Genomic DNA, 121,896 nt, shown 5'->3' with positions numbered 1-121,896 from the left:
GTGGTCATGGCCACTGTCACTGCCGCTGCTAAGTACTCTGCCTGTCCACAGCAGAGACCCACACCGAGTTCCCAATAAGTTAGCCTTCCCTGGGGGACAAGCCCACCACCTTGTGGCGATTGATGAAATCAGACCACATCTGTGGGGAAGGGGCCACAATTTGTCCTCACTTGAATAGGTACTTATCATGAGCCACCTTTCTGCTGGCATGGCCACCCATAGACTTACTGTCCTGCATTCACTTTCACAATATTTCACATAACAGTGCTTCCAACCAAGGCAATCACTATAAGACACAAGACGTGTGCTACGTGCTGACACTGAAGGATTGCCCTGAAGCCCCTGGCCTGAGAGGATCGGTGCTGGTCAGTCTAGTGAAGGCTCACTTCCTATGCTAGGTGGGTGAAAAGACACTGAAAGGGGGAGGTGAGCTGGTGGCCACTATGTGGTGCTGTTTCTCCTTAGCCAGAATCCACGGGCCCACAATCGAGAAGTGGGAAGGACTCCTCTCACCATCTCACCTCATCATCTACTCCCAGGGTGGAGCAGCTTGGAGCTCTGTTGGTTTCCAAGGTAGGAATGCTTCAACCAGGATCCAAACGCTGGTTCCATCATATTGCAAGTTGACATTGCCATCTGGCCATTTAGGGTTCTTTTTTTTTTTTTTTTTGCGGTACATGGACCTCTCATTGTTGTGGCCTCTCCCATTGTGGAGCACAGGCTCCAGACGCACAGGCTCAGCGGCCATGGCTCATGGGCCCAGCCGCTCCGCGACATGTGGGATCTTCCTGGACCAGGGCATGAACCCATGTCCCTTGCATCGGCAGGCAGACTCTTAACCACTGCGCCACCAGGGAAGCCCCATTTAGGGTTCTTTATGCCACTGAACCACAGGTCTCCTGAGCAGGCTTGGATGGTTGACATGGATTACCAAGTTGAAACAGGGTCACTGTTATACCATGGGATTGGGAAAGACTATGTCTTAAATCCAAGGGATCCTCTGGGGCATCTACTACTACCGTCACGTCCAGGCAGGACCACTAAGGATTCAGGCTCAGTGGGAATAAAGGTTTGGTTGACTTACCAGGTAAAGAATTCTGACCAGCTGAGGCTGGAGAGCCAAAGGAGGACAGGGACAGTAGTGAAGAAGGAAGTTATAAAGACCAATGAAATTATGATCTCAAGATCAGTTATAGAAAGGAGAATTGTAGTAGCTGTGTGTGCGCATCTGTGTGTGTGTGTGTGTGTGTGGTGAACATATAAATTTTTCCCATATTCCTTCTCTCCAGATTTTATGTATGTCAAATAAAGGCTGATAGAGGTTAGCTTTATGTTTTTCTTTAGGTTTTAGGATATTGAAGTGAGGTGGTGTCTGAACTAGAGATGGCTACAGTGACAGATGGGTCTTTTGGTGTCCTGTTTTAGGGAGTGCTTTTTAGTTTTGTAGGAGGGATAGGGTAGCAGTATTATTTTGCCAGGAGTGAGTTGTTGTTGCTTTCAGCGCCCACGGACTCCCAATGCTCCAGCACTTCCATTGATTTTATAAGCACCTTCTTCCCTAAATTAAATCCCTTTCTGCTTGAAATACCTAGAGCAAGCTCTGTTCCCTCCACTGAACCCTGACTGATTACAGAACAACACATGAACCCTACCATACAAGAGTCATCGCTCCGTGGAAATTTCAGATGTATGGTAGGAGGTTGAGAAGTCTTTTTGTAAGTCAAAGAAATGATGTGGCATTTGTTTCTTCCAAGTGTCACTTCTAAGGGAGAGGCATCACACCGAGGGAAAAGAGCACTACAGGTCAGGGAGCTGGCCAGGTGACGCCATACATCACTCGGATTGGCATTGTGGATGCGGCCCCGAAATTTGATATCCATGCTTTTCTGTTTATAAAGTGCGTTCATAAAGGGCAGAGAGTGCCTTGAAGGGCAGCACAGACAGGCCTGTTTCTCATTTTACTCACCCGCACAACTGAGATCATGATCAAGCCCACTTGATAGTGTGTATGGATCCAGGGAGCTAATGCCTGTCCAGTGGTGCACATACTCACCGGCCCTGCAGCCGCAGGTCTGCGTAAGTGTCGTGTGCGTGGCTGTTACCAGGCTCAGCACACCGCCTGCACCATCATTCTTGGATCCATGTTTTAAAGACTTCAGGTCAAAGAGACTGCAAACAGCACTTCCAGTTTTGAACCTTTTGATTATGGATGATTTGGATTTAGTTTTGCTGCAGAGCTCATCACTGATAAAGAGATCTTCGGGGGAGGGGCACAGCAGAAGCAGTAACTTGCCAACCGTCAAGTGGAAACGGGAAGTCAAGGGGCAGTTTAGGCTTTTCTTTGTCCCTAAGCATTGACATCGCAGGTGCGGGGTCTAGATTTCGGCTCTCGTGACCCCGAGGCCCGAGCACCAGCCCTTCAGACGCGGACGACCGCGGGCGGGGGCGAGGGCGGCGAGGGACCGGCTCCGGCCCGCAGAGCTTTCCTGCCCGAGGCCGGGGGTGGCGCCCGTCCCCTCCGGGCGGGGGTCGCGGGGCCGTGGGGGCGGCGCTGGGAGGGCGGACGGGCGGGAGGCGCTGGGCCCGCCCCGCCGGCATCCCCGCTGACTTCCTCCCGCCGTGGGCGCCGGCCCAGCCGGAGGAAGCGCGGCACGATGAGCGCGGGCGACGCCGTGTGCACGGGCTGGCTCGTCAAGTCGCCCCCCGAGAGGAAGCTGCAGCGCTACGTGAGTAGGGGCGTCGCCGCGCGTCCTCGGGGCCCCGGGTGGCCGCGGAGTGGCCTCGGAGTGGCCCGGGAGCCCTGCACTCGGGCTGCGGGCGAGGCCGGCGGACGGAAAGCGAGATCGCACGTCGAGCCGGAGCGCGCCGAGCCGACGGGAGGGAGGCGGGTGGGGCGAGCCCGGGCGGCCGTCTCGGTGCGGGAGCGGCCGGGGGAACCCCCTGAAAGAGCGGCCCTGTCTCCGTGCCGCGGCGGGGGAGAGGGACGGGGACCCCGGGACGCGCTGCCTGCACGGGGCGGCCGCGGAGGCTCCGCTTTCCCCTGGGGGGCCGCGAGCACCGTCTTCCCGCGGAGCTGTCGTCGGACACGACCGTCCGCAGCCTTCCTCAGGGTGTCGCTTCTCAGCTTCTCCTTTCTGCGGACACTGCTCTTTTCGAGAACCTCCGGTAACCATGGACTTTTGCTAGGATGAGACAAGGGGCAGTCGGGAGAGCACAGCTCGAGCATTCATTATGTTGACCCGCGTCCTCGGGACAAGGTCTTTACAACGCACAGCTGCTCAGACCCCTTTCTCCATTGACCCGGGACTACGCACCCGGGACTACGCTAGTGTCCGTCTGTTAAGACTCTTTGAGAATTTTTTTTTTTTTTTATGGCTGTGTTGGGTCTTCGTTTCTGTGCGCGTGCTTTCTCTAGTTGCGGCGAGCGGGGGCCACTCTTCATCGCGGTGCGTGGGCCTCTCACTATCGCGGCCTCTCTTGTTGCGGAGCACAGGCTCAGTAGTTGTGGCTCACGGGCCCAGGTGCTCCGCGACAATGTGGGATCTTCCCAGACCAGAGCTCGAACCCGTGTCCCCTGCATTGGCAGGCGGACTCTCAACCACTGCGCCACCAGGGAAGCCCTCTTTGTGAAGTTTTTTGCCGTTTGTTCCGCTGAGCAGCGTTTTAGAGGCATGTTCCACTTAGCGTGTAGATGCCATAGATGTAGACACACCTAGATTCTTCTGATTACTACCACTGTTTACCTTCATCATTCTTTTTGAGTCCCCGAGTCTATAAACACGAGGTCCACTATTTCTCAGCCTCTAAGGCACCCAGCTGCTTCGCTAACGGTGCATCTGCCTTGAAGACTCACTGATACTCAGGGTGAGGGTCTGTCACAGAGCAGCACTTGCAAAGCCAGCTCGAGGTAGCTTTCCTTGTTGTCCTTTGGAATGTGAGACATCTTAAATGTTTACTGCATATTGTCAGCTGATGCAGGAAGGTGCTGAACCTGGAGTGCAAAGTTCGTGGCAGATTTTTTTCCAGTCCTGTTTTCTATCTTGTCCTGACCAGACTGGCTTAGGAAACTTTATTAGTACTTCATCCACCTCGGGAAGGCATGGGTGTCCATACCTCTTATTACATGTGCTTCGTTCTCCTGAGGTGCACTGGAGGTGTGGCAGGCGTGGACTTTGAACAGCTTATAGGCGTGTGGGGCATGTGATGGGGTGGTGAAGGAGGAGACTTAGGACACAAGACTACCTAGATGTCATCTTACCAACACTCCAAGACATAAGCCTGGGCCTCTCAGGCTATGGTTGGGAACTTTTTATAATGAGGGGCATAGTCATTTCGACAGTCGATGCTCTTTGGTTGAAAGGAGTCCCTGAAACACACCCCATAGTCAGTTTCCGCGCATCTCTAAGTTCTGCAGGAATCCCGTATAGCCACTAGATGGCGATCATTTGTCAGTGCTCACAAGCCGCTTTTCACTCAGATCCTGTCGGGAGTGTTCATTCCGTCTTCCTTTTAATTGAACACCAACTCTGAACCAGGCCCTATGCTATTGGCTAGAGAGAGCAAAAGAGACTTGATCCCTGTCCTCAAGAAGTCCAGAGTCTCACATGTGTTACACAATGACATAACGAAGCTACTCAATGGCACAACTAGGGCAATAACTTAGCTCTTTGCGCTGCCAGCCAAGTAGCTGTCTGTTAATGTTTGTAAACCACAGATGGAAGCTAAGTCTGTATTCAGGTAAGTCCTTCAGTCCGAGGTAAGCTGGTGTTTCATTCTCGAATCTATGAAAGAAAGAAAGTTAGTTTTATCACTGCTCTTTAAATTTTAAATTTAACTATAGTTAATTTACAATATTGTGTTACTTTCAGCCGTACACCTTCAGATTTTTTTCACTATAGGTTATTACAAGATATTGAATATAGTTCCCTGTGCCATACAGTAGGTCTTTGTTGTTTATCTATTTTATATATAGTGGTGTGTATTTACTAATCCTGAGCTAACTTATCCCCCACCCTTCCCCTTTGGTAATCATAAGTTTGTTTTCTATGTCTGCGAGTCTATTTCTGTTTTGTAAGTTCATTTTTTTTTCTTTTAGATTCCACATATAAGTGAAATCATATGGTATTTGTCCTTCTCTGACTTACTGCACTTAGTATGATAATCTCTAGGTCCATCCATGTTGCTGCCAATATTTCATTCTTTTTTATGGCCGAGTAATATTCTACTGTAGATATATGTACCACATCTTCTTTATCCATTCCTCTGTCAGTGGACATTTAGGTTGTTTCCATGTCTTGGCTACTGTGAATTGTGCTGCTATGAACATTGGGGTGCATGTATCTTTTTGAATTAGACTTTTCATCTTTTCCAGATATATGCCTAGGAGTGGGATTGCTGGATCATATGGTAGCTCTATTTCTGCTTTCTTAAGGAGCCTCCATACTATTCTCCATAGTGGCTGCACCAGTCTACATTCCCACCAACAGTGTAGGAGGGTTCCCTTTTCTCTGCACCCTCTCCAGCATTTATTGTTTGTAGACTTTTTGCCATTCTGACAGGTGAATTACTGCTCTTTTAAAAGACGGTTGATTCTTTTCTGTTTTTTCTTTCACAAATATACAAACTTATTCTTATAAACAGCCAAATGATCTAGGAATAAAAACAGTAAAAAGTGAAAGACCCTCTTTAATTTTCCCCACATCCTACCCTTCCTGTGCACCCCTCCTCATTCCCTTCCACGCCCCTCCCCAGGGATGACAACTGTTAGAAGTTTGGTTAATGTTATTCTTTAAAAATTTCGAAGAAGATACAATTTTCTTTTTGCACAAATGAGATCATACTATACAAACTGTCCTGCGATTTTCTTTTTTCACAACAATCCTGGACATCTTTCCAAGTTAGTACATATAGATTTGCTTCATTCTTTTAAACCATTGTGTAACATTCCTGGTCATAGACATAACATATTTTAACAATTTCTCTGTTGATGAACAGTTATCTTGCTTTCATTTTCTCAACTTTAAAGAATGCTGTAACAATGATGATAATAAAATTATAATAATTCACATTTATTGAGTGGTTGTATGTGCCAGGCACCACACTAAGGACTTTACTTGAATTATCTCACTTAGTCTTCAAAACAACACTAAGATCCAGGTACTACTTTTATCTCTACATACAACTTCTTTGTTGGATATATAATTTGCAAATATTTCCTACCAGGCTATAGTTTGTCTTTTCTTTCTCTTTACAGTATCTTTTATAGAACAAAGATTTTAAAGTTTTGATTAAGTCCAATTTGTCAATTTTTCTTTTATGGATCATGTTTATTGTCAAATCTAAGAACTCTTGCCTAACCCTAGATCCTGAAGATTTTCTCCTATGTTTTTTCTCCTAAAAAATTTATAGTTTTACAGTTTAGACCAATGATTCATTTCAGTTAAAAATTTTGTACAAGGTGTAGCATTCGTGTTGTGATTCATTTTCTTGCAAACCAATTACATTTATTGAACAAACTGTCTTTATTCCATTGAATTACTTTTGCAACTTGGATGGACCTAGAGTCTGTCATACAGAGTGAAGTAAGTCAGAAAGAGAAAAAAATACCGTATGCTAACACATATATATGGAATCTAAGAGAAAAAAAAAAGGTCATGAAGAACCTAAGGGTAAGATGTGAATAAAGACACAGACCAACTAGAGAATGGACTTGAGGATATGGGGAGGGGGAAGGGGAAGCTGTGACAAAGTGAGAGAGTGTCATGGACATATATATACTACCAAACGTAAAATAGATAGCTAGTGGGAAGCAGCCGCATAGCACAGGGAAATCAGCTCGGTGCTTTGTGACCACCTAGAGGGGTGGGATAGGGAGGGTGGGAGGGAGGGAGACACAAGAGGGAAGAGATATGGGAACGTGTGTATGTGTATAGCTGATTCACTTTGTTATAGAGCAGAAACTAACACACCATTGTAAAGCAATTATACTCCAATAAAGATGTTAAAAAATAAATAAAAATCAATTGGTCATATTTATTTATTTATTTATTTATTTATTTATTTATTTTTAAGGGCTTCAAATGCTTGGCTTTTTTTTTTGGGTCTTCATTTCTGTGCAAGGGCTTTCTCTAATTGTGGCAAGTGGGGGCCACTCTTCATCGCGGTGCGCGGGCCTCTCACTATCGCAGCCTCTCTTGTTGCGGAGCACAGGCTCCAGACGCGCAGGCTCAGTAGTTGTGGCTCACGGGCCTAGCTGCTCTGTGGCAATGTGGGATCTTCCCAGACCAGGGCTCGAACCCGTGTCCCCTGCATTAGCAGGCAGATTCTCAACCATTGCACCACCAGGGAAGCCCCAATTGGTCATATTTATGTAAGTCTATTTCTATGTTCTCTAGTCTGTCCCCTTTATGTCTTTGTTCATCCTTATGCTAACACCGTGCTGTTTTGATGACAAGAACTTTATAATAATTCTTGAAATCAGGCAGTTTTAGCCCTCCAACTTTGTTTTTCTTTTATATTAAAGTATATACAGTGAAAAGTAAGTTTCCCCCTCCAACTGCAAGCATTGCGGATTTTCCTTCCAGATATATTCCATGCGTATACAAGCATATTTTTTGAACAAATGGTAGTATACTATATTCACTATTTTATAACCCGCTTTCTTAGTATATTTTGGGGATTGTTCCATATCAGCACACAGAGATCTTTCTCATTATCTTTAACAACTTCATAATATTTCACTGTATGGAGCTACTATGATAGACCTTCTCTTGTTTCCAGTCCCATGCTACTATAAACAATGCTGCCATGAATATCTTTGTACATTGGTCTGTGTAGTCATGTGCAATTAATTTTGCTTGTAAAAAAATGCTTAGAAGTGGAATTTCTTAGTCAAAGTGTATGTGAATGTAAAATGCCAATAGATATCAAAGTGCTTGTCTCTCTGCAACGCCCCAACTATAGTGTATTATCAAACGTTTTGATCTTTGTAAAGTTAATAGTTGATAAATGGTATTTTATTTTAATTGAATTTGTGAGTGAGGTTGAGCATCTTTTCATATATAAAAGACATTTGTATTTATGTTTGTACAGCATGATTTTAATTGCAACCTAAGTCTTAAATCCTTTCATGGGTCTGTTTTGGGGCAATTTTGTTCAGTTGCTTCTTCTGCTTTTATCTCAGCTTTTAAACTGTTATTGAATAAGTGCCACGAGGGAAGCCCCTTGTTTTGTTTTATTTATTTTCTTCCCTGAGTGTTCAGGTTTATTGAGGGCATGGGGGTCTACAGGGGAGACCCAAGTGCCTGCACGTGGCCAGGGATGAGGTCTCCAAAACCTGGGTTGACTTGAAAGTGTGACCCTCAGCTCCATCCCACCAAAGGCTTGGGACTCCAGTGTGGCTGCACTGCAGGGGTGGTTGCCTTTGGGTGTGGCCCCATCAGGGCAGCGACTTTGCACATTTCTCGCTCTTCAGGCAAGGCCCACGGCCGTTCTTCCCCAGGGAGGTCACCTGCTCAGCGCTTAGGGCACTTGGGTGCCAAGTCTGGGGCAGGCAGCTGGATGGCAGCAGACAGGAGCCCCGGACTGTGTGTGTGTGGTTTTTTTTTTACATTGAGATTTGGGATCCATTTGGAGTTTATCCTGGTGCAGATGTAAGGAATGGATCCGACTTTATTTTTTTCCAAACGGCTGTACAGTTTTGCCAGCACTACTTATTAAAAAGTTCATCTGTATCCCCACTGATTTGAGATACTGCCCTTCCTTATTATATATGAAATTCCCACATTTATTTTTGTTTCAGTTTCTGGTTCAACTTCCATTGGTCCCTCTGTCAATTCATGTGCCGTTATTAAGCTGTTTTCATTATAGAGGTTTTACAGTTGATTTGAATAGTGATATGGCTAGTCCCCCTTTATTGTTCTTTTTTTGGAGTTTTTAGAGTTATAGAGTTTTAAGAGTTTTTAGAGTTTAGTTTGGTTAGTTTTGATTTAATTTTCCCACATGAACTTGAGAATCGGCTTGCTTAATTTCAAAACAAACCCTGTTATTATCGGGGAGGAGGGTTAAGTTAGTTTTTTAAATTAACTTAGAACTGACATTATGGTGTGGAGCCTTTCTATCCAAGTCAGCTTTTATGTCTTACAGGAGTATTTCCAAGTTTTTTTCACATTGGTCTTTACACAATTCTTATTAGGCTTATGCCTGTTTGGGTTTTTTTCTTTGTTTGTTTGTATTCGTAGGGCTATTGGTTTCTGTCTTCACCTAATTCCTTAGAAAACAGAACTTGAGCCAAGGCTTATTTGCCAAGGCTTTGTTGGGGTTGTAATCTCAATGCAGTGAGAGTGATGGGAAAAAGGAAGAAAGGAAAGAACGTGCAAGTTCATGTGTTACTGAGTTGGCCATGGCTTCATGAGAAAACACAGCCACTGGTTGGGTCATTTGGATGGATTTGGACAGGCTCTGTAGAACCGATTCACCTTGAAACCGTCTTTTGCAACAAAGAAGGGAGATAAATATATCTCCCAGTTCCCTTATGGCTCCTGTCTCTCAGTGCCTTTTGGGGCAGCCACTGGGATAGCCAGTGTTTTTTGTCCTGGTGTCTCATCTGAATCCAGAAGTGGTGGAAGGAACTGGAGTATTTGAGGGTTCACTGGCTCGGGCCTGGGAAGGGTGGGAGGGTCTCTCAGCAGAGGCCATGGCTCCCCACTGAGTGAGCAGCTGGGCCTGGAAGGCAGGTGGCGCCAAGATGCACAAAGTTGGGTCCAATATAATTCCAACATATTAACATTCTATCCTCTTACCTTTGAATTCTCTTACTCTTTGTAGTAGTTTTTCAGTTGATTCTTCTTTGGGGATTTCTTGTGTATACAATCGTGTCATCCAAAAAAGAAAGTTTTTTTTTTTTAAATTTATTTGCCTGCACCAGGTCTTAGTTGTGGCAGGCGGGATCTTTTAGTTGCGGCATGTGGGCTCTTTAGTTGTGGCATGCAGGATCTAGTTCTCCGACTGGGGATGGAACCTGGGCCCCGTGCATTGGGAGCTTGGAGCTTAGCCACTGGACCACCAGGGAAGTCCCCAAAATAGAAAGAGTTTTACCACTTCCTTTTTCAATTCTTATGTATCTTGGTTTTTTTCCTCTTGTCCAAATGTGTTGGTTAACACCCCAACGTGAAACAGTAGTATTGACAATGGGCAAGCTTATTTTGATCTTGACTTTTATAGGCATGCCTTCAATGTTTTCCTATTAAGAAAAATATTAGAAGTTTATACCAATTGAACAACAAATCCCCATTTCCTTCTCCCCCTGTCCCCCAGTGACCACCATCCAACTCTCTGCTTCTATGAGTTTGACTGTTCTAGGGACCTCATATAAGTGGAATCTTTGTCTGTTTGTGTCTGGCTTATCTCACTTAACATAATGTCCTCCAGGTTTATCCATAAGTCACAAATGGCAGGATTGCCTTTTTTTAAGGCTTAATAATATTCCATTGTATGGACATACCACATTTTCTTTATGCATTCATCCATCACTCCAACACTTAGATTGTTTCCATGTCTTGGCTTTTTAAACAATGTTCTAATGGATGAACATGGGAGGACAGATATCTCTTTGAGATCCTGATTTCAATTCTTTTGAGCATATACCCGCAAGTGGAATTGCTGGCCTGTATTGGTATAAAGTTTCAGTTATACAAGATAAATTATTTCTAGAGATCTGCTGTACAGCATAATGCCTATAGCCAACAATACTATATTATGCACTTAAAAGTTGTTAGAGGGGTAGATGTCATGTATGTGTTCTTACGCACACACACACAAAGGAACAGAGGAAAACTTTGGGAGGTGATGGATATGTCTACTACCTTGACTGTGGTGATGATTTCACAGGTGTCTACATATGTCAAACTCATCAAATTGTACACATTAGTTATGTCCAGTTCTTTGTGTGCCAATTATACTTCAATAAAGCTTCTCTTTAAAAAAAGAAAGAGGGGTGCCCTGATGGCACAGTGGTTAAGAATCCGCCTGCCAATGCAGGGGACACGGGCTCGAGCCGTGGTCCGGGAAGATCCCACATGCCACAGAGCAATGAAGCCCATGCACCACAACTACTGAGCCTGTGCTCTAAAGCCCGTGAGCCACAGCTACTGAAGCCCGCGCGCCTAGAGCCCATGCTCCACAACAAGAGAAGCCACCGCAATGAGAAGCCCACGCACCTCAACAAAGAGTAGCCCCCACTCACCACAACTAAAGAGAAAGCCCATGTGCAGCAACGAAGACCCAACACAGCCAAAGAATAAATTTTTTTTTTAATCTTAAAAAAAATTTTTTTAATACTTTAAGAAAAAAGAAAGAAAGAAAAGTATTGACTTTGGGGCTAGGAGAATATATTTTCTTTACGTTAGTGAAATATTCTACAATTCCTGTATCACTGAGTTTTCTTTTTTTTTTTTTTTTTTTTTTTTTGCGGTACGCGGGCCTCTCACTGTTGTGGCCTCTCCCGTTGCGGAGCACAGGCTCCGGACGCGCAGGCTCAGCGGCCATGGCTCACGGGCCCAGCCGCTCCGCAGCTTGTGGGATCTTCCCGGACCAGGGCACAAACCCGTGTCCCCTGCATTGGCAGCCAGACTCTCAACCACTGCACCACCAGGGAAGCCCTCTTTTTTTTTTTTTAATCAGAAGTCATTGTTGAATTTTATTAAGTTTTTCAGCATTTCTAGTGATGCTCATAATGACTTTTTCATTAAATCTAGCAAAGCAATGATTCTGTTAATAGATTATGTAATATTAGACCACCTTTACATTTCTGGAATAAGCCCCAGTTGGACAAGGTATATTTTTCATTGTGTTGTTGGATTATTCATACTAATATTTTATATTGGCTATTTGCATCAACATTCATAAGTGAGATTGGTCTTTGGCTTTAAATTTGGCTTTATTTATTTATGTACAATCTTTAGCAGATTTTGGCATAAATGTTATACTTGGGTCATATAAAAATTTGGAAGTTTGCCATATTCTAGAATATTTTAAGTAGAGTTGGAATTAACAGCCCTTTAAAATTTTGGCAAAATTCCCCTCTAAACTATATCTGTTGCTTTTTTGTGTGTGTTTAGATCTTTGTCAACTCTATTTCTTTTATGGAAATTGGTCTGTTTAGTCTGTCTCTCCCTGAGTCAGTTTTATAAATTATACTCTTCCTGTAAAAGTGTCTGTTTCATCCAGGCCATCAAATTCATCACATATGATTTTCTGAAATGCTTTTATGATTTTTTACATTTGTTTTTACTCTTCTCAGAGGTATTGCTTCCTTGTCATTGTGAATTTGTGCTCTGTTCCTTTTCCCCTGTTGCTTAGGTTAGTTGGTGTTTTCTGCTTTATTGATTTTTGTTTTGGCAGTGAACCAGTTTTTTGATTATTAATAAGTCCTACTTTTTAATTTTTCTAACTTTAATTTCTCCTTTTCTATTTATTATTTCTTCATTCAGTTTTGGCGTATTTTAGAGATGAGGAAACTTGGACTGACCACACACTCTTTGTAGATGTTGTACTAGTCAGGGTTTTAATCTGCAAGCAACAGAAGCTGATCCTGACTGATTTAAGCAGAAAAAGAGCTGATCAGAATGATATTGGGTCTCTGACAGAAGTCGTGAGAGGGCTGGAGAACCAGCTTTGAGGTTAAACAGCCAGGAAAAAACACCCCAAACCACAACTCAGAACTAGTTCTGGTGAGAAACCTGCTATCACTACTGCGGGTGCCTGACAGGCTGAACAATGCCACTTAGCTCGAGTTCACTGCCACCAGCCCATCCTACAGAAAACAGTAGGGAAAAGAAAGGGGAAAGACAGTGCCTTAGCTGATCAGCGTTGTTGGCCTGGTGAGGTGATCGGAACCTTCCTTCCTGAGGAGTCTGACTCCTTGGTGGTCCTCCCAGTGGGGCTCAGATTCAGCCAAACGCCATCAAATGTCCCCATTCCAACTCTCCAGGTCCAGTCTTTTTGAAGCGTGCCCTTTGTTTCACTTATGAGACCCGGTGGAATAATTCAGCAACTTGCAGTGTTAAACCCAGGTTCGTCGTGGGTGATCTCAGCCTGCGCACATAAGCTAGGAGTCTTAGCACTATCATAGAAAGCCTAGTTTTCCAACCGTGCTTCGAGCCAAGAATTTAAGTCTTGGAGCTTGTCATCCTTTTGCTTTACAATCTGGGCACATGGGTTCAGGGAACTAGATTTTTATTTAATTAGGTGGCTAGCAGACTGTTGTCGGGTCTGCAGAAGCGATCTTGAGGCCAAACTGGCAGGAGAGACCATCGGAGTCTGTATTCCAGCTGTAAGGGAGACTGGAAAACAAAGGGTATTAATGGGAGTGCAGCAAAAAGGAAGAATATGAGAATGATTTTAGAGAAATTACCAATGGGGCTTCTCGACTGCTTAATTAAAACGTCTGAGACAGCCAGGGGCCGTTGAGCAGGGTGGTCTGTAAGCCCAATCGCAGTGCAGTTCTGTGAACTTCAGTGACTGGAAAGGGTGTCAGTGGTCGTCTCGTTACATACTGGCCACGTTTTTGAGCAATCACTTGTTATCCGGACAGTTCCAGCAACAGGAAACCGGTTACATAAACACGATTCCCAAAGAATCGTGTGACAGCTCCGACTGGGAGAATCCAGCCCGGTGTTGTTACCTCTTGAGATTACACGGAACACACCTCGCTCTGTTCACCTGGGAGCCCCGCTGGCGTCCGGTGTGAGGGTGGCAGTCGATGCCGCCATTTCTTCCAGGTTCTCAGGCCATCGATCCACCTCCTCCGAGCTGCTACCAGGACTGAGTGCGTTCCTGGGATCAGAGCGCCAGGCCGAGCGGAGCCAGCTGCCCCCTCCCCGCCTGGAGGCTGGAGGTCCCCCTGGCCCAGGGCTGGCGGCCACCGCACCGCTGACTCACACCCGCCTGGCTTCCTGTTGAGAGAACTGCGTTTTCCTCTTGCTGAGCTCTCTTTCCTCCAGTCTCTGCTTGTGCTGTCGATGTTTTGCTTTGTTGAGGCCCGGGGCCTGGACCTTGCATTTCTTACTGGTAAATTTCACCTTTTTGTTTGCAGTTTGTCCTTCAGCCAATCTGTCATGATCTTTGGGTAGCCGAAAGCAAAGGAGAGGGAAGCGTTTTATTGATTTGCAGTGTAAGGTCACCAGGAATCAAGTGACACCCACCTCCAGATTTGGGCCCGACAGAGAAGGAAATAAGTTCCCACCTTTCCTCAGGTCCTTCTCAGGATGTAAGTTCCCACCTGTTCAGAGCCTAGAGCCAGGGTGGAGAAAGAAAGCCATTGTCGTATCTTGTTCTTTTTTTATTGGAAGCTGGCAGCTGCTACCACCCCCCTGTCTATGGACCCATCTGCCTCTAGATTGTAACAGTCAACACTCACATGTTTTCATTTTCTGAGAGAAAACAAGCATTTCATAGAAGAAGAAACAAATGGCCCCAAGTCATATAACCAAAAATTGCTGATTAAAAATGTGATACCTTTGCCCATCAGATTGGCACAAAATTTTCAAAACTTTGCACAGTGATGTATGTTCATGGATGTTAACGTCACTATGTATAATGGCCAAAAATCAGAAAGGAAGAAAGTAAATCTCCGTCCAAAGGTACTTTGTTGTGATTCTTTGAGTTCCATTTCCCTCATCTCATTTACAAGTCTGAGTGAAATGAAGGGTAAAGTTTATCATTCTCCAAAATAAAAGCACACTCGCAGCAACGAGATAGAGCAGAGGCCTCGGGGCAATGTAGTCTCCCTAAATCTGCTCCTTCCAGGGGCTTCCAAATCTCAGAGTATGGAAATGCCATTCTCCAGGTGCTCAGGTCATTTACGTTTATCGAAGTGTTTTCATAGAAGCTCTTTATGTATTTTGTTTATTCAGTTGTAGCTCCCTACAAATTCATCATCTCAACTTTGTTCAAGGGGTCTCTTGCCACGCACATATTTTTTATCTTTTGTAAGCAAATCTGGAAATTGGTTCCTTTATAGTTCTTGTGAGTTATTTGGCTTCTCGCAATTATATTCATGGAATAATTCACCATAAAAGGTTAAAAGGAAATGTAGGAAAATACTATTTTATTATCTTGTGTCAGGCTGGATGAGCCCAGAGGCCCTGTGTAGCCAAGCCCCAAGGCATGCTGGGCAGCCCTGGCCGGGGAGCCTCCACACCTGTTGTATCCTGTCAGGGATCAAAGTCGCGTTCCTTCTGCCATGGAGCACCCTATTTTCTTGTCTGTCTCCCTCCAGGTAGAGCCTCACGATGCATCCCGCCGTGCTGGGTAACTCAGCTTACTTTGCCTTCTTTACACATTAGAACTGTGCCTGCTTTATATCAACACGCCCGCTAGGTCCCCTGTAGGCTGCTTTGTTGTCCCCTCCCAGGCCTCCTTTTCCGTGGTTGTTTCGGTTTATCACCAGCAGTTCCTATTTCACAAGAAGCAAGTCTGTTACATTGTGGCTTTTAGTGCTGACAAGAAATCCGTGGTTTGGGGTCTTGGGCCCTGAGGATGGTGTAACTAGAAATTAAACTGAAGTTTAAACTGTAATTTAGCTCCACCGAAATTTTCACACCAAAGGAGAACTCTCACATGGCCTTGCTAGAAAGAAGTACACACTTCACAGTCTTACACCCTAAAATGTTATTTTGGTCAATATTATAAGGTAAATATGAAAGAAGTGAAATTACCTCCGAGGCAGATGCTTGACTCAGAATGTTTTAATATTTGAGATCTTTTGAACTTTAAAGAACAGATCACTCTCACACTCCTTAAACTATTTAGGCACAGAACAAGATGCAAGCTTCTTCAGGAAGCCTGATAGCAAATTCATAAAACTATAGATCAATCTCACTTCATAGAGACGTGACAAACGAATTCCAGATGCGTTGAGTTTAAATGGAAGACAATGAAATATAATTCCTACAAGAGAATGTTGTAGTATCTCAATCTGATCTTGGGGTGGGGAAAACCTTTCTAAACATGATAAAAAAACTATAAAGGGAAAGACAGATTTTTGCTATATGAGAGTAAAGCACTTCCATTCATTCATTTATTCATTCCTTCAGTCCTTCAGCAAATATTTACTGAGCACCTCCTGCATGCTGAGAACAATTTTAGGCACTGGCGCTTCAAAAACAACATAAACTTATAAGGCAAATGAGTTTATATCCTTAACTTCTAGGAATAATCCTTGTAAATCATTAGGGAAAAGATCGGCATTGCAATGGAAAAATGGGCATAGAGAAAGGTCTACAAAGGGACGTGACACATAAGGAATAATATACAACCTCCTGAGACACCAGACAAATACACATTTAAACAACAAGGTGCCCTTTTTGCTTTCGCCTATGTGACTGCTGGATCTTTCAAAGAGGTTTCTGAGAAAGAAAGGAACTTATTTCTGAATACATGTTTATGTGATTCCCCTCTGTGGAACTCATTGAAAAGAGTCGAAAACAGAGCAGGAAAATCTAACCAAGTCATGGAAAGACCTGAGATCGGTTAGACGTCTCATCTACCCCTGGAAGGGTACAGCTTTGACGAAATAGGAGGAAGATTTGTGAAGGATGCCAGTGAAAAGTCCTTAACTGAGGAACGAGAGGACAATGGTGTGGATTACTCCTCCATCCAGACTCTCAGTCTTTAGGAGCTGAGAGGGACCGTGAGGGGAACAGGATGAAAGCCAGACGCAGCGGGCAGCGGCTTGAGGTGCTTGCTCTAGACCAGTGCTCATCACTTCACCCAGCAAACATTTCTGCATCCTGATTGGCACGTGCGTTCCCGGCATGCAGAAATGCACTGGGGTCAGCAGGGAGGAGGCCCATGGAACTGGCCTTGAACTGTAAACAATAAAGGGGTCTTCCTTCTAACAGATGTCTGTCCCTTGAGCCCAGCAAGTCGTGAAACCAAGCTGAAAGCCAGGCTGTTCTTTTCCTCTCTAGGTACCTGGGGACGAGTCTGCCGCCGGCAGGTGCCCTCTGGGAGCTCAGCTTCTCCCAGGCCGAGACTCGAGCTTAAGTCAACACTGGCATCCTGTGGGCTCCCGGGCGGAACCGCTTCTCTTGAGTCACAGTTTTGTGCTGGCCAGAGGCTGGGAGGCGGTTTTGGCAACTTCCTGCAGCCAAAAGAGTGTTTCGTGCTGATGAACTGCCCCATAACCATCACTCTGGGGCCGTTAGCTGCCTGCCAGCTGGGACCCGTCTCCTGCCCGCTGTCTCCTCTTTCCGTCCCTCCTGCCCTCCGGCAGCTGAGTCCCTCCGGTAGCACGAGTGTTAACAACACCGACGGCTCCACTTCTGAGGAATGAATGTGTGGCTGTCGTGTCTTGTTTTTGGAAAGCCTTCCCAGAGGCCGGTGTTAGGTCAGTGCCCACCTCTATTTTTTCAGTCCTGTTATCATTTCCTTATTTAAATGTGAATATTTAATAAAGGCAGAATTTATTTGGATTACAGGTGGAATGAGCTAGACATTCATTAGTTTGTTCAACAAGATTGCCTGAGCTTGCACCAGGCACCGGGGGGAACGTTTTAGAGAGATTTTTCTCAGCAGTAAACCTCAGCTACCTTACATCTAATAACACAAGACACCGGGTTTTCCGAATGCCTTCCAAATTCACGTATTTCAGGAGAAAGAAGGGGTGGGCCTCCTGCTGGACTGTGAGCTCATTTGTATAAAATAGGGCCAGATTTTCTCCTTTCCAAGACCTTTTGTCTTAGACTTGGTAACGAAGTCTACACTCTCGCCACATCCCAGTTCGTTCACATCACGCCTTTCCTCCTGTGTAGAGAATGCTGTAAGGAACTGTGTGCAGGTTAAATGATTTCATTTAATCCATCCAAAGCACTTTGACCAGTTCCCGGGACATGCGTGTTACCTATTATTATTACTATTGTGCATTCCAAGGGATCGGTGTCACCTCATCGTTCATGGACTCCTTCAGAGACAGTCCCAGGAGCCCTTACCCCTGTGTGCTCAGCTTGAGCAGTGGCGAAGGAACATCCCAAGGGGACACCCTTGGGTGTGAGGGTCATATTATTTCATTTGTAAGTGTCCAGTTCAGAAATGATGAGAAACCACCCAGGACATTGAGTGGCACTTAGGTCTCCGTACACGAGGAAGGTCAAGTCCACGTCACGTAGAGTGGCACACTTATCTCTGCCGAACAGTCCTCCTCAGGGTTCCTCCTTCCACATCACAGAGATCCAGGACTTGTCTGCTTCTCTTGACAAGGCCTGGAAGCGGAACCCGTGGGCCAGGCCGTCTCCAGGACAATCACAGGAAGCTATTCCACGCCTGCGACAAGTCCCGGCTCTATGTGGTGGCAGGCAGAAGGTTACAGGCCATCAGGCTGAAGGGTCACCAGCAATCCCGGCTCCTGGAAATTCCCGACCCACCGCCCTCAGGTCCCCTGGCTTTTGTGGGCCCCCTTGGCGAGGAAGTAGAAGGCGGAGAGAAGGGGCCCCCTTGAGTAAAGCACAGCAGAAAATAGAACATTAACCAGGACTTTGTTTCTTTGTTTCTTCAATGATGTTCGCCTTTTGCAACACATAACCACACCCCAAGCTTCCTGAGTGTTTTCAAGGTGTTTTCAAGGTGACACCACTGGGAAGAAAATGGGAGCTGGGCTTAAAGGAGCGGGTCTTGGGAAGTTACTATAAACCTCCAGGTTGTTACCAAATGCTTTCTTTCATCTCGTGTTCTGGGACCATATCCAAGATTCCCGGAGGCCTTACAAATGGCAGTTGGTGATGGAGTTGTTAGGTTTTCTAAACACTCACTAACATTTACTAAGTATCCGTTAATAGCAGCACAAGGAGAAGAAAAGCACAGTGGGGGAAATGTGTTCCAGTCAGAAGAACGGGGATGAAGAAAGGTGTAAAAGGAAATGAAAATTCACTCAGTCAGACAAGAGCCAGTCTTAGTCCTCTTGCCTCTTTTCCCTCCATGTCTTCTGGACTCCAGCGAAGAATGTTTGTGTGTGAAGGGACAGAAAGATTCCACTTTGGAGCTAGATCGGGGAAAGAGCTTAGACAGTTCCGCATGACAGGACAGTCTGCGGAAAGCTAACACTCCACCTCTCTGAGGACCAGCTTCTTTTTCTGGAACATTAGCTGCCTTGACCACTTCACAAGATTATAAATACAAGTTGTTCCATTCGGGGGACTCTGAGCACTTGGTAACACATGACACAATAATAGTACCTGCCTGGTCATAAAGCAGCCTCCGATTCAGCTTCGACCCCTCCCTCCCTCAGGCCCACCATTTGGCCACCACCCCCTCTTTAGCTTCATCCTCTGTCACTCTAACCTTCCTGGCACCCACAAATTCGTCCATGTGGTATATTCTGTCATAGCACATGGCCCTCGAGACCATCATGAGCATCCTGCGAGCAGGGCCTGGTGATGCTCATCTCTGCATCCCCTGCATGCGACTCATTCCATAAACATCTTTGTGCCAGAGTACTGAGTCCATTTCCACTGGATGTAATGATTGATGCATTTAGATTGAAATTGAGCATCTTACTTGTACTTTTGATGTGCTCCCCACTTCCTGTAGGTTTCCTTTTCTGTACTTCCTTGAGTTCTTTTGGATTGAGCATCTTTTTGTAAACTTATTTAGAAACTTAACTAGATCCCCAGGAGTTTGTAAACAAACAGGAGCTGCTGTAGGTTTCACCTGTTGTACGTGCGTGTGTCTGTGTGTCTCAGTGCAGTTTCATTGCACGTGTAGATTCCTGTGGCCACCACTGCAATCAATATACAGATCTGTTCCAACATGAGGATTCCTCCTGTTAAGCTTTTCTAGCCAGCCCTCCCCCCAGTCCTGCCCTCACAGAGCACACAGGCTAGATGGGCACAGGCTAGAGTCCCAGGGCGAGCTGGAGACCACCTGATGTTCATTGGCCAGATCTTGGTTTCTAAAGTTCCTTTCTTCTGCATGTAATTTCTCATGCTCCTCAAACAAGTTCCACTTCCAACTTTGTACCACAGAATTTGCACACAATGCGAACGCTTTTCACACTAGAGCTCAGAAGCCCAACACATGTAAGCAATCAGAACAGACTCAGATTTTGGAGTCTGAGCCCCAGATCCTGGAGCCCTGGACACTCCGGGCCAGGGCAGCATGGAGCACATCCACAGGTCCAAAGGGGAAGAGGCCTGCACAGTTCCTTGGGCAGCTTGAGTTGAAAACTGCCCTGGCTCAGATGACAGTAATATTGAAGGATCAAAACCCACAGTTCCAAGTGCAGCTCGATGGAGGTTTCATTCCCTCAGCCCGAGTTGGAAAGCTGGGTGATGCCGGCAGCTTGCTGATGGGTCCTGTGCACATGCGGAGGAAATGATTTCATAGCTTTGGGATTTCACCACTGCAGAGGGGTCAGGGGGCCAATTCCGCTGAAACAAAGGGACAGTAATCACTCTGGCCAGAAGAGCAGTTTAAATCAGAGGTGTCTCTTTACAGCCTCAGAGACTTGCAGGATGTTTCTCAGTTCACTTCAGTGTCTTTCGACGATGGATACAATCCAGACAGGGCACTTCACTTTTATTGGAGTGAATTCTGGAGCCCAAGAAGTGAAACTTGCTTAACCCAGCCAGGTTTATTTTATTGTGCAAATAGAACTGAGTGTAGGAATAAAGTGCTCAAACTTCGAACCTTTGTCCATGGTAATCTTCAGCCTCAATAGCCTGTGTTATTAACTGAGAAAGGCTCATCTTAGAAGTGTGTAGCTAGGGCTTCCCTGGTGGCACAATGGTTAAGAATCCACCTGCCAATGCAGGGGACATGGGTTCGAGCCCCGGTCTGGGAATATCCCACATGCCGCGGAGCAACTTAGCCTGTGCGCCACAACTACTGAGCCTGTGCTCTAGAGCCCGCGAGCCACAACTACTGAGCCCGCATGCCTCAACTACTGAAGCCCGCGCGCCTAGAGCCCGTGCTCCACAACAAGAGAAGCCACTGCAATGAGAAGCCCACGCACCGCAACAAAGAGTAGGCCCCGCTCGACGCAACTAGAGAAAGCCGGTGCACAGCAACAAAGACGCAACGCAGCCAAAAATAAATAAAATTAATTAATTAAGAAAAAGCAAATAAATGTGTAGCTGACACCCCAGTGTACTCAATGTGTGGATGGAGCATTTACTGTGGTTGACTTAAAAGGCTCGGACCAAGCCTTGCCTGACTGCCTCAGGTCCAGCTTCGAGAACTTGTCTGTCTGGTTCCCCATCACATCCCCAGTTCCTAGCACGTAAATATGTGATGAGTAAATCCTGGTGATGAGGTTTGTTATGAACCCACAAAGCTAGTCATGTTTCTCAAGAGTAGTGTTTTAAACCTAGGTCCAGGGCACTGTGAAATCATGTGGAATTAGTTCACTCAACAAGTATGAGCATGGTCTCGAAGCTGGACCTTAGGCATGGATCTGAAGTTTCTGGGAAAGATCTAGGTTGGAAACATAATTTTGTAAATCATCAGCAAACAGATGGTTGTTAAGAGAAATGATACTGGGTGAGGCCATGAGGGAAAGTGTGTGTAGTTCAATAAGGGAAAACCATCCAGAACAGCATGTGTGTGCTCACACGGGCGCGCACACACGTTTCTTTTTTTTAATTAATTAATTGTATTTTGGCTGCCCTGGGTCTTAGTTGCGGCATGCAGGCTGTTTAGTTGTGGCATGTGGGCTCTTAGTTGCGGCATGCATGTGGGATCTAGTTCCCTGACCAGGGATCGAACTTGGGCCCCCTCTGTTGGGAGCACGAAGTCTTAACCACTGGACCACCAGCAAAGTCCCTGCACACATGTTTGTGATGAGAGAAGGTCCATGAATTTCATCATGTTTCCTAAGGGGTTCACAACCCATAAAAGGATAGGAATTCAGTGTTGAAATGGTCCATCTTGAACTCCCTTTTCATCCTTGGCCAGTTAGGTACCTTTAGAAAGGGCGCTGCTTCTATGCATCACAATCTGTAGAGATGCTTGTTTAAAATGCACATTCCTGGGCCCCAAGCCAGCCCTGGTGAGTAAGGCTTTCTGGACATGAGGTCCAGGAATGTGCATTTTTAGCAGGTCCCTGGGGAGTCTGTTCATTTCTCCCCAGGGAGCTGCTAAAACTGCACTTTCGGTTCACTGAGCACTTCTTCGATGCTTAAGATGTTGTTCTACACATGCAGTGACTGTTTCATTTCAGATATTGTACATTTACCTGCACAAGCTCCATTTGGTTCTTGTCTATATCTTCTATCTCTGTCCTCGTTACGTACACATTTTCCTTTAAATGTCATACATTATAAGAGCTGTTTTAAAAATATTGTGTGCTTATTCCATCATCTCTGTCATTTTTTTTTTTTTTTTTTTTTTTTTTTTTGCGGTACGCGGGCCTCTCACTGTTGTGGCCTCTCCTGTTGCGGAGCACAGACTCCGGACGCGCAGGCTCAGCGGCTATGGCTCACGGGCCCAGCTGCTCCACGGCATATGGGATCTTCCCGGACCGGGGCATGAACCCGTGTCCCCTGCATCGGCAGGCGGACTCTCAACCACTGCGCCACCAGGGAAGCCCCTCTCTGTCTATTGTATGATTTTTCTCCTGATTATGAACCACATTTTCGTGCTTCTTTGCATTTCTAGTAATTTGGGGGGAATGCTTTACATCATAAATATTATATTGTTGGGTGTCTGGGTTTCATTGTCTTCCTTTAAAAAGTGTTGAGCTGTCTTTGTCAGGTAATTCAGTAACTTGAAAGCTTCTGAGGTGTGGCCTTTCTAGAGTCTCTACTGAATGTTTCAGGTTTCTCCACTTGAGTTGGTCTGAATACCTCCCAGCCCTGTGTGAGCTCGGGTAGTCATTCACTTTGTGGGTGTCCAGGAGTTGTTTTTGGATTCACCTCATGGGGTTTCATCCAATACATGTGGGTGTTAGTATTCAGCCAAAGTCCTGTGAGGGAATTCCCAGGTAGATATCTGCAGCTCTTTCTTTACCTTCTTTTCAGCACCCCCTCTTTGGTGCCTTTCCCTACAAATTGCAGCTACCTCAGCCATCCAGAATGCTGATCTGTCTTCTCAACTCTGCCAGTCATATTACATTAGGGCCCACCCTAATGACCTGATTTTAACTTGATACCTCTGTAAAGACCCTGTCTCCAAATAAGGTTACCTTCTGAGGTATTGAGGATTAGGACTTCCAGACAGGAATTTTTTTGGGGGGTGAGGGGAACAGTTCAGTCCGTAACAGGGAAACTTAGATCCAAGTCTCAGTCCCTCTTCCCTTGCAAGTGCTTGTACCTTTATTTAACCTGGGGGGTGGTTCCTCTTTATCAAGAAACCAACCAGGAGGTGTTTGTAAACACAGAATCAGCAACGGGCCTGTGATCTCAACACACCTTCCTAGAGGAGTTCAGTTTTACCTTCTTCATATTTGAGAAATGAGCACAAACACTTTTCCACAAGGTTACAGGATGTTGCAGGTTTTTGTTGCTGGAGATGATACTGGTGGGCTGGCTGAAAAGGCTGATGGGGAACATCTTTCTATGGTCAGAGCTAGAAGAGCCCTCAGGGCCCATCGGTGTGCAGCGGGAGAAGCAATTTGCCCAGGGCAAACTGACAGTGTTTTGCTGTGGAATCCCGCAATCCTGCCCTTGGCACATAGTGAATGCAGCATGAACATGCCCTAGGCAGAGAAATCTCTTCTTTGCATTTTTAAATGTTTTTATCACTCAAAAGAGCATCCCCTAGACACTATAATACAATGGAATGTCACTCAGCCATAAAAAAATGTAAAACAATGCCATCTGCAGCAACAGGGATGGACCTAGAGATGACCATGCTAAGTGAAGTCAGTCAGACAGAGAAAGACAAATCTCATATGATATCACTTATATGTGGAATCTAAAAAAGCAATACAAACGAACTTATTTACAAAACAGATACAGACTCACAGACATAGAAGAGAAACTTATAGTTACCAAAGGGGGTGGGGAAGGGATAAATTAGGAGTTTGAGATTAGCAGATACACACTATTATATATAAAATAACCAACAAGGACCTACCGTATAGCACAGGGAACTATATTCAGTATCTATCTCATAATAACCTATAATGGAAAAGAATCTGAAAAAGAATATATGTATAACTGAATCGCCGTGCTGTACACCTGAAACTAACACAACATTGGAAATCAACTATACTTCAGTAAAAAATAATCCCACAGAAATTTTCTGATACATCTTTTAAGACTCATTTACTCCATAGATCACCTCTGTCCTTTCTTTTTCTTGTCATTTATCTGTTGAACAACCTGGGCCTTTGATCACAGAATTTCCCACTGTCTGGCTTTGCGGGTGGAACTTTCACGTCTGTTCGTTCCTCTTCATAAGTTAGCAACTGTTGAGGCTGAACACCTCTACCTATGATTTCACTGTGGACAGCAGAATGGTGAGATTCTAATTCTATCATTGGTTTTCCTTTGTTAAGCAGAATACATTTATGAAAAGAAAATGAAGTGGTTCCATCACAGCCTCTGAGGATGACAAATTCTTTTTTCTCTTTTAATATCATGATGAACTCCCAGATTTAAACATATCTGATGGATTTCAAGCCACCGTAATTATTATATTTATTAAAGCTCAAGTTGTTCCATCTTCGACCAGTGGGAGTATCTTCAGATTGGCTCCTGAGTCCTTTTGATAACTTCCTTGTGGAACAGTGTCACGGTGAAGAGCTTCACTTTGGTGCTGGCTGCTCGCTTTCAAGGGTCTTTGTCACATGACTCTCGCTTCCAGAAGCCCAGAAGCCTGGTTTCACCTACTTAGCAAAGAGCTCCAAGAACACGTTATTTCTGCTTTTCTATAATCACAACTCTTAGGCAGAGATTTTAAAACCTGAGGGGAGGGCGTGCTGGTGAGTTTTGCATGCAGACTGCGCTAGATGCTGCTGCTTCCTTGGCCCTTCTTCACTCTCAGCTTGGCTACCACGTCGTCCCGGAGGATGTCTCTTGTGTATGCCCGTAGCATTTTGGCTCTCCCTTTTTGTAGCACTGATCTCGCTGACTGCAGTTGTCTGTTTACCCATATGCCCACTTCCCCTGCTGCCCACGAGACTGAGGGGCAGGGCCCATGGCTTGTTGACCAGTGGCTAGCATATTAGGGTGCCAACAGATAACTGCCGAATGAATGTCTGTGTCATTCTTCTCCTACCAGAGCGCTCCTTACCTGGGGTTGAAATCTACCCATTTCATATTTCCACCCCTCTCGGCATCCCAGCTACATGGTGAGCTCTTTCAGGGACCAGTTCTAACCCCCTTCCCCATCTCCACCATCTGGCAGGATGCATTGTGGACCCCTCCCCCCCCGCCCACCAACACTATTATTAAAGGATAAGAAATGTGTTTCTATAAAACTAAGAGCAGTTAACTTGAAACTTGTTTCAGCATCCAATTTGACTTCCTCTTTTAGAATCATTTTTGGGAAGTACAACAAAGTTCCTCTTCACATTTCCCTACCAAAGTGGCCTTTGGAAAGTTTGGGGTACCCCGGGCACCCCAGGGCGTTCTCTCATCCTGACGGTGATGCGGGAGCTCCTTCCACCCCATCCAGTACCATGTTTTTTGTGACAGGAATTGATTGAATGATTAATGCTTCTCTTCCTCGTCCACCACTCCCAGGAGCCTACAAACATGCTGTTATTTCTCTCGTCTTAAAAACAAGGACTTAATTACACTGCTTTGTCCCTCTTCCAAGTGGCCAGATCTCTCCTTAGAGCTTTACCCCATCATTAAAGGCAGGGTTTCCTCCTCTCTGTCGCAACCCCTTGTGGGGTGACCGCCACCCTTCTGATGCTGCCTCTTGCCATGGCCTCAAAGCAGCTTTCAATTCTGAGCCATGATTGCAGGTCTGGTGTGAGAGCCCCCTCTCCCCCTTCATGGCCTCATCAGATGCTCTGCTGCCTCAGATCTCCCAGCCCCTGGGCAGGGAGGGAGCTGAGAACACTGCACACGGTGCCCTTTCCCTTTTCTCCCGGCCTCTGGATGAACGTCGGTGGGCATATAAACATGTCAGGCACACCTGAAGCTGTAGTGGCACGCAGAGCATCATTCTCTTTTCTTTTTTGGTCATGGTAAGCTTTGCCAGATGAGCTGACCTCAAGGCTTGGCTCTTTCCCAGATTCCTACAGCACTAAAGGCAGTTTCTTCCTATTGTTATGGTGCTTCTCAGCAGGGAATTGAGGACCGCTTTAGGCCAGACAATGCCTGCCCCATGCCCGGGCCCCCAGCCCTTATGATGGGCTGACCTAGGGGGTGGACGCAGAAGTGTCTTCCATCTTTAAAAAAATCCCTGGACCCCAGAGCTCTCCCCCTTTACAATCAGACATCTCTAAAGAATTGCCCACAGTCCCCTCTCTCTATTTTTTTTTTACTTCATATTTAGGGATCCTTCCACCCTCACTTGAGTTCAAATCTCTTCCTACAGCTTTGTAGCTGTGTGACCTTGGGCTCATGAATTTCTGTGAACCTCAATGTTTTCATACATAAAATGGACATAAAAATAGTTACCTGTCCCATGGGATAGTTTTTGGAGATGAAATAGGTTATGGTAAAGCCCTTAGAAAACAGTCTCTCCCATGGGAAACAGAACCAGCACGTTACTTAATTCTCTGAGAATTCTACTTGTATTTTAATCTTCATTGGGGATTTTATAGAAAGACAATCACATCAACTTCAGCTAATGATAATCCTCTTTCCCCTCCAATGTACACTATTTTTCTTTTCTGGTTGAGCAGTTCTCTACAAGTTAAATGACCACGTTAGATGGCACTGATTTGAGTGTATGATACTGGCTTTTGGCTTGAGGTAGACAGTGATAAGAAAGCTGCCTTCTTGTTCTTCATTATTGGTTTTTTTTTAAAAAAGCATGGGCACACATAAATTTGTACTGCATGCCTTTGCTGCATCACTTGTGATGACTGCATAGTTCTCATTGACCTGGGGGTGTGAGTCCCATCACTACCCTCCCCATTGATGACCGATCATTAAAATCACTGATGAAAGGCGACTTGAAGAGGCTGCATGGGTCCTTTCAGACAACGCCGCCGGCTGGGCCTCGCGCCTCACTGTTATGGTGGGCAGTGTCCTCGTTGTCTGCTGTCCTCGTCCGGCCGGCGGAGTCTGAGAAGCCGTGTCCACTTGCCTCCCCACAGGCCTGGCGCAGGCGCTGGTTCGTGCTGCGGCGGGGCCGCCTGAGCGGCGACCGCGACGTCCTGGAGTACTACCGCAGCCAGCGCGCCCGCAAGCCCATCCGCGCCATCGACCTCAGCGAGTGTGCCGTCTGGAAGCACGCGGGCCCGGGCTTCGTTCGTAAGGAATTCCAGAACCATTTCGTGTTCGTTGTCAAGACTGCATCTCGCACGTTCTATCTGGTGGCCAAGACGGAGGAAGAAATGCAGGTGTGGGTGCACAGCATCAGTCAGGTCTGCAACCTCGGCCACCTGGATGACAGCGCAGGTAAGAGGGGACAGGGGGCTCCTGAGGCTAAGGGCGGGCGGGGGCCGCTGCGCTTGTGCCAGGGAGCTCCGGAAAGGACCCGGCGGCCGAGCCACGAGCCACGGGCGCTGCCCCCGGAGCGTGACGGGCCACTTCGGTGGCTTCAAAGCCTCACCTTGGCTTTGCTCTGGTGAGCTGCAGTGGAAGCAAAACGTGGGTGGGGACGTGCTGTCCGGCTCTGATTTTCCCCATGCTGCTGCTGCCAGTTTTTCTAGAAATATCAAATATCACTGTCTTTAAAAAATTCTAGGAACTCCAGCTTTTCTGTTGCCTACTGCGTTGTTCAGTACTAGAAGGTAGAAAGACAGAACTAAGCTACTTGTCGTAGGCAGGTAATGTTTCCTCTTATCTCCAAGTGGCTCAAGGTCTCTGCAACGGAAATGAGCTCTAAGTTTGCTGTGAGCCATTTCTGGGCAGTGGAAGCAAATGACCCATGAGGCTCTTTTTCTCTCACTCTTGCTCTCTCTCTTTTACACACACACACACACACACACACACACACACACACACTACCCTTTCTATATAATGTACTGGGTATAAAGCACTTGGGGTTACAGTGAACTCCCCTTCACGGATTTTGTTTTTGAGGCCCTGGCACCATGCCCTGATCTTCAAACTATGAGACTTCGAATCTGCTTTCTTTTAGTCTCTTAGTCTAGCCGGCAGAACCTTACCCCTAAATCCCATGGTCTACAGTTGCTTCAGCATTTCCCTCGTTACTGATGCTTATCATCTTCCACTGAAATACCCACATTCTAACGCTAGGTGGCGCGGAAGAGTCAGAGTTGCATCTCTCTTTAGACGGACGTGAGGGTGTGTGTGCTTCCTGCCAGCAAAGTCCTTTTCTTTTCATGACCCAGGGAAGCTTACTAAGTGAAGCTACTCGGTCACACCGCTGCTCACTCTTCACCCCAGTCCATACATTCAGCCCACACTAGATACATATTTTTGTGTCATGTTATGTGTCTCCTCTGTTTGTTTCCTCATCTGGGAGTTATGCTAAAATATAGGTACATAACATGTGTCCCAATATCCTAAGGGGAACAGAAACAAGTAAGGCACCAGGCAGAAAACAGAAAGCTCTGGCCTGAAGTTGGAGGAAGCCAGAACCCCCCATGACCTCTTTTGTTCCCTGTAGCCCCCCTCAGTTTTGACGACGATGTAGGGGCTAACTCCTCTTCATCTGAGAACCAGGCCTGTTTTAGCTCGTCTCATCCGCAGACCGATTCTGTGGCATATGTACTATGAGCATAAGCACTTTACGGATGAGGAAGCTTGGAGCAAGCAGGTAACTTGCCCAAGGTCAGGACAGCTAGATACTAGAGCCTGGACTTGAACCCAGGCAGTTCTGGACCACTCTGACTCAGGAATCCTGAATTCCTGCCAACTTGGTTCAAAAGGGAAATAGAAGCAGGAATTTCATTGGGAGTTTATGAATGTGGACTTTACCAGCCATCACAACTCTTTATTTCTTTCATTCCTTTTCTTAGACATCACTAACAGTCAATCATTAACGCTGTGAGGGTAGAGTTAGAGCGGTTCCAGGCACATAGTAGGTGCAAGAGTAGGTATCTATATAGACATAAATAGACATATATCTACATATGCATGTCTGCATATGTGCACAAATGCTTATGTAAGTCTGTGTACATATATTTGTTATGCATAAATATGTGTGTGTTTACATATATATAAAATGTAAGTATATTTGTTGAGTGAATAAACAGTGATGCAGAGCTGTGGCCGAGGGCCATGAAGAGGCTGTGTGTAGACTACCTAACTGCAGATTTTTAGGCCAAGAGTCCTTGGATTTTTTGCTCTTAATTGATTCAGCACTTCACTCTTGGAACATTGGCCTTCTTCCCCAGACATTGTTTATGGCTTGGGGAAATGGTCTCCGTCAGTACAAACACCAGCTGTGATTTGCATCTTCTCTTTGGCCTCTTAGATGCCATTTGAGGAACTGTGTTCTAGCCATTCTTAAACGTTCAGCTGGGAAATGATTTCTCCTGCAGATTGTGTGGAGAGTGGCTCTCGTGCGCCTTCCTGCGTGCAGCCCTCTGCCTCCAGCTCCCTTCGCACCACCCCTGCTGTCAGCTCCCTGCCAAGAGATGACCCAAGCACTAGTACTGTAGCCACTGAGGAAACCGGAAGTGAGTCAGAGCTTCTCTTCCTTCCTGATTATCTGATTCTATCCAACTGCGAGACGGGAAGACTGCACCACGCCAGGTACGCCTCCGGCCGTTTAGCTGCAGCATCTTCTAGTGGGTGTATGTACACTGCCCTCTCTTCCTGCTGCCGTCAGGGCAGGGACAGATCCCTATCAACCACTACCAAGGCCGAAGCTTGTGGCACACCAAGCAGAATGACTCATGCATTTCAGCACTGTGGCTTTCCTTTCTAACCTTGCATTTTCATACGTATCTTACACTTTGAGGATGAAAAAAATCAACGAGCCATTTTCTTCCCCAGCATCAAGGGCTTGGTGTCACCGAGTGTTGTAGAGGCGACATTAGAGGCATGGGTGGCTGGGTGCCAAGGGTGTAGCAGTACCAACTACCGCTGCCTGGGACTTGCTGCCTCTCAGTCAAATGTATGTGCTTTTCTTCCCTCAGTCTCCCCACCAGATGTGACAGCTGGTCAAACTCAGAGCGTTCACTGGAACAGGTGTCCTTTGACGACGTTTTTGTGGACGGCCCGCAGCCACTGTCCTCCGGGAACCTGGCCTGCCTCTCACGCCCTGGGAACAGTTCTCAAGAGGCCCCTTCCACGAGGCCCCCGGCTGCCCTGATCTGGACGAGAGATGTCAGTGGCCCGTCCAGGGACCACTTTTCTTTACCAGTGCTGGAAACTTCCTTAAACTCCACCATCCAGGTAGATCAAAACCAAGCTTCCTTGCCCTATGGGGTAAAAGAACTAGATGTTATGTCCAACACGCCACCTCCCCGCCCCCCTAAGCCAAGCCATCTCTCTGAACGGCGCCACGAGGACCAGCTCCTGTGCGGTGGGCCCAGTAGCATCAAGAAGCCAGAAGGCACTGTGGTACCGAGAAGAATCTCTCTCTCTGGCTTAGAGAACATGAGAACCTGGAAAGGTAAGTGTCCGATGCTAAACTTCACTACCGAGAGAAGCCTGGCTTCTCTTGCCTCCTTGTGTCCACATGAGGACATTGTCCAGCGTCCTTTGCTCAGGCCAGTCCAGTGTCCCGGCACGGTCAGGCTCTGGGTGGAAGCGCATACCCCAAGCAGCAGCCCTCACTCCCAGGCTCCCCACCCGCCCCGCCGGGAGAGGTATACGTGGGTCCCTGTAGACGCTGAAAGAGGTCAGATCCCTGGTCCCCTAGTCATGCCCTTGCCCACACGATGGGCTCCCCACCTGAGACCACGCTCCTGGTGTTTGTTTGGAGCCACTCCAGGATCCACTTGGTACAGAAGGCGGTGTCTTTTGCCTCAGCTGGGCCCAGTTCCATCCGTTTCCTTTCACATGCAGACTGAGCGCTGAGGTGGGAGACCATACCTCTTGTCTCCATTTTTCAACAATCCAATCAGCCTCATCCATCATCCCACCTGACATGTTCTTTCCAAATTCTACCTGGCTGAAGTGATGTGGCTTTTTGCCAAGCTATCACCATCAAGGTAATTCTAACCTAGCCCTATCAGCTTGGTCCCTGTTTGGCCTTTTTCTGGAACTCTGTTGATTCTCACAGGGTTGCCTTGCATGCGCACTCTCTCTCTTCCTTTCTCTCTCTCCTTCCCTCCCTCCCCCATCTCTCTCCCTCACTCCCTCTCCCTCTTCCTTTCTCTCCCTCCCTCCCTCCCTCCTTCTCTCCCTCTCTCTCCCCTCTCCTCTTCTCTATCTCCATCCAAACGTTGGATTCTTTTACACGAAGGTAAACAAAGGCTAAAACTCATGGAAATAGAGGTTTTGACCATGAAACAGAGACCAAAACAACAGTGCTGGATGGAAGCCAAATGGCTGTGATAAGGCAGAGGGGACGCGTCCCATGGATTGTTCTGCCTTCCCCATGGAGCTCCCCCAGGAACCGATGTCTGTAGGCGGCGGCGGCAGAGTGGGGTCAGGTTCGTCATCATCCTCGTGGGGCTCCAGTGACCTGGCAGCCTTGATTGTCCCCGAGGCTCTCCAGCCCCCCTCTGCCATCGGTGAAGTGCCCGTGGTGCGGAGCCTGCGTCTCAGCTCTGCTGTCTCCCATCGGGCCCCCTGCTGCGGCCAGCACCACTGCCACTCTTTTTTTTGGTGGGGGGAGGGGCTACTAAATTATTTTATTGTAAGGAATAGTAGAAATGAAAGAACTTAAGTGGGTGCTTTGGTACAACTTATAGAAAAGGTTAAGGTAACCACGACATTCATGCCCCGCCTTGGCGACCAGGGAAGTCACCCCCACCCCGAGGCTGGCTCATTGTCACCGTGTTCCAAGGTGTGCTTGTCAAAGAGAGACAAGCTGGTGTCATCGTCACCCAGTTTGTTGATGGATCTCACCTCTTATTCAGCTGATGAGTCTCAGTGAAATGACACAAGCGGGGGTTGTGTTGTCAGTCGTCACTTTTTTTCAAGTGCAACACATTCTGTTGCATTCAGCTGCTTGCTCTCCAAGTCGTCATGGTTTAATTTCTTGATTTCATGACGATTTTGGGATTCAGCCACCTTGTTGGTTCTGCCCAAACAATGTTGAATAGGAAGAATTTCTGGAAACAATTAAACAATACAGAAATACATACTATCTCTTCTTTTTAAAGCATAAATGAAATCTGAATATATTTACTGTAATACAACTCGTTATCCTGAGATCACACCACCACCATTCTTGCCTGCCTCTAATCTGTTCTCCACACGAAGTCAAGTGGTCTCTTAAAAAATGTAAATCAGATAGTCAGTTCCTTGCTAAAAACCAATCTGACGACTTCTCTTCGCACTTGGGATAAAATCTAAATTTCTTAGCATAGCGTGCAAGGCCCACTGGGATCTATCGTGCCTACATCCCTTATCCTTCTTTTATTTTTCTTCCGGTTTTATTGAGATGTAATTGACGTACAGCACTGTATGAGTTTAAGGAATACAGAATGATCTGACTTACACACATCGTGAAATGATGACCACAGTAAGTTTTGTGAGCATCTATCATCTCATGTAGATACAACAAATAGAAAAAATATTTCCTTCTGATGAGAACTCTTAGGATTTACTCTTGTTAACAGCTTTCGTATATGACATGCAGCACTGTTATTTATATTTATCTTGTCCTGCACTCCATCCCTAGTACTTATTTATCTTAGAACTGGAGGTTTGTACTTTTTGACCACCTTCAGACCTTCATCCAATTCCCCCTCCCCCAATACCATACTCTCAACTAGGAGTGAAAGCGCAGAGTCCTAACCACTGAACCACCAGGGAATTCCCCTTCCTATTTTACTTCTGTCTGTAATTTTTATGGTTTTTAGTGAAATCTTGCATATCTCATTAATGTATTCCCATGCATTTGTTATTTTTTACGTGAGTGCCAACGGTATTTTACTTTAAATAATTTCTTTGCTGTTGCAATCAAATAAATTAGCTTTATATTTTGATTTTGTATCTACCTTTTCTAAACTATATATTTATTTGCATTTTCTTTGTATACAATCATATCACATGCAAATACTAATAACTTTGTTTTTCTTTTATAACATATCTTTCATTTTCTTTTTCTTACGTCACTGCTTGGGGTAGGAGGCCAGGACATCTTTGAATAGTAGTATTAATAACAGGGACCCTTGTCTTATTCCCAATCTCACATGGAAAGCTTCCAGTGTTTCACCATTCTAATGTGGTTTGCAGCAGACTTTTATAGACACCATTCATTAGATTAAGGACATTCTCTGATATTCCTACTTTGCCAAATGTTATTTTTTAAAATCATGAAAAGGTATTGAATTTATTGAAACATTTTATGATCATGTGATTTTTTTCTCCTTTATCCTGTTAACGTGAAGAACTTCACTGGCCAATTATTTTTTGCAGTATAGTTGGTTTACAATATTATATTAGTTTCAGGTGTATAGCATAGTGATTCAGTATTTTTACAGATTATACTCTGTTAAAAGTTATTACAGGGACTTCCCTGGCAGCCCAGTGGTTAGGACTCGGCGCTCTGACTGCCGGAGCCCGGGTTCAGTCCCTGGTTGGGGAACTGAGATCCTGCAATCTGCGCAGCATGGCCAAAAAAAAAAAGTTATTCCAAAGTAATAGCTATAATTCCCTGTGCTGTACAATATATCCTTGTTGCTTATCTATTTTACACATAGTACTTTATACCTCTTAATCCCCTACCTTATCTTGCCCCTCCCCCTTTCCCTCTCCCCAGTGGTAAACACTAGTTTGTTCTCTATATCTGTGAGTCTGCTTCCGTATTGCTATAATACATTTATTTGTTTTATTTTTTAGATTCCACATACAAATGATATCATACAGTATTTGTCTTTCTCCATCTGACTTACTTATTTCACTAAGCATAAGAGCCATCCACATTACTGCAAATGGTAGAATTTCATTCATTTTTATGGCTGAGTAATATTCCATTGTATATATGTACCACATCTTCTTTATCCATTCCTCTGTTGATGGACACTTAGGTTGCTTCCATGTCTTGGCTATTTTAAATACTGCTGCTGTGAACATTGGGGTGTATGTGTCTTTTCGAATTAGAGTTTTCATTTTTTCCTGATATTTGCCCAGCAGTGGGATTGCTGGATCATATGGTAGCTCTAGTTTTAGTTTTCTGAGGAACCTTCATGCTATTTTCCATAGTGACTACACCAATTTACATTTCCACCAACAGTGTACAAGGGTTCCCTTTTATCCACATCCTCACCAGCCTTTGTTATTTGTTGCCTTTTTGATGATGGCCATTCTGACAGGTATGAGGTGATACCTCATTGTGGTTTTGATTTGCATTTCTCTAATAATTAGAAATTTGGAGCATCTTTTCATGTGCCTGTTGGCTATCTGTATGTTTTCTTTGGAAAAATGTCTATTCACTTCTTCTGCCCATTTTTAAATCAGGTTGTTTGTTTTTTTGACATTGAGTTTTATGAGCTGTTTATATATTTTGAATATTAAACCCTTGTTGGTCATATCATGTGCAAATATTTTCTCTCATTCTGCAGGTTGCTTTTTGTTTTGTTGGTGGTTTCCTTTGCTGTGCAAAAGCTTTTTAAGTTTAATTAGGTCCTGTTTGTTTATTTTGCTTTTATTTCTTTTCCTTAGAAGTTGGATCCAAAAAATATTGCTATGATTTATGGCAAAGAGTGTTCTATGTTCTCTTCTAGGAGTTTTATGGTTTCAGGTCTTGCAGTTAGGTCTTTAATCCATTTTGAGTTTATTTTTGTATATGGTGTGAGGAAATGTTCTAATCTCACTGTTTTACATGTAGCTGTCCAGCTTTCCCAGCACCACTTATTGAAGAGACTGTCTTTTCTCCACTGTATATTCTTGCCTCCTTTGTTGTAGATTAATTGACCATAGGTGTGTGGGTTTATTTCTGGGCTCTCTATTCTGTTGCATTGATCTATGTGTCTGTTTTTGTGGCACTATCATTCTGTTTTGATTAATGTAGCTTTGTAGCATCGTGTTAAGTCTGGGAGGGTTATGCCTCCTGCTTTGTTCTTTTTCCTCTGGATTGCTTTGGCATTTCAGGGTCTTTCATAGTTTCATTCAGGGTCAAAATCCATATGAATTTTGGGATTATTTGTTCCAGTTCTGTGAAAAATATGGGTATTTTGATAGGGATTGCATTAAATCTGTAGATTGCTTTGGGTCCTATGGACACTTTAACAATATTAATTTTTCCAATCCAAGAGCGCAAGATATCTTTTCATTAGTTTGTATCATCTTCAGTTTCCCTCATCAGTGTTGTATAGTTTTCAGAGTATAGGTCTTTCACCTCCTTGGTTAAGTTTATTCTTGGTTATTTTATTCTTTTTGATGCGATTTTAAACAGGACCATTTTCTTGCTTTCTCTTTCTGATAGTTCATTATTAGTGTATAGAAATATGACAGATTTCTGTATATTAATCTTGTATGCTGCAACTTTGCTGAATTCATTTATTAGTTCTAATAGTTTTTTGTGGAGACTTTAGGGTTTTCTATGTAAAGTATGTCATCAGCAAATACTGACTGTTTTACTTCTTCCTTTCCAATTTGGTTGCTTTTTATTTCTATTTCTTGTCTGGCTGCTGTCGCTAGGACTTCCAATACTCTGTTAAACAGAAGTGGTCAGAGTGGGCATCCTTGTCTTGTTCCTGAATTCAGAGGAAAGGTTTTCAACTTTTCACCGTTAAGTATAATGTTAGCTGTGGGCTTGTCATAAATTCCCTTTATTGTTTTGAGATATGTTCCCTCTATACCCACCTTGAAGAGAGTTTTTATCATGAATGGATGTTGAATTTTGTCAAATGATTTTTCTGCATCTATTGAGATGATCATGTGATTTTTATCCTTCCTTTTGTGAATGTGGTGTATCACATTGATTGATTTGCGAAAATTGAACCATCCTTGTGTTTCTGGAATAAATCCAACTTGATTCTTTGATGGTATATGATCCTTGTTATATATTGTTGGATTTAGTTTGCTAATATTTTATTAAGGATTTTTGCATCTATGTTCATCAAAGATATTGACCTGTAATTTTCTTTTTTTGTAGTGTCTTTGTTTGGTTTTGGTATCAAGGTGATGGTGGCCTTGTAGAATGAATTTGGGAGTGTTCTGTCCTCTTCAATTATTTGGAATAGTTTGAGAAGGATAAGTATTAGTTCTTTATATGTTTGTTAGAATTCCCCTGTGAAGCCATTTGGCCTTGGAGTTTTATTTTCTGGGAGTTTTGGGGTTTTTTTAATACAAATTCATTTTCACTACTAGTGACTGGTCTGTTCAAATTGTGTGTTTCTTCTTGTTTCAGTCTTGGCAGGTTGTATATTTCTAGAAATTTGTCCATTTCTTCTAGGTTTTCCAATTCTTTGGCATTAACTATTTGTACTATTCTTTTATGATTTTTTAAATCTCTGTGGGATCAGTTGTTATTTCTCTTGTTTCATTTATTTTGTTAATTTGGGCCCTGTCTCTTTACTTCTTGGTGAGCCTGGCTAAAGGTTTATGAATTTTGTTTATCTTTTCAAAAAAGCAGCTCTTGGTTTCATTGATCTTTTCTATTGTTTTTTGATCTCTATTTATCTCCTCTCTGATCTTTATTATTTCCTTCCTTCTGCTGACTTTGGCCTTTGTTTGTTCTTCTTTTTCTAATTCTTTTAGATGGTAGGTTAGGTTGTTTATTTGAGATTTTTCTTGTTTCTTGAGGAAGGCCTGTATTGCTGTAAACTTCCCTCTTAGAACTGCTTTTGCTGCATTCCATAGATTTTGGAGTGTTGTGTTTCCATTTTAACTTGTCTCAAGTTATTTTCTGATTTCCTCTTTGACTTCTTCATTGACCCATTGATCTTTATTAGCATATTGGTTAGTCTCCACACATTTGTGCTTTTCCTATTTTTCTTTCTATAATTGATTTCTAGTTTCATACTGTTGTTGGAAAAACACTTGATATAATTTCTGTCCTCTTAAATTTGTTGAGACTTGTTCTGTGGCCTAGCATGTGATTTATCCTGGAGAACATTCCATGTGCACTTGAACAAAATGTGTATTCTGCTGTTTTTGGATTGAATGTCCTGTAGATATCTATTAAGTCCAACCAGTCTATTGTGTCATTTAAGACCACTGTTGCCTTACTGAGTTTCTGTCTGGATGATCTGTCCATTGATGTCAGTGGGATGTAAAAGTCCCCTACTATTCTTGTGTTACTGTCAATTTCTTCCTTTATGTCTGTTAGTATTTGCTTTATATATTTAGGGGCTCCTGTATTGGGTGCATATTTGTTAATGAGTGTAATATCCTCTTTTTTTATCGATCCCTTTATCATTATATAGTGTCCTTCTTTGTCTTTTGTTATAGCTTTTGTTTTAAAGTCTGTTTTGTCTGATAGAAGTATTGCTACTCCCACTTTTTTTGTTATTTCTGTTGGCATGAAATATTCTTTTCCATCCCTTCACATTCAGTCTTTGTGTGTCTTTAGCCCTGAAGTGAGTCTCTTGTAGGTAGCATATTGAAGAATCTTGTTTTTAATCTGATCAGCCAGCCTATGTCTTTTTTTTTTTTTTTTTTTTTTTTTTTTGGTACGCAGGCCTCTCACTGCTTTGGCCTCTCCCATTGTGGAGCACAGGCTCTGGACATGCAGGCTCAGTGGCCATGGCTCATGGGCCCAGCCGCTCCACAGCATGTGGGATCTTCCCGGACCGGGGCAAGAACCCGTGTCCCCCACCTCAGCAGGCGGACTCTCAACCACTGTGCCACCAGGGAAGCCCCAGCCTATGTCTTTTGATTGGAGCATTTAGCCCATTGACATTTAAAGTAATTATTGATAGATATGTATTTATTTCCATTTTATTGCTTGTTTTCGGTTGTTTTTGTAGGTCTTCTCTGTTCATTTCTTCTTCTTTTTGTGTCTTCCCTTGTGGTTTCATGATTTTCTTTAGTTTATGTTTGTGTTCCTTTCTTTTTAGTCTTTGTGTATCTATTGTAGGTTTTTCGTTTGTGGTTATCATTGGGTTCATATATGTTGACCTATAACTGTATCTACTTGTTTTAAACTGATAGTCATTTAAATTCAAACAAATTCTAGAAGATTTATATTTTTTACTCCCTTCCCCCACATTTTGCGTTTTTGACGTCATATTTTACATCTTCATGTCTATCCCTTAACTCTTTATTGTAGTTATAGTTGATTTTATAATTTTTTGTACTGTAATCTTTGTACTGGCTTATTTAAGTGGTTGATCCTTAGTCATTACTATATATTTGCCTTTCCTAGTGGGATTTTCCTTTTCCTATAGATTTTTCCTTCTTTTCTGCTTAGAGAAGACCTTTTAACATTTCTTTTAGGGTAGGTTTAGTATTGATGAACTCTTTTAGTTTTTGCTTGTCTGAGAAGCTCTTTATCTCTCCTTTGATCCTAAATGATGATCTTGCTGGGTAGATTATCCTAGGTTGCAGGTTTTTCCCTTTTAGGACTTTGAATCTATCACTCCACTCTCTTCTGGCCTGCAAAGTTTCTGCAGAGAAATCAGCTGATATAGCCTTATGGGGATTTCCTTGTAAATGACTATTTTTCTCTTGCTGCTTTTAGAATTATCTCTTTATCTTTAACTTTTGCCATTTGATTATGATATGTCTTGGTGTGAGTCTGTTTGGGTTCATTTTGTTTGGGACCCTCTGTGCTTACTGTACAGGAAGGAAACAGGATATCTGTTTCCTTCTTTAGGTTTGGGAAGTTTTCAGCCATATGTTCTGCAAATACATTTTCAATGCTTTTCTCTCTCTTTTCTCCTGGAACCCCAATGAAATGAATTGTTGGTATGCTTTTGATAGTACCTAGAGGAATGGAGTTTTTTATATGCTTTGATCCAAATCAAATTAGACCCCTTTGGCAAAGAAGCTTCTGGTCTTCACGACTTGCCTTGCCCTGGTAGAACTACTTCTGAGTGAGCTGGTGAGGGGTAGGGGAGCACCCCAAGCTAAAATGCCACAGATTCTCAGTGTTCTTACCGGATTCCAGTAGTTGTTTTTCATTTCTTCAGTAAATCCTTCCCAGTATAATATACAACAATTTTGTTGTATGCTTTTGGTAAATTTTCAGAGTCCCCAGATAGTTGTGCTTGACTTTTTAAAAATAGTTTTGTACACTTGTATAATTGTTTTTTGGAGAATGGCTTTTCTGAGCTCCTCATTCAGCCATTCCAGTAATACCACCTTCCTCTGTTTGCTAATATTTTTGTGGAGTGAAGTAGAAAAGAATAGCTTTATTGCTTTGCCAGGCAAAGGGAGCTGCAGCAGGCGAATGCCCTTAAAACTGTGTGTCCCAACTTGGAGAGGGTAGTGAGAAGTTTTACAGTAATGGTTCAAAGAGGGTGTGACATTTGTTAATATTTTATTTAGGATTTTTGCATTGTTAATCATAAGTGATATTAGTCTGTACTTTTCTGATATATTTTATGTTTATCAGGTTTAGCTACCAAAGTTATACTTGCATCATAAAAAGAATTAGAAATATTCCTTGATTTCCTAAACTCTTGAACAAATTTGTGAAGCATTGGGACTGTCTGGTCTTTGAAGTTTTGGTAAAATTGTCTGTTGAAACCATCTGATCTTCGTAACTTTGTCTATTTTATTCTTTGGAAATTTTTTGTGTCAATTTTGCTGTAGTGTATTTTTGGGAAAATTATCCATTCCATCTAGATTTTAAAATTTATTTGTGTAAAGGCATGCAGAATTGTCTCTTTTAAAAAAAATTCCTCTGTTTCAATGATAATTTTTTCCTTGTCAATTCTTATTTTGGATATTTGTGCCCCCCTCTTTTATTGATTAGATTGGCTAGTCGGTTGCCTTTAGGTTAATTTTTTTCCCCAGGAAACCAAGATTTTGATTTTTTAAAATTAATTCCACTATTTCTCTGTACTCTATTATTTTTTGCTTTTATCTTTATTTTATCATTTCTTTTCATTTTCTCTATTGTTCTTTTTTAGCTTTGAGCTGGTTATTTAATTCATCTGTTTCATTCTGTCATTATTATTGATATAATGTTTTAATAGATTTTACATTCTGGGTAGAATTGACCATTTATTTATTCCAGGTACTTGATGGACCCTTTCAATATTAGATTCAAGTGTTACTTTATTTGTGGACCTTTTCTTGGATTATGATTTCAATATTTTGTAAAATTAATTTTTATTGGAGAATAGTTCTTTACAATGTTGTGTTAGTTTCTACTGCACAGCAAAATGAATCAGCTGTATATATATACATATGCCCCCTCCCTTTTGGACTCCCTTCCCGTTCACGTCACCACAGTGCATTGAGTAGGTTACCCTGTGCTATACAGTAGGTTCTCATTAGTTATCTATTTTACACATAACATCAATAGTGTATATATGTCAATCCCAATCTCCCAGTTCATCCCACACCCCCCTTCCCCCTTGGTGTCTATACGTTTCTTCTCTACATGTGTGTCTGTATTTCTGCTTTGCAAATGGGATCATCTATACCATTTTTCTAGGTTCCACATATATGGGTTAATATGTGATATTTGTCTTTCTCTTTCTGACTTACTTCACTCTCTGTATGACACTGTCTAGGTCCATCCATGTCTCTACAAATGACCCAATTTCATTCCTTTTTATGGCTAATATTCCATTGTATATATGTACCACATCTTCTTTATCCATTCCTCTGTTGATGGACATTTAGGTTGCTTCCATGTCCTGGCTATTGTAAATAGTGCTGCAATGAACATTGGGGTGCATGCCCCTTTTTGAGTTATGTTTTCCTCTGGGTATATGCCCAGGAGTGGGATTGCTGTGCTGGGTCACATGGCAGCTCTAATTTTAGTTTTTTAAGGAACCTTCATACTATTTTCCATAGTGGCTGTATCAATTTACACTCCCACCAACTGTGCATAAGGGTTCCCTTTTCTCCACACCCTCTCCAGCGTTTGTTATTTGTAGACTTTTTAATGATGGCCATTCTGACCAGTGTGAGTAATACCTCATTGTAGTTTTGATTTGCATTTCTCTAATAATTAGTGATGTTGAGCATCTTTTCATGTTTTTTGGCCATCTGTATGTGTTCTTTGGAGAAATGTCTATTTAGGTCTTCCACCCATTTTTTTATTGGTTTTTTTTTTTGATATTGAGCTGCTTGTATATTTTGGAGATTAATCCTTTGTCAGTTGCTTTGTTTGCAAATATTTTCTCCCATTCTGAGGGTTGTCTTTTCGTCTTGTTTATGGTTGCCTTTGCTGTGCAAAAGCTTTTAAGTTTCATTAGGTCCCATTTGTTTGTTTTTATTTCCATTTCTCTAGGAGTCGGGTCAAAAAGGATCTTGCTGTGATTTATGTCAGAGAGTGTTCTGCCTATGTTTTCCTCTAAGAGTTTGATAGTGTCTGGTCTTAATTCCATCAATCTCCATCACATCTTTCTGAGCTGGGAGTTATTCTCTTGATTTAAGATGATGTTGACTCTTCAGTTTATTTCTCAGAGGCAGCCTGGCTTTTCACATGTCTAAGTTCTAGGAAGACATTTTGCTCTGGTCCCCACGTGCTGAGGGCCCATTTTGGTGGTGTTCCCCACCACCAGCCACCATCTCCTCCTGTGGGCTCTCACAGTCCGGGGCCCCTGACTTTCCTCCTTCTCCACTTGCTCTCTCTCAACATGAGCCAGTGCTCATCTTCCTACTCTTTGAATATTGAGAGTCTCTAGGATTTTATATTTAAACTTTTCTCAACATTTACAACCTAGATCATCTCCTCTACTCTTAGGTTTTGACTGTCATCTCTAAGCAGGTCTCATTTGAATCTAGGCCCATATATCTTGCTACCTTCTGGACATCTCCTATTTCAGTTCAACAGTTATTCTAAGTTTATGTCACATCCGTCTCACAAATGTCTGATCCTGGATTCATCCAGCTCTCCTCTCTCTCCGGATCTGTTCCTGAGGTGCTGACTCTTGCTTCAGAAGTTCATGGTCACTGATTCGCGCTGCTGCTCTGCAAAGGCTTTTATTCACCCTGTGCTCCTGCTCATCACAAGGGCTATTTCATGCCTGCTCCCCTCTCCTCAAACCTCCAGCTCTGTCTCTACCATCTCTAAGTGCAGAAAATTCATGTAACAAATGCAACGAGCATTTGTTAATTACTTGCTCTGACTCTCCCCAGTTCACAGAGAGAACTGAAGCCATCATACAGCAACCTCTTCAAAATCTGGTCCGCTTTCCATCTGTGGGGGGAAGGTGTTCTGACTGCCCAGCTAGACTCAATAGCAAGTCTCTCTCCCTCTCTGGAGCTGCACACAGGGCCCTGAGGCGCATAGGTACTTGGAGCCTAGTTTCAACTGATGTTGTCCGCATTTTTCACCACCCTGCTTGTTTCTTGCAGGTGATGTAGAAGGCCAATCTTTAAGACACCGAGATAAGCGGCTAAGTTTAAATTTGGTAAGTTTGGTACTTGAGTTTCTTTCAGCCTCAATTTTTACCAAAAAAATACCCTGACCTATTTATGTTCCCATGATGTCTTTTGAGACAGCACTGTGAATCTCTGAGGAGCCCTCCAGTCTCCCATCAAGGCTTAAACTTGTCTGGGAGCTACTGGACTTTGTGTGCTGTGAGGACCCTGCCAGTTCTAATGGTCCAGATGCCTCCCCAAACTTGGGGTACCTGCTGAAGTCATCACATGATACTTAAAGCATTTGCATAAATTCATTAACCTCTGTCTTCCAGCATGAGATCTAGGCGAGTCATCACCTACCTCACACGATAAGTCCAGAGGCAGAGCTTGAGTTAGAGGCTTGTCTGACTTTCCTAAGAAAATTCAAAGTTATTCTTGGATAATCTGCAACTGAAATGCCATGTGCAGCCGAGGCTGCCCACTGGAAGCAGTTTCCATGGCTATTCTGTGCTTTCCCTTGCAGCCGTGCAGGTTCTTCCCGATGTCCCTTCCGGGTTCTGCCAGCACTGAGGACAGTTACATGCCCATGAGCCCCCAGGCCACCGCCTCTGCTCTCGGACCCCACTGCAGCCCTGACGACTACATCCAAATGAGCTCAGGAAGCATCTCCAGCCCATTGCCCGAGCTCCCGGTGGACCTGGAGCCTCCCCCCGTGAATAGAGATCTCAAGCCTCAGAGGAAATGTAAGTCACTTCCCCAGGCCTGCTGTGCGGGACTGGGGAGCAAGGTCTGGTGGCCGTGTGGAAAAGCTTCCGTCCTGACCGTCTCTGGGAAGGGGACACTAGAGAAACCAGCCCAGAGGCCTGGGAAGCACAAGGGCAGGGAGAAATGGCTGGGATTGAGTGGGGAGGGCTGAGGAGCCCTTCTGCCCCAGATCCTAAGGATAAAAGGAACCGGGGGACTTGCAATCACTGTGGCCTGGCAAATGCAGCCTCTGAAGCCAAGTTCATTCCAGAGGACTCATCTTTGGCTGCTTCCCTAACAAAGTCCCAGAAATAAGTGAGGATGGGTGAGAATGGAACCCACCTGGCCTCTCTTTGTTTAGACAGCACTTAAATGAAATCACAGTGTCCGCCTTGTGTAAGGCAGCCAAGAATGGCCTTTGACACTGATTCCTGAATGTAGACCTGGTCGTATGCCACGTCGCTCAGTGCCCTGCTAGTGCCTGGCAGAAGAGGTGTGTGGGGCGAGGGCATGTGGAGATGAGCAGCCGGAACAGGCAGGGAGGAGGGCGAAGAGGGGACGAGCAAAAGCAGGTCAGAGTAACTTGCTAACTTCCTTTTTCGCTCGTCGTCACCTGCCCAGTAGGGCTGGGCGATTCCAAGGAAATACCTGGTACTGTGACCGTGACCCCTGACAGTCCATTGGCTCCATCGCCGCCTCTGCTGCTTCAGGTGGCCACGCCCAGAGCTGGAACTAAGTCGTCTGCTTATGCCCAGTCCACTCCAGTCTCCCTCTCTTCAATTCGAGTCAAATCACATTTCTGGGGGAGGCACAGATGAGGAAGCAAGCAGGGAGAAAGATATGTCCAAACCACCTGGAAGAAAAAGAGTTATTCAATAGGTACTAAATAGGAGAACAGACCCTGTCTCGTGAGCTTTAGAGGAAATAGCCATTCAGGCTGGCCAGAAACCATTTCACAGGGACCTGTAACTTTGAGGTAGATACTGTTGTTTTGCTCAGTGACTTTTCTGTAGCAATGCTGTGCAACAGAACTTTCTGTAATGAAGAAAATGTGGCTGTTGAACAAGTGAAACGTGGCCAGTGCAACTGAGGAACTGAATTTTTAAATTTCATTTAATTTTAATGTATTTAAATTTCAATAACCACATGTGGCTAGTGGCTACCACGTTGGATGTTAGAGCTCTAAAAGACCTAGTGATGGAGGTGCAGAGATTTTGGTTGGACGTGTGGTTGTGGATTAATTGGGACACCTGGGCCGGGAGGGGCTGGTTCTTACACATGTGGCTCCAGGGATGGACCCTGTGGCCCAAGTGAGAGAGGCAGGGGGTGAAGCCAGGAGGCGGCTGGTCAGTGAAGCCAAGACCAGGGTGCATCACAGCCAGGAGAGACCTTCTCCCCGGGGACTACACGACGCATATGTCCTTTCCAGCTCAGCACCTGGCAGGTCTGAGGCTCCTGGGAAACTGATTGAGCAGCACGGAAGTCACTGGCAATATGGAGCGGAGTTAAACACTCTCCACCTGTGTGGCCTAGTGAGGAAAGAGCTAGAAGACCAAGCAATAGAGGAATACACTCACGACCAACTCAGCAAGGCGGGCAGCTAAGGCGGAATGGGATGCCGAGGCTACTGCAGTGAACAAGCCAGAAAACCCTGTGCTCCCAGAACGTGGTCGGTCTAGAGCCGAATGAGATCATCACAGCTGAATGTATCATCACGAAGTGGGCGAGTGCTGTGAAGGGTAAGCACAGGAACTCATGACAGCCCATGAGCTGGGCCTTATCTTGCCTGGAGGTCAAAGAAGGCCTTCCTAAGCAGGACATGTTGAGCTGAGATCCGAAGATGACTCTAACTAGACAGACAGATGGGGAAGAAAGGTACAGTTTCAGTTTGGGACACCTAGAACCATGCCTGACAGTGAGTTCTCAATAAGTGTGTAGTGACTGGATGTAAGCCCAGCTGATGATGTGGCCACTGGCTCGGTGGTTGTCCCCTCTACTCCCAGTGAGGCAGGGAAGAGTAGGACAGCACAAAGCACGCTCATCATCAGCACTGCTTGTAAGTAAATGTGGATCTGATGGAATGTCATAGTTTTATATTCTTCAGTTTCTGGCCTTGAACCCCTGAGAACTTACCATGTTGGCTGTCATGTGTTATCTTGTAGCACGGTCACCTCCCCTGGACCTGAAAAGCCTCTCCACCATCCGGGAACACACGGCTCTCACCAGGACCCGCACTGTGCCTTGGTGAGTCTTTGATTGCTCATAGGGGCCTCATCTGGTGCACTCCCAGCATTACTCAGGCCTCGGTGGTTAAAGGTAGTCGAAGCCCACTGGATCTAGCTTAAGCCGAACAAGGGATGGGATTTATTATCTCGAGCTGGAAGTGTTTTGTAGGTCACAGAGGAAGGACCATAAGTGAGTCTCCCAGGACAATGGAATCGGGAATGAGAGTGCTGCTGGGAACCTGTCTCTCACGTCTGCTTCTCTGTTGCACAATCCTCACGGCCTGAGATAGCTGTCCCTTAGATCCTTATCCCACAACCCTAGTACCAACAGAGAAAGTTCTTTTTCAATCCCAATTCACATGGGCTCAGTAGACAAACCCCAAAATGTATCTGCACTCTCTCATCTCACCTTGTAGCAATTTCAGAGTCCTTGTAGGAATTTCAGAGTCCTGAGCCTGGCCTGGGAGTTTCTTAGTTCACCCTATGTGCCGCAGGACACAGTGGCTCTGTAAAGCAGAATTCTGCAGTGAACTACATTTCCAGACAGAACTGCAGAGCCTTGGCCTCTGCTTCTGACTTGGGAGTATGATGAAAGTGGATTTGTAGTCTTGGTCTCATCCTATCAAAGGAATGACCACACTTCCTTACTTTTCCTGGTTACTCTGAATGGAAAGAAGAGAGCCTCAAAGGAGCGTTTTTGTTTTGTTTTGTTTTTCTCTAAATGATATGATGCCTTGGTCTCTTTCTAGAAAGCTCATGAGCTGTGTCACGTGGAGGGCCTGGAAAAAAATAGCCTTTGAGAATTGGGAACCCTTTGCCCCATAGCAGGACGGCAGCTGTGGGGTAGTCTCTCTCCTGGTTCAGGAATTGCTTTGGCCAGGAGGAAGTTGCATGGGGAAGCGGGGGCGAGGGCCGAAACCCCAGAGGGGCCATGTCAGTTCTTGGCTGGCTTTCAGAGCAGCTGTAAGACATTGCTTTGACCTCATCTATATTTCTGTTCTTAGCAATCGAACCAGCTTTCTCTCTCCAGAAAGAAATGGTATTAATTCTGCAAGATTTTTTGCCAATTCTGTTTCCAGAGAAGAGGAACAAAGCTACATGCAAATGGTAATCCTATATTTTTCACACTCTTCTTATTCTTCACCCCAATCTATATTCTTATCAGTTCACTGTAAAGGAAACATAGTGTTCAGAAAGTCCCGTGCAATCTTAAAACAATTACTTGACTGTAATACCAGCTTACAATGTTTTCCAGACTGGGAACAAGTTGTTATGAAGTCGGTTTTCTTTCCTGCGATACTCAGCTCCTCGTACCATTTTGAGGCCACAGTTTTAAGTGTACCCAGGGCTGCAACGTGTAATGGGAAAATGGAAACGCTAGCAGTTCTTTTCACCATGGCTGGGATATCGTGTTTGACCGCAGTAGGTTTGTAGCTCCCTGTATGTCCAGAGTCTAAGCTGTGAAAACTCACACATTGGATGTTCCCTTCCACCACACCACCGGGTAGCCCTGCCCTGACTGCCTCCGAACCTTTACCAAAGATGAATCACTTAGAGTCCCGTTGGGAGGGTGGCCCAGTGTCCCGGGTCATGGATGGGTCTAGTCTCTGGAGACTCCTGGTAGAGTCTTTCTGTGGCCCAGAGTGCACAGAGACCCGATATCTCGATCCTTTGATGAACGATTTATGGTTCAATCTCTCCTCCTGCCCTGTGTTGTCCCTTCCATTCTCTCTACTTTGGATTCTGTTGAGAATGGGTTACTGAAGAGAAAGAGGGTCTTTTAGCACCTCTGGCAATTATCAGGCCCTTTAGCCAGAACTTTAAAATGTAGGGAACTCTAGAGAGAATCTCTGTTTAAACTATGAAATTTTGAAAAAGAGATCTTAGAAGGACAGTGTTCAAGGCACTGAGACTATATACTTTTGAGAAGAGAACTCTGCCTTCCTATACGTGACAATAACAGGCATTTAAAATTCTCAAAACAGTCATCTCCAGTGAAGCAGCAATTAAATGCTTCATTTTGCCTTTCTATTTGACAGATTGTTCTGTGAGTACCCATATGCAGGTGGAAAGTGACTCATATCCAGTCTGCTGTGGTATTCCCAATATTTTTCACACTTAGTAATGGCCCTTGGGAAACCTCTAGAAGAAAACACTCTTATAAAAGATACTGCCCAGCTGTGCTTTGTCTCCAGAGAACAGAGAAGGGAAGTGAATCTATAGCCTCATAGAAGCAAGTGCAGAGTCATTCCAGACACTAACCGTTATTTCTTTGAGGTTGTGAGAAAGACCAGTGTTTCATTAACAGCATAATTCAGGATTGGTTTCTTGCCTGTATATAGTCATTGATTAATGACTCTCTCTGTACATTACTAGGCAATATGACCCAGTAGATTAAGAGCCCAGAAAACTAGCTGAAGGAAGGTAGCTCTGAGGGAACCACCACATAAATGAATTTAAAGCCTATCCCATCTCATTCAATTGTGTGTTTTAAATTCAGTAATATGATATTTTCAAATGACTTTGATTTACATTATTTCACTTGTTCCACAAAACAACCCATTTGGTAGACAGAACTAATATAATTCAGTTTCAATTTTGCACATAATCATATGCATAATTTTTTTCTCTTTGAGGACAAGTTCTTATCTGAATGTAAAAATTTAGGCTAGGAGCTGAAATACAAGTTTTGTTTGATTAAAGTCACTTATTCTTCTTTAGCTACTTTATTTTTTAATGAAATATGGTTGACGTTCAACATTTTGTTTGTCTCAGGTGTACTACATAATGATTGACATTTGCATACATGAATGAAATGATCACCATGATAAGTCTAGTAAGCATTTGTCCCTCCATGACTTACTACAATATTATTGATCCTGTTCCTTACACTGTAGAGTACATTCCCATGGGTTATATAATGGGGGTGTGTACCTCCAAATCCCCTTCACTTTTTCCGCCCACTCCTCACCCCCTCCCTTATGGCAACCACCCATTTGTTCTCTGTATCTATGAGTCTGTTTCCATTTTTTGTTTTTGTTTTTGTTTTTGTTTTTGTTTTGGCTGCATTGGGTCTTCATTGCTGCACGCGGGCTTTCTCTAGTTGCGGTGATTGGGGGCTACTCTTCATTGTGGTGCGCGGGCTTCTCATTGTGGTGGCTTCTCTTGTTGTGGAGCACGGGCTCTAGGTGCATGGGCTTCAGTAGTTGTGGCTTGCGGGCTCAGTAGTTGTGGCTCGTGGGCTCAGTAGTTTTGGCTTGTGGGCTCTAGAGCGCAGGCTCAGCAGTTGTAGTGCATGGGCTTACTTGCTCTGCAGCATGTGGGATCTTCCCGGACCAGGGCTCAAACCCGTGTCCCCTGCATTGGCAGGTGAATTCTTAGCCACTGTGCCACCAAGGAAACCCCTGCTTTTTGGTTTTTGTATTTGTTTTATTTAGATTCCACGTATGAGTAAGATCATGTAGCGTTTGTCTTTCTCTGACTTATTTCACTTTGGCATAACAGCCTCTAGATCCACCCATGTTGTCATAATGGCAAGATTTTTTTTTTTACTGGGTAACATTCCATTGTGTGTGTGTCTATATATATATATATATATATATATGCAAATGTACATACACACACACACACACACACATATATATATACACATCCGTATACCACATTTTGTCCATTTATCTATTGATGGACACTGAGGTTGCTTCCATGCCTTGGCTATTGTAAATAGTGCTGCAGTGAACATGGGAGTGCATGTATCTTTTCGAATTAGTGTTTTTGTATTTGGGGGGGATAAATACCCAGAAGTGAAATTACTGAATCATATTTTTAATTGAGGAACCTCCATACTGTTTTCCATAGCAGCTGCACCACTTTACATTCTCACCAACAGTTTAGGAGGGTTCCCTTTTCTCCACATCCTCACCAAATTTGTTACTTGTGTTCTTTTGATGATGGCCATTCTGACAGGTGTGAGGTGATGTCTCATTGTGGTACTGATTTGCATTTACCTGCTGATTAGCGATGTTGAGCATCTTTTCATCTATCTGTTGGACACAGGTATGTCTTCTTTGGAAAAATGTCTATTCAGGTCCTCTGCCCAGTTTTTAATCAGATTGTTTTTTTGATGTTGATTTGTATTTGTTATTTGTATATTTTGGTTATGAACCTCTTGTCAGATGTATCATTTGAAAATATCTTCTCCCATTCAGTAGGCTGCCCTTTTGTTTTACTGATAGTTCCCTTTGCTGTGCAAAAACTTTTTAATTTGATGTGCTCCCTTTTATTTTTATTTTGTTTTTGTTTTTCTTTCTCTTGCCTGAGGAGACATAACCAAAAAATATTGTTAAGACCCATGTCAAAGAATATACTGTGTGTTTTCTTCTGGGAGTTTTATGGTTTCAGGTCTGGTATTTGTCTTTCATCCATTTTGAATTTGTTTTTGTATATGGTGTGAGAAAGTAGTCCTGTTTGATTCTTTTGCATGTAGCTGTCCAGTTTTCCCAACATTTATTGAAGAAGCTGTCTTTTCTCCATTGTATATTCTTGCTTCCTCTGTCGTAGATTAATCGACCATACAAGTATGGATTTATTTATGGAGTCTATTCTGTTCCATTAACCTATGTGTCTGTTTTTTTGCCAGTACCGCACTACTTTGATTATAGTATAGTTTGAAATCAGGGAGTGTGATTCCTCCAGCTTTCTTCTTCTTTTTCTTTCTTTCTATATATATTTTTTTGCTGCACCCTGGCTTTCTCTAGTTGCAGCGAGCGGGGGCTGCTATTTGTTGAGGTGTGCAGGCTTTTCATTGCAGTGGTTTATCTTGTTGCAGAGCAGGGGCTCTAGGTGCAAGGGCTTCAGTAGTTGTGGCTCGCGGGCTTCAGTAGTTGTGACACGCAGGCTCAGTAGTTGTGGCACACGGGCTTAGTTGCTCCGCAGCACGTGGGATCTTCCCGGACCAGGGCTCGAACCCGTGTCCCCTGCATTGGCAGGTGGATTCTTAACCACTGCACGACCAGGGAAGTCCCTGTTCTATGTTTTAAAATTTGATGAAGCACTTCAGTAGGCAAGGTACCGTGAAAACCACATGACCACCATATAAAAATAATCTTAAAATGGTAGAGAATATAGTTTTAAATGTATTTTTTAAATCCAAAACTCAACTGCCAAGAAAGGAAAGGGGATCTCTCAGGCCAAAAATATTGAGAAATTGCAAATCTTGAGAATCAATAGGAATTACAAAAAATAAAATCACATAAGGAAGTAAGTCATTATTAGAAATATTAGATTTCACATATAAAATAACTATGTTTTATATATTTAAAAAATAAGATGAGGAGTTGAAAGTTGGACTGAGTCACAAGATACTATTTAAAAATGACCAGGTGGGGGCTTTCCTAGTGGGGCAGTGGTTGAGAGTCTGCCTGCTGATGCAGGGGACACGGGTTCCTGCCCCGGTCGGGGAAGATCCCACATGCCGCGGGGCGGCTAGGCCCGTGAGCCATGGCCGCTGAGCCTGCATGTCCGGAGCCTGTGCTCTGCAATGGGAGAGGCCACAACAGTGAGAGGCCCATGTACCACAAAAACAGTACCAAAAACCAAAACCAAAACAAAAACAAAAACTGACTCAAGTAAAAACAGAAAACACAAATTATTAGGGAAACTGAATACGTAGGGAAATTTTTACTACAAAGGATCACAAGGCCCCCAAAACTTGACAGAAACTTTCTATCAGAAGGAAGCGATCATTGCAGTCTTATATAAGCACCTCCAGGGAACGGCAAAAAGAGGAAATATTACCCAGCTTATTTTATAAAGCTAAAATAACTTGATACCAAAACAAATAGCACTAACATAAGTAGAAAACTTTATATCAATCTCACTCATTCATGCAGGTTAAAATACTAAGCAAGAATAAGTCCAACCAAATCTTGCACGTGAATGTTCATAGCCTCATTTTTCATAATGGCCAACCAGTGAAAGGAACCGAAATGTTCACCAAGTGATGAATGGGTAAATAAAATGTGGTCTGGCTACACAGTGGAATGTTATGCAGCCATACAATGAAATCAGATCCATGAAACAACAAGGATGAACCTTGAAAGCAATACGCTGAGTGAAAGAAGCCAGTCACAAAAGGCCACTCTTTGGGATTTCTGGACCCAATTCCAGGATGTGTGTGTGTGTTGGTTGGGGTGGGTTCCCACATAACACCAAGCAATTCTCGGACACCGGCAGGGTGTCCAAGGATTCAACTCAATTCTGACACTTTCTACCAGGAGATAGCATCAGATTCCACAGGTTAAGGGTTCAGTCCTACAGGACTGCCCACCCCTTCCAACTTCAGCTGCTAGTCACAATCCCAGGTTGTTATCTGTGCTTCTGACTGACTGGCTACAGATTGGAGGTTCCCACGTCCCCCTCCTTGGGTTTGACTCATTTGCTAGGGCAGCTCACAGAATTCAGGGAAGCACTTACTTAACATTTACTAGTTTATTATAAAAGGATATGATAAAGGATACAGATGAACATCCAGATGGAAGAGATGCACAGGCCGAGGCATGAGGAAAGGGCCCAGAGCTTCCACGCCGTCACCAGGGGCCACTCTCTCAGCACCTCCAGGTGTTCACCAACCAAGAAGCTCTCTGAACCCAGTGCTCTTGGGTTTTATGGAGGCTTCATGATACCGTATGACTGGTTAAATCATTGGCCGTTGGTGATTGAGTCAAGCTCCAGCACCTCCCCACTCCCCGGAGATCGGGTGGGAGCCGGGGAGTGGGACTGCAATTTCCAAGCCTGTGATCTCATGGTTGGTTCTCCTGGCAAGCAGGAGGCACGTTGTTAGGTGCCACCTGAAAGTCACCTCGTTCCTATAATGAGACATCTCTGTCATTCTCAACACTTAGGAAATTCGAAGGGTTTTGGGAGCTGTGACCCAGGAATTGTGGACTGAAGACCAACTATATATGAGAAATAAATATTTGGTCATCTGAATGACCAAATATATATTTCTTGTAAATCACAGTATCACAACCACATATTGTATGATTCCATTTGTATCACATGTCTAGAATAGCAAATTTATAGAGACAGAAATTAGATTAGTGGTGGTTGCCTAGAGCTTGGGGAGATAGTGGGACTAGGGGATGATGGCTAAGGGGTGCAGGATTTCGTTTTGGGGTGATGAAAATAATCTAACATTGAGGTGATGATTGCACAAATGTGTGAATAGCCTAAGCACCACTCCCCGGAGGCTGACCACTGTGGCTTCCCCTCTCCTACTCCACACAAAAGATGAAGTGTAGTCTCTGGAGAGAGTAAAACAAGGGGTCTCTGCCCTGTGGGGTGCTAGACACATCTGACCAAGAATACTAGGCTAAAAACAATGTAAGTAAATATGCACAGTAGATACACGAGCCTTTCGCAAACCCTTTTCCAGTGGCTCTCTTCCAGAATGTTGACAACCAGACCTTTACTCTTGGGTCTAGAGATTCGAAGACAGTTCTCTGACCTACTTAAGCAGCCCAAGAGGCAAGACATGGGTCATAATATTAGGGGCTCCCCAAGAAAATCGTCCAGCTAGGTCACCTTGCATTGAACCCCACAGCTGACAAGCACCACCGGATCAGCGTTTTGGTCTTTCACACTTAACTATGAGCAGACAGCCAATGATTTGGTCAGACATCTCAGGGAAGCTCTAGCATAAAGACAGAAACCAAACAAATGGACTGGAGGAAATGAAAACTATGCCAGAAGGAGAAACATTTTTTTAAAAATCTATTGTTCCATATATATGTGTCAGCATACAGTATTTGTCTTTCTCTTTCTGACTTACTTCACTCTGTATGACAGACTCTAGGTCCATCCACCTCATTACAAATAGCTCAATTTCGTTTCTTTTTATGGCTGAGTAATATTCCATTGTATATATGTGCCACATCTTCTTTATCCATTCATCCGATGATGGACACTTATGTTGTTTCCATCTCCAGAACATAGGGGTAAGACAGGAATAAAGACACAGACCTACTAGAGAATGGACTTGAGGATATGGGGAGGGGGAAGGGTAAGCTGTGACAAAACGAAAGAGCGGCATGGACATATATACACTACCAAACGTAAGGTAGATAGCTAGTGGGAAGCAGCCGCATAGCACAGGGAGATCAGCTTGGTGCTTTGTGACCTCCTGGAGGGGTGGGATAGGGAGGGTGGGAGGGAGACGCAAAAGGGAGGGGATATGGGAACATATGTATATGTATAACTGATTAAATTTGTTATAAAGCAGAAACTAAAAATAAATAAATAAATAAGAAAAAAAATCTATTGTTACAAATATTCCCTGAGAGATGAGCTGTTACAACCATAAATTAAAGGAATCTATCAAGTCAGTCAAGCACATTAACATGCTAAAGGAGAAAAGTGATGTGATTGTCTCAGATGCAGCAAAAATATTCAGTAGAACTGACCACCTATTCACATATGGGAACGTGATATGTGAGCAGAGGCTGCATTACTGGGGAAAGGAGGGTTGCCCAGGTGGGATACAAACAGAACAAAAGGGAATTAATTGTATCCCTGGGTCACCACCACATGTTAAAATCAGTTGAGGCTAGATTATTGCTTAAATGTAAAGGACAAAACTTTATAACTTAGAAGAAGATGTGGGAAAACAAATTACAACCTCAGCATAGGAAGAATTCTTTAAACAAAATACAAGAGCAAGCTCCTCAGGAAAATATTGATATATTACATTGAAAGCGAGAACAGTTCTTAATTTAAAAAATACCAAGAAAAACCCACTGTAGACTGTGATGGGCTATTAGCAACACACATAACCAACAAATGATTAGTCTCTTAGATGTGTGAGGAAGTACGGAGGAAAATCAGAAAAATACAAGCACTTCAGTATAAAAGTTAGCAAAACAAAAACAAACCTAAACACATAATTCACAGAAGAGAAAAAAATAAATGACCCATAAACATATGAAAGGATGGCCAATTAATTAAATTATCAAGGGCGTGGAAAATCAAATCACAGTAAAATACCATGTTCGACATATCAGGCTGGTGATAGTCAAGTTGAAGGGGCCCACATCCCAGGGACACACCCTAGAAGTTCTTCCACAGGTGCATGAATGCTCACAGCAGCATTGCTTGTAAGAGCCGCCAAACTGGAAACAACTCAAATGTCTGTTGTTGGTGGAACAGTTAAATAAATTATGCAATGGAATCATGTATGCTAAGGAAAATGAATGAAACAGGGCATTGACATGGGTGAATGTGAAGTATGTAAATGGAGCGCAAATTGAAGTCACCACAAGTGCATACAATACGGTTCTACTGATAAAAGTTCAAAACAGGCAAAACAAAACAGTAGGCCACTTAAGGACATTCATAAAACCATCTTTGAAAAGAAAAGTGCTAAACACCAAGTTCAAGATAGCACTCACCCCCTTAGGGGGCAAGAAGGCAGCAGTAGAAGGGGGCCCTCGGCATGGGCCGTGTGTGTCATGTAGTGGTGGTATATTCTGAAGCTGGATGGTGATGCCATGGGTGTGTGTTGCACACGTTATCACTGTTTGTATTGTATAAAGTATCTTTAAATGCATTTGGGATGTCTTTACTAAAGCTTTCATAAGTGTGATTGACCTTTTCAGGATTTAAAGTCTCTAAGGTATCATGGGCCTGTCAGATCCCTAAAATGATTTCTTCTTGGGGCAGATTTTGGCCGACTGCTTCAATGGTGAATGAAGGCATAGCCTCATGTGCAGGCCAAATGGGCTGTATTGTATTTCAAAGCCAGCTCTCCTTCCGAGGTGCAGGCTGAGCTGCACAGGACTCATCGGGCCGCTGTTGTCCAACGGCAGCTGCTCCTCCCCTGGCCAGCCCGGCCAGAAGTTGGTAACCCGCATCCTGTGACGTTGGTTTTTAGGAGGAGCACGGAGAAGCCAACTTGCTGAGCAGTGGAGCTCTGACGTGGACGAGGAAATTCAGCCTGGACTATTTAGCCCTGGACTTCAACTCAGCGTCACCAGCCCCTGTGCAGCAGGTAGGAAGTACCCTTGAGTCTGAGACTTGCCAGGAGATTCCATTTCGGTTTGGATTTTGTTTGGATGATTCCACCATGGATGTTCTCCTTGCAAAGTCTTAAACCTACAGACACGTACAGTGAAGAATCTTAAAATCAGCCCTAATTCTGCCTCCCAGAAGTCCTGGTGTATTTCCCTCGGGGGTGGGTTCTTTGCACGTCTATGTGTAAATGTATGTAGTATTCGTGCTCTTCAAATCTTGGACCGTAAGGTTTGCTGAGAAATTGCTCTGGCAGAGATGAGGGTGGGGTAGAGTGTAGTCCAGCCATAGGAAGGGCCTGCTGAGGAAAGAAGTAACAGTCCCGCTTGGCTAGACTCTGGGGAGTGGTGACGGAGCTCTCAGCTGGCTTTGAAACAGCTCCGTAAAGGGCCTCAAGTGCCAGGTTGGGCAGTTTTGACTCCTTTGAGCGGCATTCTTGTCTGTGGAGTGCTCAGCAGAAATAACGCCTACGTTGAAGCCTGTCGTGAGGATTAAGTGAGTTAATACATGTCAGGGACCTTAGCCATTGACCGGTGTCACTCACTGCCCAGGGGAAGCCATGGAATGAATGGCTGGTAAGCAGTGGACGACAGCTAAGTAGTTTTTAGCACGGGATGGTCATAGTCTAGACTGCGCTAACAATGTATTGTTTGATGAGAAAAATCACCTGCTGAACAGCATATACAGTATAATTTCACTTTGTGCGTGTGGAGAAAGAAAGAGTCTGGGGGGCTTCCCTTCCCTTTGGCTGAATGACCTCCCACTTCTCCTTTACCTTTCATTTCATTCCAGACACCTAAAATGATACTCCAGCAAAGCTGGTCAGCAGGATAGACAGATAAGCCCAGACGGTGCATTAGTCAGCTCTGGTCAGCTGTGCAGTGAAGACAAGCCCCGAATCTCTGCGGCTTTCGACCGCAAAGGCTTCTCAGTTGTGGCCTGTGGGACAGTCCATCACGGTCCCCACGTGAGGCATGCCGGCGTCGTGGCAGGGGAAAACGGGAGAGTGCAGGATCACAGGACGCCTGTCTTCTCTTTAGGAGGGGCACCCGTCACCCCACGCACATTATATTGGCCAAGGCGAGTCAGCTGGCTAGAGCCAAGTTGAAGGGAGCAGAGGTGAGGAGAGATTTACACACGTTCACACGCAGCATGACGTTTCTGCAAGTGACGACCCAGGGGGGAGGGCCAGCCAATACTTGACACTGTAATCCACCAGAGACTGACTGACGTTGTGCCGAATTTTTAAATTTGATGGAATGAAACCTTTTTCTTCTCCCCCTTCAGAAACTTCTCTTTTCAGAGGAGCAAAGAGTAGACTATGTCCAAGTGGATGAGCAGAAGACGCAGGCTCTCCAGAGCACAAAGCAGGAGTGGACGGACGAGAGGCAATCCAAAGTGTGACGGGGCTGGGCTGCGGGAAGGGGGCTCTGAGGGAGGCCAGCCCTTGTCACCGGCCACACTTGCCCCTGCCGAGCCTCAGGCCGGTGGACTGGGATGTAGAAGACTCCATTCGGGCAGGGTGGGAACAATCAAAGCAAAAGTGGCATTAGAAATCTTCTCCAGTGGAGCCCTTGACGTGCAGATTGGAGCCAACAGGATGACATCTTTTGACTCCAACGCCTGAAGTTTCGATCTCTCTCCTGTGCTTCCACTGGAATCATAAATGACCCTAGGAGAGATGCGCCTGGACACCATCTTGTCCCCACCCCTGAAGACACAGTGCAAGACACCAAGCCTAGTGATGGTGGCAGAAAGACAATGCGAGTGACAGGAGCCTTGAGTCCCGAGGTCCGTGATGGGCCTATCAGATGACACTGGTGGCTCTAAGGACAGCGTGCTTGAGCAGCCACCTGTGGCTGGGCGTCCCACTGCTGTTGGCCTTTTCCTGGCATGCTTTCACACGCATCGTCTCATCTCTTCCCCTCAAAGACCTCGGAAGCTAGGCTTGGCGGAGATCACCGCTCCCACTTTGAGGAAAACAATACCAAGCACCAGAGAGGGGAACGCTTGACCCAAGATGACTCATGGAGTGAGACAGCAAGTCAGGCTCCTTCCGCCGTCTAAGGCTGCGTCCGTCGCTTAGGGTAACTTCGGAGACGCGTGGGAAACACGTGCAGACACGGGATGACTCATCATCTCCTGTCCCTTTCATAGGATCTCGAGCAGGTGCTTGTATACTTGAAAGGTATGCCTGTCGAGCCAGGGTTTCTTTGTATGGTCTTCAAACAGGGCACTCTAACATAATCAGCAGTCACCATTAGAGACACCTCCCGACAGTCAGTGTGAAATCCGTTCTTGGTTCACATGGTCCCCTTGCCGTGTGTGTCCCGTGAGCTGGCTAATGCTGGCAGAAGAATCTTTGCCACCTCGGGGAAAGCTATCCCTGGCCATCCTGTGCTGCACTCAAGCTTCTGAGTGATAGTTATGATCCAAAACAAAGCCAAAAAACAGACCAAACGCCGGTGACTTCAAGTCTCAGGTTTCCTGGCTAATTTTCCCTTCTGCTTTAGTGGTGACGAGCCCCTGAGACTGCACACGTTCCCCGCAGGCAATGAAGGCATCTTGTCACTCCTTCCTTTATGGGGCGCTGGGGTTCAGGGGACGCAGACAACAGGCTCGACTGGGCTTGGAGTTTTGCTTAACGCCCATTCCCAATCCTTCTGAGCACTTGCAGCCAGAAGACAAACCTCGCCAACTGGGTAGTAAGCAGGTTCTGGCCCACTGTTCTGCCACGGTGGCTTATATACGAGGATGCATCAAATAGGCGGGCAGGTCTGCGGCAGCCAGGGTTAGGCAGGGCACCTGTAGGCTTTGCTGCAGGGTTTCAGGGTTTCAAACTGCTCCGAAGGTAAGTGCCAAAGTCTTGGTTTTCCAGACCATAAAAGAAGTAATTTTGATGTTCAAAGCAGCACGGTCTGGTGACATCATTTTCTTCCCAGAGCAAGATGGGGGCCAATTGCCAAGGGATTTAACTGAGTTAAGAGTCCTTAGTGAGTTTGGATGGAGCCACGAGAGGGCTCCCTGAGCCTACGGCCTGCTCCACGGCCAGAGCCTGTAAAGAGCTGCCTTCTTCCTTCTGTGACTTGCAAGGAGTCACAGAGCCTCAGGCAAGAATCCAGGGCTACAGACGGCCAGTTCCCGTAGATGGTGGCTTCCTTATGTGTGGGCCACCTGTGTTTAGCTCACTGATTGCCTGACAAAGGCCAGTGCAGAAAAATTGTACGTCCAAGTGTCAAGAACCTCACCAGATTGAAGAGAGATTGGAATAGTAAATGCAGCTGAAATTTTGTCGGCAGTGAAATGTCATCCAGTTGACCAAAACACAAAAATCTGTTTCTACAAAACATTTCCAGGGACATACTTACTGCACGAAACAATAGACACTTGAGCAGTGTGACTTGTTTGGAAGTGATTAGGGATTTAAAAAAAAATATGACTTCACCCTCATTTCCAGGGTGGATGGGATGATGTCTTGCTTTGCTAAAAACTGCTAATGGATGGCTACACGAAGGCATAATGATTCAGGGACACAAAATACAGGTAGTTTTGGAGCTGACGGCAGCATATGCTCCTGAGAAAGTCACCGTAAATCACAGCGATGCCGGCCAAATCTTGTTTTCCGGCAGAGATAATCCACGTGTAATAGAGGGCTATGATTCTGATGGGGTCTGAGGGATTTTTCTGGGGTTTTTTTTAACAGAAATGATCCCAGATACCACTCCAACTCAAGTACACATGGCATGTCTGTACACTGGGCAGAGTACACCTTTCTAGAAGATTTGGGAATCAACATAACAGGACAGTGCAGCAATTAATCTCGCAGTATTTTCTGTAGCTCCTTTTTGGCTTCGTTTCCTTCCGTCTCCTTTCATTAGGAAATACTTCCAGATCAGGCGTTTTGCCATGCAGAAAGGGGGACCGAAGGGACTCAAGCCTAAATCCACAGGCCCAGGAACGTTGGGAGTTAAGCTTTCCTTGGGGAGGGAGGAGCCCTGAGGCCCAGCACACAGCCTGGCTACAAGGGCATGGTGTGACCCTGGGGACTGTGTCCAGGCCACTTCACCACGCAGCAAGCAGCAGCTGAATCGTGGCCGTTGGGCCCGGGTCGAGACTGATGGCTCCCCTTAGGCCTGGCTTCCCCCTCTCAAGGCCTCCTCCTCGGTCCCCGTTCAAACCACCTTTGTATCCACAACCGTGCAGATTTTTAACAATTCACTATGTTTTTACTGTTTCATGTCTGGCATTAATAAAAGTCTTACAAGGAGAGGAATCGTGACCTAAGTGCCCTCTTATTTAAGTGATGACATCTGAAAGACTACGGGACACGTTTTGAAACCTGAATAGGTGGAAATAGACTTCATTGCCATTTTCAAATACAACTGACTTAACCTGACTCACATGGAATGACCTACATCCGTGTCACTTTGCTGCAAACAGTGGAGCAGGTGGCTGTAAGAAGTACTGCTTCTGCTCAGCCAAACCACATCTTGACATCTGGGTCAGCAGCTAGCTTCGATAATTGGCAGTAAACTTACTGGCTCTGCCAGATACCACGTATAACACAACCGTTGTCATTACTGACATTAAAAAGCAACAGCGCCCAGCTTGCTTCTCCCCAGAGGGGGTCTCTTGTGCCACCACCTCCCTTTTCCCTGTGGCTGAGAGTCCCAGTTGCCCTGGCTGCCAGGCCAGCAGCATCTCTAGGCCACGATGTGAGGCAGAGACAACCAGAATAGCAGGGGCTCAGGTCTGGGGAAAACGGGCCCAAAGCAGAAACCCTACAGCCAACGGGAGTCCTGGTGCTGAGAGAGAGGAGGAGAAGCCACGTGAAATTCCTCACCCTGGTCAAGGACGAGGCTGATTACCATGAACGCTTTTTCCTGACACACACTCCAGGCCGAGCCCTTGGCCTAAAGGAGAGCAGGTCGGCCCACAAGGCTAACCTGGAAGCAGGGGCCGGGAAACCTGACCTAAAGGTCTCTGAGCCCCAGGCCCCTCGTGCTCTGGCCCCTTTACTTCACCAGACAGTTCCCTAAGTTTCCAGCTTTCTACTTCTTTATTTTCCTTGATCTTAAATTGCATTTATTGTTATCATTTCCTTATTTTAATTGTCATTTGTTTTTATAAATTTAGTTTTTATTTTCTGCAACTGAGAGAGAGTGGCAGTGGTGCTGGCCGCAGCAGGGGGCCCGATGGGAGACAGCAGAGCTGAGACGCAGGCTCCGCGCCACGGGCACTTCACCGATGGCAGAGGGGGGCTGGAGAGCCTCGGGGACAATCAAGGCTGCCAGGTCACTGGAGCCCCACGAGGATGATGACGAACCTGACCCCACTCTGCCGCCGCCGCCTACAGACATCGGTTCCTGGGGGAGCTCCATGGGGAAGGCAGAACAATCCATGGGACGCGTCCCCTCTGCCTTATCACAGCCATTTGGCTTCCATCCAGCACTGTTGTTTTGGTCTCTGTTTCATGGTCAAAACCTCCATTTCAATGAGTTTTATCTTTTGTTTACCTTTGTATAAACAAATGCATCCTAACTGTTTTATATCCGTCTTGAAATTTTAAATCATTTCCATTTTTTTGTTCTTCAACATGAGACTTTTAATTCACTTTCATACTCTATGGTGGTAGAAGTCAGAATAGTGGTTATCTCTATTGGGAAGAGGCAGGAAATAAAAAGTCAATTTGTAAATTATACTGTGTTGTAGAAGGTGATGAGTCGTATGGAAAAGAACAGCAGGAAGAGGATGGGCTGTTGGTGGCCTCAGGAAGAAGTAGGCCGAGAAGACGAGATCTGGGCAGACTCGAAGGAGATGAGAGCACATTCCAGGCAGGGAGAACAGACTGTGCAAAAGCCCTAAGTCAGTAGAAAACCGGGAACGTTGAGGGCACAGGCAAGAGGCCAGCGTGGCTGGCATGGAGTGAGCAAGAGAGCAGAGGAGGTAAGAGAGGCGATGGGGGATTCACAGGTTAGAATGTGGGGGCTTGCTGGCCATTACAAGGACCTCTGGCTTATATTCTGGGTGAGAATGGAGCTGTGAAGGGAATTAGGCAGGGGAGACGTGATCTGACTTCTATTTTGAAAGGCAGGATCAGCGTAGCCACCAGAGCTGCTGCGTGCTGGCAGGGGAGATGCTCCATCATCACCGTCGTCGCCATGCCCACCGCCACCATCCCCAGCACCAGCATCGCCCTCCCTCCAGCCCACGCTGTCAGAGCTCTCTGGGCTCTGTGCCGGCGGACTCCGTTCACGCACATGCAGGAACAGGGACCGGATCTCCCCCGCACTGGCTTGAAAGAATCCCCTAAACGCAGCCAAAACTTATGAAACACAGGCTGTGAAGAAACTGGGCCTCGGGTGAGGGAGGACCGTCAGTGACCTCTGGGAGCTGAGACCCCGAAGAGGTGAGCCGTGCAGCTGCCCCAGCTTGCTGTCTACACGGACCGTCCGGACCGAGTCCAGCCGCCTCCCCGGGTCTCGGGGGTGGATCGCAGAGCGCACGCAGCCGGAGTTGGCGGGTGGAGGACTGGAGAGGACACAGCGGCACAGGGACAGAACCGTGCCCAAGGGCGGAGGGTCCACTAGCGGAAACTCGGAATTCGGGTGACATCATATACAGTACTCAGACGGATCTTGTCTCAATCGTGTGGAAAACTAAAAGCTGCTCTGCCCCCACCCAGAAAGTCTCAAGGCAAGACTCAAAAGGACCAAACTGTTTCCCAGGAAGTTAACAATATTAGATTTTTTGAAGTTCTGGACTATACCTAGGAAGAAAAGTACCCAGCACCTGAGGAAAAGGGTATGCTAAGATTCAGAAAAATCCAACCCATTAGGAGGAGACAGATCAATTGATAAAAGACATCCCAATTGGAAAGGAAGAAGTAAAACTTTATCTGCAGACAACATGATTGTCTATGTAGAAAACCGAATGCAATCTACACGAGTGAGTTTAGCAAGATCACAGGATAAAAGATATCAGAGGAGCTAACTCCGCCTGCCCAAACGCTCAACTAATTGTTCTTGTCCCAGCACTTTTCTGCACTGATCTGAAACAAGTCCAGTCAGCCACAACATTGTTCTTTTACTGTGCCTAGGGTTTTTCTCTTCTTGTGCAAACTAAGTTTTTAATTTTAGTAGGAAACCAAGCCAATTGTGACAAGGATGTTGGGAAACCAGAAATCTGGTAGTAGGTGTATTTTCTGAAGAGAAATTGTGAGTCTTTCTTTCTTGAAAGACAGTCTGTTTCCTCTCTCTCTCTCTCCCGCTCTTTTTTTTTTTTTCCATGCCGCGTGGCTTACAGGATCTTAGTTCCCCAACCAGGGATGGAACCCGTGCCCCTTGCAGTGGAAGCACAGAGTCCTAAGCACTGGACTGTCAGGGAATTCCCTGTGATCAAGAGTCTCAAAAAAGAAATAGAAAAGTAAACATTTAGATCAGTATTTCCAACTTTTGGAATATACTTTCAGGAAATAATCATTCATGGAAAGAATTACATACATGAATTCCACTGAATCGTTAACCATAGTAATGAAAAAATTGAAAACAACTTAAATGTTCAATGATTACATTATGGTGCATCTTATATACCTCCACTCAATCACATATTTTTGAAGAGTTTTTAGAATGTGGAAAAGCTAGTATGTTAAATGAAAAAAAGTCAGGAAAAAATTTAATGCTAACCTTAATGACTTCTACATTGCATACCGTTATACATTTACTGTGCAAGTGCAACTAAAAAAATCGTTCTAGAACGTTGACAGTATTTAGTGCTGGACATCGGGCTTTTCATTTTCCTAAACTGTCTTCAATTACCTTGTACTACTGGAATATCTGAATTCCAGAACCTTCCCTCCAACACGAGGACAAAGATAAAAAATCCAGAAATGCATTAGCTGAGAAGAAACTGTGACACAAAACAGTGGCCTAGTTTTATTTTCTGCAGTAATACACATTGAAGCATCCCACTCCTCGAGCCGCAGGGAAACAAAACAAGTGAACCAAGAGATACCAAGGGCCAGTACTGGCAAAAAATTAAACCCAAATAACAAAGTGGTGATTACTCAAGTTTGAATTCCCTAAGCCTTGCCTAGTAGGGGACACAAGGTTAGGCCTCAGCCCCCTTTCCTTCGCGTAGCCTTTAGGGAGGCGAGGGCCCAAGGTGCTGAATATTCCGAATCACCAGGGAAAGCTGATCGAGGAAGGAGCTGATGGAAATCTGGAAGAGTTCAAGGTCTTCAGCAGTCCATGTACTACAAGTGAGGGGAAAGGAAAATCAGGTTAAAGGGGAGATCGCTCATGTAGGTCCAGGGCACCAGCCCCCAGGCCCCTCCGTATACCAAGCCCGTCAGCGCCCCCATCGCAGCACTCTTAAGACAGAGATCAGATCCCAGCACCTGCCACCGACCCCACCCCACCCCACCCCCGCCCGCGGCAGACTCTTCTAGAACTCACATATCTAGGGCATTGCCATTCACTCTATATTCCTTCCGAATCATGCCTCGGTCACGCTGGGCATTTGGGGTCAGAGCTCTGCGGGCCATGTGTGCCTCCAGCGGGGATCGGAAAGGCACTATGAGCTTGCTGGGGGAGACGTGGTTAAGGCACCATCCGCCACTGAATTTGCTGGTATCTCGGGCTTGCCCACACCTCAGAGGCCCGTTTTTGCCCCAGGATGAGACCGCCCGGAGCTGCCTCCCTAACCCTTCGGTCCTTCCCCACCCTCCAGGCTCCTCAGGCATTGACAATCCCCTTTCCTGCAGGGCTGCCCGCCCCTGCTGCCCCTGACTGCGCCCTGCGCTCCCCTCCGTCCCCTCCACAGGCGGCCGCCATGTACCCTGCCACCGCACCGCTGCCCCAGCCCAGGGAGGCTCCACGGAAAGGATACAACACCAGCCGTCTGCTTCCAGGCCCTACAGCCGCGAACGCTGCATCTCCACCAGCTCTTAGGGCACGTGGTGCCCGCCCACCCTGGGGACCTGCAGCAGCTGCTCCCGTCGCTGCTCCTCCTCTGCCAGGCCCACGGGGGGCTTCCCGGCGCCGAGGACCACCCTCGCCTTCAGGGCTACCCGACCGACTCTGGTAACCAGGAGTTCCGGAGCTCTGCTGGCCAACTCGGCCCCCTGCACCTACCGCGCCGCCATCCCCCGGGGCCTGCATGGCCGCTGTGCGTCCCTCTAAGAGCAGAGGAGAGCCTGAGCGCCTCACGAGGCCACGCCCCTTCTGCCCATGGACGCCCAGGGCGCCTGCGCACACACCCCTGAGGTCGCCTCCCGGCACCGGATTGGCTGCCGCCCTGACCCCCACGGGCCGCCCCGGAGACCCCGTTGGGCTGCACAGACTCGGTTCTGCCGTGAAGCCCCGCTCCTTTCGCGCGCCCCGGATGGGCCTGCGCAGACCGGCCCCCCCGGCCGGGCCTGGGCGGCGTGGAGCGGGTGCCGAGTGCCCACGGAGTCACCACCGAGACAGGAATGACGCCTTTCCACTCCCAAGGCCTTGAACCGTCTCCCAAACCATCTGCCCCAGGCAATAAGGGCCACCCACCCACCCCCATAGCCCCCCGACCCTCCTCCCGGTAAAGCCCAGAGTAAACCACAAACAGCAGGGGAAGCGTAGGACCTCCAAGCAGCGGGGTCTCCGCTGAGTGGGGAGGTCAGGGCTGGTGGGTGTCTCCACTGACCCCATCATGGAGGCGCCACCCGCATGACCTCGTCCAGACCCTATTACCTCCCAAAGGCCCGCCTCCAAAGTCCATCCCATGGGGGGGTTAGGGCTTCCATGGGTGAACCGGGGGAGGGGAGGGGGAGGGGCAGGGACTGGACGCTCCGGCCATAGGCCAGCGCTGCTCAGCTAACCCGGGCTAGGTTCCCGTGAGTATTCTTAGCGGGGCGCCACTGACTTACCTGACCGAACACAGAAACAGCATCTTTCCTGACGGAGAGATGATCCACCTCAGCTGTCCTGAGAGATGCGCCAGCCAAGGCCTCACAGGTCCCCCAGCTGCGGGCCGGGACGCAAACGGGGAAACGAAGATTCTGTGGGTTAATGCCAGTCAACCCCAAGCGCCCTGAGGACGCGCCTGGAATCAAAGGAGCTGTGGCGGTGACACCCGCTGTGGTGATGGATGCTAATTCTACTTTCACTCCACCTCCTCTCGGGTGCCCCTCCCCCTCCTCGTGCTCCCTGCTGTCCTTGCCAGTGGTGTGGACCCTCCTGCCCCTGGGCCGGCCCGGTCCCTCGCGTCCCAGGGCCAGGAGGTGACACGGGCCGGTCTGGCTTCCTCTCGGCTGTTTCCAGGCCACTCCTCCACCTGCTGGGCTGGTTACCATCCTTCCGCAGCCCTGCCCTTGGCCCCAGAGGCTGCCCCGAGGTGGACGCTCACTCAGTAGGCGCCCTCGCCCGGGCGGCCAGTGCTGCACTGGTGAAGCTTTAACAACGGCTCTCCAGATGCAGCAGGGGCGCTGCATCTGCTGATCTCCACGCTGTACCCACTCCCACCACAGCCGACTGACTGCAGGCCGCCAACACGACGTCACTGAGTGCCTGGCCGCAAAGACACGCTCCTGCTCGGCTGTCGCCAGCAGGTCCAAGATGGCCCAGCACACCCCCAGGGCCGCACCGTGCGTCCCAGCACACACGGACACCCTGCTAGTACTCACACGGAAACCGTGTCACTGTGACTCACAGGAAGAGCACCCAGAAGCAGACTTCCATCTCGCTTTGCCCGCCACATCACACGTGAGGGCAACTAGCTGGCCACGCCTGGACCTCGCCCAGGATGCTAGTTCCAAAGGGGCCGGGGAAACGCAGCTCTCATTTCTCCCGCGTGTGTGGTAGAAGAGGCCTCACCGGACCGAGGTTGGAGTACGTGGCAAGGGGCCAAGCCACGGAACCCACCAGAGTCCTCCCTCTGGCTACTCGACATCTACACCTGTGCTTTCTTTTATAAGTATTTTTTCAGTTCGTTTGTTTATTTCTTTATTGGCTGCGTTGGGTCTTCGTTGCTGTGCGTGGGCTCAGTAGTTGTGGCGCACGGGCTTAGTTGCTCCGCGGCATGTGGGACTTAGTTGCGGCGTGCAGACTCCTTAGTTGTGGCATACGAACTCCTCAGTTGCGGCATATGGGATCCAGTTCCCCGACCAGGGATGGAACTGCATTGGGAACTCGCAGTCTTACCCACTGGACCACCAGGGAAGTACCCCCAATGAGTTAGTTTTTCTTGTTGTTTTTTAATGCATTTATTTATTTATTTGGTTGTGCTGGGTCTTAGTTGTGGCTCGCGGGTTCCTTGACTGTGGCAGGCGGGCTCTGTAGTTGTGGCACGTGGGCTCCTTAGTGGTGGCAGGCAGGCTCCTTAGTTGCAGCTCACAGGCTTCTTAGTTGTGGCATGCACATGGGATCTTGTTCCCTGACCAGGGATCGAACCCAGGCCCCCTGCATTGGGAGCATGGAGTCTTAACCACTGCACCATCAGGGAAGTCCCCCAATCAGTTTTATCAGTAATAAAGCTGGTATTTAGGTTGAAAAACACGTCAAGGGAGATGTGTCAAAGGCTGCAGATGGTAAACTAGACCTATTTGAAAGGAGTGGAAAAGGACAGGCGGCAGGTGTGAGTGGATGGTGTCAGTGAACTCCTTGCAGAGGAAATGATTCGCGTGGTCCAATTTGTAAAGCCACATACTTTTTTCAGGAGAAAGCAGAGAGTACAGAAGTGATTACAATTCACACCAGACTAACATATAAACACGAGGAAAGGAGAGCAGGCCAGCTTCTCTGAATAATGGGCAGTAGGGAGCCGGACTAGGGAGGCCGAGCCGTGGTCTTGTACAAAAGCCAGGTGGGAATTAACGCCTCACAGTCACTTACGGAAGACTCAATGAGCTCTCTGTCCCACGTTTCCCTGTGGGAGTTGCAAAGCGGGAGCCGTGAGCAGACATTCTCATAGTTTTTTAGTTTTAGGTTTAGCAAATAGGTTTTAATCATCATCACTGGGGAAAAAAAAAACCATCAGTGCAGAATTGGACTCACGTGGGTAGGTAGTGAGTAGGCGTGGACACTGGCTGGACATGTGCGGGAAAAGCCCAGAGAATGTACCGAGCAAGGGTCTAGCTTGTTGGCTTCTGCTGTCGTCCATATCACAAGAGGAAACTCATGAATTAACCAGCCCCACCTGAGGGTCTGAAACAAGGGCAGAAGGAGGGTCAGTGGGACGTCTAGGGGGCTCTGACTCCCGCCTCCGTGAAAAATACCTGATGGACATCCTCATACATACCCACTAAGGGGACCAGTGGCAAGTTCCCAGGAGCAGAATTGCTGGGCTTTAGGGATGGGCAGACGTCACTGGATTCAGTCATGCCACGCTGCTCTCTGCTATGGCTGTACCCGTCTCCACTCCTACTATATCCTTGCGACCTTTGGGGATTTCCTTTTCTGTAACTAGCCTATTCATATCGTTCGGCCATTTCCAAAAAAATTGGAATTGCTCTTATCTTCTTGATGACCAGCAGGATATGTTAAAAATATATTCTTTTTTTTAATGAATTAATTTATTTTTGGCTGCGTTGGGTCTTCGTTGCTGCGCACGGGCTTTCTCTAGTTGCGGCGAGCGGGGGCTACTCTTCACTGTGGTGTGCGGGCTTCTCACTGTGGTGGTTTCTCCTGTTGCGGAGCACGGGCCCTAGGCACAAGGGCTTCAGTAGTTGTGGCTCGCGGGCTTCAGTAGTTGTGACACGCAGGCTCAGTAGTTGTGGCGCACGGGCTTAGTTGCTCCGCGGCACGTGGGATCTTCCGGACCAGGGCTCGAACCCGTGTCCCCTGCATTGGCTGGCGGATTCTTAACCACTGCGCCACCAGGGAAGCCCCCAAATCTCTTCTTAATACTTGAGTCTTCGCTCCTTTGTGGTATCCTTTTCCTAATATATACTCATAGTTCCTGGGCCTGGGTTTAATATTTCTGATCCTTCATCCTCATATATATCTGAGGATGTCAGATAACACCCAGTAACTGATACTGTGGGGCACCTTGGAAAGATTGAATATGGAATTATTTCTGTCCACTGTGGGAGGAGAAGGAGACAAAGCTGTAGATGCTGTGTTAACAGGATGTCCAGTATCACATGCAATAGATGTATGTTTCTTTTCAAATGTATTGCAAATTGTTTGCCAAAAAGAATTACATCGATTCACACTGTCACCAATATAGTCTACCCATTGACTACAACCTAGTCAGCACTGGCTGTTCATTTTAGTACATCTAATTTACTAGTTATAAAATGGTATTCACTTGCTATTTTAATTATCATTTTATAAGTAAATTGTGGGATTGAATATTTTGCCATATGTACTACTTTTCTTTCCTCTGCTAACAAATTTTCTATTTGTTTGCTTTCCTAATTTTTGTCTATGTGTAATCTTGCTTTGTGATGGAAATCTTCAAACGTTAAATTTTTGTGAGTAAAAGAAAAAAATCCCGGGTCTTCCAATCCATGAACATGATACATTTCTCCATTAATATAGGTTTTAAGTTCTCTTGTTAATAGGTTTTAGTTTTCACTGTAAATGTTTTGCACGTGTTTTATTAAATGCATCACTAAGTATTTCATGTTTTAGGATACTATTATAAATTATAGTGACTTTTAAATTTCACGTTTCTTTCTTTGTAGATTGCTTAGGATTTTCTACAGACACAAACATGTCATCTCTGAATAAAGATAATTCTATTTTTTCCAATCTGTATAACTTTTATTTTTCTTTCTTGTCTAGTGCACTGCCTAGGATTTCCAGGACAATACTTAAAAGTGGTGAACATCCATGCCTTACTCTCGAGTTCAGGGGTGGGGAAGTATATTTTCCTCCATCATCATTTTAGCTGTAGGATTTTTGTAGATTGCCTTTATCAGATTAAGAAAGTTTCTTTCTAGTCCTAGTTTTCTGAGAGTTTTTATCATAGTGGTTGTTGAATGTTGTCAAATGCTTTTTCTGCATCTATTGAAATGATCACATGGTTTTTCTCCTTTATTTTGTTAATATGATGAATAACTCTTGATTGATTTTTCAATGCAAAACCAGTCTTTCATTCTTTGGATAAATCTCACTTGGTCGTAATGTATCGTCCTCTTTATATATTGCTGGATTAAACTTGCTCATATTTAACTAAGTTTTTTGTGTGTAAGTTACTGAAGGATATTGGTCTATGGTTTTCTTTTCGTGCAATGTCTTCATCTGGTTTGGGTATTTTGTAATGCTGGCCTCATAAAATGATTTGAGAAGTGTTTCCCCTCCTCTACTTTCTGAAAGAGTTTGTATAGGATTGGTAATATTTCTTCTCTAAGTATTTCATAGTATTCACTAGTAAAGTCATATGGGCCTGGAGTTTTCTGTTCCATTTCTTTCATAGATTTAGGGATATTCAGGTTTTCCACTTCTTCTTGAGTTAGTTTTGGTGATTTGTGTCATTCAAGGAATTTGTCCATCTCATCTAAATTGGCAAATTTATTCACAAACATTTTCCCTAACATTCCCTGGTTACAGTTTTTTATCAGTTTTATTGGTATTTTCAAAAGCTTTCTGTCTCATGGATTTTTCTCTATCATTTATTTGCTCATTTTACATTTTATTCATATCTGCTCTTATCTTCATTATTTCTTTCCTACTGCTTATTTAGGTGAAATTAATCAAAATTTGCTCTTCTATGTCTGATTTTCTGCAATATCGTTCTGTTACTTAAGATAAGTTTCCTCTTGATTGCTACTTTACTTCTTTCTTTTCTGTGAGTTTTGTTTCATACATTTTGAAGCTTTGTTATTATGACTTCTTCATGAAATAACCCCTTTATCATTAGCAAATGTCCTCCATCCCATCATATTCCTTATCGTAAGGTCTACTCTGCCTGCTATTAATAGAGCTACTCAAACTCTCTTATTATTCGAGTTTGCACGGTATGTCTTCATCCATCTTTTTACTGTTACCAGACCTATATCTTTATGTTTAAAGTGGGTTTCTTATGCTTAGCATATGTTTTGTTTTGCCTTTTTATCCACTTTGACACCCTCTGCTTTTTAACTGAAGCATTTTCTTAACTGAAGACCATTTACCATTAATGTAATTAGTGATATGGCTCAGTTTAAATGTACCATCCTGTACTTTATTTTCTGTTTGTCCCATGTGTTCTATGTTCCTCGTTCTATCTTTTCATGACTTCTTTTAGGTTGAATAATTTTTAGAATTCCATTTTATCCTCACTATACCTTCTTTTAGAGCTAGGGTTTCTGATACGCATTTTACCTTATTATTGACTACCTTCAACTGGTTTAAAATCATTCCACGTATCATGTAAGAACATTACAACAATATACTTCCAATTACCCACTCATGTCCTTTGTACTATTGTTGTCATACATTTCATGTCTACATTGGTTATAAACCGCACACTATGCTGTTAATATTTTTGCTTAAACAGTTTACTATGATTGAAAGAGATATTAAAATGAGAAAAATTTATATTTACCTACATATTTTCCATTTCTGGAACTCGTCATTCATTCACGTAGATCCAAATTCCCATCTGGTGTCATCCTTCCTTGAGGAGAACTCTCTTTAACATTTCTTGTAGTGCAGGTTTTCTGCTGACAATAATTCAGCTTTTATATGTCTGAAAGAAGTCTTTAATTTGCTTTCTTCTCTATTGTGGCAAAATTGACACACCATAAAATAAACCATTTTAAAGTAAACAATTTAGTGGCATTTAGTACATTCACATGTAAAAGGATTGCCAAGTACTGAGAAGAAGAGCAGCTGGAGAAGTTAGCCTTGGATAGAAGGGCAGAGCCCTCTTCCGCCAAGGCAGGAAATAGGCAAGGATGTTTGCTGCTGTAGGTAGGTCTGAAGATGTGACATGGGACAAGATGCTGACGAACGAAACTCTTGTCTGATGATCAGAGAGGAAAGGAGAGGGCATATCACAGAGGGTCTGCTAGCCCATGAGGAGGACTTTGGCTTTGACTCTGAGTGAGATGGGAGGCACTGAAAGGTTCAGCGCAAGAGAAGGAGAGACCTGATCTTGATCTCATCACTGGTCCTGAGTAGGGGTTCTGTTGGGTTGGTGATGGGACAATTTCAGGTAATTACAAGGCGCAGGGCCACTTACTCAGGTAGAAGTTTCTGAGGGACTGACTTTGATATTCTCATAGGATGTGCGTGCACTCTGACTTCAAGGTCTGTGCACCTCCTCTTGGTGTGAGGGCTGGTGGGGTTTCCATTCTCCTGGCCTCTACTTTACCGCTGGTCTCCTGAGCCTAATTTCATTCTTCCAATTCTGAGTTTTATTCCCTTAAGCCTGAAACCTGCCTTCTTTGTCTCTGTCCCTCACCACCACTCCCTTTTGTAAATTGAAACTCCAAACTTAAAACCCTCATCTGACTCTGAGCTGGACTCTACAGACTCTGCAAGTTTCTGGGCGTGGTTTCATGCAGCTGGGGAATGGGACACAGGAGTTGAGGCATTTGCCCTTCACCGTCTTTCTGCTGGTCTACACAGTGGCCGTGGCTGGGAACTTCTGACTCCACACTCCCATGTATTTCTTCCTGGCCAACCTCTCGCTGCTGGATACTGCCTATATCTCCAATATCTCCACAGTGCCTCAGGTTCTAGTTCATCTGCTGGCACCAGTGCGGGTCATGCCTTGTCATGCTTGTCTTACCCAGATATTCTTTCTCTACTTCCTGGCTCCCTGGGAGTGCTTCCTGCTCACAGCCATGGCCTATGACCACTACACAGCCATCTGCCAGCCACTGCACTACCTAGTCCTCATGGGCCAAAGGACTCGGACAGGACTGGCTTCAATCTCCTGCCTGCTTGCTTTGGCCAATGCACTCACCCACACCATTCTTGCAGCTCTACTCAAGCGCTGTGGACCCCGCCTTATCACCCACTTCTTTTGTGACCTCCCTCCACTGCTCAGACTCTCTTGCTCCACCACGTGGGCCAATGAACTTGCCCTGTTCTTCAGTTTTCTGGTGGCTCTCGCACCTTGTGCCCTGGTTGTGATCTCCTATATACATGTTGTCGCTGCGGTTTTCAGGATTCACTCTGCCGAGGGCCGAAGAAAAGCCTTTTCTGCCCGTGGTGCTCACATCACCATGGTCTGCATTTTCTACATCACTCCAGTCCTCTGCTGCATCCTTCCCAGCTCTGCACACTCTGGCTTGAGAGACCGGGTTCTTTCTGTGCTGTATGTGGTCCTCGCTCCTATGCTCAACCCCATCGTCTATGGCATATGCGAAACAAGGCCACACTCCTCCACAGTGTGGCTGGCACATACCTGATGCTTTGGGAGTGAATCCAACTACATAGGATTCTGAAATTTAGTGTAGATGGTCCATTTGGTGAATCTTATTTTGTGTGCCAGGCTTTCCTCCATTCCAGCAAAGATCAAATATTTCTGTTGCATTTTTTTATTCTAAAACATTGTTTTTTTGTATTTATAGAAATAAAACATGGTCATTGGATAAGTTGTGCAGTTACAGAAGCTCATAAAATGACAAAAAAAATACCCTTCACAATCTCACCACCTACAGAGAACCACTGTGAACATTTTCATGGTTTCCTTCAGGTTTCTTTTTGAACTACCAATGTATGTGCGTGTGCATTTAAAGCAGGGAAACAAAACTGGAATCACTGTGTATTTACAGTTCTGGACGCTTAGAGATTTTTTATTTTTTTCAACTACAATATATGCTTATTATAAAATCATTTGGGTAGACATTTCTCCAAAGAAGACATGCAGATGGCCAACAGGCCCATGAAAAGATGCTCAATATCGCTAATTACTAGAGAAATGCAAATCAAAACTACAATGAGGTATCACCTCACACCAGTCAGAATGGCCATCATTAAAAAGTCTACAAATAATAGGGACTTCCCCAGTGGCGCAGTGGTTGAGAATCCACCTGCCAATGCAGGGGACACAGGTTCAATCACTGGTCTGGAAAGATCCCACATGCCACAGAGCAACCAAGCCCGTGAACCACAACTACTGAGCCCGCGTGCCACAACTACTGAAGCCTGTGCGCCTAAAGCCCGTGCTCCACAACAAGAGAAGCCACCGCAATGAGACGCCCGCGCACCGCAACGAAGAGTAGCCCCCAACAGCCGCAACTAGAGAAAGCCCACGCACAGCCATGGAGACCCAACGCAGCAAAAAATAAAAACAAAGTCTACAAATAATAAATGCTGGAGAGGGTGTGGAGAAAAAGGAACCCTCCTACACTGTTGGTGGGAATGTAAATTGGTGCAGCCACTATGGAGAACAGTATGGAGGTTCCTTAAAAAACTAAAAATCGAACTACCATATGATCCAGCAATCCCACTCCTGGGCATATATCCAGGCAAAACTATGATTCAAAAAGATACATGCACCCCTATGTTCAGAGCAGCACTGTTCACAGTAGCCAAGACATGGAAACAACCTAAATATCCATTGACAGATAAACGGATAAAGAAGATGTGGTAATATATACAATGGAATATTACTCAGCCATAAAAAATGAAATAATGTCGTTTGCAGCAACATGGATGGACCTACAGATTAGCATACTAAGTGAAGTAACACAGAGAAAGACAAATATCATATGATATCACTTATATGTGGAGTCTTTTAAAAAATGATATAAATGAACTTATTTACAAAACAGAAATGGACTCACAGCCATAAAAAACAAACTTATGGTTACCAAAGAGGATAGCAGAGGGAGAGGGGGAGAGATAAATTAGGAGTTTGGGATTAACATATACACACTACTATATATAAAATACATAAACAACAAGGACCTACTGTATAGCACAGGGAACTATATTCAATATCTTGTAATAACCTAGAGTGGAAAAGAACCTGAAAAAGAATATATATATATATATATATATGTGTGTGTGTGTGTGTGTGTGTGTGTGTGTAATGGAATCACTTTGCTATACACCTGAAACGAATACAACACTGTAAATGAACTATACTTCAATTTTTTTAATGGTTAAAAAAATCTAATGAAATAAAATCTTTTATGCTTTACATAAAGGTGCATTACTAGAAAGTTAAAATTTCTCATAGGGGGCTTCCCTGGTGGCACAGTGGTTGAGAGTCCGCCTGCCAATGCAGTGGACATGGGTATGAGCCCTGGTCTGGGAAGATCCCACATGCCATGGAGCAACTAAGCCCATGTGCCACAACTGCTGAGCCTGCGCTCTAGAGCCCACAAGCCACAAGTACTGAGCCCGCGCGCCTAGAGCCCATGCTCTGCAACAAGAGAAACCACCGCAATAAGCCCGTGCACCGCAACGAAGAGTGGCTCCTGCTTGTGCAACGCACAGCAACAAGACCAAACGCAGCCAAAATTAAATAAATTAATTAAAATTTTTTTTCTCATAATGTCTCTGTACTAACCACTATGAGCAGTTTTATGGGTATTCTTCTAGATTTTTTCCTATGATGTGCTAACCTGCATTTACAATTTTTTTTACATAAATAAGATCATATCAAGTACCAATTTGGCTGTTTATAATTCTTATTCCATGAAGGCCATGTTCTTGTCATTTGTACAATTCCCTATTGGATTGTTTGTCTTTTATGTATTGATTTCCAGGAGTTTTTTAGGGCTTTTTTTTTTTACATTTTAAAGATATCTTCTTTAGTTTACTATTTGTATCACTGATTTTTTCCTAACTTGTTTGTCTTTTCATCTTATTTATGGTGTTTTGTTCCATAACAGAGTTTAACATTTTCGTATAATTAGATATTGATTTTATTTTTTTGCCTTCTGCACTTTGTATCCTGCCCTTTTTACTATGTGATTTATAAAGAATTATCCCAATTGAGTCCCAATTTGATGCTCTCACGGTGTTTTCTTCCATAAATACGTTTCACACTTCTTTGTGTTCAGACATTGATTCATATTTATTCATGTATGGCTTCTGGGTTTTGTATCATGCATAATTGTCTTCCTCAATGTTTTCTCCTTTCATTTTTATGGTTTCATATTTTCTACTTAATTGTATGCTTTCATTTTTTCCCATTTCAAGTTTAATTCTTTTGGAAATTAATTTTTCTGTAAAAAGTAAAGTCTAGACCAGCTTTCTTCTGACTTGTGTAATCCAAGTAATTTCACCATTGTTCTTTATGTACCCTTTCAATTTCGGTTTCACTCTGACTTCTGACTCTTAATTTTACATTTTCTCTCCAGTCACATCTCTGGCTTGGTCCCTTAGACACAACTGCTGGCATCCTGGCTGATAAACCCTACCTTCCCGTGAGAATATGGAACTTGTTTTTTATTTTGGACATCAATTTTGCAGACACATATCTTGGCCTTTCTCCACATAGCCTTCACCCTACTACATGGTAGAGTAATGTTCCCTCATTCCCTAACCAGGTAATATGCTGTAATTACAGAGGCCTGGATAAATATGTCATGTGGGAATGCATAGTTCTTGCAAAGTTATGAACTCAACCTGAAAACCCTCTCATCACTAAAACTAGGACTGTGTATATTTACACATGTGTGTATGCAACCCTTTTAAACAAAATATTCACAACAATATTGTTTATAATAGTATAAAATAGAAAAACTCAAATGTTCAAGTATCCCCAACTCAACAGTCCTCTAATCCACTGATGCGTTAATCTCCTCTCTCTCATCCCCTTCTTGTCCTCACGTTTCTCCCTGCATTCTTGGGAAGGCAACTTAAGCTGAACCAATCAAATGTCTGTCTGTCTTCCTCTGTCTCTTTCTTCTCCCTCCCCAAGCCCAACTTTCTGTACTGAATCCTTCAGGTCACTTCTTCAGAGAGGCCATCCCAGATCACTCAACCCAAATTAGCTAGAAGAACAAATTGCAAGAATAAACAAAGATGGGGGTTAAAATTTGGTGACGATGACATTTCAACTCAGTGGAGAAATACGGATTATTCAATAAATAGCGTTCCAACACCTGACTAACCTTTGGGGGCAAAACAAAATTAGATCAATGTCATTTTTTGCACCCAAATAAATTCCTAGTGGATTAAAATTTTAAAGTACTACAAGACGTCATGAGTGACAAACTTTACACTTTTACAGTGGGTAAGGTTTCTATTGGACATAAACTACAGAAATCATAATGAAAAGATCGATCACTTAAATACATTTTAGAAGTTTTTTAAAACCTTCTATATAGAAAAGAACTATGACCAAAGTTAGATTGAAAATGTCCTGCTTGGTGTGCATTATGGGCAGAATTGTATCCCCCTTAATTCGTATGTTGAAATCCTATTCTCTAATGTGACAGTATTTGGCGATAGGGACTTTAAAGAGGTAATTAAGGTTATATTTATCAGGTCATAAGTGTGGGTACCTAATCCAATAGGTCTGGTGTCCTTATAAGAAGAGAAACAAGACACCAAAGACCTCTCTCTCTCTCTCACTACACACACACACACACACACACACACAAAGGACACGTGAGGACACAGCGAGAAGGTGTCTGTCTATAAATCAAGGAGGAAGCCTCATCAGAAACCAACCTGCTGGCACCTTGATCTTGGACTTCAAGTCTCCAGAACTATGAGAAAACAAATTTCTGCTTTTTAAGCCACCTAGTCTGTGGTATTTTATTATGGCAGGCGAAGCTGACAAATAGAGGGTGGGACGTAAGAAAATGGACACTTTCATACACAATTCGTTGGAGTTAAATTGATGCAAACTTTTTGGAGGGCAACTTGGTAATACATATTAAACACTTTAAAAAGAGATTACTCTTTGACCCAACAACCCTCCTTCTAAAATCCTATTGTACATAATGTGTTACACAAAAACAAATGTACCAGGGTATTAATTTCGGCATGGTTCATAATACTGAAAAATTGTAAATAGCCTAAAGGCCTATGTACAAGAGATTGGTTAAAATAACTATGGTATACACATTCTGTGGAACATTATACAGCTATTAAAAATAATGTGGAAGGCACAGGCTTCTCCATATCCACTATATGGCCCACTTCTGGGCCAATTTTGGGTGCCCTGTCTGGAAAGGGATGGTCCTTCTCCTTGTCCCTTTCCTCCAGCTGCCCCTTGCAGTCCCTCCCCTCCTTTGACTCATTTGTCTCCTTTTCTACCACAATATGAGTTGATCAGCCAGGAGCTAATCCCTTAACAAGAAAAGAGGTCAATTTCTCCCTTGAAGTAATAAAGGAGGGCCAAGTCCTCAGACCACAGTAGTTAAATAAATAAAAGTATGATTCCCCCAATTCATTAATACTCAAGACTTTGCTATTGCAAGTGAAAAAAAGTAGAACAGAAACAATCAAAAATATCCACATTGGCTTAAGCCAAAGGGAGAATTTCTGGGTCTGTGTAACTGAAAGGTACACAGGTAGTTCCTGTCTTCAGGCATGGCTGGATCCAGGACTCGGTCCTCTGAGATCTGTCTTCTTGCTCTAGCTTCCCCTCTGTCCATTGCCAGCCTGCCTCCCCTGCAGCCCCAAAAGTGTCACTGGTTGGATGGGATCACCACGGCCGCAGGAAAGCAGTGCTCCGATTGGCCAGGCCTGAGCCACATGCCCACCCCCGGAATCAGAGGTGACGTCAACTCGATCAGAACCATAATGGCCGAGAGAAAAGGAAAGGGGAGATTTTCTAGGGTGACGTGACGATACCAGTACCAAGAGAAGGGAAACGGATGCTGGGTGACAAAACCCATAGATGTCCTCTACAGTGGTGCAGACTTTTCATCAAATTCATAATCCATTTCCAATGTTTTAAAGGAAGCAGACTAGGAAAGATTATTCCTTAATCTAATAGAACAGTATTTTTATTTTCCCAAAATAAAAATACTTATGTCAAAAGTAATACATACGTGCTGACAATGCTTAAACAATACATACGTGTGAAATTTACAAGGTGGAAGTTTCTTTCCCTAACGCTAATGTCTGGAGATGAGCATTCCTGACGGTGGAGGGGGCTCACTCTAGGTAGTTACTATGCATATCCCCGCACTTTCACATGGTGGCAGCACACTGTGAGAAGAGAACATACCATACCACGCAGAGATTCTCAACTTGTTTTCATCTTTCTTAGTACCCAGCTATCTACCTTGCTCTTTCTCTAACTGCCACACGGTTTTCCACTAGGATGGGCTTACTGTAATTCACTGAATCTTTACTCAGTTGACGTTTTTTTACTCAAGGCTAGAATTAACATTCTGGTTAACTCTGCCTTGTTGGCATATGCAAGACTTTCTCTCTGATAGATTCCCAGAGGTGGGCCAAAGGGTAAAAACAGCTTCAACTTCAATATAAAATGCCAAATAAATGTCCCGATAGATTTACTAACACTCCAACTGATGAAGTCTAAGAGTCTTTGTTTCTAACAAATATTGGAGGTTGTTAATTAGTTAAATTATTCCTACACTAAAACCTGCCCTGTTCTCACCAAAAGGAAGACTTGAAAGGATCAAATTGTTTCCAAGTAACTTAACAAGAGTCCCAGAAACAAGCTCAAGAATATGTTTGGGAACACAAATATCCAGCATCCAAGGTAAAATTGCACAGTGTCTGGCATCCAATATAAAATCACCAGGCATGAAAGCAGCAGGGAAATCCAATCCCATTAGGAGAGAAATCAATCACAAATAGGCATCCCAACTGGAAAGGAAAAGTAAGACTACCTTATCTTCAGACCACCTGATCATGTATGTAGAAAATATGATGTAATTCACAGAAGAGCTACTAAAACTATAAGCAAATTTAGCGAGGTTGCAGGAAACACTATCCGTTAGAGGGGGCTAACTCCTCCCCCAAAGACTTAATTGTCCCAAAACTTTTCTTCACTCGTCTGAAACAAGGTCAGTAGACCACAAAGGTCCAGTTCCAGTGTTTCTGGGTTGTTTGATCTTCTCCTGCAAACTAAGCTTTTTATTTTGGCAGCAATCAGACCTACTGGTACAAGGTGGTGGGCAAACTAGAATTCTGGTGGGAGGGCACACTTTCTGAGCAGCAACCATGTACCGTACACCAACGGCCTTAAAAAATCAATAGAAAAGTGAACTTTTACCTCAGTACTTCTACCCGTTGAAATCTACCTTGAGGACATAACCAGCCAGGCAAATACTTACACAGAAGAATTCCACTGACTCGTTACTTATAATAGGGATAAACAGAAACGTATTAAATGTTTAACACTTATAGTACTTCTTTTATGCAGCGAACTACATGGTTTTTGAAGAAATTTTAGGGGAAAAAAAGCTCATATGTTAAGTGAAAATAATTCAGGAAAAAAATTAACCACGAACTTGCAAAAATTACATTATATTATTGTTATATGTAAATGAAAGTATACAACTTAAGAAAATATTCCAAAATACCGGTAGTAGTTAACGCTGAATGACAGGACATAGTGCATTTTAATGTGCTTCCACTTCCTAAACTGTCTTCAGTTACCTTGTACTACTAGAATATCTGAAGCCCAGAACCTTCCCTTGGAACCAAGGACAAAGCAAGAAACCGTGGAGGCGCAGTACCTGAAAGTATACTCAGACACGGAATAGTAGTTCAGTTTTATTTTCTGCCGTAACAAACATTTCAGCACCCTCCTCCTCCAGCAACAGGGAAGCAACAGGGAAACAACAGGGCCAAGATCTTGTGCCCAAGACCAATGCAAGCAAACAATTAGGGCCCCATAATGAAGTGGCAACTAGTATAGGAATCAACGCCCTGGGGAGGGACGCCCTGCCTAGGAAGAGACGCTAGGTGAGTCCTACGCCCCCTCTCCTGGCCCGGGCTTAGTGGAAACACGGGACACAAAGTGCTGCATGGTCCGAACCAACGGGGAAGGCTGGGTGAGACCGGAGGTGATGGAAATCTGGAGTCGGCCAGGGTCCTCAGCACTCATTGGGCTAAAAGGGAGAGAGCAAAAGAAAACCAAGGTAAACATGGTAACTGTGAGCGGAACGCTCTGCCCCTCAGCGGGGGGCAGGCTCGGCGCGCAAGTCCACGTCCTCAGACCTCGCCTCGGGGGTCTCCAACTCACTCTTTTTTTTTTTTTTTTTTTTTTTTTTTTTTTTTTTTTTTCTCGTACGCGGGCCTCTCACTGTTGTGGCCTCTCCCGTTGCGGAGCACAGGCTCCGGATGCGCAGGCTCAGCGGCCATGGCTCACGGGCCCAGCCGCTCCGCGGCATATGGGATCCTCCCAGACCGGGGCACGAACCCGTATCCCCTGCATCGGCAGGCGGACTCTCAACCACTGCGCCACCAGGGAGGCCCTCCAACTCACTCTTAGAACGAGCCCGGCCACCGGCCACCGGCCACCGGCCACCGCCCCCCACCGGGGCCCCTCGGAGAACACACACGGCGACGGTGCTGCCGCTCACCGCGAGCTCCTTCCACACCGCCCCTCGGTGGGGCTGCGCATGCGGCGCCGGGGGCTGGCAGGCCCTCTCTGCCTCCACGGGCCACCGGAGGGGCACCGGGAAGGAGCCGGTGGCGGCACAGTCAAGGAACCGTCCGTCGACCTGGCCTGGGCCGCAGGCCTGCGTCCCCTCAGGCCGTTCTCACTTGTCTCGGGCCCCTCCAGGTCTGCTCCCCTCCCTTCTGGTCCCTCAGGCCGTCTCCCCCCACCACCTCTCCCAGCCCCCGCTGACCCCCGGCCCCCCACCAGGCCAGCGCCTCCAACGGTCTTGGTACCCCTTCCCCCACCCCTTCACATCCCCCGACTGACCCCCTTCTCCCCCCCCTTCCACTGCCTCCCGAAGGCGCATCCCCCGGCCTCTCCTCAAACAGAATACAACTGGAGCAATTGGCCTCCGGATCCGCTGCCCACGGGCCCGACAAACACCCAGCCCTGAGGCGGCGTTTGCACCTGGTCCCCGCGCAGGGTCTCCACCTGGTCCCCGCGCAGGGTCTCCACCTGGTCCCCGCGCAGGGTCTCCACCTGGTCCCCGTGCAGGGTCTCCACCTGGTCCCCGCGCAGGGTCTCCACCTGGTCCCCGCGCAGGGTCTCCACCTGGTCCCCGTGCTGGGTCTCCACCTGGTCCCCGTGCTGGGTCTCCACCTGGTCCCCGTGCTGGGTCTCCACCTGGTCCCCGCGCAGGGTCTCCACCTGGTCCCCGTGCTGGGTCTCCACCTGGTCCCCGCGCAGGGTCTCCACCAGGTCCCCCCGCAGCGTCTCTACCAGGTCCCCCCGCAGCGTCTCCACCCTGTCTCATTGCGGCGCATCCACCTCGGTTTCCCGGGAGATGGCGACCGGGCCCTGCGACGACGCGTATGCCCGCCCGGCGCAAAGCATGTCCGTTCGGCCCACGAGCAGGCGGCAGCTGTGCGGCCGGTGGACCTCCACCCTCTTCTGGGACACCTCTGGGGCCTTCTCCGCCGCCCTGGACTACACCACCTCGCGCCACGCCGCGGCCAGCGCCTGGGGCTGCCTCCTCCATGCTGCCTCAGGCTTCGCTTCTGTCCTCCACGCCCAGCACGAGCTTCTGAGGAAACGGAGGCCGCCACAGGAAGCTCCGCCCCTAGGCGGTGACGTCACTGGGGCTACCAGAGGAGCGCCTGCGCAAGCAGGCCCCGCCGCCATTCCCCGGATGTCACGTTTGCGAGGCCTCTGGGCACGTGACTGCTTCCCAGCAAACCGGCAAACCCCAGGCGAGCCCGATGCACCTCCAAGTCTGTGCTGGTGCCAGGCGGGCCACCCTCACGTGTGACCAGCTTGCTGAGTGCAGGTCCCTGTCATCAACTTCTGCAGGGAGTCGGGTGCCTCTGGGACAGGCCCGGCCAGCCCTCTCATCTCCCACACGTAGCTCAAGTCTGCATGTGTGTGTGCATGCACACGCATGCATGTGTGTGCACGTGCACGTGTGTTGGGGCCCGGCCCTGGGGGGCTGAGGCCAGGGATGCAGAGCGGGCGGTGCCTGCCCGCCTGGGGAAGGAAGTGGGGGACTGCTTCTGGGCCTGTTGTGGACGGCGTGGGGCCAGGCCACCAGCGGCTCCAAGGCTCCAGGGACACAGACTGCGGCGACTCCAGGCTGCAGGCTTGGCCCGGGCCGGCCAGGTGCGTGGGGAAAACCGGCTGGACGCAAGGGCTGCGGCGGGGGGGCGCGGGGGGGGCGGGGGGCACCACCCCAGGGCCACCCCGAGTCTCCTGGCCCTTTGCTGGCACAGCCCTCATGGCCTTTCCCTCCCACAGGAACAAAGTCTTGCAGCTCTCCGGAGGGCTGGAGGTTCCGGGGGCCCTCAACTGGGAGGTGACCCTGTGTCTCCTGGCCCGCTGGGTGCTGGTCTACTTCTGTGTCTGGAAGGGGGTCAAGTCAACAGGAAAGGTCCAGCCGGGGTGACGGCAGGCCTGGGGGCAGCACTGCGTGGGGGGGTGTGGGTGTCTGCCAGCGACCACTGCTGCCACGGGAGGAGACTGCACCAGGGCCAGAGCCCGAGGAGGGGCAGGGACTTCAGTCCGGGCCACTTGATCCCCACCCCCTGGCTGGAGAGTCCTCCCCACCCTGCGCCTCCAGGCCCGGCAGCCTTCCCTCCCTTCCAGTTTCTCTGGGTTCTGGCTCTGAGTCAGTTTTTTGACCTTCTCGGTCTGTCTTCCTCACCTGCCTGTCTGCCCTGGGGCACCCAGCAGGGAGCCTGCACACATCCCTCCCTCAGGGGCTCCCTGTCAGGTTGCGGGGACAACTGTGTGAACAGACACAATAAGACAGCGTGCCGACGGTTGCGGGACACGCGGGACACAGCCAGGTCTCTGGAGGGCGGGAGCATTCCAGCAGGGTCCGCAGAGCAGCCGCTTGGCGCTGCTTGGGTGGGAGGCAGAGGCCTTTGCTGTGGTCTTGATCTTGCCTCTGTCTCTGGCTAGCTGAGTTCTAATCCCTGGCACCGAGGACCCCCGCCTCTCTGCAGACGAGGACCTGGAGTCGGCACGGGAGGCGTGGGACCTGCCTGCGGGCTGCGGCCTCGCTCCCTGCCTCTCCCTCCCTCTGCAGCTGACCTGTACTTCTTGCCGTGGGGCTGCTGGTGCCCCAGCCAAACACCCAGCTTCCTTTGGGAGGAGCCGTGGCTCTGATGAGTAGAAGGGGGTGCCGCTGGGTGGCCTCCCTCCTCAGCACTGAGCACACCGGCCAGCTGTGGGGGGGGGGTGCGGACGGGGACCGTGGCCTTCCTGGCAGCCCTGCGCAGGCTGAGGGCGCCTAAGGGGGAGGTGGGTGCCGCAGGACCCCTCTGAGGGGCCCCGCCCCCCAGGTCGTGTATTTCACCGCTACATTCCCCTACGTGGTCCTGGTTGTGCTGCTCGTGCGGGGAGTGCTGCTGCCTGGAGCCCTGGACGGCATCGTCTACTATCTCAAGCCCGACTGGTCGAAGCTGGCGTCCCCTCAGGTGAGGTAGAGGTCGGGTGGGGGGACACGGTGCGGGAGCAGGCCGGCCTAGCAGGGCTCCTCACACCTGCTCTCCCCTCGCTCACCTCCAGGTATGGATAGATGCCGGGACCCAGATTTTCTTTCCTTACGCCATTGGCCTGGGGGCCCTCACGGCCCTGGGCAGCTACAATCGCTTCAACAGCAACTGCTACAAGTAGGCACTATGGCCCTGCCACCCCTGCCCTGCCTGCCCATGGGCAGCAGGCAGTCTCACCAGCCCACATGGTCCCCTCTGCCCCCAGGGATGCCATCATCCTCGCACTTATCAACAGCGGGACCAGCTTCTTTGCTGGCTTCGTGGTCTTCTCCATCCTGGGCTTCATGGCCAACGTGCGGGCTTTCTCTAGTTGTGGCAAGTGGGGGCTACTTTTCGTTGTGGTGTGCAGTCTTCTCATTTCTGTGGCTTCTCTTGTTGCAGAGCGTGGGCTCTAGGCGCGAGAGCTGCAGTAGTTATGGCACGTGGGCTCAGTAGATGGGGCTCGTGGTCTCCAGAGCTCAGACTCAGTAGTTGTGGCGCACGGGCTTAGCTGCTCCGCGGCATGTGGAATCTTCCCGGACCAGGGATCGAACCCGTGTCCCCTGCCTTTGCAGGCGGATCCTTAACCACGGCGCCACCAGGGAAGTCCCTTGCCTTCTACCTTTGGTTGGGCACTACTCTAGGTGTGTTGGCTGCCTCATCTCATTAGCAACTCTGAAGTAACCAGATGGCATTCTGCCCTTTTTACAAATGGGAAAACTACAGCTCAGAGAGATTAAATAAGCGGCAGAGCTGTGAGTTGTCCATGTGACCCCAGGGTCTGTGTTCCTGCCTGTACATGGCCAACATGATCTACCCATTCGTGTTCCAGAGAAATATCGATAAAAAATACAGATGCTTATAAGAGGCCCTCCCCAAGTTAAGTCACATGCTCCCTAAAAGAGGTTTTCTGTGTGATCATCTCTAGCACATTAATACCCATTTCTGTCAAGTACCATTTATCGGGATGGGGTGATGTCTGCAAAAATATGGACAGAGGGATCCTGATGGGGCTTCAAGGCAAGCTCACGCCTTTTATAAGTAATGCACTTGAGGAGAAAGTGGGATGCAATTTCAAATAGGGTGGCCAGCAAAGCCTGGCTGAGCGGGTGACATTTCAGTAACCCCGGTGAACTCTGGATGAAGAGTTCTAGACAAGAAAAGGCCAGTGCAAAGGCCCTGAGGCAGGAATGAATGGGCCTCGTTTTTCCTAAAGGGCAAAGAGCCCTGTGGGGCTGGATTCAAATAGGCAAGGGGAAAGGGGAAGGGGAAGGGGAAGGGGAAGGGATGAAGCCAGAGAGGTTACAGGCTGGATCACGTAGGACTTTTCAGGCCACTGTAAGGCTTTGTTTTCAACTCTGACAGGGAGCCCCTTGGAGGGTTTGGAACTGAGTAGAACAAAAACAATCAAAAATATCCACATTGGCTTTAGCCAAAGGGAGAATTTCTGGGTCTGTGTAACTGAAGTGTACAGAGGTAGTTCCTGTCTTCAGGCTTGGCTGGATCCAGGACTCGGTCCTCTGAGATCTGTCTTCTTGCTCTAGCTTCCCCTCTGTCCATTGCCAGCCTGCCTCCCCTGCAGCCCCAAAAGTGTCACTGGTTGGATGGGATCACCACGGCCGCAGGAAAGCAGTGCTCCGATTGGCCAGGCCTGAGCCACATGCCCACCCCCGGAATCAGAGGTGACGTCAACTCGATCAGAACCATAATGGCCGAGAGAAAAGGAAAGGGGAGATTTTCTAGGGTGACGTGACGATACCAGTACCAAGAGAAGGGAAACGGATGCTGGGTGACAAAACCCATAGATGTCCTCTACATTGGTGCAGACTTTTCATCAAATTCAAAATCCATTTCTAATGGTTTTTTTTTTTTTTAAAAAGCAAGACTAGAAAAGATTCTTCTCGTAATAGAGCATGTGCCCTGCTACTGGCCCTCCCATCAGCTTCCATCCCCTGACTCTGGGGTTCCACATCCACTTCAGGGGGGTGTCCTCTTCCTAATCCTCCCACACTGACCTTTGCTGAATTAAAGTTTGTTAAGTCAGTGGTTGTAAAGGGGAAAAATGGAGCAGACTATTATTTTCCAAAGGAAAAACATTTCAAAGCTAATAATTCCTTATGAAAATACTTAAACAACATGGAAATCTAAAATCTAAATAGTGAAAGGTTTCTTCCCCAATGCCCAGGGATGACATTGACAGCAGGGGTGGCTCATTCCAGGTGGTGACTCTGCCTTTCCCCACATGCTCATATGGTCCGAATGTATCGAAAAACAGGAATACGCCGTGCCCAGAATTCTGCAATTTGCTTTAATCTCCTTCCATATTAGTTCCCAGCTATCTACTTTGCTCTGACTGCCATATGGTACTCCACCAGGACGGACTTGCCGTGACTTACTGAACCTTTCCCCTGTCGATGTACATTCTACCTGTTTTTCACAATGACAAACAATGCTGTAATTAACGCTGTGGTCAATTCTGCCTTGTTCACATACACAAGAGTTTTCCTGTGATAGATTCCCAAAGGTGGGTCAAAGGATAAGTATATCTTAATATTTAAGAGGAAATGCCAATCAAATGTCCAGACAGGTTTTACCACCACTCTGATAGTGTATAAGAGTCCTTGTTTCTAACTATAGCCTTCTTGAACACTGAAGATTCCAGTTAATTAAATTAATCCTACACTGAGATTTGCTCTGGTCCCACAAAGCAAATTTTAAAAAGTACGACTCAAGAGGTTCAAACTGTTTCCAAGTAACTTAATAGGATCCCAGAACAAAGCTCAAGAATAAGTTTAGGAATAGAAAAACATCCAGCACCCAAGGGAAGTCTTATAATGCCTGGCATCCAATCTAAAATTACCGGGCATGCAAAGAAGCAGGAAAATCCAAACCATTATGAAAGAAATCAGTTAAAATGCATCGATTGGAGAGGAAGAAGTAAATGTGCCTTTATTTACAGACAAAATGATTGTATATGTAGAAAGGCCCATGGGATTTATAAAAAGAGCTATTACTATCAACCAGTGAGTTTAGCAACGTTGCAGAATACAAGCTGTTTTAGAGGGAGCTAATCACCTCACCCCAAACACTTAACCAACTGCCCCAGCACTTTTCTTTGCAGATCTGAAACAAGGTCGGTAAGCCACAAATTCCTACTTAGTATTCTGGCATTATGTGTTAATATAAAAATGTAACTATAAAACTAAGAAAATATTCCAAGATTAACACTGAATGGCAGGACACAATTTTCTTTTTGTCCCATTGTCTTCAATTACGTGTACTACTTGAATAGCTGAATCCCAGACCTCCCCTCCAACCTGAGGACAAATGCAAGAATATTAGGAGGTGCAGAAGCTAAAACTAAACTCAGGCACAGAACAGCAGCTCAGTTGTATTTTCTGCAGTTAACATTTAATCACCAAACAAAATACGTGGACCCTGAGTGCCCAAGGGCCAGTACAGGCAAACGATGAAACGGCAACAACAAAGTGGTGACCACTGAAGAAAGCAATGCCCTAGGGAAGGACGCCAAGGACAGGACACATAAGTTAGGGTTAGGCCCCTGTGGACTGCTGACGCTGAACTTAAAAGAGGTGCACAGAGTGCTGCAAGATGTGAACCGCACAGGAAATCTTGTTCACACAGAGCATGATGGAAGCTCGGAGTTGGCCAAAGTCTTCACCACTCAATCGGCTAAAAGGGAGGGAAAAATAAAATTCAGGTTCGTGTGGAGGAGCACGTCCCTCCCTGTCCCCCCACGCCGACAATCCCAGAGCAGCACACTTCTTCTTTAGGCTTAACCCTCCCTTACAGCTCCACCGGGCCTGAGCTTGGCTCTGGCCACTTGCCACCACCCCCTCCCCAGCCCCCTCTAGAACTGACACGACCAGGACGCGGCCCTCCACGTTGAGCTCCTTCTGAATGGACCCTGGGACTTGAAAGTATACAGTCAGCAACTCGTAGGCGATCTCTGCGTCCATGTGCGTTGAGAAAACCACAGTAAGGGTGCTGGTGGAGATATGGTTAAGGCACCATCCACACTACTGACTTCGCCTGTGCGTCAGGCTTCCTCCTCACTGAGACCAGCCTTCACACCCCACCCCCAGGCTTCTCCCCGAGACCACCCCTTAGGCCGTCCACACCTCCCACCCTATACACTGAGGCCACCCTGGACATCACCACCCCTACCCTCTGGTTTCCCTCAGGTTGGTTTTCCCCACCACCATCCCGTCAGCCCAGACCACCCTTGGCCCGTACCCTGCAGCTGCCCAGACTTCCCTCCTTCTACACTTCAGGCCCCACCGCCTGCAGCCCCTCCCCCCAAACCACCTCCAGCCCAGCCCCTGTCCGCCCAGAACCCTGGGGCTCCTGAAAACGGATACCACTGTAGCGCCTGCTGACCCGCATCTCCACCCCCGCCTGCTGCGTCTGTACGTGGCCCTGCTGCGAGGGGTGCCCGCTGGACCTGCACAAGGCCACCGGCTGCGCCACCTGCCTCTCCTGCGACGCCAGGATTGTTAGCGTCTCCAGGGTCGCCAGGATTGACTGGGTCACCAGGGTCACCCTGGTCGCCACGTGCTGCTCCCTCTGCAACGGCCGCGGCGCCTTCGCCTTCGTCTGCTGCCCTCATGGCTCCTCCACCATCTGCCTCAGACTCCATGTAGAACCGCTTCCACCCTCCCTACGAGCTGGGGAAGAACAAAACGCTCCCTTACGAAACTCAACCGTCTGGCGCCCCGAGCTACTCGGGATTCCCAGAGCGCCTGCGCAAACAGACCCCTGGTAACGCCTCCTGACTCGTGATTGGTTCCCACCGACAGAGCCTGCAGGCTCTCCAGCCAACGGGCGCCCCTGTATGAAGCTCCACACCTCAGAGCGCTGTGTAACCCCAATGGGCCTGCACAAACAGACACCCACACGGTCTGGTCCCTCTAACCGGTCTACCTCAGGCCCAGACACCCGGGAAGCGGCTTAGCCATGAGGCCTCCAGATGACGCTCCTCCCCTTAGTGTGGCTGGGGCTCCCCAGTGCGCATGTCCAAACAGACCCGTGCCCCTCCTCCTAAGGCCTTTGTGTATGTAACTTTCCCTGCCAAGCCTGCAAACCCCAGGCGAGCCCCGTGCACTTCGAAGTCTGTATCAATGCCAGCCTGGCCAACTTCACATGTGACCAGCCTGCTGAGCGCAGGTCCCTGTCATCGAGTTCTGGAAGGGAGTAGGGCACTTCTGGGCCAGGCCCGGCCAGCCCTCTGGTCTCCCACAGGTAGCTCAAGTCGGCACGTGCACGCGCGCGTGTGTCGGGGCCGGCCCTGGGGGCATGAGGCCAGGGATGCAGAGCGGCGGTGCCTGCCCGCCTGGGGAGGGAAGCGGGGAACTGCTGCTGGGCCCACTGAGGTGGCGTGGGGCCGGGCCGCCAGCGGCTCCAAGGCTCCCGGGACACAGACTGCAGCGACTCCAGGCTGCAGGCTTGGCCCGGGCCGGCCAGGTGCACGGGGGAGACCGGCTGGACTCAAGGGTTGTGGCAGGAGGGGCGGGGGGCGCAACCCCAGGGCCACCCCGAGTCTCCTGGCCCTTTGCTGGCACAGCCCTCATGGCCTTTCCCTCCCCCAGGAACAAAGTCCTGTGGCTCTTCGGGGTGCTGGAGGTTCCAGGGGCCCTCAACTGGGAGGTGACCCTGTGTCTGCTGTCCTGCTGGTTGCTGGTCTACTTCTGTGTCTGGAAGGGATTCAAGTCAACCGGAAAGGTACAGCCTGGGTGACGGCAGGCCTGGGAGCAGCACTGCCTGGGGTGGGGGTGGGGGTGTGGGTGTCTGCCAGTGACCACTGCTGCCACGGAAGGAGACTGCACCAGGGCCAGAGCCCGAGGAGGGGCAGGGACTTCAGTCCGGGCCACTTGATCCCCACCCCCTGGCTGGAGAGTCCTCTCCACTCTGCGCCTCCAGGCCCGAGTGGAGGGGCAGAGGCGCCGGCAGCGGGTGCCTCTTCCCTGGGTTGAGGGGCATCCCTGGCTCGCCTTCCCTCCCTTCCAGTTTCTCTCCATTGTGGCTCTGAGTCAGTTTTTGAACGTCTCGGTACACCTGGTCTACGCCTGTCTCTCTCACCTGCCTGTCTGCCCTCGGGGACCCAGCGGGGAGCCTGGACACATGGCTCCCTCAGGGGCTCCCTGTCAGGTTGGGGAGACATATGTAAGAACAGTTGTGCCATAGAACAGGGCTCACCGGATGAAGGTTGGAGTAGATGGCGAGGGGCCAAGCCACAGAACTCAGCAAGGTCCACCCTCTGGCTACTGGACTCCGTAGTAATAGCTGGCACTTCCTATGTTCCATACGCTGTTTCAAGTGCTTTCCATGTATTAGCCCATCATGTAGGTTTTCAGACAATATTGCCAACGTCAGTCTCCTGTCTCCCATTTTGCAACTCTCCTCCAAACAGATAAAACACACCCACTCTCTCCCCAACACTAGCGAGTCAAAGTCTTACCCTTCTCCGGGGGTTGTCCCTTCCATCTCTAATTCGAGCAGATACATGCACCCCAGTGTTCATAGCAGCACTATTTACAATAGCCAAGACATGGAAGCAACCCAAACGTCCATCAACAGTTAATGGATAGGGCTTCCCTGGTGGTGCAGTGGTTGAGAGTCCGCCTGCTGATGCAGGGGACGAGGGTTTGTGCCCCGGTCCAGCAGGATCCCACATGCCGTGGAGCGGCTGGGCCCGTGGGCCATGGCTGCTGAGCCTGCACGTCTGGACCTGTGCTGCGCAACGGGAAATGCCACAACGGTGAGAGGCCCGCATACCACAAAAAAAAAAAAAACCACAACAGTTAATGGATAAAGAAGATATGGTATATATATACAATGGAATATTACTCAGCCATAAAAAAGGATGAAACACTGCTATTTGTAGCAACATGGATGGACCTAGATATTGTCATACTAAGTGTAGTAAGTCAGACACAGAAAGACAAATATCATGATATCACTTATTTGTGGATTCTTAAAAAAATGGTACAAATGAACTCATGTACAAAACAGAAATAGAGTCACAGATGTAGAAAACAAACTTATGGTTACCAGGGGGGCAAGCAGGGGCGGGGGGAAGGGATAAACTTGGAGATTGGGATTGACAGATACACACTACTCTGTATAAAATAGATAACTAGTAAGGACATACTGTATAGCACAGGCAACTCTACTCAATACTCTGTAATGACCTATATGGGAAAAGAATCAAAAATGAGTCGATATATGTATATGTATAACCAATTCTCTTTGCTGTACACCTGAAACTAACACAACATTGTAAATCAACTCCAATAAAATTTTTTTGAAAAAACCATCATCGGACATATCATTTGCAAATATTTTCTTCCATTCAGTAGGTGGCCTTTTTGTTTTGATAGTTTTCTTTGCTGTGGAAAATCTTTTAAGTTTGAGTAGGTCCCATTTGTTTATTTTTGCTTTTATTTCAATTTCCTGAGGTGTCTCAGGGCACCTGTCCTGTTCAGGATGCCTTGTGTTATTGAGTGCCTGGTTGTTTTTGAACTGTGTACTGCTCTCTGTCCTTAAGAAGATTTTTGTGGGGATTCTTTGGAACCTAGGATGGCATTCTCCAGAAAAGAACTGATTGCTTTTGCTTGGCATCTAATGGTACTATTATGGGTTGAATTATGCCATAGACTGAATGTTTGTGTCCCCTCAAAATTCATGTGTTGAAATCCTAACCTGCAAAGTGGGGCCTTTGGGAGATGATCTGGGTCATGAGGGTGGAGCCCTCATGAATGGGATTAGTGCCCTTACCAAAGAGACCCCAAAGAGCTCAGTCACCCCTTCTGCCATGTGAGGACACAGTGAGAAGATGGCTGTCTACAAAGCACAAGTGGGCCCTCACCAGACACCAAATCTGCCGGTACCTTGATCTTGGACTTCCAACCTGTCTGTTGGCAGCAGACGTTCATCCACGTGGTTCTGAGAAATCAGTCCCCACCTCGCCCCCAGACCCACAATGCTCAGAACCAATGGAACCAGTGGAATTCACAGAACGGTTCCATCCCTGGGTCTCCCTGCTTCCAGACCCGCCAGGACCTACCACACTTGCCCTGCACTCTGCTCCACCGAGGATGTGGTAGCGTCAGCTGCTGCCTGCCCACCCCCGACATGCACACCCCTCTCTGTGGGGGGTTCACCTCTGAATGACTCTAGAGAAAGCAGCCTCTAGGGAAAGGACAGAGTGGGGTCACCTGCATCATGAGACCAAGGCAGACAGTCCCCTGTTCTCTTCCGCCCTGTGGTTAGTGCACATGGCACCACCTGTCCAGTGGTCATCTGTCAAACAGAGCTTTGGGAAAGGTGTAAATGTTTTGCTGTATCTTCGTTTGCATTTTCATAGGAAGCTGCACAGGGCTCTTGGACAACAATTTTTATAAGGCTTTATTGAGATAAACTCACACACCATACAATCCAGCCGTCTAAAGTGCACAGTCCAGCGGGTTTTAGTATATTCATAGATTTTTGCAACCATCACCACAACCAACTTCACAATCTTCTTATCATCCCTGTACCCACTAGCAGTCACTTCCCAATTCCCCCAGCTCCTGCAGCCTAGCAGCCACCAGGTGACTTTCCTTAAAATTTTAACTTACATTCACAATAGTTATAATCTAAAGGAAAATCCAGTTTTTGGGCATGGCCTGAAATGGAATTGCTTTCACGGTTTTCCCTTCCACCTTTGGTTTTTTTCTTCTTGTTTTGTCTTGCTTGGTTTTTTTGGCTGTGTTGGGTCTTCGTTGCTACACGCGGGCTTTCTCTAGTTGCGGTGGTGAGCAGGGGTTATTCTTCATTGCGGTGCCCGGGCTTCTCATTGTGGTGGCTTCTCTTGTTGCGGAGCACGGTCTCTAGGCGCGAGGGCTTCAGTAGTTGTGGCTCGTGGGCTCAGTAGATGGGGCTCGTGGTCTCCAGAGCTCAGACTCAGTAGTTGTGGCGCACGGGCTTAGCTGCTCCGCGGCATGTGGAATCTTCCCGGACCAGGGATCGAACCCGTGTCCCCTGCCTTTGCAGGCGGATCCTTAACCACGGCGCCACCAGGGAAGTCCCTTGCCTTCTACCTTTGGTTGGGCACTACTCTAGGTGTGTTGGCTGCCTCATCTCATTAGCAACTCTGAAGTAACCAGATGGCATTCTGCCCTTTTTACAAATGGGAAAACTACAGCTCAGAGAGATTAAATAAGCGGCAGAGCTGTGAGTTGTCCATGTGACCCCAGGGTCTGTGTTCCTGCCTGTACATGGCCAACATGATCTACCCATTCGTGTTCCAGAGAAATATCGATAAAAAATACAGATGCTTATAAGAGGCCCTCCCCAAGTTAAGTCACATGCTCCCTAAAAGAGGTTTTCTGTGTGATCATCTCTAGCACATTAATACCCATTTCTGTCAAGTACCATTTATCGGGATGGGGTGATGTCTGCAAAAATATGGACAGAGGGATCCTGATGGGGCTTCAAGGCAAGCTCACGCCTTTTATAAGTAATGCACTTGAGGAGAAAGTGGGATGCAATTTCAAATAGGGTGGCCAGCAAAGCCTGGCTGAGCGGGTGACATTTCAGTAACCCCGGTGAACTCTGGATGAAGAGTTCTAGACAAGAAAAGGCCAGTGCAAAGGCCCTGAGGCAGGAATGAATGGGCCTCGTTTTTCCTAAAGGGCAAAGAGCCCTGTGGGGCTGGATTCAAATAGGCAAGGGGAAAGGGGAAGGGGAAGGGGAAGGGGAAGGGATGAAGCCAGAGAGGATACAGGCTGGATCACGTAGGACTTTTCAGGCCACTGTAAGGCTTTGTTTTCAACTCTGACAGGGAGCCCCTTGGAGGGTTTGGAACTGAGTAGAACAAAAACAATCAAAAATATCCACATTGGCTTAAGCCAAAGGGAGAATTTCTGGGTCTGTGTAACTGAAATGTACAGAGGTAGTTCCTGTCTTCAGGCTTGGCTGGATCCAGGACTCGGTCCTCTGAGATCTGTCTTCTTGCTCTAGCTTCCCCTCTGTCCATTGCCAGCCTGCCTCCCCTGCAGCCCCAAAAGTGTCACTGGTTGGATGGGATCACCACGGCCGCAGGAAAGCAGTGCTCCGATTGGCCAGGCCTGAGCCACATGCCCACCCCCGGAATCAGAGGTGACGTCAACTCGATCAGAACCATAATGGCCGAGAGAAAAGGAAAGGGGAGATTTTCTAGGGTGGCGTGACGATACCAGTACCAAGAGAAGGGAAACGGATGCTGGGTGACAAAACCCATAGATGTCCTCTACAGTGGTGCAGACTTTTCATCAAATTCAAAATCCATTTCTAATGGTTTTTTTTTTTTTAAAAGCAAGACTAGAAAAGATTCTTCTCGTAATAGAGCATGTGCCCTGCTACTGGCCCTCCCATCAGCTTCCATCCCCTGACTCTGGGGTTCCACATCCACTTCAGGGGGGTGTCCACTTCCTAATCCTCCCACACTGACCTTTGCTGAATTAAAGTTTGTTAAGTCAGTGGTTGTAAAGGGGAAAAATGGAGCAGACTATTATTTTCCAAAGGAAAAACATTTCAAAGCTAATAATTCCTTATGAAAATACTTAAACAACATGGAAATCTAAAATCTAAATAGTGAAAGGTTTCTTCCCCAATGCCCAGGGATGACATTGACAGCAGGGGTGGCTCATTCCAGGTGGTGACTCTGCCTTTCCCCACATGCTCATATGGTCCGAATGTATCGAAAAACAGGAATACGCCGTGCCCAGAATTCTGCAATTTGCTTTAATCTCCTTCCATATTAGTTCCCAGCTATCTACTTTGCTCTGACTGCCATATGGTACTCCACCAGGACGGACTTGCCGTGACTTACTGAACCTTTCCCCTGTCGATGTACATTCTACCTGTTTTTCACAATGACAAACAATGCTGTAATTAACGCTGTGGTCAATTCTGCCTTGTTCACATACACAAGAGTTTTCCTGTGATAGATTCCCAAAGGTGGGTCAAAGGATAAGTATATCTTAATATTTAAGAGGAAATGCCAATCAAATGTCCAGACAGATTTTACCACCACTCTGATAGTGTATAAGAGTCCTTGTTTCTAACTATAGCTTTCTTGAACACTGAAGATTCCAGTTAATTAAATTAATCCTACACTGAGATTTGCTCTGGTCCCACAAAGCAAATTTTAAAAAGTACGACTCAAGAGGTTCAAACTGTTTCCAAGTAACTTAATAGGATCCCAGAACAAAGCTCAAGAATAAGTTTAGGAATAGAAAAACATCCAGCACCCAAGGGAAATCTTATAATGCCTGGCATCCAATCTAAAATTACCGGGCATGCAAAGAAGCAGGAAAATCCAAACCATTATGAAAGAAATCAGTTAAAATGCATCGATTGGAGAGGAAGAAGTAAATGTGCCTTTATTTACAGACAAAATGATTGTATATGTAGAAAGGCCCATGGGATTTATAAAAAGAGCTATTACTATCAACCAGTGAGTTTAGCAACGTTGCAGAATACAAGCTGTTTTAGAGGGAGCTAATCACCTCACCCCAAACACTTAACCAACTGCCCCAGCACTTTTCTTTGCAGATCTGAAACAAGGTCGGTAAGCCACAAATTCCTACTTAGTATTCTGGCATTATGTGTTAATATAAAAATGTAACTATAAAACTAAGAAAATATTCCAAGATTAACACTGAATGGCAGGACACAATTTTCTTTTTGTCCCATTGTCTTCAATTACGTGTACTACTTGAATAGCTGAATCCCAGACCTCCCCTCCAACCTGAGGACAAATGCAAGAATATTAGGAGGTGCAGAAGCTAAAACTAAACTCAGGCACAGAACAGCAGCTCAGTTGTATTTTCTGCAGTTAACATTTAATCACCAAACAAAATACGTGGACCCTGAGTGCCCAAGGGCCAGTACAGGCAAACGATGAAACGGCAACAACAAAGTGGTGACCACTGAAGAAAGCAATGCCCTAGGGAAGGACGCCAAGGACAGGACACATAAGTTAGGGTTAGGCCCCTGTGGACTGCTGACGCTGAACTTAAAAGAGGTGCACAGAGTGCTGCAAGATGTGAACCGCACAGGAAATCTTGTTCACACAGAGCATGATGGAAGCTCGGAGTTGGCCAAAGTCTTCACCACTCAATCGGCTAAAAGGGAGGGAAAAATAAAATTCAGGTTCGTGTGGAGGAGCACGTCCCTCCCTGTCCCCCCACGCCGACAATCCCAGAGCAGCACACTTCTTCTTTAGGCTTAACCCTCCCTTACAGCTCCACCGGGCCTGAGCTTGGCTCTGGCCACTTGCCACCACCCCCTCCCCAGCCCCCTCTAGAACTGACACGACCAGGACGCGGCCCTCCACGTTGAGCTCCTTCTGAATGGACCCTGGGACTTGAAAGTATACAGTCAGCAACTCGTAGGCGATCTCTGCGTCCATGTGCGTTGAGAAAACCACAGTAAGGGTGCTGGTGGAGATATGGTTAAGGCACCATCCACACTACTGACTTCGCCTGTGCGTCAGGCTTCCTCCTCACTGAGACCAGCCTTCACACCCCACCCCCAGGCTTCTCCCCGAGACCACCCCTTAGGCCGTCCACACCTCCCACCCTATACACTGAGGCCACCCTGGACATCACCACCCCTACCCTCTGGTTTCCCTCAGGTTGGTTTTCCCCACCACCATCCCGTCAGCCCAGACCACCCTTGGCCCATACCCTGCAGCTGCCCAGACTTCCCTCCTTCTACACTTCAGGCCCCACCGCCTGCAGCCCCTCCCCCCAAACCACCTCCAGCCCAGCCCCTGTCCGCCCAGAACCCTGGGGCTCCTGAAAACGGATACCACTGTAGCGCCTGCTGACCCGCATCTCCACCCCCACCTGCTGCGTCTGTACGTGGCCCTGCTGCGAGGGGTGCCCGCTGGACCTGCACAAGGCCACCGGCTGCGCCACCTGCCTCTCCTGCGACGCCAGGATTGTTAGCGTCTCCAGGGTCGCCAGGATTGACTGGGTCACCAGGGTCACCCTGGTCGCCACGTGCTGCTCCCTCTGCAACGGCCGCGGCGCCTTCGCCTTCGTCTGCTGCCCTCATGGCTCCTCCACCATCTGCCTCAGACTCCATGTAGAACCGCTTCCACCCTCCCTACGAGCTGGGGAAGAACAAAACGCTCCCTTACGAAACTCAACCGTCTGGCGCCCCGAGCTACTCGGGATTCCCAGAGCGCCTGCGCAAACAGACCCCTGGTAACGCCTCCTGACTCGTGATTGGTTCCCACCGACAGAGCCTGCAGGCTCTCCAGCCAACGGGCGCCCCTGTATGAAGCTCCACACCTCAGAGCGCTGTGTAACCCCAATGGGCCTGCACAAACAGACACCCACACGGTCTGGTCCCTCTAACCGGTCTACCTCAGGCCCAGACACCCGGGAAGCGGCTTAGCCATGAGGCCTCCAGATGACGCTCCTCCCCTTAGTGTGGCTGGGGCTCCCCAGTGCGCATGTCCAAACAGACCCGTGCCCCTCCTCCTAAGGCCTTTGTGTATGTAACTTTCCCTGCCAAGCCTGCAAACCCCAGGCGAGCCCCGTGCACTTCGAAGTCTGTATCAATGCCAGCCTGGCCAACTTCACATGTGACCAGCCTGCTGAGCGCAGGTCCCTGTCATCGAGTTCTGGAAGGGAGTAGGGCACTTCTGGGCCAGGCCCGGCCAGCCCTCTGGTCTCCCACAGGTAGCTCAAGTCGGCACGTGCACGCGCGCGTGTGTCGGGGCCGGCCCTGGGGGCATGAGGCCAGGGATGCAGAGCGGCGGTGCCTGCCCGCCTGGGGAGGGAAGCGGGGAACTGCTGCTGGGCCCACTGAGGTGGCGTGGGGCCGGGCCGCCAGCGGCTCCAAGGCTCCCGGGACACAGACTGCAGCGACTCCAGGCTGCAGGCTTGGCCCGGGCCGGCCAGGTGCACGGGGGAGACCGGCTGGACTCAAGGGTTGTGGCAGGAGGGGCGGGGGGCGCAACCCCAGGGCCACCCCGAGTCTCCTGGCCCTTTGCTGGCACAGCCCTCATGGCCTTTCCCTCCCCCAGGAACAAAGTCCTGTGGCTCTTCGGGGTGCTGGAGGTTCCAGGGGCCCTCAACTGGGAGGTGACCCTGTGTCTGCTGTCCTGCTGGTTGCTGGTCTACTTCTGTGTCTGGAAGGGATTCAAGTCAACCGGAAAGGTACAGCCTGGGTGACGGCAGGCCTGGGAGCAGCACTGCCTGGGGTGGGGGTGGGGTGTGGGTGTCTGCCAGTGACCACTGCTGCCACGGAAGGAGACTGCACCAGGGCCAGAGCCCGAGGAGGGGCAGGGACTTCAGTCCGGGCCACTTGATCCCCACCCCCTGGCTGGAGAGTCCTCTCCACTCTGCGCCTCCAGGCCCGAGTGGAGGGGCAGAGGCGCCGGCAGCGGGTGCCTCTTCCCTGGGTTGAGGGGCATCCCTGGCTCGCCTTCCCTCCCTTCCAGTTTCTCTCCATTGTGGCTCTGAGTCAGTTTTTGAACGTCTCGGTACACCTGGTCTACGCCTGTCTCTCTCACCTGCCTGTCTGCCCTCGGGGACCCAGCGGGGAGCCTGGACACATGGCTCCCTCAGGGGCTCCCTGTCAGGTTGGGGAGACATATGTAAGAACAGTTGTGCCGTAGAACAGGGCTCACCGGATGAAGGTTGGAGTAGATGGCGAGGGGCCAAGCCACAGAACTCAGCAAGGTCCACCCTCTGGCTACTGGACTCCGTAGTAATAGCTGGCACTTCCTATGTTCCATACGCTGTTTCAAGTGCTTTCCATGTATTAGCCCATCATGTAGGTTTTCAGACAATATTGCCAACGTCAGTCTCCTGTCTCCCATTTTGCAACTCTCCTCCAAACAGATAAAACACACCCACTCTCTCCCCAACACTAGCGAGTCAAAGTCTTACCCTTCTCCGGGGGTTGTCCCTTCCATCTCTAATTCGAGCAGATACATGCACCCCAGTGTTCATAGCAGCACTATTTACAATAGCCAAGACATGGAAGCAACCCAAACGTCCATCAACAGTTAATGGATAGGGCTTCCCTGGTGGTGCAGTGGTTGAGAGTCCGCCTGCTGATGCAGGGGACGAGGGTTTGTGCCCCGGTCCAGCAGGATACCACATGCCGTGGAGCGGCTGGGCCCGTGGGCCATGGCTGCTGAGCCTGCACGTCTGGACCTGTGCTGCGCAACGGGAAATGCCACAACGGTGAGAGGCCCGCATACCACAAAAAAAAAAAAACCACAACAGTTAATGGATAAAGAAGATATGGTATATATATACAATGGAATATTACTCAGCCATAAAAAAGGATGAAACACTGCCATTTGTAGCAACATGGATGGACCTAGATATTGTCATACTAAGTGTAGTAAGTCAGACACAGAAAGACAAATATCATGATATCACTTATTTGTGGATTCTTAAAAAAATGGTACAAATGAACTCATGTACAAAACAGAAATAGAGTCACAGATGTAGAAAACAAACTTATGGTTACCAGGGGGGCAAGCAGGGGCGGGGGGAAGGGATAAACTTGGAGATTGGGATTGACAGATACACACTACTCTGTATAAAATAGATAACTAGTAAGGACATACTGTATAGCACAGGCAACTCTACTCAATACTCTGTAATGACCTATATGGGAAAAGAATCAAAAATGAGTCGATATATGTATATGTATAACCAATTCTCTTTGCTGTACACCTGAAACTAACACAACATTGTAAATCAACTCCAATAAAATTTTTTTGAAAAAACCATCATCGGACATATCATTTGCAAATATTTTCTTCCATTCAGTAGGTGGCCTTTTTGTTTTGATAGTTTTCTTTGCTGTGGAAAATCTTTTAAGTTTGAGTAGGTCCCATTTGTTTATTTTTGCTTTTATTTCAATTTCCTGAGGTGTCTCAGGGCACCTGTCCTGTTCAGGATGCCTTGTGTTATTGAGTGCCTGGTTGTTTTTGAACTGTGTACTGCTCTCTGTCCTTAAGAAGATTTTTGTGGGGATTCTTTGGAACCTAGGATGGCATTCTCCAGAAAAGAACTGATTGCTTTTGCTTGGCATCTAATGGTACTATTATGGGTTGAATTATGCCATAGACTGAATGTTTGTGTCCCCTCAAAATTCATGTGTTGAAATCCTAACCTGCAAAGTGGGGCCTTTGGGAGATGATCTGGGTCATGAGGGTGGAGCCCTCATGAATGGGATTAGTGCCCTTACCAAAGAGACCCCAAAGAGCTCAGTCGCCCCTTCTGCCATGTGAGGACACAGTGAGAAGATGGCTGTCTACAAAGCACAAGTGGGCCCTCACCAGACACCAAATCTGCCGGTACCTTGATCTTGGACTTCCAACCTGTCTGTTGGCAGCAGACGTTCATCCACGTGGTTCTGAGAAATCAGTCCCCACCTCGCCCCCAGACCCACAATGCTCAGAACCAATGGAACCAGTGGAATTCACAGAACGGTTCCATCCCTGGGTCTCCCTGCTTCCAGACCCGCCAGGACCTACCACACTTGCCCTGCACTCTGCTCCACCGAGGATGTGGTAGCGTCAGCTGCTGCCTGCCCACCCCCGACATGCACACCCCTCTCTGTGGGGGGTTCACCTCTGAATGACTCTAGAGAAAGCAGCCTCTAGGGAAAGGACAGAGTGGGGTCACCTGCATCATGAGACCAAGGCAGACAGTCCCCTGTTCTCTTCCGCCCTGTGGTTAGTGCACATGGCACCACCTGTCCAGTGGTCATCTGTCAAACAGAGCTTTGGGAAAGGTGTAAATGTTTTGCTGTATCTTCGTTTGCATTTTCATAGGAAGCTGCACAGGGCTCTTGGACAACAATTTTTATAAGGCTTTATTGAGATAAACTCACACACCATACAATCCAGCCGTCTAAAGTGCACAGTCCAGCGGGTTTTAGTATATTCATAGATTTTTGCAACCATCACCACAACCAACTCCACAATCTTCTTATCATCCCTGTACCCACTAGCAGTCACTTCCCAATTCCCCCAGCTCCTGCAGCCTAGCAGCCACCAGGTGACTTTCCTTAAAATTTTAACTTACATTCACAATAGTTATAATCTAAAGGAAAATCCAGTTTTGGGGCATGGCCTGAAATGGAATTGCTTTCACGGTTTTCCCTTCCACCTTTGGTTTTTTTCTTCTTGTTTTGTCTTGCTTGGTTTTTTTGGCTGTGTTGGGTCTTCGTTGCTGCACGCGGGCTTTCTCTAGTTGCGGTGGTGAGCGGGGGTTATTCTTCATTGCGGTGCCCGGGCTTCTCATTGTGGTGGCTTCTCTTGTTGCGGAGCACGGTCTCTAGGCGCGAGGGCTTCAGTAGTTGTGGCTCGTGGGCTCAGTAGATGGGGCTTGCGGGCTCTAGAGCACAGGCTCAGTCATTGTGGCTCACGGGCTTCGTTGCTCTGCATCATGTGGGATCCTTAGAGACCAGGGCTCGAACCCGTGTCCCCTGCCTTGGCAGGCGGATCCTCAACCACTGCGCCACCAGGGAAGTCCCTTGCCTTCTACCTTTGGTTGGGCACTACTCTAGGTGTGTTGGCTGCCTCACCTCATTAGCAACTCTGAAGTAACCAGATGGCATTCTGCCCTTTTTACAAATGGGAAAACTACAGCTCAGAGAGATTAAATAAGGGGCAGAGCTGTGACTTGTCCAGGTGACCCCATGGCTGGATGGTGATGCCATGGGTGTGTGTTGCACACGTTATCACTGTTTGTATTGTATAAAGTATCTTTAAATGCATTTGGGATGTCTTTACTAAAGCTTTCATAAGTGTGATTGACCTTTTCAGGATTTAAAGTCTCTAAGGTATCATGGGCCTGTCAGATCCCTAAAATGATTTCTTCTTGGGGCAGATTTTGGCCGACTGCTTCAATGGTGAATGAAGGCATAGCCTCATGTGCAGGCCAAATGGGCTGTATTGTATTTCAAAGCCAGCTCTCCTTCCGAGGTGCAGGCTGAGCTGCACAGGACTCATCGGGCCGCTGTTGTCCAACGGCAGCTGCTCCTCCCCTGGCCAGCCTGGCCAGAAGTTGGTAACCTGCATCCTGTGACGTTGGTTTCTAGGAGGAGCACGGAGAAGCCAACTTGCTGAGCAGTGGAGCTCTGACGTGGACGAGGAAATACAGCCTGGACTATTTAGCCCTGGACTTCAACTCAGCGTCACCAGCCCCTGTGCAGCAGGTAGGAAGTACCCTTGAGTCTGAGACTTGCCAGGAGATTCCATTTCGGTTTGGATTTTGTTTGGATGATTCCACCATGGATGTTCTCCTTGCAAAGTCTTAAACCTACAGACACGTACAGTGAAGAATCTTAAAATCAGCCCTAATTCTGCCTCCCAGAAGTCCTGGTGTATTTCCCTCGGGGGTGGGTTCTTTGCACGTCTATGTGTAAATGTATGTAGTATTCGTGCTCTTCAAATCTTGGACCGTAAGGTTTGCTGAGAAATTGCTCTGGCAGAGATGAGGGTGGGGTAGAGTGTAGTCCAGCCATAGGAAGGGCCTGCTGAGGAAAGAAGTAACAGTCCCGCTTGGCTAGACTCTGGGGAGTGGTGACGGAGCTCTCAGCTGGCTTTGAAACAGCTCCGTAAAGGGCCTCAAGTGCCAGGTTGGGCAGTTTTGACTCCTTTGAGCGGCATTCTTGTCTGTGGAGTGCTCAGCAGAAATAACGCCTACGTTGAAGCCTGTCGTGAGGATTAAGTGAGTTAATACATGTCAGGGACCTTAGCCATTGACCGGTGTCACTCACTGCCCAGGGGAAGCCATGGAATGAATGGCTGGTAAGCAGTGGACGACAGCTAAGTAGTTTTTAGCACGGGATGGTCATAGTCTAGACTGCGCTAACAATGTATTGTTTGATGAGAAAAATCACCTGCTGAACAGCATATACAGTATAATTTCACTTTGTGCGTGTGGAGAAAGAAAGAGTCTGGGGGGCTTCCCTTCCCTTTGGCTGAATGACCTCCCACTTCTCCTTTACCTTTCATTTCATTCCAGACACCTAAAATGATACTCCAGCAAAGCTGGTCAGCAGGATAGACAGATAAGCCCAGACGGTGCATTAGTCAGCTCTGGTCAGCTGTGCAGTGAAGACAAGCCCCGAATCTCTGCGGCTTTCGACCGCAAAGGCTTCTCAGTTGTGGCCTGTGGGACAGTCCATCACGGTCCCCACGTGAGGCATGCCGGCGTCGTGGCAGGGGAAAACGGGAGAGTGCAGGATCACAGGACGCCTGTCTTCTCTTTAGGAGGGGCACCCGTCACCCCACGCACATTATATTGGCCAAGGCGAGTCAGCTGGCTAGAGCCAAGTTGAAGGGAGCAGAGGTGAGGAGAGATTTACACACGTTCACACGCAGCATGACGTTTCTGCAAGTGACGACCCAGGGGGGAGGGCCAGCCAATACTTGACACTGTAATCCACCAGAGACTGACTGACGTTGTGCCGAATTTTTAAATTTGATGGAATGAAACCTTTTTCTTCTCCCCCTTCAGAAACTTCTCTTTTCAGAGGAGCAAAGAGTAGACTATGTCCAAGTGGATGAGCAGAAGACGCAGGCTCTCCAGAGCACAAAGCAGGAGTGGACGGACGAGAGGCAATCCAAAGTGTGACGGGGCTGGGCTGCGGGAAGGGGGCTCTGAGGGAGGCCAGCCCTTGTCACCGGCCACACTTGCCCCTGCCGAGCCTCAGGCCGGTGGACTGGGATGTAGAAGACTCCATTCGGGCAGGGTGGGAACAATCAAAGCAAAAGTGGCATTAGAAATCTTCTCCAGTGGAGCCCTTGACGTGCAGATTGGAGCCAACAGGATGACATCTTTTGACTCCAACGCCTGAAGTTTCGATCTCTCTCCTGTGCTTCCACTGGAATCATAAATGACCCTAGGAGAGATGCGCCTGGACACCATCTTGTCCCCACCCCTGAAGACACAGTGCAAGACACCAAGCCTAGTGATGGTGGCAGAAAGACAATGCGAGTGACAGGAGCCTTGAGTCCCGAGGTCCGTGATGGGCCTATCAGATGACACTGGTGGCTCTAAGGACAGCGTGCTTGAGCAGCCACCTGTGGCTGGGCGTCCCACTGCTGTTGGCCTTTTCCTGGCATGCTTTCACACGCATCGTCTCATCTCTTCCCCTCAAAGACCTCGGAAGCTAGGCTTGGCGGAGATCACCGCTCCCACTTTGAGGAAAACAATACCAAGCACCAGAGAGGGGAACGCTTGACCCAAGATGACTCATGGAGTGAGACAGCAAGTCAGGCTCCTTCCGCCGTCTAAGGCTGCGTCCGTCGCTTAGGGTAACTTCGGAGACGCGTGGGAAACACGTGCAGACACGGGATGACTCATCATCTCCTGTCCCTTTCATAGGATCTCGAGCAGGTGCTTGTATACTTGAAAGGTATGCCTGTCGAGCCAGGGTTTCTTTGTATGGTCTTCAAACAGGGCACTCTAACATAATCAGCAGTCACCATTAGAGACACCTCCCGACAGTCAGTGTGAAATCCGTTCTTGGTTCACATGGTCCCCTTGCCGTGTGTGTCCCGTGAGCTGGCTAATGCTGGCAGAAGAATCTTTGCCACCTCGGGGAAAGCTATCCCTGGCCATCCTGTGCTGCACTCAAGCTTCTGAGTGATAGTTATGATCCAAAACAAAGCCAAAAAACAGACCAAACGCCGGTGACTTCAAGTCTCAGGTTTCCTGGCTAATTTTCCCTTCTGCTTTAGTGGTGACGAGCCCGAGACTGCACACGTTCCCCGCAGGCAATGAAGGCATCTTGTCACTCCTTCCTTTATGGGGCGCTGGGGTTCAGGGGACGCAGACAACAGGCTCGACTGGGCTTGGAGTTTTGCTTAATGCCCATTCCCAATCCTTCTGAGCACTTGCAGCCAGAAGACAAACCTCGCCAACTGGGTAGTAAGCAGGTTCTGGCCCACTGTTCTGCCACGGTGGCTTATATACGAGGATGCATCAAATAGGCGGGCAGGTCTGCGGCAGCCAGGGTTAGGCAGGGCACCTGTAGGCTTTGCTGCAGGGTTTCAGGGTTTCAAACTGCTCCGAAGGTAAGTGCCAAAGTCTTGGTTTTCCAGACCATAAAAGAAGTAATTTTGATGTTCAAAGCAGCACGGTCTGGTGACATCATTTTCTTCCCAGAGCAAGATGGGGGCCAATTGCCAAGGGATTTAACTGAGTTAAGAGTCCTTAGTGAGTTTGGATGGAGCCACGAGAGGGCTCCCTGAGCCTACGGCCTGCTCCACGGCCAGAGCCTGTAAAGAGCTGCCTTCTTCCTTCTGTGACTTGCAAGGAGTCACAGAGCCTCAGGCAAGAATCCAGGGCTACAGACGGCCAGTTCCCGTAGATGGTGGCTTCCTTATGTGTGGGCCACCTGTGTTTAGCTCACTGATTGCCTGACAAAGGCCAGTGCAGAAAAATTGTACGTCCAAGTGTCAAGAACCTCACCAGATTGAAGAGAGATTGGAATAGTAAATGCAGCTGAAATTTTGTCGGCAGTGAAATGTCATCCAGTTGACCAAAACACAAAAATCTGTTTCTACAAAACATTTCCAGGGACATACTTACTGCACGAAACAATAGACACTTGAGCAGTGTGACTTGTTTGGAAGTGATTAGGGATTTAAAAAAAAATATGACTTCACCCTCATTTCCAGGGTGGATGGGATGATGTCTTGCTTTGCTAAAAACTGCTAATGGATGGCTACACGAAGGCATAATGATTCAGGGACACAAAATACAGGTAGTTTTGGAGCTGACGGCAGCATATGCTCCTGAGAAAGGCACCGTAAATCACAGCGATGCCGGCCAAATCTTGTTTTCCGGCAGAGATAATCCACGTGTAATAGAGGGCTATGATTCTGATGGGGTCTGAGGGATTTTTGTGGGTTTTTTTTTAACAGAAATGATCCCAGATACCACTCCAACTCAAGTACACATGGCATGTCTGTACACTGGGCAGAGTACACCTTTCTAGAAGATTTGGGAATCAACATAACAGGACAGTGCAGCAATTAATCTCGCAGTATTTTCTGTAGCTCCTTTTTGGCTTCGTTTCCTTCCGTCTCCTTTCATCAGGAAATACTTCCAGATCAGGCGTTTTGCCATGCAGAAAGGGGGACCGAAGGGACTCAAGCCTAAATCCACAGGCCCAGGAACGTTGGGAGTTAAGCTTTCCTTGGGGAGGGAGGAGCCCTGAGGCCCAGCACACAGCCTGGCTACAAGGGCATGGTGTGACCCTGGGGACTGTGTCCAGGCCACTTCACCACGCAGCAAGCAGCAGCTGAATCGTGGCCGTTGGGCCCGGGTCGAGACTGATGGCTCCCCTTAGGCCTGGCTTCCCCCTCTCAAGGCCTCCTCCTCGGTCCCCGTTCAAACCACCTTTGTATCCACAACCGTGCAGATTTTTAACAATTCACTATGTTTTTACTGTTTCGTGTCTGGCATTAATAAAAGTCTTACAAGGAGAGGAATCGTGACCTAAGTGCCCTCTTATTTAAGTGATGACATCTGAAAGACTACGGGACACGTTTTGAAACCTGAATAGGTGGAAATAGACTTCATTGCCATTTTCAAATACAACTGACTTAACCTGACTCACATGGAATGACCTACATCCGTGTCACTTTGCTGCAAACAGTGGAGCAGGTGGCTGTAAGAAGTACTGCTTCTGCTCAGCCAAACCACATCTTGACATCTGGGTCAGCAGCTAGCTTCGATAATTGGCAGTAAACTTACCGGCTCTGCCAGATACCACGTATAACACAACCGTTGTCATTACTGACATTAAAAAGCAACAGCGCCCAGCTTGCTTCTCCCCAGAGGGGGTCTCTTGTGCCACCACCTCCCTTTTCCCTGTGGCTGAGAGTCCCAGTTGCCCTGGCTGCCAGGCCAGCAGCATCTCTAGGCCACGATGTGAGGCAGAGACAACCAGAATAGCAGGGGCTCAGGTCTGGGGAAAACGGGCCCAAAGCAGAAACCCTACAGCCAACGGGAGTCCTGGTGCTGAGAGAGAGGAGGAGAAGCCACGTGAAATTCCTCACCCTGGTCAAGGACGAGGCTGATTACCATGAACGCTTTTTCCTGACACACACTCCAGGCCGAGCCCTTGGCCTAAAGGAGAGCAGGTCGGCCCACAAGGCTAACCTGGAAGCAGGGGCCGGGAAACCTGACCTAAAGGTCTCTGAGCCCCAGGCCCCTCGTGCTCTGGCCCCTTTACTTCACCAGACAGTTCCCTAAGTTTCCAGCTTTCTACTTCTTTATTTTCCTTGATCTTAAATTGCATTTATTGTTATCATTTCCTTATTTTAATTGTCATTTGTTTTTATAAATTTAGTTTTTATTTTCTGCAACTGAGAGAGAGTGGCAGTGGTGCTGGCCGCAGCAGGGGGCCCGATGGGAGACAGCAGAGCTGAGACGCAGGCTCCGCGCCACGGGCACTTCACCGATGGCAGAGGGGGGCTGGAGAGCCTCGGGGACAATCAAGGCTGCCAGGTCACTGGAGCCCCACGAGGATGATGACGAACCTGACCCCACTCTGCCGCCGCCGCCTACAGACATCGGTTCCTGGGGGAGCTCCATGGGGAAGGCAGAACAATCCATGGGACGCGTCCCCTCTGCCTTATCACAGCCATTTGGCTTCCATCCAGCACTGTTGTTTTGGTCTCTGTTTCATGGTCAAAACCTCCATTTCAATGAGTTTTATCTTTTGTTTACCTTTGTATAAACAAATGCATCCTAACTGTTTTATATCCGTCTTGAAATTTTAAATCATTTCCATTTTTTTGTTCTTCAACATGAGACTTTTAATTCACTTTCATACTCTATGGTGGTAGAAGTCAGAATAGTGGTTATCTCTATTGGGAAGAGGCAGGAAATAAAAAGTCAATTTGTAAATTATACTGTGTTGTAGAAGGTGATGAGTCGTATGGAAAAGAACAGCAGGAAGAGGATGGGCTGTTGGTGGCCTCAGGAAGAAGTAGGCCGAGAAGACGAGATCTGGGCAGACTCGAAGGAGATGAGAGCACATTCCAGGCAGGGAGAACAGACTGTGCAAAAGCCCTAAGTCAGTAGAAAACCGGGAACGTTGAGGGCACAGGCAAGAGGCCAGCGTGGCTGGCATGGAGTGAGCAAGAGAGCAGAGGAGGTAAGAGAGGCGATGGGGGATTCACAGGTTAGAATGTGGGGGCTTGCTGGCCATTACAAGGACCTCTGGCTTATATTCTGGGTGAGAATGGAGCCGTGAAGGGAATTAGGCAGGGGAGACGTGATCTGACTTCTATTTTGAAAGGCAGGATCAGCGTAGCCACCAGAGCTGCTGCGTGCTGGCGGGGGAGATGCTCCATCATCACCGTCGTCGCCATGCCCACCGCCACCATCCCCAGCACCAGCATCGCCCTCCCTCCAGCCCACGCTGTCAGAGCTCTCTGGGCTCTGTGCCGGCGGACTCCGTTCACGCACATGCAGGAACAGGGACCGGATCTCCCCCGCACTGGCTTGAAAGAATCCCCTAAACGCAGCCAAAACTTATGAAACACAGGCTGTGAAGAAACTGGGCCTCGGGTGAGGGAGGACCGTCAGTGACCTCTGGGAGCTGAGACCCCGAAGAGGTGAGCCGTGCAGCTGCCCCAGCTTGCTGTCTACACGGACCGTCCGGACCGAGTCCAGCCGCCTCCCCGGGTCTCGGGGGTGGATCGCAGAGCGCACGCAGCCGGAGTTGGCGGGTGGAGGACTGGAGAGGACACAGCGGCACAGGGACAGAACCGTGCCCAAGGGCGGAGGGTCCACTAGCGGAAACTCGGAATTCGGGTGACATCATATACAGTACTCAGACGGATCTTGTCTCAATCGTGTGGAAAACTAAAAGCTGCTCTGCCCCCACCCAGAAAGTCTCAAGGCAAGACTCAAAAGGACCAAACTGTTTCCCAGGAAGTTAACAATATTAGATTTTTTGAAGTTCTGGACTATACCTAGGAAGAAAAGTACCCAGCACCTGAGGAAAAGGGTATGCTAAGATTCAGAAAAATCCAACCCATTAGGAGGAGACAGATCAATTGATAAAAGACATCCCAATTGGAAAGGAAGAAGTAAAACTTTATCTGCAGACAACATGATTGTCTATGTAGAAAACCGAATGCAATCTACACGAGTGAGTTTAGCAAGATCACAGGATAAAAGATATCAGAGGAGCTAACTCCGCCTGCCCAAACGCTCAACTAATTGTTCTTGTCCCAGCACTTTTCTGCACTGATCTGAAACAAGTCCAGTCAGCCACAACATTGTTCTTTTACTGTGCCTAGGGTTTTTCTCTTCTTGTGCAAACTAAGTTTTTAATTTTAGTAGGAAACCAAGCCAATTGTGACAAGGATGTTGGGAAACCAGAAATCTGGTAGTAGGTGTATTTTCTGAAGAGAAATTGTGAGTCTTTCTTTCTTGAAAGACAGTCTGTTTCCTCTCTCTCTCTCTCCCGCTCTTTTTTTTTTTTTCCATGCCGCGTGGCTTACAGGATCTTAGTTCCCCAACCAGGGATGGAACCCGTGCCCCTTGCAGTGGAAGCACAGAGTCCTAAGCACTAGACTGTCAGGGAATTCCCTGTGATCAAGAGTCTCAAAAAAGAAATAGAAAAGTAAACATTTAGATCAGTATTTCCAACTTTTGGAATATACTTTCAGGAAATAATCATTCATGGAAAGAATTACATACATGAATTCCACTGAATCGTTAACCATAGTAATGAAAAAATTGAAAACAACTTAAATGTTCAATGATTACATTATGGTGCATCTTATATACCTCCACTCAATAACATATTTTTGAAGAGTTTTTAGAATGTGGAAAAGCTAGTATGTTAAATGAAAAAAAGTCAGGAAAAAATTTAATGCTAACCTTAATGACTTCTACATTGCATACCGTTATACATTTACTGTGCAAGTGCAACTAAAAAAATCGTTCTAGAACGTTGACAGTATTTAGTGCTGGACATCGGGCTTTTCATTTTCCTAAACTGTCTTCAATTACCTTGTACTACTGGAATATCTGAATTCCAGAACCTTCCCTCCAACACGAGGACAAAGATAAAAAATCCAGAAATGCATTAGCTGAGAAGAAACTGTGACACAAAACAGTGGCCTAGTTTTATTTTCTGCAGTAATACACATTGAAGCATCCCACTCCTCGAGCCGCAGGGAAACAAAACAAGTGAACCAAGAGATACCAAGGGCCAGTACTGGCAAAAAATTAAACCCAAATAACAAAGTGGTGATTACTCAAGTTTGAATTCCCTAAGCCTTGCCTAGTAGGGGACACAAGGTTAGGCCTCAGCCCCCTTTCCTTCGCGTAGCCTTTAGGGAGGCGAGGGCCCAAGGTGCTGAATATTCCGAATCACCAGGGAAAGCTGATCGAGGAAGGAGCTGATGGAAATCTGGAAGAGTTCAAGGTCTTCAGCAGTCCACGTACTACAAGTGAGGGGAAAGGAAAATCAGGTTAAAGGGGAGATCGCTCATGTAGGTCCAGGGCACCAGCCCCCAGGCCCCTCCGTATACCAAGCCCGTCAGCGCCCCCATCGCAGCACTCTTAAGACAGAGATCAGATCCCAGCACCTGCCACCGACCCCACCCCACCCCACCCCCGCCCGCGGCAGACTCTTCTAGAACTCACATATCTAGGGCATTGCCATTCACTCTATATTCCTTCCGAATCATGCCTCGGTCACGCTGGGCATTTGGGGTCAGAGCTCTGCGGGCCATGTGTGCCTCCAGCGGGGATCGGAAAGGCACTATGAGCTTGCTGGGGGAGACGTGGTTAAGGCACCATCCGCCACTGAATTTGCTGGTATCTCGGGCTTGCCCACACCTCAGAGGCCCGTTTTTGCCCCAGGATGAGACCGCCCGGAGCTGCCTCCCTAACCCTTCGGTCCTTCCCCACCCTCCAGGCTCCTCAGGCATTGACAATCCCCTTTCCTGCAGGGCTGCCCGCCCCTGCTGCCCCTGACTGCGCCCTGCGCTCCCCTCCGTCCCCTCCACAGGCGGCCGCCATGTACCCTGCCACCGCACCGCTGCCCCAGCCCAGGGAGGCTCCACGGAAAGGATACAACACCAGCCGTCTGCTTCCAGGCCCTACAGCCGCGAACGCTGCATCTCCACCAGCTCTTAGGGCACGTGGTGCCCGCCCACCCTGGGGACCTGCAGCAGCTGCTCCCGTCGCTGCTCCTCCTCTGCCAGGCCCACGGGGGGCTTCCCGGCGCCGAGGACCACCCTCGCCTTCAGGGCTACCCGACCGACTCTGGTAACCAGGAGTTCCGGAGCTCTGCTGGCCAACTCGGCCCCCTGCACCTACCGCGCCGCCATCCCCCGGGGCCTGCATGGCCGCTGTGCGTCCCTCTAAGAGCAGAGGAGAGCCTGAGCGCCTCACGAGGCCACGCCCCTTCTGCCCATGGACGCCCAGGGCGCCTGCGCACACACCCCTGAGGTCGCCTCCCGGCACCGGATTGGCTGCCGCCCTGACCCCCACGGGCCGCCCCGGAGACCCCGTTGGGCTGCACAGACTCGGTTCTGCCGTGAAGCCCCGCTCCTTTCGCGCGCCCCGGATGGGCCTGCGCAGACCGGCCCCCCCGGCCGGGCCTGGGCGGCGTGGAGCGGGTGCCGAGTGCCCACGGAGTCACCACCGAGACAGGAATGACGCCTTTCCACTCCCAAGGCCTTGAACCGTCTCCCAAACCATCTGCCCCAGGCAATAAGGGCCACCCACCCACCCCCATAGCCCCCCGACCCTCCTCCCGGTAAAGCCCAGAGTAAACCACAAACAGCAGGGGAAGCGTAGGACCTCCAAGCAGCGGGGTCTCCGCTGAGTGGGGAGGTCAGGGCTGGTGGGTGTCTCCACTGACCCCATCATGGAGGCGCCACCCGCATGACCTCGTCCAGACCCTATTACCTCCCAAAGGCCCGCCTCCAAAGTCCATCCCATGGGGGGGTTAGGGCTTCCATGGGTGAACCGGGGGAGGGGAGGGGGAGGGGCAGGGACTGGACGCTCCGGCCATAGGCCAGCGCTGCTCAGCTAACCCGGGCTAGGTTCCCGTGAGTATTCTTAGCGGGGCGCCACTGACTTACCTGACCGAACACAGAAACAGCATCTTTCCTGACGGAGAGATGATCCACCTCAGCTGTCCTGAGAGATGCGCCAGCCAAGGCCTCACAGGTCCCCCAGCTGCGGGCCGGGACGCAAACGGGGAAACGAAGATTCTGTGGGTTAATGCCAGTCAACCCCAAGCGCCCTGAGGACGCGCCTGGAATCAAAGGAGCTGTGGCGGTGACACCCGCTGTGGTGATGGATGCTAATTCTACTTTCACTCCACCTCCTCTCGGGTGCCCCTCCCCCTCCTCGTGCTCCCTGCTGTCCTTGCCAGTGGTGTGGACCCTCCTGCCCCTGGGCCGGCCCGGTCCCTCGCGTCCCAGGGCCAGGAGGTGACACGGGCCGGTCTGGCTTCCTCTCGGCTGTTTCCAGGCCACTCCTCCACCTGCTGGGCTGGTTACCATCCTTCCGCAGCCCTGCCCTTGGCCCCAGAGGCTGCCCCGAGGTGGACGCTCACTCAGTAGGCGCCCTCGCCCGGGCGGCCAGTGCTGCACTGGTGAAGCTTTAACAACGGCTCTCCAGATGCAGCAGGGGCGCTGCATCTGCTGATCTCCACGCTGTACCCACTCCCACCACAGCCGACTGACTGCAGGCCGCCAACACGACGTCACTGAGTGCCTGGCCGCAAAGACACGCTCCTGCTCGGCTGTCGCCAGCAGGTCCAAGATGGCCCAGCACACCCCCAGGGCCGCACCGTGCGTCCCAGCACACACGGACACCCTGCTAGTACTCACACGGAAACCGTGTCACTGTGACTCACAGGAAGAGCACCCAGAAGCAGACTTCCATCTCGCTTTGCCCGCCACATCACACGTGAGGGCAACTAGCTGGCCACGCCTGGACCTCGCCCAGGATGCTAGTTCCAAAGGGGCCGGGGAAACGCAGCTCTCATTTCTCCCGCGTGTGTGGTAGAAGAGGCCTCACCGGACCGAGGTTGGAGTACGTGGCAAGGGGCCAAGCCACGGAACCCACCAGAGTCCTCCCTCTGGCTACTCGACATCTACACCTGTGCTTTCTTTTATAAGTATTTTTTCAGTTCGTTTGTTTATTTCTTTATTGGCTGCGTTGGGTCTTCGTTGCTGTGCGTGGGCTCAGTAGTTGTGGCGCACGGGCTTAGTTGCTCCGCGGCATGTGGGACTTAGTTGCGGCGTGCAGACTCCTTAGTTGTGGCATACGAACTCCTCAGTTGCGGCATATGGGATCCAGTTCCCCGACCAGGGATGGAACTGCATTGGGAACTCGCAGTCTTACCCACTGGACCACCAGGGAAGTACCCCCAATGAGTTAGTTTTTCTTGTTGTTTTTTAATGCATTTATTTATTTATTTGGTTGTGCTGGGTCTTAGTTGTGGCTCGCGGGTTCCTTGACTGTGGCAGGCGGGCTCTGTAGTTGTGGCACGTGGGCTCCTTAGTGGTGGCAGGCAGGCTCCTTAGTTGCAGCTCACAGGCTTCTTAGTTGTGGCATGCACATGGGATCTTGTTCCCTGACCAGGGATCGAACCCAGGCCCCCTGCATTGGGAGCATGGAGTCTTAACCACTGCACCATCAGGGAAGTCCCCCAATCAGTTTTATCAGTAATAAAGCTGGTATTTAGGTTGAAAAACACGTCAAGGGAGATGTGTCAAAGGCTGCAGATGGTAAACTAGACCTATTTGAAAGGAGTGGAAAAGGACAGGCGGCAGGTGTGAGTGGATGGTGTCAGTGAACTCCTTGCAGAGGAAATGATTCGCGTGGTCCAATTTGTAAAGCCACATACTTTTTTCAGGAGAAAGCAGAGAGTACAGAAGTGATTACAATTCACACCAGACTAACATATAAACACGAGGAAAGGAGAGCAGGCCAGCTTCTCTGAATAATGGGCAGTAGGGAGCCGGACTAGGGAGGCCGAGCCGTGGTCTTGTACAAAAGCCAGGTGGGAATTAACGCCTCACAGTCACTTACGGAAGACTCAATGAGCTCTCTGTCCCACGTTTCCCTGTGGGAGTTGCAAAGCGGGAGCCGTGAGCAGACATTCTCATAGTTTTTTAGTTTTAGGTTTAGCAAATAGGTTTTAATCATCATCACTGGGGAAAAAAAAAACCATCAGTGCAGAATTGGACTCACGTGGGTAGGTAGTGAGTAGGCGTGGACACTGGCTGGACATGTGCGGGAAAAGCCCAGAGAATGTACCGAGCAAGGGTCTAGCTTGTTGGCTTCTGCTGTCGTCCATATCACAAGAGGAAACTCATGAATTAACCAGCCCCACCTGAGGGTCTGAAACAAGGGCAGAAGGAGGGTCAGTGGGACGTCTAGGGGGCTCTGACTCCCGCCTCCGTGAAAAATACCTGATGGACATCCTCATACATACCCACTAAGGGGACCAGTGGCAAGTTCCCAGGAGCAGAATTGCTGGGCTTTAGGGATGGGCAGACGTCACTGGATTCAGTCATGCCACGCTGCTCTCTGCTATGGCTGTACCCGTCTCCACTCCTACTATATCCTTGCGACCTTTGGGGATTTCCTTTTCTGTAACTAGCCTATTCATATCGTTCGGCCATTTCCAAAAAAATTGGAATTGCTCTTATCTTCTTGATGACCAGCAGGATATGTTAAAAATATATTCTTTTTTTTAATGAATTAATTTATTTTTGGCTGCGTTGGGTCTTCGTTGCTGCGCACGGGCTTTCTCTAGTTGCGGCGAGCGGGGGCTACTCTTCACTGTGGTGTGCGGGCTTCTCACTGTGGTGGTTTCTCCTGTTGCGGAGCACGGGCCCTAGGCACAAGGGCTTCAGTAGTTGTGGCTCGCGGGCTTCAGTAGTTGTGACACGCAGGCTCAGTAGTTGTGGCGCACGGGCTTAGTTGCTCCGCGGCACGTGGGATCTTCCGGACCAGGGCTCGAACCCGTGTCCCCTGCATTGGCTGGCGGATTCTTAACCACTGCGCCACCAGGGAAGCCCCCAAATCTCTTCTTAATACTTGAGTCTTCGCTCCTTTGTGGTATCCTTTTCCTAATATATACTCATAGTTCCTGGGCCTGGGTTTAATATTTCTGATCCTTCATCCTCATATATATCTGAGGATGTCAGATAACACCCAGTAACTGATACTGTGGGGCACCTTGGAAAGATTGAATATGGAATTATTTCTGTCCACTGTGGGAGGAGAAGGAGACAAAGCTGTAGATGCTGTGTTAACAGGATGTCCAGTATCACATGCAATAGATGTATGTTTCTTTTCAAATGTATTGCAAATTGTTTGCCAAAAAGAATTACATCGATTCACACTGTCACCAATATAGTCTACCCATTGACTACAACCTAGTCAGCACTGGCTGTTCATTTTAGTACATCTAATTTACTAGTTATAAAATGGTATTCACTTGCTATTTTAATTATCATTTTATAAGTAAATTGTGGGATTGAATATTTTGCCATATGTACTACTTTTCTTTCCTCTGCTAACAAATTTTCTATTTGTTTGCTTTCCTAATTTTTGTCTATGTGTAATCTTGCTTTGTGATGGAAATCTTCAAACGTTAAATTTTTGTGAGTAAAAGAAAAAAATCCCGGGTCTTCCAATCCATGAACATGATACATTTCTCCATTAATATAGGTTTTAAGTTCTCTTGTTAATAGGTTTTAGTTTTCACTGTAAATGTTTTGCACGTGTTTTATTAAATGCATCACTAAGTATTTCATGTTTTAGGATACTATTATAAATTATAGTGACTTTTAAATTTCACGTTTCTTTCTTTGTAGATTGCTTAGGATTTTCTACAGACACAAACATGTCATCTCTGAATAAAGATAATTCTATTTTTTCCAATCTGTATAACTTTTATTTTTCTTTCTTGTCTAGTGCACTGCCTAGGATTTCCAGGACAATACTTAAAAGTGGTGAACATCCATGCCTTACTCTCGAGTTCAGGGGTGGGGAAGTATATTTTCCTCCATCATCATTTTAGCTGTAGGATTTTTGTAGATTGCCTTTATCAGATTAAGAAAGTTTCTTTCTAGTCCTAGTTTTCTGAGAGTTTTTATCATAGTGGTTGTTGAATGTTGTCAAATGCTTTTTCTGCATCTATTGAAATGATCACATGGTTTTTCTCCTTTATTTTGTTAATATGATGAATAACTCTTGATTGATTTTTCAATGCAAAACCAGTCTTTCATTCTTTGGATAAATCTCACTTGGTCGTAATGTATCGTCCTCTTTATATATTGCTGGATTAAACTTGCTCATATTTAACTAAGTTTTTTGTGTGTAAGTTACTGAAGGATATTGGTCTATGGTTTTCTTTTCGTGCAATGTCTTCATCTGGTTTGGGTATTTTGTAATGCTGGCCTCATAAAATGATTTGAGAAGTGTTTCCCCTCCTCTACTTTCTGAAAGAGTTTGTATAGGATTGGTAATATTTCTTCTCTAAGTATTTCATAGTATTCACTAGTAAAGTCATATGGGCCTGGAGTTTTCTGTTCCATTTCTTTCATAGATTTAGGGATATTCAGGTTTTCCACTTCTTCTTGAGTTAGTTTTGGTGATTTGTGTCATTCAAGGAATTTGTCCATCTCATCTAAATTGGCAAATTTATTCACAAACATTTTCCCTAACATTCCCTGGTTACAGTTTTTTATCAGTTTTATTGGTATTTTCAAAAGCTTTCTGTCTCATGGATTTTTCTCTATCATTTATTTGCTCATTTTACATTTTATTCATATCTGCTCTTATCTTCATTATTTCTTTCCTACTGCTTATTTAGGTGAAATTAATCAAAATTTGCTCTTCTATGTCTGATTTTCTGCAATATCGTTCTGTTACTTAAGATAAGTTTCCTCTTGATTGCTACTTTACTTCTTTCTTTTCTGTGAGTTTTGTTTCATACATTTTGAAGCTTTGTTATTATGACTTCTTCATGAAATAACCCCTTTATCATTAGCAAATGTCCTCCATCCCATCATATTCCTTATCGTAAGGTCTACTCTGCCTGCTATTAATAGAGCTACTCAAACTCTCTTATTATTCGAGTTTGCACGGTATGTCTTCATCCATCTTTTTACTGTTACCAGACCTATATCTTTATGTTTAAAGTGGGTTTCTTATGCTTAGCATATGTTTTGTTTTGCCTTTTTATCCACTTTGACACCCTCTGCTTTTTAACTGAAGCATTTTCTTAACTGAAGACCATTTACCATTAATGTAATTAGTGATATGGCTCAGTTTAAATGTACCATCCTGTACTTTATTTTCTGTTTGTCCCATGTGTTCTATGTTCCTCGTTCTATCTTTTCATGACTTCTTTTAGGTTGAATAATTTTTAGAATTCCATTTTATCCTCACTATACCTTCTTTTAGAGCTAGGGTTTCTGATACGCATTTTACCTTATTATTGACTACCTTCAACTGGTTTAAAATCATTCCACGTATCATGTAAGAACATTACAACAATATACTTCCAATTACCCACTCATGTCCTTTGTACTATTGTTGTCATACATTTCATGTCTACATTGGTTATAAACCGCACACTATGCTGTTAATATTTTTGCTTAAACAGTTTACTATGATTGAAAGAGATATTAAAATGAGAAAAATTTATATTTACCTACATATTTTCCATTTCTGGAACTCGTCATTCATTCACGTAGATCCAAATTCCCATCTGGTGTCATCCTTCCTTGAGGAGAACTCTCTTTAACATTTCTTGTAGTGCAGGTTTTCTGCTGACAATAATTCAGCTTTTATATGTCTGAAAGAAGTCTTTAATTTGCTTTCTTCTCTATTGTGGCAAAATTGACACACCATAAAATAAACCATTTTAAAGTAAACAGTTTAGTGGCATTTAGTACATTCACATGTAAAAGGATTGCCAAGTACTGAGAAGAAGAGCAGCTGGAGAAGTTAGCCTTGGATAGAAGGGCAGAGCCCTCTTCCGCCAAGGCAGGAAATAGGCAAGGATGTTTGCTGCTGTAGGTAGGTCTGAAGATGTGACATGGGACAAGATGCTGACGAACGAAACTCTTGTCTGATGATCAGAGAGGAAAGGAGAGGGCATATCACAGAGGGTCTGCTAGCCCATGAGGAGGACTTTGGCTTTGACTCTGAGTGAGATGGGAGGCACTGAAAGGTTCAGCGCAAGAGAAGGAGAGACCTGATCTTGATCTCATCACTGGTCCTGAGTAGGGGTTCTGTTGGGTTGGTGATGGGACAATTTCAGGTAATTACAAGGCGCAGGGCCACTTACTCAGGTAGAAGTTTCTGAGGGACTGACTTTGATATTCTCATAGGATGTGCGTGCACTCTGACTTCAAGGTCTGTGCACCTCCTCTTGGTGTGAGGGCTGGTGGGGTTTCCATTCTCCTGGCCTCTACTTTACCGCTGGTCTCCTGAGCCTAATTTCATTCTTCCAATTCTGAGTTTTATTCCCTTAAGCCTGAAACCTGCCTTCTTTGTCTCTGTCCCTCACCACCACTCCCTTTTGTAAATTGAAACTCCAAACTTAAAACCCTCATCTGACTCTGAGCTGGACTCTACAGACTCTGCAAGTTTCTGGGCGTGGTTTCATGCAGCTGGGGAATGGGACACAGGAGTTGAGGCATTTGCCCTTCACCGTCTTTCTGCTGGTCTACACAGTGGCCGTGGCTGGGAACTTCTGACTCCACACTCCCATGTATTTCTTCCTGGCCAACCTCTCGCTGCTGGATACTGCCTATATCTCCAATATCTCCACAGTGCCTCAGGTTCTAGTTCATCTGCTGGCACCAGTGCGGGTCATGCCTTGTCATGCTTGTCTTACCCAGATATTCTTTCTCTACTTCCTGGCTCCCTGGGAGTGCTTCCTGCTCACAGCCATGGCCTATGACCACTACACAGCCATCTGCCAGCCACTGCACTACCTAGTCCTCATGGGCCAAAGGACTCGGACAGGACTGGCTTCAATCTCCTGCCTGCTTGCTTTGGCCAATGCACTCACCCACACCATTCTTGCAGCTCTACTCAAGCGCTGTGGACCCCGCCTTATCACCCACTTCTTTTGTGACCTCCCTCCACTGCTCAGACTCTCTTGCTCCACCACGTGGGCCAATGAACTTGCCCTGTTCTTCAGTTTTCTGGTGGCTCTCGCACCTTGTGCCCTGGTTGTGATCTCCTATATACATGTTGTCGCTGCGGTTTTCAGGATTCACTCTGCCGAGGGCCGAAGAAAAGCCTTTTCTGCCCGTGGTGCTCACATCACCATGGTCTGCATTTTCTACATCACTCCAGTCCTCTGCTGCATCCTTCCCAGCTCTGCACACTCTGGCTTGAGAGACCGGGTTCTTTCTGTGCTGTATGTGGTCCTCGCTCCTATGCTCAACCCCATCATCTATGGCATATGCGAAACAAGGCCACACTCCTCCACAGTGCGGCTGGCACATACCTGATGCTTTGGGAGTGAATCCAACTACATAGGATTCTGAAATTTAGTGTAGATGGTCCATTTGGTGAATCTTATTTTGTGTGCCAGGCTTTCCTCCATTCCAGCAAAGATCAAATATTTCTGTTGCATTTTTTTATTCTAAAACATTGTTTTTTTGTATTTATAGAAATAAAACATGGTCATTGGATAAGTTGTGCAGTTACAGAAGCTCATAAAATGACAAAAAAAATACCCTTCACAATCTCACCACCTACAGAGAACCACTGTGAACATTTTCATGGTTTCCTTCAGGTTTCTTTTTGAACTACCAATGTATGTGCGTGTGCATTTAAAGCAGGGAAACAAAACTGGAATCACTGTGTATTTACAGTTCTGGACGCTTAGAGATTTTTTATTTTTTTCAACTACAATATATGCTTATTATAAAATCATTTGGGTAGACATTTCTCCAAAGAAGACATGCAGATGGCCAACAAGCCCATGAAAAGATGCTCAATATCGCTAATTACTAGAGAAATGCAAATCAAAACTACAATGAGGTATCACCTCACACCAGTCAGAATGGCCATCATTAAAAAGTCTACAAATAATAGGGACTTCCCCAGTGGCGCAGTGGTTGAGAATCCACCTGCCAATGCAGGGGACACAGGTTCAATCACTGGTCTGGAAAGATCCCACATGCCACAGAGCAACCAAGCCCGTGAACCACAACTACTGAGCCCGCGTGCCACAACTACTGAAGCCTGTGCGCCTAAAGCCCGTGCTCCACAACAAGAGAAGCCACCGCAATGAGACGCCCGCGCACCGCAACGAAGAGTAGCCCCCAACAGCCGCAACTAGAGAAAGCCCACGCACAGCCATGGAGACCCAACGCAGCAAAAAATAAAAACAAAGTCTACAAATAATAAATGCTGGAAAGGGTGTGGAGAAAAAGGAACCCTCCTACACTGTTGGTGGGAATGTAAATTGGTGCAGCCACTATGGAGAACAGTATGGAGGTTCCTTAAAAAACTAAAAATCGAACTACCATATGATCCAGCAATCCCACTCCTGGGCATATATCCAGGCAAAACTATGATTCAAAAAGATACATGCACCCCTATGTTCAGAGCAGCACTGTTCACAGTAGCCAAGACATGGAAACAACCTAAATATCCATTGACAGATAAACGGATAAAGAAGATGTGGTAATATATACAATGGAATATTACTCAGCCATAAAAAATGAAATAATGTCGTTTGCAGCAACATTGATGGACCTACAGATTAGCATACTAAGTGAAGTAACACAGAGAAAGACAAATATCATATGATATCACTTATATGTGGAGTCTTTTAAAAAATGATATAAATGAACTTATTTACAAAACAGAAATGGACTCACAGCCATAAAAAACAAACTTATGGTTACCAAAGAGGATAGCAGAGGGAGAGGGGGAGAGATAAATTAGGAGTTTGGGATTAACATATACACACTACTATATATAAAATACATAAACAACAAGGACCTACTGTATAGCACAGGGAACTATATTCAATATCTTGTAATAACCTAGAGTGGAAAAGAACCTGAAAAAGAATATATATATATATATGTGTGTGTGTGTGTGTGTGTGTGTGTGTGTGTAATGGAATCACTTTGCTATACACCTGAAACGAATACAACACTGTAAATGAACTATACTTCAATTTTTTTAATGGTTAAAAAAATCTAATGAAATAAAATCTTTTATGCTTTACATAAAGGTGCATTACTAGAAAGTTAAAATTTCTCATAGGGGGCTTCCCTGGTGGCACAGTGGTTGAGAGTCCGCCTGCCAATGCAGTGGACATGGGTATGAGCCCTGGTCTGGGAAGATCCCACATGCCATGGAGCAACTAAGCCCATGTGCCACAACTGCTGAGCCTGCGCTCTAGAGCCCACAAGCCACAAGTACTGAGCCCGCGCGCCTAGAGCCCATGCTCTGCAACAAGAGAAACCACCGCAATAAGCCCGTGCACCGCAACGAAGAGTGGCTCCTGCTTGTGCAACGCACAGCAACGAAGACCAAACGCAGCCAAAATTAAATAAATTAATTAAAATTTTTTTTCTCATAATGTCTCTGTACTAACCACTATGAGCAGTTTTATGGGTATTCTTCTAGATTTTTTCCTATGATGTGCTAACCTGCATTTACAATTTTTTTTACATAAATAAGATCATATCAAGTACCAATTTGGCTGTTTATAATTCTTATTCCATGA

At 47.0% G+C, this 121,896-nt stretch overlaps 4 protein-coding genes across 4 annotated transcripts; all 4 read left to right on the top strand.

The window, feature by feature from the left end:
- Positions 1–2,654: 2,654 nt before the first annotated feature.
- Positions 2,655–60,186, top strand: GAB3 (GRB2 associated binding protein 3; the record flags this gene model as incomplete). Its single annotated transcript, XM_082610240.1, has 10 exons — positions 2,655–2,726; positions 27,215–27,518; positions 29,573–29,786; positions 30,173–30,651; positions 42,582–42,637; positions 43,114–43,333; positions 45,497–45,578; positions 46,564–46,666; positions 55,488–55,604; positions 56,912–60,186. The coding sequence occupies 10 exons, from the start codon at positions 2,655–2,657 to the stop codon at positions 57,026–57,028; spliced, it is 1,764 nt and encodes a 587-aa protein (XP_082466366.1). The 3' UTR covers positions 57,029–60,186.
- Positions 60,187–72,188: 12,002 nt separating this feature from the next.
- Positions 72,189–81,360, top strand: LOC309796998 (olfactory receptor 3A1-like; the record flags this gene model as incomplete). The annotated part of the gene is made up of 4 exons (XM_082610372.1): positions 72,189–72,894; positions 78,089–78,226; positions 80,924–81,123; positions 81,247–81,360. Coding segments are annotated over 4 exons (1,158 nt in total), but the record flags the coding sequence as incomplete, so codon positions are not given.
- Positions 81,361–82,776: 1,416 nt separating this feature from the next.
- LOC309796867 (sodium- and chloride-dependent creatine transporter 1-like) lies at positions 82,777–84,521 on the top strand. Its single transcript, XM_082610276.1, has 3 exons — positions 82,777–82,958; positions 83,875–84,009; positions 84,101–84,521. Exons 1-3 carry the CDS (start codon positions 82,806–82,808, stop codon positions 84,206–84,208), a joined length of 396 nt encoding a protein of 131 aa, XP_082466402.1. The 5' UTR covers positions 82,777–82,805; the 3' UTR covers positions 84,209–84,521.
- Positions 84,522–118,891: 34,370 nt separating this feature from the next.
- LOC309796342 (olfactory receptor 3A1-like) lies at positions 118,892–119,656 on the top strand (the record flags this gene model as incomplete). The annotated part of the gene is made up of 1 exon (XM_082609375.1): positions 118,892–119,656. A coding segment is annotated over one exon (765 nt), but the record flags the coding sequence as incomplete, so codon positions are not given.
- Positions 119,657–121,896: the final 2,240 nt, after the last annotated feature.

This window comes from Mesoplodon mirus (genome assembly GCF_964341445.2).
Source record: "Mesoplodon mirus genome assembly, chromosome: X".
In the NCBI taxonomy this organism is placed as follows: Eukaryota; Metazoa; Chordata; class Mammalia; order Artiodactyla; family Ziphiidae; genus Mesoplodon; species Mesoplodon mirus.
This window is presented reverse-complemented; position numbering and strand designations above follow the sequence as displayed.

Excerpts from the sequence above, each read along its gene's own strand:
- LOC309796867 (XM_082610276.1), top strand. The coding sequence starts at position 82,806 with ATGGCCTTTCCCTCCCACAGGAACAAAGTCTTGCAGCTCTCCGGAGGG. Across the intron at positions 82,959-83,874 it reads GGGTCAAGTCAACAGGAAAG|GTCGTGTATTTCACCGCTAC; the intron begins GTCCAGCCGGGG and ends CCCGCCCCCCAG. Across the intron at positions 84,010-84,100 it reads CGAAGCTGGCGTCCCCTCAG|GTATGGATAGATGCCGGGAC; the intron begins GTGAGGTAGAGG and ends GCTCACCTCCAG.